Genomic DNA, 104,453 nt, shown 5'->3' with positions numbered 1-104,453 from the left:
TTTTTTGTAATCAATTGTCTTAGGAATGCGACCAATACAAACAAATATTATTGAACTCAAGTCTCCATGGCATGAATAATTAATAGAAAAAAAGTCATTTTGGGGGTGAACTAATCCTTTAACTGTGATTTTCAAATGAGTAATGTGGAAGTCATATAATTCTATTTGTGGGAAAGGGAAAGCGCAGGTGGAAAATTACTATTTAAAGCATCAACTCATCATGCGCATCGGGCCGGCGTTGGTTCTGTATGAGCAACTGGGGAGGTGGGGTTCCTTTTTTAGAGCAGAATGTGGACCAAACTATTTTATACACATTATAAAACCGTCCATGACTCCACGGTGAAAGAGAAAAGAATATGTAAACATGTAATTATTATAATTAACATTAATGATGAAAGTAAACCAACTGACCATGGTAAAAGAGAAACAAAATGAGAAATACCTGTAAAATGAACCTTTTGGACTTTATATTAATATATATAATATATATATAAAAAAAACATTTAGTCACACATTCTGAAAAATGCAGCTTGGTGTCCCTAGCCCAGCACCTGACACCAAACTCAGATTTCTGCTCTTATTAGAGGCCAAAACAGTGAACATATTATAGCTCTCCTGTCCTCATACACATATTAAATTAATGGGAAGAAAAGAAAAAAAAATATATATATATATAACTTTCTAAGTTTGAAAACAGGTGGCACTCCCAGAGATATTTTCCTCTGAAAAACAAGACCAGAAATCCAATCAAAGAGCAGCGCTCAGCCAATCACAGCGTAGTGTCTGTGGCAACAGCGGCGTCAGCCCGACCTGCCATTGGCCAGGTGCTCTGATACAGGAAAGGCTGTAATTGGCTGCTTGTGAGCCGAGGCTTCATTGCCTCCATGGCAACATTGCTTCCTTATTGCTTAGGGAGGTGGAAGGAGGCAGAAAGGGGAGGAGACTCACTCAGACGCCATCTCTGCATAATTCATCCTTTGTCCTCGAGCGCTGCTAGAATGTGAGTGTGTAGACATATTGAGTGGTGTGTATGTGCATGTGCCCCTCTTGTGTGTGTGTGTCTTGTCTTGGTTTAGGCGAGTGGTAATGAAGGGTTGACGAGGGAGGAGTGAATGGGGTGAAACCGGGTGCAATAATTGCACTTAGGAGTGCAACGCATCCAGCAACACTGTCTATATATATATAAGTTGTATAAGACCAACCATGAATGGGTTCAGACTTATGGTCAGTCAATGCTGACTTCGCATTAGGGACAGAGCTCATACCATTCAAGCCTTCATGATTTAACTGGACAGGCAAATAAACAGGGACATTATTTCTCCCTGAACGAGTCCGATAGAGGAGCAATAACAATAAACATCTGGCCAGCCTTCAAACCAGCCAGCCATGTAGCCAGCCAGCCGGTTTCTGCCATCCTCTCATCCTCTACGGGAGCACAAGGAAGGGGACCGCGAGATCTGCTTACCCCACCACAACCACCAGAACAACAACAACATACAACAAAAACCATGTGTTGTACATGTTTCTCTTTCTCCCTGCACTTGAGGGATGAGATAATGAGATGCAGAGAGGGAGGGAGGTACAGACAGAACCTGGATAGAAACACACACACACACACACACACACACACACACACACACACACACACACACACACACACACACACACACACACACACACACACACACACACACACACACACACACACACACACACACACACACACACACACACACACACACAGATTAGGGGATCACACTGAAAAGAGAGGTGTAGGGAGGGAAGGAAACAAGGAGGAGTGCAAGCGGGTGGGAGGGGGGATAACACATGTTGACAGGCGTGCTGGGCTGGCTAGCGAGCCGGCTGGCTGATTCCTTCAGCGGAGAACGGGATGACGAAATGGCAACAGGCGCTCGGCGGCACACGCTCTCAGTTGCCATCGCAACCTGCCCTTGGATACAGCGTGCTGGTTGGCCGTTTCCAACTGTTGTTGTTATGGAGAAGCTGATGAAACCTCGTGGGTTGTGGGAGGGCAACAGAATTTTTCTATTTCTCCTTTTTTTCGTCCCCGCCCTGGGTGGAAAGTGTTGGTGTCCACATCGGAGGTTAAGTTGGTAAACAAACGCCCCGGCTACAGCACCTCGATGACCCCTCATGACCCTAAGTCCTAAACATATTAATATTGTAAAATAAATAAATACAAATCGATGAGCTACTTTTAATGAGAGAAAATACACATGGCTGAGCTTTTGAACCAGAGCCATTTTATTTTGTTTATCAGAGCACATGCTTTGTTCATAAGGTTAAGAAATCAGTGAAATACAAAAAAAAAATATATATATATATGCCAATTATAAAGAACAGTTTTTTATTAAGAATATTAACGATAAAAACACAGGGCGGATCTAAACAAAGGATTCCTACAACCAAACAACAAACATTCCTGAAAGGCTGGTTGGTCAAGGGAACGAACAAAGAGGGAGGAGGAGAAAGACCAACCACTGACCGAGGGGCTCAGATCAATACATCATTGTGCTGAGTGTGCAGACAGATTCAATCCAATACAACATCGCGCACATAGCTGACACCGCGCACACCATGCCCACACACATTCACTAAATTGTTGTGAACCACTGGAGCCGAGGTGACAAGTTTGATTGATTACAGGAGACCTCGGTCTTTGTTTTAGCTGCATCTGATCGTAACAAAGGAATTGAAGCTCTGTGGACGCGGGTTGCGCGCGCACGCTCTTGTGTAAGGTACGGGTACAAACTGTTACTCGAACACCAAGATAGTAACTAACATGTCCACCGTTGTCGTGGGCTCATATCACACGCTCACTACTTCAGGTTGCTCTCGATCTTGATCAGCCTGTGCGCCATGTTCACCATCAGACTTTTCATCTGTGGGGGAGAGAGAGAGAGAGAGAGAGAGAGAGAGAGAGAGAGAGAGAGAGATTAGAAACAGGTTTAAATGAGTAGAGGAGAGAATGAATCGGGGAGACATGGGAAAGGAAGGGATGAGGAGGAAGGTCGTATAATGAGGTAGAGAGAGAGAGGGAGAGAGGGAGAGAGAGAGAGAGAGAGAGAGAGAGAGAGAGAGAGAGAGAGATGGGATGGGTACAAAAGCAGAGGCTGTGGAATCAGAGGGGAGCAGTGAAGGAAGTGAAAAATGAGGGTGTCTACAAGGATCCGAACAGGGAAGGGCGGAGGGAGAGTAATACATTTAAAGAAAAACCAGACAGGTGGGAGAAATGAGGTGGGCAGAGAGGAAGAGGGGGAAAATAGTGAAGAAAGGGAGGAAAATTGCAAAATTAGGATGAGGAGAGGAGGAGGGCGTGGCGAAAGTCTAATGAAATACAGAGGGGTGGCGGCCGGGCCGCCATGGCCGGGGACAGAGGGACCAACATGAGGGACGAACATGGGTGTGGGTGGGGGACGATAGAAGAGACAGGTCATTATGTGTACAAGGTGGAAATCCCCAAAACAAGTGTCTGCCAGAGCAGACAGAATACATTAAATGAAGGGCTCCGTCTCCTGGACGTAGCGGTGACCAGACAAAGACTGTCGTTACTCCTCAAGGAGACACTCCTGGGAGGCTGGGACGTCTTTGTATGTAATGTCATGGTAATGTTGTGCAAGATAAGAATCTGCCTCACTGGAGAGGATTCTTTTGGCTTTTGAGGGCTGGTAAAAGGGCCAAGCATTAAAGCGTGTATTATTTTCTCTTACAGCCAGCTTCCACAACTGACCACTAATATTGACGTCTGAGCTATATACAATGAAATACATAGAGGGCTCTATTGTCGTCCATGCCTTACCCATTATCCCTAAACTCTTTTGCCATCTTTTACTATTTTGAAAAACTATTTTTTAAATATTTCAAATAGCTCATCTACAAGCTCACAACGTAGTGATGTAGATCGGCTATTTGAAGTATTTTAAATGGACGAAAATATAGCTCACAGTACAATCAGGGTTCCCACACATTTTTACCAATTAATTTCCAAAACGTTTCCAGAATATTTAACCCGATTTCCAGGACTATATCTATACTATAATTTTGCGAATGTCTGTCTGTCTGAATGAGTGAGTGTCTGTCTGTCTGTCTGTCTGTCTGTCACAGCGTTTCTCCTCAGTGGCTGGAGCAATTGATCTGAAATCGCATCACCATTAGCATATGAACACACCTGACATAACTGTGAAGCCTGTTTGTCACTTTCACAAATCATATGCTGTATATTAGCATTTTTATGGTGTATCTACTATCTATTCTGCATCTAGCATGAGGCAACATCGCTCTGTGTGTGTGTGTATATGTGTGTGTGTGTGTGTGTGTGTGTGTGTGTGTGTGTGTGTGTGTGTGGGGGGGGGGGGGGGGGGGGTGTTGGCTGGCCCTGTTACAGATGTTGTCATGTAGATCGGTACACAGTATCTCTGTAGCCTTTAAACGAAACGGGTATTTCTTACATTGATGCTCCTACATATTATCATGCAAGCACCAGAAAGTTACTTTCCATCCCTCATATACTGTGTGCACAGTGCACACCCCATAACCCACACACTGCACATCATTTCGGAGCTCATATCTTTGAACGGGTAAGGACTAGTAACAATAATTCAGCTCAATAACGAGTCGCTTACTCCTAAGTGCAATGCCCAAAGACAGTGGTTCTCAATCTACATGCTCACAACGCCTCGCATTGCAAGGCGTTGTGAGCATGTAGATCTGCTATTTTCACAATATCTGCCTCTAATATTTGGCCAATGTTTCATTTGTCATTTCAGAGGTATTAACCAAAACCAGTAAGACTCCCTAATCGGGAGATAAGCGACCGTAGGTGGCTTATCTCCACAAATAGGGCAAAAATTTGTTTTTCCAAAATCTTCCTGATCCATGTTGATGACATGAGTGTAGACATGCTGTGTAGTGATATTCGTGATTTTAGGGCAAAAACTGTAGGAGCAGTGTCCAAAAATGTGTTTTAAAAATCGGCCTGAAGGTGGCGCTAGAATAGGGCCATGTGAGAAATGAGGGGTGGGGTCTCCGCGTTGCCTTGGCGGTAACCAAAGACAATGCACAGCTAATTTTTCCAGGACCTTCCAGGACCCTTGATCAATTCCAAAACTTTTCCAGTACTGGAAAAATATTTTTCTAATTTCAAGGAATTTCCAGGAATGTCATGACCGTGGGAACCCTGTACAATACATATGTGCACTATGTGGACCACATACGTATCTCTGCCAGCGGCTGAGTAAGTTGTGAGGTACAGCAGCCATCAGAACCTCAGAAAGCTGCGGAGGGAAATAGCTTTTCTATGACATATGGCTCAAGTTTTCACATCAGTGGCGCCCCTGCTGAAGTGAAATTGCTTTTGGCTCTGCGTTGTGCAGTGATCCTGGAATGCGTGATTCAAATTTGGGGTTAATTGGAGATAATTTGTGGAATTGTATGTAAAACACCTTCCCGTCCACAAACTTCGGAAGCCAATAATTATAGGCAATTGGTATGGAATATCAAAACTCAGTATGATGCTTATCACATGACGCCAGAGATGAAGTGTAGCACTGTGCTTGAGTTTTGAGCAAATTATATAGGAGCAGCAGCAAGTGTTTTGAAGAAACGCCAAACTGGAGGAAAATATAGTTGGACAAAAATGGGCAAGGCTTACATAGAGAGTGGTGTCATGATGCACGGAATGATTCTGATGTTATATTATGCCCAAAGACAGGCAGTGTAGCAAGAACAACACATTGAATATAGAATGGTGTACCACAGGGGTCTTCAACGTTTTCAGGCCAAGGACCCCTTAGTTGAGAGAGATGAAGCAGGGTTCCCCACAACCTTATCATAGATTCCATATAGTTTCATTGTTTGACAGCACAATCATCAGTGTATTTTGGATTCATGTCAATTTGTGTTTTCAGATATTTAACCACTTGAACCATAATAAACTTGAACTTTCACTCTGTACTTAGTTGGCTCTTTTTCTTCTCTACACCAAACCTCTTTGCCGGAAATAGCCGATCTACAATTCCACAACGCCTCGCAGTGCGAGGCGTTGTGAGCTTGTAGATCGGCTATTTTTGGCTAAAGTTCTCAGAATATGGACACTATGGTTCAAGTGGTTTATATAAAAAAGGAGATTATTTTCTTCTTCTATCACACAAAGATTTGGAGGACCCCCTGTAGTATCTCTGAGGACCCCCTAGGGGTCCCGGACCCCCTGTTGAAGACCCTTGGTGTACCAGAAGAAAGGGGGCATAAACTACTGTAGGTGCATCTGGGCATCCAATCCACAGGAGCAGGACAGTGGTCAACAGAGGTAAGAACGAGGCTCATTTTCATCAGGACCTGACGAAGATGTAATTCACATCTGTTAAATACATCCGAGTTGCTCCAGTGCCTCCTTCTTAACTCTATAGAATGGTATACATTTGTGTCACTTTTGCTAAACCACCTATCCTAGGGCAGTCAAATAGGGTACACCGAGATACTAGAGGGGGTACCTAAGATAAAGTGGAAAATGGAAAAAAGGTTAAAAGTAAATGTGCTGCAGTATGCTCTAACCTCAAGTCTTTCACTCCTTTTCATATTTGTAATGTTATATTTGTCAATATATTCTTCAAAAGGTGGATTATTGTTCCTTCATTATATCGGGTAGGTATAGATAGATGTCCAAAACAGCTACTTTTCAGGATTCAAATTCAAAAGTAGCAAAGATTGCAGATATACAAGATCTGCTATTTTAGCTTTTTGCATTACACTGTAGTACCGTATGTTAAACTATGGTATTCATTTACCCAACAAAAAAGTTAAAATATGGAGCTATGACTACGTTTTCTGCGCGACAGGAACAATATGCTAGATATAGTTTTCTGGCACACTAGAGCAGAGGTTTTCAACGGCTTAAATAATGACTGTTAAGGGCTTGACTTAATTCGATGTGCTATACTATGCGCAACAAATTAAATGGATTTTTACTTGACGCCAACAATGTAAACAGACATTCACTCGTTGACGTTCACTCTCGCACGGAACCGGTACTGACTCAAATAGTTTCAGTAATTTCCTGAACGATTTGAGGTGGTTTCGGTTTGTAGGGTACTATTCCTGATTCAGTGAGAGGGAATGAACGGTAAGATCAGTGAGTGACAACATAATGCAGGAAATACAACTGGACAAACTACTGAATGAGAATGAAAAGAATGATAATTCCCATCACTATTTGTTGTCTCCACAGCCTTCGGACTGATGGGGGGGAAAAAGTAATCAAATAACCGTGTTCCCCAAAATAAAAATAAATAAGTATAATAAAATAATTTGAATATTAATACCAAACAAACAGCTGATCTACAAGCTCACAACACGTCGCTTCGTGCCACATTGTAAGCTTGTGGATCGGTTCTTTCACTACTTCTTAGACATTTGTTTTCTAATTTAAGGAATGTCTCTGATTTTTCTTTTATTTATTAATAAAATGACTTAGAAAAATCATTGAATTTTTGTTATTATTCAAGAAAATAACTTTTTTGGGAATGTTTTTTGAAAATGTTTTGAAATAATAATAATTAAAAAAAGAAATCTAGGAAACAAAAATTAAGGGACCCATAAAAATGTGTCCGGGACCCACAAATGGGTGATGTAAACAGTCCAATTGCTCCCTCAGCGGGTTTCGTGATGTTATATATTGGCAGAATTAGCTTTGTTTGTGTTCGTTTATGCACTTTGAGACATTGAGTGACATTGAGAGCGGTTTCATCATGCTGCGTAAGTCAATGAGGAGACTATTTTTGAGCACTAGAGCAAGATATCTTGCCAATTGGTCTAGTTACATCATGACAAGAAAACGACACAATCCAAAATCCTCTTAAATGTCATTTTTCTTTAACAGTTCAAGGTCTATTAAGTTAAAGCTCTATAGTTATAGATTTAAAGCTTCTGATAGTAATCATCATTCATTGCTATAATGTTTGTTCAGTAACCATTGATCATTCATTTTTATTGTGTTCCAGTTCCAATTTCGTATGCTCTCCCCCCCCACCCCCCTTCTTTATACTGTATGAGTTTGCTCTTCTGATTGGATGAAATTGTTATCCCTGACCTGAAAATGTATTTTCTGTTTAGTAAAGAGCTGGAGAGATGGGGTGTCCCCCGTTGGTACTGAAGAAACACCTTCACTAATCAAGATTATCCTTGTAGCTGTAGTCATGCTGCCCTAATTAACAAACACCCTGGGGCAATGCTCAAATAATGCTGACATTACAGGCCGTCAGTGAACTGGCCTGACTAGGGCTGTCACTATATGACATTTTTGCAATTTGCGATTAACGATTAAGTTGTGTTTTTGTCGTTGACAATTACATTTCTATTTGGCTTGTAGGCTTTTAAGTTGCACATAGCAGATATGACAGATAAACTAAATATACAAAGAAATGACAGGCATATTTGACAACTTTATACTTAAAAAAGAACATCGATAGTGGAAATACAAGCTCGCGACGCGTTGTGAGCTTGTAGATCTGCTATTTCCACTGTTTTTGACAGCACTAGGCCTGACCAAGTCAAAGGCCTTCACAATCTCACTAGGTTGTGCCAGAGGCCTCTGAAAAACAAGGTGTCATATAATCAACCTGTGATTGATTAATACAATCAGTGTGTGATCTTAGGTGAGATTAACCTAAAGCCTGCAGCAGGGACAGTCACTAAACAAGGTTGATGATGAGGTGCATTTAGTTAACATATAGCCTGTACACTAATGAAACGGAATATGGGCTAAGCACATTCATTCAACCATGCAGTTATTTAATATCCCTTTGTTTAGATGCACACAGCTTGGCTATGGTAATTTGTGACATAGGGTGTATTAAAGCCAGCAAATGTTTTGTGAATAACATTTTATTTTGTCCAATCTGTATGGTAGAGCATGTTACAATTGGGGAGGTTGTAGGCTATTTGAGCAGAGTGTAGATTGTTGAGTTTAGAACCCAGAGCCCGATAGGACAAACGCACAATGTGTGAAGGTTGGACACATTGAGCTGGAACACTCTGCTGCGTTAACCCTACCATGACTGCCTCCATCACTGTGATTGAAGAGATACACCCAGTCCATTTCACTAGGAGGAAATACATCACGATGTGGTAGCAAAAAGCCACTTCATGGCCTGGACTTTAGGGGATAATAACAGGTTCTATGATGATCAGACAGATGCTTGTAGTGAAGAATGTGCTTATGGCACTGGTTTGGGGTGTGAATTGTCAATGTCAGATGTTTAAAGAAATAGCATGCAGAATATATTCAGAATAATGATAGGATAAGATTACGTGAATAATAATAGTAGGAAGTTCACCTCTAGCCAGGTAGATATGATTGACTGTACTAAGATGCAGTATCCCTCTGTGATAAAGGAGGATGATCTTATCTATGTTTTGCGAATCTATTGCATTCATTCTAATAGCTAAGTATTTTCCAATACTTTTACTCCACTACATCTCATATCCAAATATTGTATATACTTTTATTTGAAAACTTTAGTTACTTTGCAGATATATAATTTATAACATAATAAAACATACATTAACATCTTCAGCCCTATTTTATACCAAGGCTATTTGAAAATAGCCGATCTACAAGCTCACAACACATGTTGTGAGCTTGTAGATCTGCTATTTTCAAACATTTTGTACTTGAACTTTTTGTAATGTATGTACATGCACTTTCACACTTTTGCTCAACATTTTGAATTCCGGACTTTTACTTGTAAGAGAGTATTTCTATAATGGTACGGTCACACCAAAGTTGTTGAAAAAAAAAAAAGCCAAAGCTGCTGGTTGCCAGCAGATAAGCGAATTCTGCCAATGCAATTAAATGGGAATGGAGGGGATTCTTTGAGAAATATGCCATTTGCGGATTTCTCCAAAATCTGCTCCATTCCCATTGAAATGCACTGGCAGAATCCGCTTATAAGCTGGTGTGACCGTACCCTAAAATGCAATATTGATAGTTTTACTTTAGTAGTAGAGTACTTTTTCCACCACTGTACGTTTTGCATGCCGGTTCAGAATGAATTTAAATAAAGATGTGACCTCATGCAGTGACGTCATGCTGGCGTTGTGCCGGATGAGGTGGTGATCTCATGCCAGATGTCATATCCTTTGAAACAATGCTCCTCCATTTATGGCCACATGTGTCACAGTGTGCCCTTGCCACCTAGTTTGTCAGCAATGCTGTCACCTCCTACTGTTCAATTTAAGAAAAACATTTTCTGGAGTTGTTTCAACAGATTAATTAAGTGTAAGTGATGGTTTTGTTAAAAAAGGTTAAAGCTCTATGTTTTGATAGTAATCATTACTGATCGAGTGGTCTTTGTTGTTTTTTCTTTTTTTCATGTGGGTCACCAATTTCATCAGAGAACCCATTCATCAGCTTCAATTTCATTTTCTTATCCTGTACGACTTCTCTGTCCTGTTTGGATGAAATTGGTACCCAACCTTAAAATGTATAGTATTTACTGTAGAGAATGGGAGACCCTTTTAACATGTATTCAACAACAAATATCACTTACAGCACCATAATAACCTTGTATGGTGATGTTTGGAAAAACTGTAATTGATTTATCGCCAAATTTGCGGGGACTGCCCATAATTCCGAAGGTTCATTAGTCCGAATTTAGTTAGGGTTACTGAGGTTAAGGTTAGGGTTAGAGTTAGGCATAGTATTCTTAAAAAATTCGGAGTAATGAACCTTCGGAACAATGCCATGGCACCCAAATTTGCACCAGGTCCATGTATTGTATATGTTTGGAACTGGTGGAAGCCCGATTGGGTGATTTCAAAATAATTTATTTTTGTAATGATGCCAAGTTGTTTGTTGCTGCATTTATATAATCACACATTCTTACAGTTTCAGAGATATCCTGTATTTTTCTGGATTGGCCCTAATGGTTGTTGCCTTTGATCTATTTATGTTTTGAGTCACACCCTTTTGAAGTTCCTTGGTCAATATCTTCAAAAACAGGTACAATTTCAATAAGCTTCGTTCATTAATAACCAACATAACATTTGATAGCAATATTGGACCTAAGACTTAGGAAGAGATGTCGAAAACGTTTTTTTTTTTTTACCAAAGTATGTGAACTCGCGGAAAACCTAGTCAGATCAACATTATAGTTCTTGAGAGAAATTTGCAGAGTGGGGATAGCTTCTCTCTGTAATGCTTTAGTAATTCCGACTCACAGTGTAGGAGATATGACTTTTCAAATTTCATATTGGCTAATTTGGGTCTGTTGCGCAAATATTGCACATAACTTTCAGTCATTGGTGAGAATTGCATTGCATTTACGATCTCAAAGGAATTAGCAAAAATACAGCAGAAGAAGAAAAGTAAATACAAAAACAATAGGGTCTAAGCCTTCAGGCTCAACCCCATAAACAGTCAAGAAAATCGAAAATGAATCCGACCCAATAAAAAAGACTGTTTACACAGACTTTCAGGCGTTAAAAGATAGATATTACAACATATCACCCATTAACTAAATTATGGAAAGACTGAAAGAGATTAATTGTAATGTTGTTTTGTTTTTTTCTTCTTTCTCTTAGTCACAGAACCTGATAAAATCTCTGAAATTGGTAGTTCATGTGTCATTTCATAAGGTACAGTCAACATCTTCATGTCTTGAGCTGGTCGAATCAGTGACTTTGTCTAAGTAGGTCAGACAAACACTGGCACATTTACGGCTGAAATCATAATCCAACAGACCTCATGATCAAAACATGTTTTTCCCCTTCTAACAAAGATTCCTTAACATGCCTCCTATCAGAGCTATTGTTCCTGTTGCTCAAGTATGGAGGGGGTTGCCTAGCATCACCACCTACTGGCCAATTAAGGGTATTACAGGTATTTTTTTCCTCACATTGATAAACAAAGAACTCATGTTGGAATAACTTGAGGAAGAATCACTGCGCTATTTCAAGTGGAACTTACCCTTTGTATTCTAATGACACAAAAGACAAAACATGCAGTTTTAACCCCATCCCCATTATAATAATAATAACAATAATAGTCTAAAAACATTAATTCATTAGTTCAAATTCATTTTAAGCATGTAAAGAGAATGTAAAGATGTATTTCTAATACACCTAGGTATCTAATATAATAATGCAGCATATAAGAAATAATAGGAAATAAACTAGACATGAGATCATTCTAAGCCATTGTCTCATCTAGAGATTGTGTCACTGCTCTGGGGCGTCCCACAAAGCAGGTGATGTCATCAGAAAGCCTTGAACAGCCAGCATATTGATTGCCAATGGGGAGCGTGTATTGGAGGAATGACACAGTGGAAAATAATGGAGTCCAACTTCTCTGGTCAGATACAGTATAGATCGAGTCAACTGCACTGAAGGATTTATACCAATATGATACAGTACAAAGACATTAGAGATGATGATCTGATTTAGAGATTATGGCTAAAAGAAAACATCTACGGTAGAAATGACAAATACAACTTAATCACATCACCAACAGTTTGTCGTTGTCGGGCGGAAACCTCATATCTCCAAGTTTTTTTTCGTAAAGTAAAGCCCTGCTTCATCGTACAAGACTGTAGCACAAAACTAGTGAAAATAGCTGATCTACAAGCACACAAAGCCTCACGATGCGAGGCGTTGTGTGCTTGTAGATCAGCTATTTTCACTATTTAAAATCATTTTTTTTAATGGTGAATACAAAACAAACGGTTTTGGACATACAAAGTTTCCAACCAACAACAATGAGAATGAGATTATTTTAGATACCTCTGTCAGCTGCTGTTCTACAGTGTTTTTGTCCTCCACAGTGACCAGCTTCTCTGTGTTCTCTGCTGACACCTGCTGGTTGGCAGAGCCCAGAACATAGCTGAAAGAGCCAAGGACAACAATGGCTGTTTATTAGGAAATATTAAGTAAATTATACAATGTAGTTCTGTTCTCAAAATACTGCAAAATCAAAAAGCAAATAATGTACATTTACTGTCAGTAAGGCTTATATATATATATATATATATATATATAAAAGCATATATATATATATATATATATATATATATACACTAGGGCTGTCAAAATTTGCCAAAAATGGCATTCGAATATTCCCTTCAAAATCCACCGTTGATTCGAATAAATTAGAATATTCGAAAATATCGAATAATTCGAAGCATTCGCACTTCGAAGCTGTTTATTCTAGACAGTCGCTTCTATCGTTTTTTTTTTTTTACTGTGTGCAGGTCCGCGTTGGTCAGGGACGTGCAAAGAATGTTAAGAGAGGCAGGGGCTGACATTTCTAAAAGGGCCTTTTGGTGGACAATTCTCTGTTAAAAGGGCAGGGGCTCAAGCCCCGTTTGATGTATGTGTGCACGTGCCTGCGTTGGTAAAAGCAAGAGCAGAATCGGATCGTCGTTGCAAAGCGTCACAGCAGCTGTGATTGAGTTGAGTTGGAACAGCCACGACATGAAATGAGCAATTATAATCACACCAATGGATTATGTTTTGGTTTGAACCAAATTAGGTAGTCTACAAGAGCAGTGTGAGTGACAGAGGGAGTTTTACCGTTACCGTGGCTGCGTGCGGGGAGATTGACTCGGTGAGAGAAGAAATCCATGGTTTTTTATATTGTGTTTTCGGTGGAGAAGTCTCGTTGTTGTATGCCTTCCCGTCACTACCAAATGAGTCGCCCGTTTCAGCTTGACTCGTTAATCATTCTGAATCAACGTGAGCCAGTTTAAAAGCACTGTGTGTGCACTGTGCACTGCGAGGCGGACGAGTGCATCTCTCCACCGTCTCCGACATGTGACGGCCAGTGACAGTGTGAAGGGAAAGTCAAGCAGCTGGAGGTTTATTCTTCGCTGTATGACGGTGTCGCTAAATAGGCACCCTTAATGTACAAGCCCACAACGTATTGGATCAGCGACGTATTGTGGACTTGTAGATCAGCCCACTTTTGCAGCAGCGAATGGAGACTTCTGCCTTGCGAGACCAGCCACCTTTTAACGTTCCATGCGCCCAGAATCTCGCGAGAAGTGCGGTAGATTTGTTTTAATTAAATATAAATTAATTCGAAGCTCAATTTTTTACTTTCGAATATTCTTTTATTGTTAACATTCGAACGAATATTCGAATATCGAATATTCTTTCACACCCCTAATATACATACACACACACACACACACATTACACACACACATATATATGCACGCACGCACGCACGCACGCACACACACACACACACACACACACACACACACACACACACACACACACACACACACACACACACACACACACACACACACACACACACACACACACACACACACACACACACACACACACACACACACACACACACACACACACACAGCCATTGATCTGAGTGAGGGTCAAGTTACCATGGTACAACAATTGTGTTCAAGGCCCAAATTTACCTGTCAAGGTCTGCAGCATTTAGAAAGAACTTGGATCTCTTATGGTCCATGCCTCTAGGTGTAGTTAGGTAAATCTGTCCAAGCAAGGAGTGACAGCCTCGACAGGAAAGGTGAGCAATCTTACTGCAAGAGTAAACATGTACAGACAAGATTTAAACCAAAAGTTTGATGAGGAGCGCTGACAATTATATTTTGTAAGCAAACAAACTTGTTCTCACTCTGAGTCTCCCCTCTTATACATCAGGCAATACGTACTGTACTTACCAGCGAGACTGTTTGCTTGGTTCGTGCAGGCGACTTTCCTTTTCAATCAAAACATTGTCAGTGACACCTAAATAATAATAGAAAATAAATTAAAAAAATGTGTTAGACTAAACAAAGTAACTAACTAGGTGGGTTACTTTACTTACTAGTAAAACAGGAAAACAATAGAGGTAATGCAGGTAATTATTTGACTCCTAATCTAGTCCAGAGCGAAGTACACACATCCAAAGATAAATGTGTACATGTGCTACTGCTAGTCAGCTGGTCTTGTAAGCCTACATCAACTTCAAGGCGATACAATTTCTCGACAACAATTCGATGTCATAAGAGACATGATGAAGACCTGTGAGAGGAGAGGACGAAACGTTGTCTGTACACCCAGCCAGTAGTTTTCGTCATATCTTGTTTGGGACCAAAGAGTTGGACTTTCATGGCAATCCACCCCTTTTAGGTGCACGGCTCAAAGAAGCATAATGAGAAAGAAGTAATCGCCAGCACTCAAGGAATATCCTTTTTACATGATTTTATTTACCTCAATGGACAGTGTACGGACGCCCTTCGGCCTTCCGAAGGGCCGAAACGCGTCCGTACACTGTCCATTGAGGTAAATAAAATCATGTAAAAAGGATATTCCTTGAGTGCTGGCGACTACTTCTTTCTAATTTTACACATACTCTGTACTATTGTATTGGCATATACCTGTGACTGTGATATTAAAGACATTTCATGTATACATGTATGTGATGTACCCGTATTTTCCGGTCTATAAGGCACACCGGATAAGGCGCACCTTCAATGAATGGTCTATTTTCGAACTGTTTTCATATTATAAGGCGCACCGGACTATAAGGCGCACATAATAGACGCTACTGTTGAGTTATGCATCCAACAGATGGAGCTGTGCTAAAGGGAATGTCAATGTCAATGAATGATCCATATATAAGGCGCACTGGACTATAAGGCGCACTGTAGTTTTTTGAGAAAATTAAAGGTTTTTAAGTGCGCCTTATAGTCCGGAAAATACGGTATGTATGTATGTATGTATGCAGTGATGTTACTAGGTTTTCAATGTAATGGGTCCCGGGACCCACAGGTGGTCATTCAAATGGGTCCCAGAAAAGTTTTATGAGTCCTCAATATAAAGTTTAAGGCGTCGGACGGGTAAAGTGGGATGCTTTCACCCATGAACAATGGTGGTGTCAGTGGAATTTCTTTTTGTTTTTCTTTTACCGAGACGCGGTAAATTATTTTAACGTGGACTCCAATGGAGGCGCATCCCCAGGACCCCAGGAACATGACATGAATGAGTCCCTGGGTGACTTAAAATGAGTTTTTGATGCGGGATGCACACGTAATGACATCACATGTATACATGAAATGCAATATCAGCCATTCTAGGGCTAGTATTGGCAGTGATATTGTTTGTATCTCTGAGAATCTACAAATGTAACCAAACTGACTATGGACCAGCAAAAGATATTGACCTGTAGAGTCCACTTGGATATATTTGTATACTGTAACTCTCAAGCAGTGGTGTAAAGTAACTAAGTACTGTACAATTTTGAAAATAGCATTGTGAGCTTTTAAATCTGCTATTTTCAAACATTGTTGTACTTTTACTTTTGGTACTTTAAGTACATTTTGATGCAAATACTTTCCTACTTTTACTACATTTTGAGTTCCAGACTGTTACTTGTATGGCTGAAGCCACACCAATGAGGGTGGATTACCCATTTCTACATTGCAGTTGTCGATACTTTACGTAAAACATGTGAGTACCTTTTCCACCACTCCTCTCAAGACTTATGAACAGAACAGACTCACGGTTCAAAACGATCTGACTCAGGTCGTACTCTGCTCCAGCCCAGGACAGAGAGTCACCAACGGGCAACTTGCACTTCTCACAGAAGAACACGACGGGCTCGTTGTCCTTGTCATCCAATGCAAGCTTAGACACAGACAAGTCTAGTTCTCCTTTGGTCAGTTTAGAAAACTCTTCGGCGACAGTAAACGTCTTGTAAGGAGTGGGACCCTCGCAATCTGAATCTGATTCACTGGTTAGGAAAGAAGCCATGTCTGCAACGAACGCATACAGTCTGGTTTGTTGTTTTGAAGTTAGGCGGGTGGCCGTGCAGTGTAGAACAGGAAGAGGCGGGGAATGGGAGGAATAACACATACATGTTACACCGAAACTAGTGACCTAACAAATAACATGACCAGTGTTGGGAAAAGTACTCACATTAATATATATATATATATATATATATATATATATATATATATATATATATATATATATATATATATATATATATATATATATATATATATATATATATTATTTTGTAAAACTATCAATGCTGGCATCTGCAATGTAGATTAGAAATACTCAGTTAAAAGTAGTAAATGTCCAGAATTAAAAATGTAGGCCTACTTGGGTAAAAGTACAAAAGTATTGGTATGAAAATGTACTTAATTAAAGTAGGCCTACCAAAAGTAAAAGGTACTCCCATTGATGCGATGCTAAAGGAGCGTGTAGACTAGAGACCGAAATGATGTATTTTTATACATCATTTCGGCTGAAGTGATATAGTAACTAAAGTTTCCAAATAATTGTAGTGGAGTAAGATAACAATATTTGCCTCTGAGATGTAGAGTAGAAGTAAAAGAATACTCAATTGAAGTAAAGTTTAAGTAATAAATACCCCAAAGTAAGTAAATGTACACCACTGTAATAGAAAGACATACGATACGATAGCTACGGGCGCAGGGTTCGCTATGTGTCCAATTTTGTTGTAACGCCGATAGAACGTTTCCGGATGTGACGTTTGACATTAGCTGTTGCATTGTGGGACGCGAGCATGGCTGCATAAATAAGGGCGCCAGGAAACTGAAAACAAAACAAGCATTAGTTTATTATCTAAGTAGTAGACGATTTTAGGTTGTCTGTCTTTCTCGTTGCCATGTGTGAAAAGTTGAACAAGGTAATGGAATTTACATTTTGTTTTCTTTATCGGATTATTTGTGGTCGGCGAAGACTGTAGTCGTGTATCTCGCTTTTCATATTCAGTATTTGATTGATTGAATACTTTATGAAAAGTTTGCTTTAGGAAAAGGTACAGTTTCATGACAGTGCAGTTCACTGGTACAAGGTCAACTAAAAGGATACATAAAAAAAGCTTTAATGTGGGCTTTGTTTCAATTGGGGTCCTTTATTAACTCATAACATAGAATGACAAATCTATACAAATCTTTTGAAAATAGCAGATCTATACAAGCTGAAGTAGAAGGCTATTTTAATCAAAATCTACAAAGAAACTAGTAACTGAAGTTTTCAAATAATTGTAGTGGAGTAAATGTACAATATTTTCCTCTGATATGTAGTGGAGTAGAAGTAAATTAACTGAAAATACTCCAATAAAGTAAAATTACCTAAAAATTGTAGTACTTTGTTACTTTACACCAGGGGTCTTCAACGTTTTCAGGCCAGGGACCCCTTAGCTGAGAGAGAGATGAAGCAGGGACCCCCACCCCACTACATGCAGATTAAAACTGTTCATAGATTTCTTAGACAGCTTAGACTTGTTTAACAGCACTGTCATCCTGTTGGAGTAATGTGTATTTTCAGACATTTAACCACTTGAACCGTCAACATTTTTGAGCGGTGGTCACAACGCTCCTATACGTGGCCGTGTGTGTGGGTCTGTCTGTCTGTCTGTCTGTATGCGTGTCTGTATGTAGCCTACAGTACCTTTTGTGACCACACATGTTAAGGGAGGGGCGCTGTTGTCCAGGCCACACACACACACACTCACTCACTCACTCACTCACACTCACACACACACACAATATATATATATATTTGTTTTGCTGTTGCGCAGCCTCCACGACCACCGCTCAGTTCACACGGGTGTGATTTTTATTTTAATCTGCTCTTCTTTTTCCCACTACAAACCTTTTGGCCAAAAATAGCAGATCTACAAGCTTACAACGCCTCGCAGCGTCCTACTCAGAAAAGGGATGCTAGAGTTTAAGTGGTTAATGTAAAAAACATGATCCTATCACACAAAGATTTGGCGGCCCCCCTGTAGTAATTCTGAGGACCCCCTAGGGGTCCCAGACCCCCTGTTGAAGATCCCTGCTTTACACCACTGTCAGTAAAATCCCCAATGTTGTTAATTTATGAATTTGTAGCGAACATGCACCAATACAGCCATTATTATGTATGCCCAACTAAGATAGCAAATAGCCAAACTTATAATAGATACAACACAACTCTGGTACAAATGAAGCATGCAAGAGGAGTGGGCAAACTGTAGCCACAAGCAACTCTAAATTCTATTTTTAAGACATCTAGGCAGACTGGGTACCTCAATGTAAAAAATGCTATTTTGTAAATAAATATTGAATTTAATTTTGTGTGTATCTCAGGTGAACCAGTGGCTCAGCTCAGTGTTTGGAGAGCAGTCGGTACCTCCGTTTGAGGTCAATACACGGACAGTGGACATACTGTACCAGCTCTCAGAGGTCAGCAAAGCACGATGCAGTGCCACCACTCATCTTATTAATGACCTCAACCACAAAGCATCAGAGTACCAGGCTGATGGTAAGTAACTCCACATTTGTTGTTATTCTCTTGTAAACTCTGCTCCTGGAGACCCAGAAATGTAACGGTTATGTTACTATTCTACCAGTAGTCTTGGTCTAAACCAAGTTACAACTGTTAAGACATTGGAATGAAAACCAGTAGCACTCTGGCCGAGAAGAACCCTTGGTCTAGTTAGTAGACTGGAAGAAGAGCACAACATGATAATATCATTGTAAAAGAGGAATACGTTTGAAGAACTTAAATTGCCTATGCTACAAGACGCACTCAATGTGGTATTTAGAGGCGTGTTATTTAGAAGTAATAGGCTATTTAAGCTTTGGACGTCTATGGCAGATGACAACTGTAACCAGAAATAATCAGCGCTCGATAGATAAACCTGCCGCCGCAGTCGTCTCTACGACGCCAGAAGCTCCCTTTCCACGTTACGTCTACAATGTCTGTTACATAGACGCGTCGCCATGGGAACCAAAGAGTTCAGTAAAAGGGGTGGGACCCGTCGCCGACAGCCGTTTCCTCGTTTTCTTAACGATTTTGACCTACGGCGATTACGTCATAGCAGCCGTAGTCCCGCCTCGTGTTGCGGTTGTAGAAACGGGACGCTTAAATTGCCCATTGTCATCATAGCTAAGGCTACACCTTAACACTGAATATTACCCTAATATATTTGCCTGCCTATGCCTAAATCTAACTGCTTTGCTTATTTTTCTTAGCTGCTCATCTGGAGGATGTTCTTCTACAGGGGGTGGGGCTGTCTAGTGCAAGTTTGTCAAAGTCTGCTGCCGACTATGTGTCTGCTTTAGTGGACAGTGCAATGGTACTTGGAATTGAAGACACATCACTGAGCAGGTAGGCTGTCATTGCTCTGTTTCAGCCAGTAGACTAATCCAGAGAGCAACTCTGTTTGTTTTCTTCTGACACACATTTGTAAGTGCAAAAAACCTGTTGCACAATGACTGGTATTCCAGCCAACAGGCCTTCTTCACAATCAACAAATGGCAGTACACAGCCACTGCTGTCTTATATAGGCCACATTAGAAACACAGCTGATGGTTATCAGTCATGCTTGTTAGATTATAATCAGGGTGAGAAGAATAATCGGATAATGGTGTCAGTGACTACAGCAAATTAGATCACTAGTCAGATGACACACACATGGTATATGCAGCCAACCTAGTATATATGTTACAGTACGATCGTAGTTACGCCAGTCACATTGCTGCTGAGGTGAGATTTGTTTTTACATGATGCACAAATCCATGCCACTTCTCACAGCCAGGCTGTGTCTCCTGCAGTTTTATTCCAGCAATAAATCACCAAACCAATGAGCTTCTGGAAGCAGAGAAGGACGACAGGAGATTGAACCGGGAGCTCAAGAGCCTCAAAAAGAGACTGGGTGCCACTGTGGTTCTGCGAAAGAACTTGGAGGAGTAAGAAAACTAAGGTCTCCTAAGGCACTGGTTCTCAACCTTTTCAGGCTGCGACCCCCAAAATCATTTTAACTGGGGACTCATCTTGACTTAAAATTCTATCACTCAGAAATGTGCGCCACCAGTGTCTTGTTTTTTATGCTTTTCATTTCAAACCCAGTAAACTTTTTTTTGTTTTTCATCCATGAGTTAGATTTTGCTTTCATAAGTTTTGAAAAACTAATGTATCTATGGCCACAAATTGTGATTCATATTGTGATCACTTTTTACCCACTGTATGGTACAGTCATAATTCAGACCATTCATTAAAGAAGATCACTCATTACGATGTATTTGACATGAAACTAATGGGTCCGAATCTGTTACCAAATGACAGGGACATTGGTAAAGCAACCGCAGCGCAGCAGGTGGCGAGTGCCGAAGCAGAGTCCAGAGTGCTCCAGATGGATTTTGTTAAGAAAAAGTCTCAAGAGCTGAAGTACAGGAGAAGGAGGGCTGGGGTACATATATTTTGTCTGTCTGCAAGATAACTTTGAAATCATAATGACCCCATGATTGTTCAGATTCTGAAGTTGCTATAAAGGCTGGACAACTTGAGCATGTTTTGGTCATCAATATTTCCCACTTGCTCTGGTATTTATTGCATACTGACTTATGCACCAGATACATATAATTGTATTACAGTAGAAACAAATTTGATAAGTGATTACATTCTGTATCTCACTTTGTTTTATGCAATCCTGCCTGAGATTTTGACCTTTTCTGTTCCAATCAATGGTTTTACAGTACTTGAAAGATTTTCCTCACCTGATTGAGGGTTTAAGGACAAGATGTGTCATTTGTTTCCTAAACGGTCTATCTATACAAATAAATGTGACTTGACTGATATTTTCAATTCAAGAAATAATGAACCTTAACCAGTAGTTTGTTTGCTTTCAACGATGCAGGATCTGCTGTCATCCAGGAACATGGAGGAGACACTTAAGCATGAGGCCATCACAGAGCTCTCTGAGGTAACCAATGGGAGGGGTGGAAGGTTGAAATCAAAACGTATTTTACATGATAACCTGCAACAAAAAGTTCGGAAAATCTAACTTTGGTCGATTATATCTCCCCTTTTAATAAACCCAAATGGTATTGTGTTTTATATCATGTTTATCGTTGATTTGTCACCTTTACAACGAGGTACAGCTTGTAAGCATCGGGCATTCGAGGCATGAGCTACACAGCCAAACGTGTGGGTAGCGCCGACCCAAAATCTGCCAACATTCGGTCCATTATATCCCCCCTTTAATTGTGCCAAATGGTATTGTGTTTGATATCATTGTTATTGTTGATTTGTCACCTTTACAATGAGGTACAGCCTGTAAGGATCTGGCATTCGTGTAATGAGCAACACAGCCAAACGTGTGGGTGGGTAGTGCCCTCCAAAAATGGTCAAAATGGCCTGGCAGGCCTGCAATACTGTTCTTTTGGTGTTCACCTTTGTTACTTGGGGCATTGAATGATTGCACTCTCTCAAAGTAATAAGGAAAAGAAAAAACAACACATATTGGCAATTTTTACACTTTGTTAATGTTAAGCTCAGTGTTGGGGAAGCCCAAAACGAGAGTAAATGCCAGCAGAACAGTATATTGCAAGCCATTTTGGCAAACTTCTGGTCGCTACCCACACGTTTGGCTGTGTAGCTCATGCCTCGAATGCCCGATGCTTACAATCTGTACTTCGTTGTAAAGGTGACAAATCAACGATAAAAATGATAAAAATACAATACAATACCATTTGGGTTCATTAAAGGGGAGATATAATCAACCAAAGTTAGATTTCCGAACTTTTTGTGGCAAGTTTAGTTTGGCCATCTGAAATATTTGTTAATAGTTTTTAAAAACAAGGCATGTATCTCTTTTGAAGTCCTACAATAGTGCCATATGCACACAAATAGCACCTATAATAACTTCTCTTTCTCTACTCTGCAGGAGGTCATGAACTTAAAAAAAGAAATTGATCCCTTGAAGAAGAAATTGGAACCATATATTGATTTGAGTCCAGTAAGTTGTTCAACTATCTTGATTCCAGTGTGCTTCCTTATGATTTGTGTTGTATACAACAGTGCTGAAAGTGTTTCCATCTCCGACAGAATCCATCTCTTGCTCAAGTGAAAGTAGAAGAGGCAAAAAGAGAACTGGTGAGTATATCCCAATCTATTGCCTATTTTCAGTGAAGAGCTTTTGTTTAGAGTTAAAGACCCTGCCTGGGGAGTCGGGACTCCAGTCAACTAAGTATAGGGTTTAAGTGGTTAAACATAAAGGGGCAGAATTGTGGGGGCAATGTGGGTGGCCACTGGCCAGGCTGAAGCTGCAGGGAAAGGTGCATATTTTCCCCTCGGGATTCATGGTTAGAGTAAGTTGTAAATGGTACTCCTCTTATCAAAACCCCTGTTTAAGAAAATGTTAATAATATAGCCTGTTTCGCTATTTTATTTTGCCTAATATTATAGTAGCCTGTATGCATGCACACACACGTTTGTTCAGTGTGCAGACTGTGCACATGCATGTTTGTTTTGTGAGTGTCTGTTTTTAGATCAGTGAGTTAGGAGGTGGTGTCACCAGACATGGCCATGTATTTTTGTGGGGGTCGCAAGCCAAAATGGTTGAGAACCACTGTCCTAAACCACGGGTAGGCCAAATGGCCACTTATTTCATTTTCACTATTAATGGCGTTAAAACAATGAATTATGATCAACGTTATGTGCATTAATGCGTTATTAAAGAGTTCACTTTGACAGCCCTATTGATAAATGGATGGATGGATGGATAGACGGATAGATAGCAATAGCATAATATACAATTACTTCAAGCCTATACATTGAATATACATCTTTCCAGCATTTTTGAATGTCCACAAACAAGTGAATAAGAGCATGCCCGTTAAATTGCTCTTATTTTGCTTCCTATTACAGGCTGCTCTTGATGCTCAGATTGAGAGGAACGTGGAACATTTGTACAAGTAGACATTCTCTTTAAGAATTTTGTGTTATTAATAAAATGGTTTAATTTAGAAATGTCCATGTATTGTTAATGAGTAATAAAGTTATTTCTAATAGAATTATGGATGACGTTGATCTTTCTTCAGCACTTAATTATACTTTTGGTTATTTACTATGTTTATTATGCATATACAGTATAGGGCCTATTTCATTTTGACAGAATTATGCATCATAGTGAAACTTGTGTTCTGATGTATGATTAATGCATCAGATAAGTATTAATGCAATGCATTGCTAAATGCCTATCTTAACCTCGTCCTGTTATCATTCATTAGATGTTCAAAACAGGGCGTTTGTTTACAATGGTTGATGGTGCTCTCCTCTACTTCCTGTTTATAAAAAGCATATTACAATTTAATCAGATGCTATGTCTTTCTGTTCTTGAAATGGTTACAAACAGGGTGTATCTATACCATCTTGATTCACATGATGTTTTATCATGCTTTTTTGCACATATTTGCTTTCTGTGTTTGCCGCAATTATCTGCCTATCCCAAAATGTTTCCGTAAGTCCTGCACAAGAACGGATGCTATAAACCAGTGACTCCCATACCTTTCAGGTCGAGACTCAGTGATTAGACGTTTTCCCGGGACCCAAACTAGTGAAAATAGCAGATCTACAAGCACACGTGTTGCAAGTCGTGACCCATAACGATTGGTCTGTGACCCACAAATGGGTCCCGACCCACTGATTGGGAAACGGTGCCATAGACAGCCTAGTTCAGAAAAAAACCCAAGTAGCTACATATTTAAACTGGTGGATTCGGGGATGGGCTTTGGGCAAGAATACATAGACATTTTTGTGTGATGTAAAATATTCCAAATGTGTGTTTGTGGTTGCATTTTATTAATGGTGTAGCTCCAAGCCTTAGCTTTCAACCCCTAGTCACATTGTGATACCTAACCATTGCCAGCACAATGTTATGGAAACAATTGAACTGATAAGATTTTCATTCTGAAAATAACTAGCCTAGATAGCATAGTGTGGTACATTCAAAAGCTTCTACTTGGATGGGAGTAGTTCATAGTATTGTCTGGTGTTCTCTTGGCTCGCTTTGATTTTGTTTTTAAATGAAGATTGATTCACCTTCAAATAATAATTTTATCCTGCACCTGGATCAGCTTGGGTTGGACTACAAAACAAACCAGTGATCATTTCTCTTAGCTTTTAATCATAAATATATAATTTATTTTTGAATCATTCAGGTGGATTTATGAATGTAATATTTCAGTGAAAAGTGGTCAAAACACACATGCAGCGTGCCTAAAAGATATTGGTCTGTACTGGGGTTTCCCAGCAAGATTCCACTGGCTTTAGAAGGATAACGGCACATGAAAGGAGTTTTTCAGAACCACTCCCTTGGTGCCTGAAGCTAGTATAGAGAATGAAACCTTCCAGGGGCCCTGTGCTGCAGTTTGTATGCAGAATATCGCCCCTCCGTTCCTTTCCCATTGCGAGTCTCCCTTTAGACAGTGGATCAGTACTGGGAGATTGACCTCGCTGTCAGTTGACTGTTGTACCCCTTTCTGTGGAGTTTGACATGTAGATTGACTGGTTAGTGGTTACCATGGTGTGGGCCCTTGGTGCAAGCATGACGGTACCATGGCAGGATGTTTACCAGAAAGGCCCCTGGTCTCCATTGAACGAGTACTATATTACATGTTCTTGGATACAGACCGTTGATAAGATCACTAAACCAAATGACTAAGAAAGTGCACATTAGCTTCTTTTTGGTAATATTTATATTTTTAGTCAATTGTTGGCTAAAGAGGGGGGAACGTAAGATTTTCCTGACAGTAAGGAAGAGATGGAACTTGAATAAAGGCATATTGTTTTAACATTGAGAACCATTATGCTTATTGTAATTAAAGCAAAATTGAGGTCCCAGACCCAGTGTGAAACCAGTTCAGAATCACGTTTAGGCACATTTTATATTATGGGTTTCATAAGGCGTCCAAAGTACCTATTCAAACTAGTCTTTTCTTTGGGAAGAATAATCACTGGGACATTATTATCGCCAGAAGGAGGAAGAAGGGAAGGGAGGGGAATATTCTACAAAAAAGTAAAAGGAAAGTGAAAGAATGGAGGGGGGAATAAGTAATAGGCCTACTTGGGAATAATCCAAAAGGTAAACATGTGTTCCGTGGGAAAAAAGTTGGCCTTTGGCATTGCCTCAAACGAATCAGAGCCGAGCAAAAAGATCTAGATCAGTGGTTCCCAAACCTTTTGGGTGCATAACGTTCCGAGCTTGTAGATTGGCTATTTTCACTACTTCTTGATATTTGTTTCTAATTTATGGAATTTCCATTTTTTTTTTTTTTTAATCCTTGCATTCATTTATTTATGTCATGAAAATGTAAATATCCTAATGATAATTCAAAAACGTAGGAAACGAATTAAGGGACCCATAAAAAATGTGTCCGTGGCCCACAAATGGGTCCCGACCCAGTATTTGGGAACCACTGATGTAGGATATCTATGTGCCACGCCCACATGATAATTCCCACTCAGCTGTTAGTTACTTTAACTCGCTTCCACATTCATTCCACTCGTATCCATTCACAAATCCGTGATTGAAACAATTCGAGCGAGGAGGATTAGGAGTTATCTATCTACACGTGTCGGATTCTAGCGTATCGCCTGTCTGTTTGGAACAACAACATGTTGCGCAGCTTCTATTTCTAGGCTCCTCTGTTGTCGCCTACCAAAAAGTGCGCACCGGGGATTCCTACTGTAGGGACCATGAGAGACTATTTTATTTGACAGGGAAATGGGTGCTTTATTGCTGTGTCTCACATTGGATGATCAGAGAGGCAGATAAGTAAAACTGTTATAGTTTGACAGGCTTTTTAGGGGGGAAGATGCGCCTGATATTCAAAACTATGTATCTGGATTCTTGTTGTGGCGTTGTCTTATTTTGGCACCAAAGTCCAAGTTGTATGAAGCTCCTGTAGCCACTCGTGATTGTGAAGTGTGTGTGTGGTGTGTGCCCCCCTAACATGATCTCACAGCGAGGGAATGCGAACTATGGACTGGAGTGCTGTCGCTCTGTCATTTGCCTCCTGTACCTCATACCGCTGCTGTGGGTCAGACGCCTCAATGGACTGGCAGACTTCTCAAGTAAGACGACGAAGACAATTATTGATGTTGATAAAGGTATTAAGCCCGTGTTAGTTGATGTTTTTATGATGATGATGGAAATCCTGTATGATGGGGATTGGGGAATACAATACAAGTCAGGGCAGGGGCATTATATGGACTTCTGGGTACCATATTTGTTGGACGAGTGGGCACCAAAACCATCTGGGCACTAGGGACATATGTGGGCACCTGGACGAGTGGGCACTAGGTACATATAGACAACTGTGCACTAGCGACAACTGGGCACAAGAGACATGTGGGCACGACTTTAACAGCATGCTGCTTTGTTGCTGCTTAAAGTGACATGTAACCCACTGTTCTTTAAACCTCCAAACACGACTATTTTGGCAAATAGCCTGCACTCTTACATGTTATATTGTACTTTGAAACTCTGCTATAATGTACTAAACTCTTGACTTATATTGTACTTTTATCGTTTTGACCTAGTTGTTGTGCCTGTTTCGGGATTTAAAGAACAGTGGGTTGAATGTCACTTGACAACAATAAAGCTGCATGCTATGTTAAAGTCGTGCCCATATGTCTCTAGTGCCCAGTTGTCCAGGTGCCCATATGTCTCCAGTGCCCAGTTGTCCAGGTGCCCAAATGTCTCTAGTACCTGACCTGTTACCAGGGTTTCTAAATAATATAGCCTTGATGATGATTGATGACGACGGTGATTGTGGAGATTATTTATGATGTAATAAGGTTATACCTAGTTCACTGGTTCTCAAAGTGGAGTCTGGGGACTCCCTGGAGTGCTTGAAGGGGTTCCAGCATGATCCCCATCATAATGAGTTGACTAGGCTACCAAAGCACCACACTCAATTTAACCACTTTAACCTTATGTTTTGGCTATTCCAAAAACCTGTGAAAAAATATGGAACAATTTGGAAGCATTTTTACAACACTAATATTTTATGGGGGTCCCTAGCACAAAATATTTTATGATGGGGGCCAAAAAGTCCTACATGTTCATTTGGGGGGGCCCTTGACATGAAATAGTTTGATAACCAGTGGCTTAGTTGATGTTGTTTATGATGATGGAAATTATGTATGATGATGATGATGATGACTACAGCAAGGAATGTCATGTTAACTGGAGTAGATGATCATTATTATGTCAACGGAACAGACTACCTGTCCAGGATCATCTCCGGCCATTCGGCGCTTGCGTGCGACGGACAGCCGCTGCGTCTTCACTGTCCGCGTCACTCCACCATCTCCATCCAGTCTGCCTTCTACGGCAGTGGCGGCACTCTGCTGTGCGGCGCGACACACCCTGGTGACACACCTGTCAGGCCGAAGAACCACAGCTGCTCAGCTTTCACTGCCCTGCAGGTGCGTATTTATGAGCCTGTGATTCAGCACTTTCACTCGCACTAGTTCAGTGATTTCCAACCAAACCTTTAATTTCAAGGACTCCCATAACTGTGGGAGTGTACAAAATGTGTACACTATCTTGAGCTATGAAAAGGGTACATTTGCAACCCCCTCAAGGAGGGTTGTGTACTCCACTTCTCACCTAGTTTACCAGGATGTTCATTGAATTCAGTCTTATTTGTTTAATCATGCTCTTTCTTTGTATTTTTTTTTGTGCTTTTAGAGATGCACCGATTGCGATTTTTGGGGCCGATACCGATATTCCCTATCACATTGTCAAATCCATAAATTCTTCTATTTATTGTGTTACTGTTGCAGCATTTATATATTTAATAAATCTTTTTACAAAACATTTACATTGTATAATAATTATGTCAATGTTAATATACAATGTGTTAAGTATAAACATTAGGATATTGCAGGCTGAGGTCCTTTAGTATCCAATTCAACTTGTAGGAGTTGAAGCTGAGGTTACATTCAGTCCCACAGATAAATATTGTGAAAATAGCTGATCTAGCTTGTAGATCGGCAAAGCCGATACCAATCAAAGCCGAGCGCATTATCGGCCGATCGCGATCACTCACCGATCAATCGGCACATCTCTACTTTTAGCACTTTGAGATATAGGCTACATCTGGATTGTTGCAAAGTAAAATCCTGAATGTTGACTGTCATCTTCACACTCTGAGACAAATTCACACTCAAGATGCTACTGTGTGCTCTGATCGTAATACCCAGAGGAAGCAATGACAGTTGTAGATTTGATAGGGCTTTCACTGTTGATTTGTAAAGCCTTATGTACTGACTAACTGTTCTTGTTCCTGGCTGGTCAGAAGCTGCTGTCTGAATGCCAGAGCCACAGAGACTGTCAGCTGCATGTCAATCACCTAGTGTTTGGGAAGGACCCCTGCCCTGGGACCACCAAGTACCTCCATGTGGACTATAAGTGTAAACCCAGTGAGTTCTGCACAGACTAACCCCACCTGTCCCTGACTTTGACTTTCAACAATAGCTCACTGATGAGCATGGAATGTGTGTGTGTGTGTGTGTGTGTGTGTGTGTGTGTGTGTGTGTGTGTGTGTGTGTGTGTGTGTGTGTGTGTGTGTGTGTGTGTGTGTGTGTGTGTGTGTGCACTGTGTGGTTTCTCAACCTTATTATTAGCTGTAGCACAGTCAGTAGGGGATTAAGAGGGGAGGTCTTCCGCTCCAGGGCCCACCAAAGTTACGGGGGTACTAGGAGGACCACCTACTTGCTGTAGTCTTGATATTTGCTTATATTTATGATAAAATAGTCACTATACTGTAGCAACGCATGACAAAATGTAACAATACCTACAGTATATGCCATGTTATATATAATGTTACTTGCATCATGCCTTTTATGCATAGAACATAATGATACTGAAATAGCTTAACATTGGTTGGGGGGCATGAATAGCCACAGTAAGAGAGAAAAGAGGCCTGCAGACAACTATACTGTATCTCAGAAAAAAGGTTTTTCGTACAATAATCAGGTACACGTTTCGGCCATACAACCTTGCCTTTATCAGGTTCTGACTAACACTGAGGATTTTACTGTGGACAGTATCGTGTTGTTTATGACAGCCTTGAGTGCTCACTTAAAAGTCTGCCTCATCACTGTGCCTTCTGTCCTCATTGTCCTCTGCCCTGACTCAGCGGAGCACAGAAAACATGTGGTGTGTGATGGAGAGAGCCTGGCCCTGCGCTGCAAGCCCCACAAGGTGCTGAACATCTACGCAGCTGTCTATGGCAGGGGTCCAGACCAGACCCACACTTGCCCCTCCTCACAACAGACAGAGCAACCCCCATTTGGTGAGCAGAGATTGCCCGAATGTAGCCAAGCATGCATGTGACTTGCTCGCACGCACGCGCGCGCGCGCGCACGCACGCACGCACGCACGCACGCACACACACACACACACACACACACACACACACACACACACACACACACACACACACACACACACACACACACATACACCTAAATCTCTATCAACATTTCTAAGTCACAATCCTTAATCCCGACAAGGTGATTCACATGGTCTCTCCTCTCCCCAAAGCTCACACAATTTTCTAAATGCTTATAAACATGCGCACACTCTTATTTATATTTATATATTTATATTTCTACTGTCTACTGTACCATGGTTTCTAATGTTCTGCTTTCCCTCTGTTCATCTCTTTTGTGGTCCATCCAGAGTGTTTTAACCATGAGGCAGTACACACTGTCTCACAGTCATGCTACGGCAAACAGAGGTGTCTCATCGCTGTCGGCAACCACACGTTCAAGGACCCCTGCTTCCCAGGAACCAGGAAGTACCTCACTGTGCTCTATGCCTGTGGTAGGTGACATGTTATAGAATGATATAATAAAATAAAATAAAATCTTGATTGACTGGAAATAAGATATAAGATATGACAGGCTGGGGATTCTAGACCCACTTTTATGCTAGAGGACTAGAGGGCTATAGGTTTTGGTTAGCAACATGATATTTTTTGGTTAGCACTGTAGGTGAATCTTGCTGCTAATCGTTGGCAACCATGTTATCCACCTTCTGGCTCCTTTTCATGTGAGCGGCTCTACTCCGAATCTCTCCTGGGTGACTGAACCTCTTATCCAATCCCTAAGGGAGATGCCAGCCAACCGCCTGAGAAAACAACTCATGTACTGTAACATTTTCGGTCCTAACCGGCAACCATGTTATAAAAGCAAGAATACACTTTAAGTTGTGATATATCACATTATAGCATAGCTACAAACCTTTAAGGCACTCTACTTCACGTTGTGATTACCACGCCCATATCCCTGATATATAGTCAGGATATACTGTACCACAGCCTCTGAGCCTATTGCATTCAGTACTTAATTGTGTTAGTGTTCTATTCTGGCTCCCTATCAAGTGATCTCGGTACATCAGTAGCTCACATCACATCACACCCAGCAACACAAAGAGAAAACAGCACGAGGGGAGAAAAATAAACTGTGATCTCAGCTTGGAGAGTCAGGCAGAACTTCCTGCCAAACATCCTGCAATTGGCCCAAATGCCAACGAGGCCATCGTGCGAAAATGTTAGACAATCATATTTTATTTCAGATTTGCCTTCAGTCCGGTGGTGAAAGAATTCTTCTGACGCATAAAGTTGACTATATATCATGCACACAGAACGGAACAGAACAGAACAATGTTGGTTAGCCTTGTAGACCCAGACAGAAGACATGCTTGTTTAGAGTGTGTAACTGTGCTGTGATCTTTGAGAATGGAGAGCCTTGCAGGTTAGGTGTGGTTACCATGATGGAATGTCATTAGTGGACTCTCTCTCCCTACCTACTAGTACCACAGACCCTGCTCAAAGAGGTAGATCCGGCCCTTCTTGTGTCCCCCTCACCTCCCACGCTGGACATAGAAGAAGGTAATATCATCACGTCTTTCACTGCAGCCACAGTTAAAAGAGGTTCATTCCAAAACCAGATGTTCACTATTTGAATATGACTGCATCTACCAGCATAGAATCATTGCTGGCAGCTGACTTAATATTGAACATTATTAGTTTATTTTAAGACCTTTTCCCACAAAGTAGGTATGTTTTTTAAGTACTGACAGATGATAAAATGCCTCCCTTCAACCCACATAATTATCTCCTTCCTGTCAGTCCCTCCAACAGATTTGGAGGGGCCTTTTCCCAAAGGCTCCCGCCGGCCAGACAACTCGGGAGCAATGATGAGCAACTCTCTCATTACCTATGCTTATATCAAAGGTAGACAATATGACATGCACAAGTACAACATTCATGTATAAGCTAGTGAATTACATTATATTAGACGTTTTCTTGCAATAACCAAGGCCCGTTTTCGATGAATTGGGTACAAAGGACCCCAATGGAAACAAGCCATAGGCTTTCTTGGTTTTAAAATCTTTTTTGCAAACTGCTAATGACGTACTGAATCAATCAATCAATCAGTCAATGAAAATGCTTTGCAGAAGAGTTCGGCTACATACTGTACTTGCTCATATATATACGCTTACACAAATATCACACATTAGTGCAAAGTCAGCAGAATGTGTAAACTGTAGTGTGCATTGGCTTTGTACACCAGGGGGTCCCAAACCTTTCCATGTCAATGGTCCCCAAATAGTCATAGCCCATTGCTGCATTTTTACTTTGGAAAACCTGTGTTATTCAGTAACTTGTCCTCTCTGCTCCGCAGAGCATCCAGAGACGGCTGCACTCTTGTTCACCTCTAGCGTGTGTGTCGGCCTACTGCTTACCCTGCTGGCTGTATCCGTCAGAGTGACCTGCAGGAGGCGCCAACTCAGAGACAGCACGACCACAGCAAAGCCCCCCCACCACCCCAGCCAGGATGAGGAAGAGGAGGAGGATGATGATGATGAAGACGATGAAGAAGAGGGAACAGGCAGCTCTTTGATCTCGGCGGCAGACAGGAAGTCGGGGTATGACTGGGAGGAAGCGACGTACGAGACTGAGGCCGCGGAACGTGCAGAAAGGATTGAACGTAGGGAAATGGTAATACAGGAGATCTGGATGAATGCCTACTACTTGAACGGCACGTCCTGTGGACTACACTGATCTGTGACCTGCTGACGTCAGCCAGTGCCTTGAATGATGTTACGGAGACGATAGTCACCAAAGAAACATGGATTAAGAAGAAGGTGCAGCAATTTTATGCAGTTTTGATAAAAAGAAATGATTGATGAAAACAAGTTCAACAGTGCGATGATGATTTGCTTGTTTACATAATTATCTTAAAAGTTGCTTGGATGAATGGGATTTTATGCTGTAAAAGCATAGATATTTGTCAAATGAACATCCTTTTGACCATGACTTTAAAAAGCTACTGATTTCCCCCCTTCCCAATCTGTTATGCAGATACAGAAGTGTAAATTCCTGGAGGGACTGGTAGTAATATGACTATAGGGACAATAGTGGTTTCTAAAATGTGCAGATGTTTATGATTAATAATTTCACTTGAATTTCACTTTCTACCAAAACATCTTTCAGAAATAAAATAAAATAAAACAAGTTCACAACATTGTTAGATCAGCTATATTCATTAAGTATATCATCACTATCGGGTAGAAACCTTGTATCTCCAAGTTTCAAAAATAGTATGTTCTTTCTAAATTAAAGCCCTACTCTATCATACAAGAGTGTAGTACAAAAGTAGGGAAAATAGCCGATCTACAAGCACACAACGCCTCGCGTGAGGCCTTGTGTGCTTGTAGATCGGCTATTTTCACTAGTTCAAATCATTTGTAAAATCATAATGATAAATACAAAACGAACAGTTTTGGACATACAAGGTTTCCACCCGACAGCGACGATATATTATATTTATAATATTAATATTATAAATTAATAATGAGGATTTTAAAGTGTCAATAAGCCCACTATATATCACTTAGAAATTGTGATTCTCCACATGCTATGCAAAATGTTTATCTCTTGCGGTGGGTTGAACCCAGCAACAACAGTTCCTGACTGGAACACACACAGGAACAAGTCTTCCCTGCTGAGGAAAAAGCACCGTCATGTGTTCCTCCAACAACATGCTGGAGAACATTTCACACTGTGAACTCTAGAACGTTCCCCCAGAGGGGGGTGAGGGTTCCGCTATGTGGCAACATCCTGCCTGAGAGCAAGGTAGGGTTTCATTGGTGCTGCTGCCAAGGATGGAGGCGAGGGAGGGGCACAAAGAAAGAAAGGAAAGGTGTTGCATCCCGATTCCTCAGCTAACTACCCACGTTACCATCACCAAATGGACCCTCCCAGGCCCACTTGGTTACATTTGTTGAACCACACTTGATTCCAAGCCACGGCATCCACAAGACACGTAGATACACGTTAGTTTTTAAGCACATCATTATTTTTAATAACCAAAGTATGCCTTCACTGACATTCTCACAAAATGTGATCTTTCATTTTTTACTTCTCCTTTGCACAGCTTAAATAAAAACATGTTTACACTGTGAATGTTTGTAAACTGCTTAACAAGGGACCAAATGTTGTTTAAACTAAGGGTTTATAATGAAATCTGTTTTACTGGACAGTGTCCAAACATCTTTGACAATAATGTAGTTGTTCTCAAAGTGGGGTTCCCCACAAAATGAGTTAACAGCATCAAAATTGGTTTAGATATTTGAAACAAAATACCTGGTCTACAAGCTCTCAACGTGTTGCGATGGGACACGTGAGCTTGTAGATCTGATATTTTCTAAAAATCTTGAAAGAGTGGACATTTTTTAGACATTTTCACTTCACTTTCATCTTGTATGAAAGTGGCACAAAATATTTTCAAATGGGGTTCCATGGCCATTTATACATTTGGGGGTCCTTGACAGTTCAGAAACAGGCTGGTCACTGGTCAGACAACTCTGCGTGTCTGCATGTTCAGATTCATGTGCAGACAGTGGGTGTACTGTTTATGTACAGATTATGTTCAGTCTGACTATAATTGAACACACACAGTGAAAGGTTATTGAGGGGAATCTGCCAAACACTTAAATAGGCAAGAGACAACAATAACCCACTAGATGTCGCACTTGGTTAGCCAATTCCTCTGCAGTCTCTATACTCAAGCAATGTAACAAACCACTCAATGTACTGTAATAAACTTTAGGGGGAAAATACATTAGCCAGAGCAATAGAAGCACACGTCATCATCTTACAAAGCTAAAATAATTCTGTACCTGACAGAATTATACAAAAATATGATTTCTATTGTATCTTTTCTTTCTTTGGGGGGAAAAAGCTCTGTGGATATAATATTTTCAGTTTATCCTTTGTATACACACAATTGTCGTCAATATGACCTGTATGTCAAATAGCAGCACATTGTTTTGAGGCAGGGTGGTCTGTCACATCAGACACTAAACCAGATGATCTCACAAATTATTTCTTTCTCTGGTTAATCAATCAAACCAGGTGTTTTTAGTGCTTGGTTAAATAACGACACACTGCATACTCTTGGCTCTCTGTGGCATGTGATCTGACATCACTGTGTTAAGGCATGGAGAGCTGCAGACAGAGATGTGGTCGAGAGGATCCAGTGGTGGGCCAGGCCAGAGCAGTGGCTCCTGGGGTCTCAGCGTGCACACAAGCGTCCCATCCGCTATCTAGGCCCCCATTTGATGTTAGTGAGACCCTGGAACTGTCTTTTCAGAGCCTGTCTGTCTGACCACTCAGAATCCAGATGGCTGTCATCGTCAGCATCCTCCAGTTTCTGGAACATAAGTGTCACAACTTTCAGAACCACATTTGCCCTAACCAGGAGTATGGATTTGCAAAAGCCTATACCGGTTGATTGCAATGTTTCAGTGAACATGTTGCCTGGTCTGTTACCTTCAGCTCCTCCTGTCTCCTGTATTGGTGCATCATCATTTGTTTCTGCTGCTCTTCTGTGATCAGGGGCTCTCTCGCTGGTGCCCCCTGGCCACTCTGAAAGGAACAGCAGCATATACATGTAAATATACAGTACATGTCACACATGACCTCAACAGACAAATGAACTGTATCATAACAAAAGGGGGGTTAAAATCTCACTTGTTGTAAGAGGCCTCACCTTTTGGATTTTGACAACAATCTTTGTCTTCTCATTTTTGCCAATGTAGTCCTGTAGCTTTTTCCCCCTCTGCATCTCCTTGGTAGCCCACCATAGCTGATACTCATCCTCTGTGATCACCTGGAGAGAAGCCTGGAGAAGGAGACAATAATGGAAGGAGTAGATATTGATGGATTGAGAGAGAATGAAAGACAGATGGAACGCTAAATAAAGCAGATAAAATGGAGATCGGATCAGACCACAATACCTTGAGTAAAGCTTAGTTTTGTTGAACAAATGTGTCTCTTAATGAAAAATTACTTCCAACGTTAATAAATAATTAGACCTATTTGTACCCATGAGGGAATTCAGTTTTCAGCTTCACCCAGCTGATAGCTGCGCAGGTGGTCACTTGAGCGCAGGGCACAAACTAGCCCCCATTTTGTTTTCGCACACCATTCGCCCCCAGCGGTTCTTGTATGTGTTTTACTGGGGTAAGGTAAGGAATAAGGTTAGGGTTAAGCATATTTTTACTGAGGTTGAGATTATAAATAAGGTTAGGTGTAGGCATAGTTTTACAGAGTTTACGTTTAGGAATAACATTAGGTTTTGGCATAGTTTTACTGAGGTTACGTTAAGGAATAACATTAGGTTTTGGCATAGTTTTACCGAGGTTACGTTTAGGAATACCTGGTGGCGAATGCTCTGAGGTCGCAGGATTTGACCCCGGGCATGAGCGCAATAGATAGGAGGGGACGGGGGGGATTAACACCTCCACTTTTTTTGGGTGGAGGGGATATCCCCCCCAGTCAAAAAGTCTGGATTAAAACTCTTTTTCCCCCAATAATAATAATAATTATTATTATGTTTATTGTGTCTAAAAACTTAAAATTACTGCTGGAATAAAACCAATGAGCGATACAATTTAAATAATTGAGGGTTCCTATATTATATACTCACCCCTTATAAAGCTAAAATGGTTTCTCCTGCTTTCACGTTGTTTTGAGACCTATAGTAGCTTTGCGGTTTGTGTGTCCGCTTGCATCATGTTATGGTTGTGAAACTTAGGTGTGCTATAAAGGATAATTATGATCATCTGAAGTAAATGGAAAAGTCTTTTCATTGGTCCTGCAAACATAATATCAACTCTCAGGTTCTGTTCGCCCCACCCTCCCCCGGTCCTGACTGTAAAGCAGCTTCTTCAGCACACAACAGCATGCATTGAACAGAGCCAGGGAAAAAAAAAAAAAAAAAAGACTGCAAACCATAAGATCAACTTTCAGGTTCTGTTCGCTCCACCCTCCCCCGGCTTCTTCCACACACAACACGCATTGAACAGAGACAGGGAGAGAGAGAAAAAAAGACGTAATGTAACATAGAGCAGCATGTTTCATTACTGTAAACTGAGAGGAGAGCTTGACTGTTTACATTCAAGGAAGCAGCTGATGTCTGTGGGTAAGCATGCAACAGAAAATCTTCTCCCCTCTTCCTTCTTCCTTCTTTATCCAACACCATTAAGCAATAAGCATGGATAACGTAAACGCAAGTGTTTCGAACGAAACACCTGTTTGCTAAGTTCTGGAAGGAAGCACTCCCAAACTAGTGACATGATCAGTTGATCACAATCACATCACGTTATGAATGTATGTAGGTTCCCAAATTGTGAAAAGTGAAAAATGGTTTGGTTTGTTGCAACAATGACTAGTTATCTAAAGTATGGTAATAGTGTCAAGTAGTGTGAGGATGTGTTTGAGCGCCTCAGTTTGGCCGCTGCAGAGTTCATGTGCAACCTCTTCCAGAGAGATAGATGGAGATACTAGAAACTAAACTGCTGGATGTCCCTAGTAATAACAATAATTGTATAATATCCATCATCATCTATCTAGTAGTCATATGATTATGTCATACAATATTAACAATCTAGGCATCACAATATTTTTGTTTCAGTCAGTCACAGTATTATTGTTTTGTGAACTCCCAAAATGTTCACAGGATATTGCTGTAGATTAAACGCACTGACTGACTTTGCTGTTAAAACAATGTGCATACACACAGTACACACAAGAATGTCATGTTATGCCATTCTCATATAGCCTTATATGATCTAGCCTGTTATACAGTAGATGTATTCTCAGATCATTATAGCCAACCCTTGTTTTCCATAGCTTAGCTAACTAGCCAAAGTTCTGATTGCATGCAGACTCATTTTTGCATGTAGGCTAATCATTTTCATACTTCACCCAATCTGAATAGTCCTATACTGCTTATTTTTCCTCCTATTCTATTTCCTATGTATAGCCTATATGCTTCACTCCTCATGTGCATTTGCTTGAGCACTGCTGCTATTGATTAGTGATTGTATATTCTGCACAACACCTGCACATATTTAAGCTGCTACTAAAAATACAATGTAGTGTTTTATTGTTATACTGTTTTATATTGGCTTGCATGGGAGGCTGGGCTCAAGTCAGAGCTCTGGTGTCTCATTCACTTGCTGGTGATGATGGTGGTCTGCACTTTCTATTTCATGGGTGGATTATACTGCATTAATAATACAGTAGCTGTATCTGAGTGTGCATGTAATGGATGATTATGTGTAGTGATCATGGTTAGATCAAGCTAGAATTCCTGGACTTTGTTTCAAGAGCTAGCATTGTCAAATTGTTACACCAGGTACCACATGTTTGTTTATAGCCTGCTTAGGCTACAATAGTAAAACTAAAAGAGTGAGAAAACATGGTAAATGGTGTTACAATTTGACAAATAAGGTGAACATGATTGCTGAGGCGATCACGGCTACCGTATCATTGTGAGACATGTCATTCAAACAGTAACAAAGTGTTCCCGGTTGGCCGGTTCTCCGCTTGCATGGGGGGGCCCATACAGATTTCTGGCCTAGAGGCCCAGAATTGCTAGTGACGCCCCAGCCCCCAGTGTTCAGGTCCAAGAAAAAGCCGCAAATATGATCGATTATACTGTACACACTGAGTAGTTCTCATTTCAAGGCGTATTACTGCCCTCTAGAGGCACAGTCCCACCAGTGCAGTGCAGTCGGCAGCTCAGCTCAGCTGTTCTGAATGAGTTTAATTAATGCTACGCGATAGTGACAAGCAGGCAGGCAGTGGCCTGCCTGCCTTGAAATCTGCGTAAAACAACGGTGTAATTCAGCTCAAGTGGAGGGGATATGTCCCCCCCTCCTCGGGGCAAAAGTGGGGGGGATATCACCAAAAGTGGGGGGGATACCCCAAAAATTTTCGCGCGCGCTATGCGCGCGCACATACCTCACAGATATGTCCCCTTCACTTTTAAAATGCCTCTTGCGCCCCTGACCCCGGGCGAGTGTGTTTTAGTTGGAGTGTTCTTGTATTTGGGCACTCTACCCGTTGCATACATGTATAAATTAACCTTAAGATCGATTCTATACTAAATATATGGAAATAAAATCTAGACAGCCATTCCAGTGAAACAGGGTTGAGTCATTTACCTGAGTCCCTGAAAGGTCTTCCTGGTTCTCAAACTCCATCCTGATTGGGTCGTGGGGAGGCAGACCCATGGGGTAAACAATCATGACTGCACCTCTCAGCTGGTCCAAGGCTTCCTTCACCACCTCCATGGTGACACACACATTGGCCTGTACTTGTTTCTAAAGAACAAAGGGCACGCAGCATGAAGGTTGGAGGCGTTGGTCTGTGTGTGTGTGTGTTTTATGTTATAAAACACTGAATAGGCCTATATGACTAGAAGCAACTTCTACTTCCATAATTAATGCAAAACCTACTTTAGAGATCAGTGCCTTTGCCTCTTCCATTGTCTTCAGCAGCACCTCTTTCATCTTCTCGTTTGGAGCTGGCAGAAAGTAGCCAGAGATGTTTTATTTAGTGATTGTGAGATGATGGATATCATGTATGACATGAATCACAATCCTTTTTTAAATAAACAAATATGCAACATGATACTGTATGTATAACACAATTTCAGAATAATCATCCTGCTAATTCTTTTTTACATTGCTTTGTTTTAAAGCTGTGACCCCCCCAAAATAATCATATTTGAACCATCGTCCCCTGCAATGCTGTGGCCCTCGGCTTGGTACCCTAGACATGATTCGGCCCTTGGGGAAACTAATTGGGGAACCCTGCTTTAAAATGTCTGTGTGCCTTACCATGTCCATTCCTCCTCCCTATCTCATCCTTCCTGAACACTGGGCCTCCACTGGGGACACACTTGTCTTCCCACTCGTCCCTCAGTTTCAGATCCACAATCTGGTCATCGGTCAAGCCCTGCATGTTGGGAGGGAGCGTGATGCCATGGTCCGCCAGCTCTGGAATCTCTGAGGGTTTCAATGAAATGACACCAAAAGGTTGATGATTGCTATGAGATTCTGGCTGATGTAAAGGATGTAACTTAGTTGAGACCCCCACAATAGATCCTTATAGATCTTTAACTCTTGAGAGTGTAAAATGAAACCAAATTTGGTTTTGTTAAACATCTACATTACTTAATTTAAAAGAAGTCTACACAATTACAGAATGTAGAAGAATTGTTATTTTGATCGTTTGTCTGTAGTGTTATCTCTCCTATGGTACCACATCAATACAGCATGGAAATGTGGACAAATCTTATCCGACGACAAAAAAATATTCAAAGTCTTGTGGGTCTGAGAGGTTACAGTAACCAAACGGTGGTCCACGGCTAAAAAGCAGAATAAATAATGGACCTTGGTATGAAAATGTTTGAAAACCACTGGTCTACAACCTTTTCTGGATCAGGGCCCACTTGTGGTCTTTATCCCTTTAGTTCACCTTGTATCAGTGAACTGTAGGCTACTGTCCTGTACATTTTCCTATGCAAACTTCTAATAAAGTATTCAATCAATCAATCAATCAATGCGCTTATCTGTTTTCACCTGAACATATCCTGTCCACTTTGAGTCTCCCGTTGTAAATGGCAGAGATCTGCTGGATGAGGGTGTCCAACGGGACTTCCACCGTGGTGTTGAACAGAAACTGACTCTCATCCCCTCGCTTCAGATGCAACTGCACCATTTTGGAGTCGACAGAAGGAATCCTGTGTTTACTCCCTGGAAGATGATGAGATTAATAGAGAGGTGAAACATAGAGAGATCTGTTTGTAATAAACCCCTTAACTACGCTAACAACTAAGGCGGTGTTTGTTTTGTTTTAAGAGTAAAGCTTCTCCTCGGTGGTTTCCATAGCAACATCAAACACTGCGTGGACGCTTCCAGAAACGGCTCACTTTGATAGGTGTTATCGAAACTAGTACTAATACTGTGACTGTAACAATAACAACAATAAAGTCAATAATAATAGTAAAATTACACAAATCATTCTCACAGACCAGCAAGTCACATTATGTGATAGGTTACCAATTTCGGTATAATAACACCAAACCAAGCAATAACTGGTAGCCCATGTTGGCTATCGTTTCTACATTCTTCCCACCTGTTCCGTCTCTAAAACACTAGCTATTAATTACTTGAAATAGTAACATACCTGCCACGTGAAACAACTGCAATTACAGTAGACTGGGTCTGGGTCCACTTCAGTGATCGATATGCAGAGCCTAACTAAACATGTTATAGTAACAAGAAGACAGACCAAGAGACAGACAGACACTTCTGGTTCCAGCACATAGACCCGCTCAGAGAGTGGACGAGTATAATCGTCTGTAAAATGTTTTACTGCCGCCTAGTGTTAGAGAGGGTTTCAAAAAAGATTTGAGAACCACAAAAAAGGTATTTACTATTTATTAAATATAAATTATAATATAATTAAATATTAAATATTCAACCAGATCCATGGCTTGGTTCCAGATTCAGGCAAATAAAAATTTGATTGATATAAATTATTTCTTCCTGCTATTTGCGGAATCTCTCTTGATACAAGTCAACGTCAAAGATTACATTTCTTGGAATTACGTTTTTTGAATCCATCGGTGTGTGGCAGTCTATTTGTTTTTTCTTAGTTTCTATTGTTGAGTTATTTTAAATCTACACTAGGAATCAAACTGTATGGGATAAAGTGAATAGTGGGATATTTTACTATGTATGGTTTAAAATGTATATCTGATCAATAGAATAGCTACAGTATAATCAACCTCTCATGTGCAGCATAAATGATACAAGACAAGCAGGTGACATCTAGGTCAACTGACATTTATTATTGCATACATACAACACAAATTGCTTCGTACATGAATGTGCAGTCAGCTGTCTGCGCACTTACAATATGGAGCCTCGGTTATTACATAGTAGTACATGAATTGCAGCTTTACACTTTTCTCTTCAATACATACAGAATATGGTCATACGACAAGATAATTTGTATTTACTATGGATTATAATCATAAAAAGGGGACACCAACCTGACAAAAAAGGACTCGTAGAGTAAATTTTCCTATAAAACCTCATCTTGAACATGACATGACACATAAGCGCTGGCTAGTCACCTATTGAGAAATGCTTAAGCTACAGCATCTACTGCACACATCTGAACAACATAAATGCATTTTTCTTTTATAAGATTACACATCGACTTCCAGCACAGGGCAGTAAGCAGCTGGCGGCTGGTTGGATCACTTGATTACGATGTCACCGCATTCGGTATAGTGACAGTGACACCTGAATCCGTGCAGTGCTAAGATGGTTATTTTTCTATATGTGTTTGAATGGGAGCACAGTATATGAGAGAAGCTTTAGTTAGCTGGTACTTTCTTACAGACCCTGATCGCCCCCCCTCCACCAACACCCTCCTAATACCTACAGTTAGTTACTGTATGCTTTCTAAATACTCGACTTTTACTTGACTGTATGTGTGTGTGTGTGTGGGGTGGGGTGGGGTGGTCGGGGGTTCAATTATATTACAATGTTTTTATCAGGGGTGGGGTGTGTGGGTGAGGGATTCTACTCTCAGGGAGCTTTGTGTTTTCAGTTTGCATGTATCACCACCAGCAATGTGCCAGTGTCATCGACAGCAGGTACCAGGGAAAATTAGGCCAAAGTGGGTAAGATGTGTGAAAGGACTTCAATACTTTTACATCACACCTGACATCACCACAAACGCACCCCCATCAATGGATTGAGAACACCACGTGTCCTTGTTACAATTACTTAATTTGAGGGAATAGTGTAGCGACAATGGATCTCCAAGTGCCACTGAAGACACACTCTGACACCGATTCTCAGATCCACAATCCTAAAACGAAACCCGGCGGCGTCTTGAGCATGCAACACACACCACTGTGCCTAGGAAGGCAGCATGATATAATGTAGCACTTTGGGATGTGATTTTCTGGTGACTTTACATATGAGGCATCATCAGCCTAATCGGTTGAATCCATTTTTTCAATCATGGCGGTGGTGGTTAAATATTTCACTGGAGCATATATGTTCCCAGCATGAATGTGGCCTTTATTTTATGGAACTGCAATGCCGTCCCATTCCCAACAGACTTTAGTAGGCCATGCCACAGAAGTTACAGTTCGACTGAACTCAGTGATACACTGGTCATATTCATAAGATACGAGTACCCTGCCCTACCAAGGGAATAAGTTAGGTTCCACAGGCTGCGGTCTCCACTGCCAAGCACTGTACAGACACTATCACACACAATAGACGTCACACACCTCAAACACAGCACATCACAACAGTACCAGGAATATATCAAGAGAACTTTTCTCACAACTGAAACTAACGTTTTAGTTTCTCTAATTGAGAAAAGAAATAAAACCAAGTACATCCCCTCTCGCCATGTCCTGTACTCTATGTGCATCTGCCACTGTGTTACCGTCTGATATATCCAGCGCTGACAAATCAGCCAATTCCCATATAGAGATGCTTGTCAAGAAATTAGAATGACAAAAAGAATCCCATGTGAAGGGATGACATCAACTCATAATATGCACAGATGCTTTTTTTACTGATTTTAATGGTGTAAAATGGTACTCTGAGTGTATGTCCGTTTGGGTACTGCAATAGTTCATTAAAGTTAATAGTTAATAGTTCTTTATTCTTTGGAGTTGTTGTCAATCCCTTTTTACAACTCAACTAAATACTTGCCGTAAATGAGGCACACACACGTGTACACACATACTGCACACACACACGTACAGTACACCCAAATACCACATTCTTTAAAAATGTACAGCAGTATTGGTTGAAGCTTTGGATCAAATCATGAGTCAAAGCCCTCAACAGAGGCAAAACTTCAAGCAAGGTAAAATAAAAAGCCCTCTTTGCAATGTTACAGCCTACAGGTGCTCTGTAACTTTGTCATACGAGTCTCTGGCTCAACGCAAAGACAGTAGGTAACAGCATATCAGTGCATATTGGTTACACTGTGCATACCACAGAAAGTCAGCACTAACATGTAGCAGGGTAGCGTCCGCCTTGGAGAATGTACATAATCACTATGTATAGGATTTTTAAATAGAGATTTAAAAAATGGAGTCAGATAAGCAAAACTGCCCCTGCACATGAAAAAGTCACAGAATAAAGTGGGAACAGAAACATGGCTTGATTCGACACTTGACCGCCGAGACGATATCACAGAGCATTTGTTTCTGTGGCAGTGAACGGTTTCACGGTTTAACGCTTCAGGGTTGGCGACGTCGATAAAAAGCATAGCAAGATATGAGAGTTAACTCACGCCAAGCAGTTAAGAACGCACAAAACTGTAAACAGACGGTACAATTCTTTGCAACTCAAAGTAATTGATAAAGACAACAAAGACATTTTATGGTGACCACATACCTGTGATGCATAGCCAACGATGTCATAATTATGCAGAACGGGCGAGGGGAAAAATACACAGTGCGTGCGGACGTATGATATCACAATGGTCACCCGTGGCGACCCCGCAAATGACTGCACGTTTGATATTGCACAGGACGCTTTACACACACATTACTGTGCATGTAGAAGATATACTTTATATAACTATATAGACACAGGCACACGTTTCCTGCCATAAATAAAAAATAAACATTATAACCATCCATTAAAACAACAGTTGTTAATATATCCCATACCAAGGGATGCCAGTCATGAGGATAGTACACGCAACAACTTAGGCCTACACGTTCCCCGTGTTGTTTAAATGCCCCCGGATGCGATGTATATCCTTTCATCTAATTCAGAGGGGGGTGAGTGGTCAATACTTAAATACTGTCTCTTTTGTACATACCATACACGCACATATACACATTACATGTATATGATATATATTTTCTTTATATCATAGATCTATACATATCTGGATATGCCCTGTAACAGCTGAGTCGACGTGTCCTCGTCCTATCTCTCGGTGAACTCCTTAGGGAAGGTGAAGCCATCGCTGGCTCTGTCTGGGATCTTACTGGATTTACTGGGGGCAGTCCTGGAGGGGACGGGAGGAGGGAGAGAAGGGAATGCTGAGGAGGAGGACGACGACGACGTGGTGCCCGGCAACGCCCAGTTCGGGTCCGAGTCAAAGCCGGACGAGGGCGGGAGCAGCTTCTGAGGATGCAGTGACAGAGAGCCGCCGGGTAAGACGGAGGAGGGCGCAGACGGTAGCGACATGGATGGGGCGGCGAAACGGTCCTCGTCAAAAGTGACCCACTGCTGGGCGTGGTTCCGGGGGGCAGTGACTGTTGCGGGCAGGGAGGAGGGCAGCGCCATGGGAAGGGCCGGGGCTGGCGTTGGGACAAGTGGGAGCAGAGGAGCAGGAAGGGAGGAGAAAGCGGACGGCGCTCCGTGCAGTGACATGTTCCTGTTGAGCTGGGAGGTGGGCGCCAGGGCTGCTGCTGGGATTGGGTTCAGTGCTGGAGACGGGGTGGGGATGAGGGTCTGACCGAGGGCAGATGCGGTCCTCCGGAGGTCTGGCTTGAAAGCCTGGTGCTGAGCGCTAAATTCCGGGGTGACAGAGCGGGGCGGCTGCTGCTGCTGTTGGGCAAACGGGGCCGTGAAGGGGTTGGTGCTGTTGGGCCGGGGAGGAACTGGGTCAGATAGGAAGGGGTTGGGAGAGGAACGCAAGATCTCCTGGGAGTGGCTGCGAGAGGACGGCACTGGAGGAGGAGGCGGGAGCAAGACTGAGGCTAGGGGGGAGGGAGTGGAGAGAGAGGACGAGGAAGAGGAGTCAAAACCCTGCAGGGCAGACCGTGCGGAGGAGGTGAGGGATGAAGGAAGCGTGTTGGAGGAGAAAACCCCGGTGGGAACGGAGGGAGGCGCGCGCAGGGACGAGCCTCTGTTCAGGGACTGGGTGTTGTGCCAGGATGTTGAAGAAGAGGAGGAGAGGAGGTCAGATGTGAGCGTGTCGAAGGGGTTAGGCTTCCATTGTGCTTCTCTCTGGATTCCATTCATTCCATTGGTCTGAGGAGGAAAGACAATAAAGAATTGACTAATCAGAGGTAGTGACACCAATCCAGTCTAGATTACTACTGAACAAATAGTTTAACTGGAACTGTGAAAAATCTGCCTTGCATTTCAAAAGCATTTTTATTACTAATGCAACAAATAACCCACATAAAGCCACCGATTAAATCTAAAACATTGAACTAGCACATATTGACACAGAATGCAGAGGTCTTGTGAAGTAAAATCATGAAGGGCTGGATTCAGAGCTCAGATAAACACGCACATGGACGGCAGTGAATACCGATTTTGCATGTACAGTAAGTGCAGTTCTCTGCAATTCAGACTTTGGTTAATATCTTCACCTCCCAGGGATATACAAATGCAGGGTGGGGTTTGCTAAAAGTAACGTGGGTTTTGTATGCTGTTAGTTAGTTAGTTCCCAGTTAGGTGGGGTTGTTTTTAAGGACGGGATAGTCCTCTGACTTTGCCTGGGTGTGTGTTCCCCTTTAGTGTGGTTGCTGTCCCGGGTCCTGGGTTGTGTTCAGCCGGCACAGGTTTGAAGGTCAGGCAAAGTCCATGGTGACATGGAGATCGGTGCTAATCTTTTTTGCTAATACATTTGGATCTCCATACATGGAGATCTGTGCAAAAGAAAAGTTGGCCAATACACTTGGACCTCTCCTTGTATGGGCCGTTCTTTCTGTGACGTCAGGTACTTTGTGTGTACGAGTACAGATCTCCATACATGCCTCCATACTCATTTTTACGCTAACACAAAGTGAAACGTAGGAGTGCTTTGCACCGCTCAAAAATTGGCAGTAAAATGGCAGTAGTTGCTCAATTGCATTATAATAATAGAACCTAGCAATCCAAAAAGACCTTGTAATTGGAAATATGTCTCCTTCCTGAGCGAAAATTAAGCATCTGCACATCCCTGGTTGGACTAATACGAATAGGATCCTTTCCCCAAAATATATTTTGCAGTGCATCAGTGAAAGAACTCTGAATTCAGGCCTAGGTCGTTGCATATGTGCTCGCTGATCTCGCAGATATGGAAGGACCGCAGATAATAACCATAGGAATGACCAACAACTAACATCACATTACTATTGTCATGTTATATGAACATGTGGTTTGGTATGCTGACCAACAAATAGAATGAAGAACTAACAAAATGAATAATACACCATTTCATGAGCCTAGCACAAAACAACACACCATTAACAGGCGTGCAATGGACTAATGACATCCAAGTAGAGAGGAACAGAGACAAGTAGAAAGGAGGATAAATCAACTGTAAACATGGGAAAGCAGGAGTGGGCAGAGGTTAATGGGAGTCATGTATGAATGAGAGTGGGTCATACATCGGTGCTATGGAGAGGGAGAGAAAGATAACTGTTTTTTTTGGTAAATAAATAAAATACCTGTCACCCTGAGGGCTTCTCCGGCTTGTGAGGGAGAGACAAATGCATCAGAGACACAGAAGCAGCAGAAAGAATAACACAGATAGCTATAGACTGGTCTGATGCCAGATAAAGGGGTAGAAGATGAGAGAGAGAGAGACATGCTTCCTATCAGACCGTCTCTCTACCTCCTAATACTTTACATATGATACACCCCATTACATTTCATGGTTAATTGATTGTCTTAAAAACAAAGAGGAAAAACTATGTGAGTATGAATAATTAGAGTACGACTTGGCAAGAACCAAAGTTAAGTGTGTTCTGAATCTACATGGATCTGTATTCTAAGGCCTGATTCATAGTTAGTTATGCACCAGTATTGCACATCGCAGATCTACCAGCTCACAATGCGGCATGCAATCTGCCATCTTTGATGCACGGCATGACGCACAACCAATATAAATCAGGCATAACATTCACTATCGCTGTAGGCTTCAACAGCTGGAGACAGAACGTGAGCGGTGGCACCAACCTCTGCGACTGGTGCCGTCTCGGATTTGGCAGCGTCGGGGGGAAGGGCATGGGAGGAACGGGAGCGGGGGGGAGGTTTAGGGGAGGCCAGGCCCTGTGGGGGCACAGAAGTAGCAGCAGGCGCGGAGGGAGTTGGGGCAGCGGCGGCGGCCGGCTGTGGTTGGAGGGGGGTGGCAAAGTTGGGCAGCATGGGCGGTGGCAGCTGGGACTGGACGGAGGGGGTGGGCTGGGGCTGCATGGGAGCCTGCTGCGGCTGCATGGGGGCCTGCTGGGGCTGCATGGGGGCCTGCTGGGGCTGCATGGGGGCCTGCATGGGTGACGGGACCTGGGGTCTGACAGACGCTTGGCCCATGGGAGTTGGAGGTCCAGATCCTGGAGGAGGTGCAGAGGGAGGGGGGCCAGACGGTGGAGGACCTGTACAGAGAACACAACAACACAACACAGGTACTGGGTTGTTTATCCTGACATTTGTGGAATCATTCTTATGGTACCTTTAAAGTGGACATTTTTACAAATATATTATACAGTATTGCTAAGGTTGATACAGTGTGTTATTAAACAATTATCTCTATTATATATACAGGTATATATATATATATATATATATATATATATATATATATTTTTTTTTTTTTTTTTTTTTTTTTTTTTTTGATAAATAACTTGTTCTGGTGGCTGGGCTCCTTTTTCAATTTTTTTGATGGAACTTTTTTTTGGGGGGGATTTCCCACTGCAGGAAGAGCTCCAGACGTCCGCCTGCGGATTTGCTGCAATCCTTCTTAGTTTCATCATTAAACATAGACAAACTGCTAACAATAAAGCCTTTCTACAAGCTGGCTCAGTATGACTATTAGCTACTATACCAGTCTGTGGTGTGTGTGTGTGTGTGTGTGTGTGTGTGTGTGTGTGTGTGTGTGTGTGTGTGTGTGTGTGTGTGGTGTGTGTGTGTGTGTGCGTGTGTGCACAGTATGTGCACAGTATGTGTGTATGTGCTCACCCAGAGGCAGGTCAGGGGGTTTGCCCACAGCTGGTCGTGGAGCTCCAGGGTGGGTGTCAGGAACGGGTCGCGGGGCCCCGGGATGCACCTCTGGAGCTGGCCGCGGGGCCCCGGGATGGGAGGCCCCGGGATGGGAGGGCCCGGGGAGCGGTGGGCGAGACTGGGGGGGCATACTGATCACCCCGGCTCGAGGAGGGATATTCTGTAAGACAAAGATAAGACATTAATATAGACTTCCACTTTCGGTGAGGTACATGCTGTTTGTCATTGTGGTTAGTATGTATTTTTTAAGTTATTTTGTTTGTTCTTTTCTTTTTTAAGCCTTTCAGAAATAATTACACATGACCATAATTTCACTTTGGATACAGGAATATGTTGGACCTGCCTGGCTTCTGATCTCCTATCAGAATAGCAAATCAATCAATCAATAGCAAACTGTACGTAAGTTAAGGGCGATGACTAATAGGAACTCGGAGTAGAGATTGTACTTTCTCTGAGACATGAGACTAACTTCTACATAGATCAACCATGGAAATTAACTCATCAGGACAGTTGAGAAAACAACACAATCCAGGGAGTAGTGTTTGCTGTATGACAAGAAAAAAACGTTGAATCTACTAAGACGAGAAACAGGGAAAACGTATGCGTCTCAAATTTAGACATGAACGGTAATAAAACAATGTAAGCTCACCGGTCTGGGAACGGCCCCGGGTCCAGCACCTGCAGCTGATTGGCCGCGACCTGCAACAAAGATTCATGAAAGACATCAGCCCAATTAATCACGCTCATAAAATAAGAAGTCCCCACATTTCGATACATACGAGACCATTCTCGTGTTTCTCACAGAAACACAACCTAGTGTGTCTTGTTGTTTTATTGGATAGTAGAGTGTAGAGGTGAGGGAGAAGAGTCAGATTCCAACTGGGGTCATAATGACTCATAGGTGCATCTGGTCCGTGCACTGGCTGAGCCCCCAGGCAGCCCAGCTGGCTGCATTATTAACAATGACTCATCCATTCCTGGACCGAAGGAGAGCTCTAGAAAATAAGCAGAACTTGTTCTTCAAGACCCCCCCCACACACACACACACACACACACACACACACACACACACACACACACACACACACACACACACACACACACACACACACACACACACACACACACACACACACACACACACACACACACACACACACACACACACACACAATGCATGCATGCATTGCACAATTATGTAACACACACACACAAAACATATACCGATCCTACCTACTGTACCTACCTATCTATATACTGTATATATTTTTACATGCCTAAAATAGGGATGGCAGATTTGCTGCGAAGGCTTCAGGTTTCAGTCACATTTGGTCTGTACACTGACTGCCGTACAGTTCAGTTTACAGTACTGACAAATGAGGCTGGTGCTACTGGTACTCACCTGCACTGTCTGCTCGGGAGAGGGCGGGGCTTTTTGGTCCTTCGCAGCACAAAATAAACCACATTCTATTTGAATAATTTGCTGTAAGACCAAAGTGACAGCACGGCAGCTACGATGCTATGGTAATGGGACAGCAAAGCATTCATGAACTACTTTATGATAGATACACTGATATTATGTTTGTGGGCATTTCTGGCGGGACCCATTTGTGGGTCCCGCCATTTTATGGGTCCCTTTGTTTGTTTTTTCCCAACATTTAAAATATACATTTTATTATTTTAAAATATTTTCAACAAACATTCCCAAAAGAGCTATTCTTTCCCATTCATGAATTAAAAACAAAATTATATGATTTCTTTCAGTAATTTCATGAAAAAAATCAAACAAAAATCAATGAAATTCCATAAATTAAGAAAACAAATGTTAAAAAAGTAGTGAAAATAGCTGATCTACAAGCTCACACGTGAAGCGACACGTTGCAAGCTTGTAGATCTGCTATTTTCACTAGTTTGGGTCCCGGTCAAACGTCTACTTTCTCTTTTGGGTCTTGAGCTAAAAGGTTGGGGAATCACTGATGAAGAGACAGGAGAGCGAGGGAGTGGGGCAGGAGTTGACATAGTGTCGAACACTGATCACCAACCTGGATTTGACTACTATACGGTCGGAGCTGAACCATTAAGCCCGATTTATACTTTGTACAAATTACTGGTACACGGTCAACTAAAAGGAGATCCGGCTTGTCCTTCATTTTGAGACAAGAGGCATACTTGGATTCGTAGAACGTAAAGATGATGTCACGCACTTGTGGCTCTAACTCTAGAAATAACTTAAAGGTGCTGCTCAGCTGGAAATTACATTTCATTGGAGCTCATGCCTGTCAAATGTTGCCAGTGCACAGAAATCAGTAGATTTTAGAATGAGAAATAGCAACTTTTTTATTGAGCTTCAGTCATGGTTTTTATGTGACCTAAAAGCAAAAAGCAAAACCCATTAGCCAGCCGGACTTGGGTTTGCTGTTTACAGCCATATAGAGCAGTGAAGTCATGACGTGACTCGCTCATCCCCCGGTTCACGGAAGTAATTTCTCTATGGAGAATAACATTGGGTCATCTTAGAATCGTGCATTGTGGTCCAAAAATAAACAAACGGTCTGCGCGATATTGTCGGGGAGGTGGGGTGGCTCTGTATGGTTTATGATAGTCATTCACTCATATTTGATGAAGCCTTTTTCTAGCGAAAATGTAACATTAGCATTTTCTCACCATCAGTTGATCAGAGATCATTTGTTTGCGTTTGAAACACAGTTCTTATATGACGCGATATGAAAAAGCTCTATGGGAATTCAGAATGGGGGGGGGGGGGGAAACGTGAACCAGGTAGGATGGGTAAATGACATCAAACTTCACTGCTCTATAGCATTCCTTTCAAATAAATATTTCTGTGGGAAATAGCATCTCCTACTGGCACATGCTACAGTTACATGTGTAAGCAAACCATACATCAGCCAAGTGCACACACATGCATAATGTTGACAACGATCACATTACCTCCCGTGTCCTTTCTACCTGTTAGAGGACTCCCCCCTCCTTCAGGTAGAGTATGATGGGATGGAGTGACATTAAGGTACCAATGTTAAGTCTGTCTACAAGTGCATGGCTTTATCTCAGTTAAGAATATCAGCTTCAATGTATATTTATCACCTGTCGAATCGATAAGCGCAATAATAGCAATCTTATAGAGTGCATATAGCTAAACTTTTCAGCACCAGCCGAGTGATTTCGGCAGAGTAGGACACATTTAGAAAAGGGAGACACTGGCGATGTGTTCAGAGGGGAGAGGGTGATCGCCTGCCATACCTGAAGGAGGCGGGGGGCGCTGGGGGGGTGCAGGTCTGGCTGGTGGGGCGCCGGGGCGTGGGGGAGGCGGGCGTTTGGGCTCCATGCCCGCTACCGGTGGTGCACCGGGCTGGAAGTCAATAGGAGGTCCTATGAGGGAAGGGAGCATGTAGCAGATTAGTTAAACAAGTACTGTTTTAGATTCTGAAACCGAGTAAAATCATACATTGGTGTGCCTGTCTGTCCACACCAATGAAGGATTGTCAAGGTCATACACAGAGAGAATGTTTGCAAATTCACCCCATGTAGGATTGTTATTTTCCACTCTGACTGATAATTATTGTAGTCTACAGAGTCGTCAAGATTTATGATGCGAGCCATAATGCCAGAGACATTTTCACTTTCAACTGTCTATTTCAGGCATTCTCTGTGTCCTACAACTCCCATGATCCATTTTGCAGGTAAGCACTGGCTTGGCATGCCCATATGAGCGTGACCGGCATTACATAACTTGATTCATATTATCTATTATGATTTACGAGCTCACAACGTGTTGTAGATGTTTGCCTCTTGTGACATGCCCAGAATAAGTTAGTTTAAAAGCTGACACAACATTGAGACAAATATTTTGAGAGCAGTTTGCTTTCTTTAGTCTCTCAACATTCGTCTTAATGCTGCTGTGTCAGCATCAGTGCCTCCCTGGTACTTTGGCAGTTCTGTACATAATGAATAAATGTTTCAACACCACACACCATTAAAAAACACTACAACAGCTAACTACAGCTACAAATCACTAATGTCAAGTAGTATATAGAGCAAACCACCACACCCACACGTTACCTGCATCATCACCTGCTTTTCTAATTGGTGATGGGCTTAAACCTCCTGCCATGCATTATGATGAAGAAAGCAAAATTAGAGTTTAGATTCCCCAAAAGGAGGTGTAGTGGGAGAAATATGTAACAAAAATAGGCTAATGTGTTCACTTCCGGCAGAAAGCGTGAAAATTTGCACCTAGGGGTATTTTTGTGCGCTGAATTCAAAAATTGACGGTCCCAAGCACTTTTCCCATGGGATCTGGTGGCTCTCATTCACTTACCATACTATGGAAAAAAGACCCCCCAAAGAATCTTCTTCAAGTAGCATGTGAGGGGTCAAACTAGGTGTTTTTCGGGATTCTGAATCCATTGCAAGCATTTGTTTTGCACGAAAAACATTCCTTTCCGAGAAATGGACACAACAAAACTTTGAAAAGTGATGACTCATCACTAAACCATAGTTTGTGGGGTCCATTTCTTCCCCAAGGAATGTTTTTTGTGCAAAACAAATGCTTGGAATGGATTCAGAATCATGAAAACCCCCTAGATAGACCCCTCACATGCTACTTAAAGAAGATTTTTGGGGGGTCTTTTTTTCCTAACCCTAACCCTATGGTAAGTGAATGAGAGAAAAGTGAATTTGAGAAAAGTGCTTGGGACCGTCAATTTTTGAATTCAGCGCACAAAAATACCCCTAGGTGCAAATTTTCACGCTTTCTGCCGGAAGTGAACACCTTTTTCACATATTTCTCCCACTAGTGTGGGAGACTCGTTTGAGAGGATTACAGTACTGTGCTTTGAGAAAATTAGGACATCAAATGTTCAATTATGTTTGTGTGTGTAATAAAGCATGATGCTACCTTGTGGTCGGGAGGGTTGCGGTCCCCGGCTGGGTCTGTTGAGGGCTGAGGGTTCTCCATGTGTAGGGGAGGGGCAAGGGCTGGTCCCCGGAGAGGGGAGGGGGGAGGATCCAAGATCAGAGCCGGCTCCAGGCATCAGGTGTTGGGGCAGAATCTCCTCCACCTCCTCATCCACATCACCTGGTGCAGGAGATGTGTGGAGAACGTGTATGTGTACGACAGACGCATGAGATGATAAAGATGGATATTAAAATGGAGTTGAAATAGTGGAATCCTTGAGCCATTTTTGGCCAGTGGACAGAAGAAAAGGCTGTTTCCTGACCTGAATTAGACCAATAATACAAGACATTCTAAATATCTCTGCCGTCAGGTAGAAACCAGACTATGTCACTTCACCTTCCATATCGTAGTCGTCATCACCCATGTCTGTGTCCTCGGCAAGCAGGGTGGAGCTGACTGAGGTGGGGATGCTGCCACAGATCCTCTCCCTGCTCATTTCTTCCTCCAGGCTCTTTGCCCACCCAGGACTCTTCAGACGGACATCTATCACCTTACCAAGGACCTACAGTACAAAACCAGAGAGCGAGAGAGATTAAAGACAAAGACATATGTAGAGAGAGAGAGAGAGAGAGAGAGAGAGAGAGAGAGAGAGAGAGAGAGAGAGAGAAAGAGAGAGAGGTTGTGGGGTGGAGGGGCAGAAAGAATAAGAACCACTATGTTTACTCGAAAAGGCTGCCACTTCAAAGTTTGAAGCCTTATCCATTATACATTCACTACCTTGATATGCACTTTCAAAAGAGGGTATGCGTAAGTGAGGGGCAAAGTGAGTTTAACGTTGTTTAATGCAATCAGATAGGACTTTTCTGTTTGGATGTATGGGCTGTCAACATAGACCTATAAAGGTAGACGCCTCCTCCGGCTCTGGACGTTGGTAAAAGAGGACTGGCAAGCTGGAACTGTGGAAGGCACTCTGCCCCCTGCAGTATATTTGACACCGGAGGAGGCGTCTACCTCTATATGTCTATGGCTGTCAAGGCCAGAAAGTAGTTTTTTCCACTCAGTAGGCGTTCCCGCATAACTTCCGGGTATGATGATTGATGATGTCATGCACATACTATCTATTCTAAAGATGAATGGCAAACACATGATACTGTAAATGTGCAGGTGGTTCAACCAGTGGCTGTTGATCTAAGGTCATGTTTACAAGGCCACGATCAGAATAGAAAATTACAAAGTATTGTCTGTGACTCACGGTGGAGGCGCTGAGGGTGAGAGCTGCCAGGGCAGAGTAGCCCTCCAGGAATGTCACCCACATCTTCTCCTCAACAAACCTGAAAAGACAAGAGTCAATGAGCGAGGTTTCGAATGGTGTTGGGCATGGGCAATATGACATCATGATACAGTTTGATGAACATTACACCTCACTTCATGGGTGCCAATACGATAGCAGCAATCCACACACATCCCCCTATTTTGAGTTCTTATCATAATACTCTAGGACCGGCCATGCTATACCATGAGATAAATCACTTGTATGCTGATCTTCTGTGTCATGCCTATAACTGTAGAAAACCAGTATCATTATCTCCTGATATAGAACTCTCGTTATGGCTTAAAGAGCACTCACTCAAATAACACAAACAAAAGAATGTAACATTTCCACTGTTTTGAAAGTTATTCCAATGACCGTCTGTGACAGACTCCTTGCTTGTGTTGTTTACATGCAACTCGCCATCAAACTATTTCCCCTTTGCTGCCAAGACGTCACTGTCACCATCTTTTAAAACAAAACCATTCAGCTTTTCTTTTCTGTATCGTTTCTTTTCACAATGTTTATTTATTATTTTGCATATTCTTTGGCCATGACAGAATTATCTGATTGGCACTTACACTGTATTCCAGCACTTGGACCACAGAGTAAAAGTTTCAAAGCATTTTCTGCATACAGTACTGTATGTCCAGGTTATTGTTATGGTAGCGACACAGTAGAAATGTCATCTAGTCCAGGGGTCTTCAACAGTTGGTCCGGTACCCCTAGGAGGTCCTCAGAGTTACTACAGGGGGTCCTGCAAATCTTTCAGTGGTAGAAACTTTTTTTCTCCTTTTTTATATTAACCACTTGAACCCTAGTGTCCATATTCTGAGAACATTAGCCAAAAATAGCAGATCTACAAGCTCACAACGCCTCGCGTTGTGAGCTTGTAGATTGGCCATTTTCGGCAAAGAGCTTTGGTGTAGAGGGGAAAAAGAGCAGACTATGTACAGAGTGAAAGGTCAAGTTTATTAAGTATTGTTCAAGTGGTTAAATATCTGAAAACACAAATTGACATGAATCCAAAATACACTGATGATTGTGCTGTCAAACGATTAAACTATATGGAATCTATGAAAAGGTTGTGGGGGTCCCTGCTTCATCTCTCTCTCAACTAAGGGGTCCTTGGCCTGAAAACGTTGAAGACCCCTGATCTAGTCGCTTTTAGATTTAAATAACATTTTATTTTTCATAATGCTCAAAGATGACGCTCACCTGATGAGAATGACCTCTCCGAATTCTGTGAACTTGTCTAGCAGCTCGTCGATGAGCGCGTCATCAAAGAAGTCATCAGGCCCGGAGGAACAGAGGGACACCAGGATGGTTCCGTCTGGAGGCCCCTGGTGGGCGATGACGTCCTTATACACCTGGTGCCTGGCCTCGGGGTCAACCTCCAGGATGTCCACGTCTAGGATGGCCACCACAGGCCTGGGGACAGCAACGGAGACAATGGTGCAACATTAGTCTGGTGGTCCTGTCTATACTGTAAACATATATTTAAAATGTTTCAACTACCGGTATATAAAAAAACACATAATTTTCGGACCTTGGATATACGTTCTCAATGTGCACCACTATATTGTGGTCCCCTAAAATATGTTTTCTTACACACATGCAGTAGAAATAATGAAAATATATATTTAAGTGAAATATACAGTATTTGTTGTTGCTGTATGTGAACAGATAATGGGACTACTTAGCCAGGTCTAACTGGCTTGTATTCTGTCCGGTGTTCTGTAACTTTGGGGTCAGCTTCAATCCAGTTTACTGTACTGTACCTATGATCTGAAGTCTTGAGTTCGGCTCTGCCGTAGTACTTCAGGGTGCCAGGGGTCCAGGGCCATTCATCTTGGTCCTCGCTCTCAGGAGCGACCCCAACTACATTCATCTCCATCTCCTCAGCTGTCAAATGCACAGATATATGCAGACGAGATAAGACAGGTTAAGGTGAGGCCATGTACGCTCAGGCAACTTTTTCTTCATCCTGAGTGGAAAAGTGGTTTAAGTGCATATAATGTGTACGTGCCCACTAACATTAATGTTTTGCATCCTATGCTTTATTTCAAACAGATACAATGAGGGACAGACATGTGCATCAGGTCAGATTCAATCAACTATGATGAGGACAACAGCCTTATTTATAAGTTATGTGATCTTACTCGGTTGGCAAAGTGAGGGTGTTAAGAGGGACACGCAGCACAGATATGAAGATGGGAATTTAATTCATGATGTTTAACGGTTACGTGATCAACAGATGAATTGCAGCCTCACCGGTCTTGTCAAAGTTCCACTTCCTCCTCTTCCAGAGCACGCGGTCCGTCCAGGCCGGGGTCCGACACTTCTCACTGGTGTCATAGTCCTCTGAGAACAAGTCGTACTTATAGGTGGGGGCAAAGTCCAGCTTCCCTTCAATGTACCCTTTGAAGACCTGGGGAGACAAAACGGGAGGCAGGCAATATTAAAATCAGCTCAAATCTTGACCAAAAATGTAGGATGGACCCTGATGGACTAAGTTGCCACATCCTAGTGGTACAGTATGTTCACATACAGTAGTATGTCCTGTTACACAACAATATGGGAGGCCTGTACTGTTTAGTTCACTGTTGTTGGTAGTCAAGTGAAGGTGGTGTTACTACAAAACACATCGGACTCTGTGTGCGTGTGCATGTGCGTGTGTGCGTGTGTGTGTGTGTGTGTGTGCGTGCATGCGTGCATGCGTGCGTGCGTGCGTGTGTTTCTGTGTGTCTCAGACATACCAGTCCAGCATTCTTCTGTTCCACTAACTGGTCTCCCTGGGTCAGGGCATCCCAGTCCTGTTGTTTGATGAGCTCTTTCACCTCTTCGTTGGGTTGGCTGATGCGATAGTTGAAGTCTCCACACCAGAACACGTAATCATGAGAGTCCAGCAGACGACCCTGTGAGCAGACAGAAGACAACATTGAGCCAGTGTCCACTGGTGCTGCTTGATAAATCGCCAATAAAAATACATGGAATAAAGCTAAATAAAATCTCATCTCATGACTGAAAATGTTATGATGTTTAAGGGTGTTATCATGCTAGATCTAAGGGTATTATCATGCTAAATCTATTTTGTTGTTGGTCTATATACTGTTTTATTAACCTTTATTATTATGGAAGATGCTTCTAAACATGTATTCTATTGCTAGTTTGACCACTTCAAATACTCTTTAATCTTAAAATAACTAATAGCCGAAAATAGCCGAAAAATACTTTTTTTATGTTTTCAAAGATGACACGCTGGCTTGTATGGAATCAAAATTACTTTAACCCATGAATATATTACAATTGAAATAATCCTGATCAACATTACAACAATCAGCTTCTTTTTTTTATAGTATAAAATGTTTCAGAAAGATTTATAAAACATGGTCGCATGCAGATTTTCAGTTTTCAGTTATTCAAAAAAGACCCACACAACTATGAACAAACCATATCAGTGTTTTGCTCTCGTTGCCTGGTTCATCATTTTACGATGGGTGAATACTGAAGAGCACTTCTTAAAAGTATGTGTTAAAATCTTTCATTAATTCCTGTCAGTTCTGCTTACCATGGGGAAGGTGAGTCTGCGGGTGATCTCATTGTAGTCGTCATTCCTCTCCTTGACTTGAGATTGTCCGGCAGCGAAGTGAGAGCAGAGGAAACAAATGCTGGTGGTATGGAACAACAGTCGAATGGCCACGCCTCCTTTGTTGCCTGTAGCCCCGCCCATTCCAGTTTTTACCACATCCACAGCAACATCCCTGCCACACACACACACACACACATACACAGAGATATAGTGCAGTTTTGTACATTTGCAGTATATTGCTGACTTTTATCTGTACCTTCTACAACCCTCAAGAGGCATTTGGAAAATACTTTTCAACATAAAAGGGAGAGTGACAGGCAGGCCTGGAATCTCGTCATTTTAGGGGCAAGGCCACTTGGCTTTGGTGTTTATTTTTGGAGCTGTGTGAAGCACAGGCTCCCTATACGTGGCCGTGTGGGTCTGTCTGTGTGTGTGTCTGTATGTAGCCTGAACTTCCTAAACTTCGGCACGCTACTAGTCCCACAGTTTTGCCACCACACACTCGCGCCATATGTCAAATCGACCGGCTTACTCGGGAATCGTGGGCTAGTAACTTGCTAAGAGAAAGGTTCAATAGTTTAATTGATATTAATTTATTAGTGAATTAATTTTCCCCATTGACTTATAATGGGAATCGCAAAAACTCACATTCAATTATTTGTCTCTCGCAAACCATAGGGGCTAGAGTTTCAAGACTTGGAGAGGAGGTTCATAATGATTTCAAGGATTAAATAAAAAATAATTGTGTCATTTGGCCGCATGGTGGCGCCATAACACCCCACTTTACGTTTTGGCCTGTAACTCTTGAACCGTAGGTCGGAAAATTAAAAATATTTTTTCCCTGGATTCCTTGGGTCATGACGCATCTCCCCATATAGGCCACGCCCATTTGCGCCATGATAGATTTTCCGCCATCTTGAATTTTCTCCAAAACACACTTTTTGCTCCTTTTCCTACATATTTTCTTCAAATGTCACAAAAATCGGTACACATGATCCACACACACACACACACACACACACACACACACACACACACACACACACACACACACACACACACACACACACACACACACACACACACACACACACACACACAGCTCCACTTCACACGGGTGTGATTTTTAGGGCACAAAAGCCTAATGCCAGGGCAGGAAGGCCATAAAAAAACACGTTTTAGTCAATTGAATACATTGTTGATTTAAGGGTTAGGGATGATAACCTAATCTGCAGTGAAATAGATAAATGATGGTATTAACAATCTGTTCCATGCTCAGAATTGCACCAATCAACTCACTGGATTGGTTTAAAGATGGGGACTCGGGTGGGTTAAGAATTCAGAATCTCAACAAAAGACACTGGTGTCTACATGACAAGAGACACTGGTGTCTACTGTCTACATATAGACCAGAGAGAGACAAAGGAGAAAGTGGTACAGTCAGCTGGGGCATTAAGGCCACTGTGGCCTCAGATCATGCCATTGGTTTGAGGGGCACATGGCCAAACTGAGGGGCAACCGTGGCCATGGCCTTCATGGCCTCCATGAAATTCCTGCCCTGCTGACAGGACAATTATTTGTATTCATGGTGAATTAATAGTCCTTGTTCCGAATACACTTTGCATAACTTCATTACCGCATAATATAGGCGTTCTGTGTGGATGCGCTTGTACTCATAACACACACAATTGTCTGAAAAAATATATATATTTTCTTTGGGCTGATCTCACGCCATGACTGAAAAGCAGGTACCATTACAACCCACAGGGTTACAATTTAATAAGGTACACCTGCTGTACCCAACAATACCAATGTCTGGAGATCAACCTGAATCTAAGATGTGTGTATTGTCGGGAGGAAACCCCAGGGTCACAGTATACAAATAAAACATCGTTATTTTTAGTACCTGATGTAGGGGGCGTGCTGTGGGCGGATGAATACAAACAGACACACTCCCACCAGCTGCTCCGAGGCCAGCAGCACATACTTATGGTCCCGAGAAATATTCTTCTGTAGCTCAGCAGCCCACAGCTTTTGGTTGGTGGTACTGAGAGAGACACAGACAGAGAGAGTATTAGAATGGCAACATGATATCATATATTGACATGTTGACTGACTGATGTTGACTGATAGTGCCTGACTGAGGAAAGGCGATGCGTCATCTTTTAATTTGTCAAAACAACTTACAACATGAAAAGAGACATGGAGGAGACAGGCTATTTCCTGGTTCCTGCACACGTTTAAGGCAAAATATCTTTTGTAATTGAGTTATACGAGTCTCTGGATGCTCAAGTCAGCTTCAATTAGCTTCCACGTTGAAGACTTGTGACACATACCTGGCATTGACAATGTTCCCTGCATTCAGCTCCACCATCTCCTCAAAGCCGATGGCAAAGATATCTATGGGATTGGCTTTGCTGTCTGTGAGGGGATACAAAGAGAACAAGAGTGAAACAAATATATAAGGTTTGAATCAGACATATTTATGAGTGGCAAGACGCTTTAGGTGATATTTTTCAAATCCAAGCTGCACACAGGAAAACATTTTCACAGTGACTTACCCTGGAACTCAACGTATCCTGCCTTCTTTGGAGCATCTAGCAGCCAGTCGTTGAGCGTCTGGTTGCGGAAGGCGATGCTGCGGAACTGTTTTCCACCGTTGACGTTCCAGGTGCCAACAGCCACCCTGATCTGTTTGGGCCGGGTGTACCTACGATGACTCTGACACATTCCTAGCAACACTCTGGGAGAGGCTGCAGGATAAGGGGATAGGAGGAGGGTGAGTGCATGGAACTAGAGATAGAATCCATCTTGTGTGTGTGTGTGCGTGCAACATTTTACTTGACGATTCAATGACACACAAATAATTGTGATTAACAATTAAATTGTGTTTTTGGCATTGAACATTGGAACATAATGTATATTCATTCTATATGCTAGGCTTTACAAGATCACAATGTGTTGAATCGCGGCTAGTGGTGAGCTTTGCTATTTTTGGAAAATGTTTGAAAATGAGAGAACATTTTCCAACATGGAAACGATTATAACAATTATGCAAAAATAATTTTGATTATCTCAAATAATAGCGATTAGGTGATTATGTGATCATTTTGACAGGCCTAGAGAGGAGAGTAAAACGCACAATGAAACCAATGGGAGCACATCCAAATACAACAAAAGGGTCAAATGTGAAATGTTTGTGTGCATGTAACACACAGAATGAAACCAATGGGAAAGCATTCACATAACGGTGGGTGTTGGGTGTCAAATGTCCAAAAAGAAAACATCAATAACAAAAAAATGAAAGCAATGGTAATGGTTTAACTTGTGAATTAAAGCCATGATATAGTTATGACTACACTGCAAGTAGTGCAGTAAACGTCAGAACACACTTGCATTACCCCAAGTGTTAGACAATAAAATATTAAACCATTACCAAAACCAAGTAAAAATATAATGAACTAATGTGTGGAAAGGGGGACAGCACATAACCAGGGAAACACTATCAAAAAGGATGAACAGGAAGAGAATGACAACTTCAATATCTGACTGAAAAAACATCCATGAAAAGGGAACACAGTTTGGTATGGGGGGGAACTTTTAGGCAAATGTATGCTTCGTCACCTCTCGACAAAAAATTAATTTATTTTTTGTGAGTAAAGAAGCATAAATTAGCCTTAAGTCATTGGATGAAAACACTACAGCCATCTGTCAGTTGGGACCGTTTACTATACCTGATTGCAAGACAGGCTCAGTGACTAAGATTGTGAACGACAGCAAAAGGAAGAAGGAAGAGAAGGGCGTGTTAAACAGATGATGCCTGCAGAGGTGAGTCAGCATTTATCTATCCAGGACAGAGTGCTGACTCATAAGAGATTACAACTCTCGCTTCAAACAGGAGTGGGAGCCCTTCTATCCCACAGTGTAAATTAACTATAATACAAATAATACTTGTACTATACTATATTAGCTCAAAGTGCTATAATATTGTGAATATACAATGGGAGGCGGTCAACATGCACTATACAAATTGTATTATGTGCAATTTTAAAACTCCACTCATACAGTGAATTACCATAAAGATTGTAGGTGATGAGCATTTAATAATATTTATTCATATATAACACATGCTATTAAAAAGTTGTGTGGGAATTGTGTGGGAATTACCATCAAGTCTGTAAGTAATCAGCATTCCCTATAATATAAATTCTGGCTACACTATGCTATTTAAAAGAAAGGGATGAGCATTCTCTATATTACTTCTAACAATACTATGCTACTTTAACCACTTAAACCCTATATATCGTCGTTGTCGGGTGGAAACCATGTATGTCCAAAACCGTTCCTTTTTTATTATTATAAAAAAGTGTAAATAGATGATCTACAAGCAATCTTGTAGATCTGCTATTTTCACTACTTTTGTGCAACACTTGTATGATGAAGTAGGGCTTTAATAAACACACACACACACACACACACACACACACACACACACACACACACACACACACACACACACACACACACACACACACACACACACACACACACACACACACACACACACACACACACACACACACACACACACGAAACTTGGAGACAATGACTTCCGGACAATATTTCGGACTTAACTGATCTAAAAACTCATAACAATGCACGTGTTGTAATGCGCTGTGGGTTTGTAGATCTGCACCCATGCTGCGTGGGATTTACCGTAAAGACTAGAGGTGGTGAGCAGAGCCCTGGCTTTGTCTGCCAGGTCACTGTTGAGCGTAGAACCCAGCCTTAGTATGTCTATGGCCTCTTGCTTGGAGCTGTCAAAGAAGTTATTCTGGATTGTTCTGGTCACTGAGCGAGCGCCGTCTTTTAGCTTCCCCGCCTAAGAGAAGAGAACAAAAGTGAGTTGTACTGGAGGAACAAAAAGTCTCCAAAAAGAGGAGGAACAATAAGTATCCAAAAGGTGGAGGAACAAAAAGTCCATCTTTCCCACAAAATGAGCACAAAGGAACTGGAAGGCTCGCCCCAAAACACACTCGCCCCCATTTCTTTCACGTACCGCTCACCCCCAGCGGTTCTTGTATTCTTGTAATCGTTTTACTGAGGTTAAGGTTAGGAATACATTTAGGATTAGCCGTAGTTTTACTGAGGTTATGATTAGGAATAAGGCTAGGCTTAGGCATAGTTTTACTGAGGTTATGTTTAGGAATATGGTTAGATTTAGACATGGTTTTACTGAGGTTACGTTTAGGAATACTATTATCCGGTGGCGACCTTTCCAAGATCGCCGGATTAAACCCGGGGCGAGTGTGTTTTGGGGCAAGTGTTCTTGTGTTCGCGCAAAGGAGTTGAAAAAGAAGTAAAAGTTGACAGTTTTTGGCCCATTTCAATCATGAGATCTGATGAATACAGTACACAATATGTGATAGACTAGTGACTTGACTCTGGTGCATTGAGTTGTTTGTTTGATTCATCACTCTATCAAAGTTCCATCATTGATATGGTGTAGTAGGAAATTGGCAGAATACTGAAATAATTTGGCTTGCTTAACACTGTCAATGATGTACACGTTAATCACATTATGGCTAATAATGATTTGCTTTTGTTTTTAAGGGAACTGATTATGACTTAGTGACCTTGTATAAACGTGTACTTCACAGAGAGTGTTTTGACATGCCCATTTGCTTTGACAAGAGTTTTTTCTTTTTTGCATTAAAGTATTTCAGAAGAGAGACCTTCCATTTTCTCCCAGGGCTGTCCCTCATTAGGAGAACCCAAATCAGCAGCAACAGATTGTACCAATGTGTGTGCGAGCGCGCACGCACCCACACAGAAAACACGCGCGTGTGCGCAGTCTGCGCACACACAGACACACACACAAACAATACCCTCAACCACAGGGGATCAACACAGCAGCAGAAGCGTATGCGCGGCACAAGTACGGCATGTACTATTTCGTTGACTTACCACACAGGAAGAGAGAAGTCCAGAGGACAGCAGAGAGGAAACAGCACACAGTGACAGTTTAGAAACAGAGATACACACTTCTACACGCCAAGTCAGTGGTTCTCAAACCTTTTCATGTCAAGGACCCCCAAATTGACACTTATTAATGCCGGGAGACCTCCCGTTTTAAATTAAGATACACCAGGGACCCCAATAAGAGATTTCTTTTTACAGCTCTAGCAGTGATTCTTTAACACCAAGGACCCCCCAGTTTGAAATGCATTATAGGCTACAGACCCCATTTAATGGCATTTCTATCTCTGGAACCCCAATTTCTATTGTAAAATCAATGTTAATTTAACTCTGAGAGTGTACAAATGGACACATTTGGTTCCATTTGTCCTCTCTCTAAGTTACAGACCCATAATAGAGAGTGTACAAATAAGGATCCATTTGGTTCCTAACCATTATTTAGCTGGGGACCCCTGGAACTCCCTCAAGGACCCCTGGGGGTCCCCGAACCCCACTTTGAGAACCAATGTGCAAAGTACTCATGCACAACTGTTAATATAATATTTAACTAGGGTTAAGTGTGAATGTGAAAAGGCTTTTAGGTCCCTGGGTGTTTGCTTGTGGATGCATTAATAGGACAGTTTTGTGCGTGCGTGCATGTGTGTGTGTGTGTGTGTGTGTGTGTGTGTGTGTGTGTGTGTGTGTGTGTGTGTGTGTGTGTGTGTGTGTGTGTGTTATCATGTCGTGATTTAAGCATCAGTGATAATCAAATATCCAGGGGACAACATGACTAGGAGGTGTCATAATACAGTAAATATATACTATGCACAAGACTAGAGTAAATACGGTAATCTGGGTTGCAGAAGGGATAGCATGTGTTTTGTTTTGAGATGGAGGTGGACCTGTGACTTGCAGGGACACAGGGAGATTTAATTGAGAGTTTAATACAAGACTAGACTATAATTTGAGTTAATAAGACTCCGTTGTCTTTTACAGTGGGAGTTGCGTCACAGCACTGAGCTCAGAGAAATTAATGCCCTCATGGACGATCTTTAAATATCAAAGGAAAATAAAACCAATAATTTGAGAGTGTTATGGGTTTTACCGAGATGCCAAAGGTGAAAGATTAAAAACCATCGATTTAACAACAATGTCTCCTCTATTCAGACTCCCATTTTAAAAGGCTGTCTGTGCTTAGTGCTTATCACAGGAACGTGTTCCATTTAATATTATCTTTAACATCACAATAGATAGATCTGTATCGTGAGATTGCAGACAATACCCAGCCCTGGAAAGGAGACTAGATGGCAAGGTTTGTAGCGTATTAATCCCCACTAGGCATGCAGAGATTTTGAATTCTCACTTGCTTCTCTGCTTATTAACAGGACTCTCTGACATATCAGTCCCACAGAAGCAAATCTAAAAGCATAGTAGGGTACATATTCAATATACTGTATTTGTACGACATAGTACATGGTTACTAATCAGTAATCACCAATCAGAACAAAACTAGTATGTGTATATGTACACGAGTGTGTGTAGGATTCCCTCCAGATATCTATCGCAGAAGCAGGCTGGCCCCGCTGAATTGCAGACCCCTTCGACTGGCATCCAAAGCAATTAACACACTTTCATTAAATAAAACCTCAGGGAGTAAAAAAAGACAGAGGAGCAATTTCACACAGCAAAGGCCATGCATTTAATGTGCAAGGTTATTGTTCAGAACTTGTAAAACTGGTCAGGATCTGTCAGACGCAGATCCTGAGTCACGCAGAGACATAAAGGTCTCAGACAGTGCAAGGTATTTAGCCCGTTGTTCAGTGTGTACCTTGGCCTTGCCATCCAGAGCCCCAGTGCCAGCGTAGATCTTGCTGACAGAGTCTCCGTTGCAGGTCCACATGGTCCTGAACACTTCCTGGAACCTGGCCACCAGCTGGGGCTTCTCGGTCAGACCCATCTCTTCCAACTGCTTTGGCAACATCTAAAAAGAAGGGGAGAGATAGGAGATAATGATGAATTACGGAAGCTATGAATAATACAGTACAGCCGTTAATGGTTGCACCATGTGCATAAAGACAACAGGCTTGTTGCAGGTGTAACAAACAGAGAATAACCAGTAAGACGCCTAAGCGCGACAAGCGACCCGTCACGCCATGTCTTGGCCATCTGGCCAGTGATGTATATCGGACCAGTTACCCGTATATGGAGACCCCTGGTACCCATATTTGGAGATCCATGTACTGTACCCAAACATGCTTACTCAGTTATTCATTATGTGACGTCATTCCCGTATGAAGTCCTGTTAGATATGGGCTTAATATTGTTCCCTTGACATCACAGTGATGTCAGAGCGTGACGTCAGAGCGACAAACCCATAGACTGTAAAAAAGCGCACACTGTCGGACGGTGACACGATGTGCCGTTTCTCATACTAAACTGCGACCTTCGGCCACAATCAATAATCATGTTTATACAAGACAGAGAAAAAGATACAGCCATTACAGCACCAAGGACAGAGACACAGAGGGCCCGGCTGGACTTATTGCTTGACAGTAGGTTTAGGTTATTAAATAGATGCATTGTGAACATACGTTTTGAAATTACGTTTCCATCTGCATTTAGCCATAAGATAAATGTTAATTTATCTTATGTTAATTTTTTTTTACCACCCATTGCTGCCTGCGATTATTTAACTAGACCAGGTCAACCTGGTTGTGCCAGACCCCCTGTCTGTCATCATCATTTATGACATCATGCCTTTTGTAGGTATGTCATCATCATGTCATCATCATATATACCCTTTATATAGAAAACCCGGACAGACATTTGCTTATGTAGGCCTACCCATTTCATGGGTCTGGCAAAAAGCAACTGCCCATAGCAAGATTTGTTTGTTGACTGAATCTTGCGCTCCGTCATCACACTCTGACATCACTGTGATGTAATGGGAACCAAATCCCTTTTATTGCCATATATGGACATCCCTGTGATGCCAGGGGAACCAAATCCCTTTTATGCCCATATATGGAAATATGGAGATCCCCGTGTTGCCAGGGGAACCAAATCCCTTTGGCCAGAAGGCCAAGACATGGCGCGACCTCGCCCTTTATGGTGCTTAACTCATACCCTGCCAAAAAATATGTTTCTATGATAAAAACGTCTTTAAAACGTCTTTTTCACTATGGACCTCCCTGCCAGACGTCTTCTGAACGTCTTTTTTTTTTTTTATAATAAAAAAAAAAAATCTTTTTTTTTTGAAAAAAAATTTTGGACCTCCAACAGTGTACTAGGCATGATCGCGATCGCGAAATTGCATGTTTAACCCCCATACCAACCCCATCTTTCAAACATGGCAGCCATGTTTGTTTACATTTGAAGAAAACATAAGGGCTCCTTTCTCCTGAATGCCTGAACGGATTTCCAAGCGGATTTTTTTGTTTGAAAGCTGTGAAAAGCATGCACATGCATAGTGCATGATCTGTGCACGAATGTGTGCACCAGCGTGCACACTATTTTTTTAACCCTTTGTTGGCGAACCGGCAATATAAGAGGTCATCCCACTTTAAATATGGCACCGACTGAGTTAACATTGTTTTTTCTGGAGTGAAAAGGAAATAGTTTCTTTTAACAAATGTGTCCATGTTATTTTAAAACCCCAATCATACCGTGTCAATTAGCAACGACTACTATGGCTACTATGTGATTCTAAAAGAGTGTATTTAAAGCTGCAATCCTAAAGATTTATGCCTTATCCGGGATGTGAACCCAGGTCTCCAGATCGATCTGCAAAATGTCTACTGCTGAGCTAAGACGGAAAGCCTGTTTGGGCAGATAAATCAAAACCTTAACACTCCTTGTAAACCAGTAGAGTGCCACAGAATCTAATCCACTGCTTTATTAGCTATATTGTTATTAACATACAAAATGTAAATAATGCTTTACGTGGCGATTACAGCTTTAACTACAATACGCCATTATAGGCCTGCACAATTGTATTTTGTCTACAGCATAACTATAATAAAACATTATACACAATTGTGTTTTTGTCCAAGTGTATTTAAGTATAATATACCAATACACAATTTTATTTTGTCTACAGTGTTTATAACTACATTATTATACCATCATATATTAAAAACATGACAGCTGGGGTTACCTCCAAGGCAAAGAAGGACTGGACACTGTTGGTTCGATCTAGACAGTCCAGACAGTTGGTTCTGAGGGTTCCACTCTGAGTCCTGAAAACACAAACCAGAGGACGAGAGGGTGAGTTTGATGTGTTCTGTGATCCTAAGTGTTCTGAGAGTATACAAATGCAACCTTAGTAATGTTATCTGTTATTAGTGTATGTGAATTGAGTATGCGCATGCAGGCCGGCACCAAAAGAACCCAACCCCTCATAAGATGCAATGGAAAAGTGGCCACTGCACTCACACGTAAAAATGCATCCCATCAAACTGTCAGTTGCTGTTTTTATCCCAGTATGGAGGAAGAATGTTTAGGATTTTTACTGTGATCTCTTGCTCTTGAAAAGTATAATCCATGGTTTCTGTTGTGTGTAAACAATATTAGCATGGTTTCTGTTGTGTGTAAACAATAATAGCATGGTTTCTGTTGTGTGTAAACAATAATAGCAATTCAAAAAGCTCCAAACCGGCAGCCCATCAAGCCTAATTTATAAATGAATAGCAGAGCTCCAAGCTCACAACGGTCACATCTGCGACGCAGTTGTGAGCATGTATGTCAGATATTCTGGCCGTGCAACACCGTGCAATTACGTGATGAAGTATATATGCCCCCAAAACAACGGGTTTGTGGATCTGTTGGGAATTGATTGCATGAAACAGCCACCTGTGCATGCAGTCTCAATGTTTGTAACCAAATACTTAATCTATTGTATAGTACAGTAAGTCAGGGTACAACTAAATTCTGCTTCTTCTTGATCATACTTGATACCTGGAGTATATTCAGGGTGTAATAGATTCTGTATACAGTAATAGTGTAATACAATCTATATCTATATTGTATTACACTCCTATATGGAGTATGGAGTCACAGAGGAAACGGAACAGAATATAGATTATGTTACACCTTGCATACAGAAAAAAATCTACCTGTATATGAAGTTTGGGAGGACAAGAAACAATATCCAGTCTGGACCTTTATCCCAAAACAGAAATTTATCCCAAAACTACAGGGTTTTGTAGTGTGTGTGGAAGCGATCACCTGGTGATGGTTCATCGTAATATAGTAAATCCAGGGTTCCCAACAAACAGACAGACTTGAGCGAAGGTGTCACGTGACAAAAAGAATAGATCTACACGCTAATAACGTATCACAGTGTAACATGTTGTTAGCTTGTAGATCCAACATGTACTGTATACATAAGGCCACCCCTCTCAAGCAGCTTGTGCAGCGCAGCACTAAATTCTACCATGTGTTACATATTTCATGTAATGTTAGACAAAAACAATGTACTGTATATCCAAATATTTTCCAAAACATTTGATTAGTTCCAAACCTTTTCCAGGTTTTGAAATTATATTTTTTTTAATGAGGAATGTCATGACCGTGGGAAACCTGTAAATCAACTGGTCCATTGTGTGGGTTCAATGGGTTTTGGCGGTGTGTGGACTGGAGGTGATCACCTGGCGATACCGGTCTCTGCTGAGTAGTAGAAGAAGCCACAGTCGTCTAGGAACTTGGTGACCTGGGGCTTCAGGACGCTGTGGAGCTTGTCAGCTTTGCCTCCCCTCACCATTTGATGGTAGTCAAAGTTAATCATCTTCACAGCATTGGCGTGCTCCGATGCCTTCAGGTGACTCTGAGGAGGGATGGTGAGAGGGAACACAGTGAGCGGCTTTTGTGCAGTATATGATTTTTTTTATTGATTTTACAAGACATACTGTAACTTGTTTGTTGCAATGATACAAACTCATTAAGCCATCTAGTGAAACAAGGAACAATGGAAGTCTTCCATTCAAAATTATTATCTTTGCTTCAATTGTACCAAGAATAAGAGTTACCCAGGGGGCAAACCAGCCTTTTTTTAGGAAACCTGCATTTGCCCCGACATAAAAGGTTGTCCACCAGAAATATTATCTATGACCCAGTAGGATCACAACCTATATGGACAACCCGGTCAATTTGTACGGAAAAGTTCCAATATGGCCGCCTCAATATTAGCCCCTATTAGTTTTAATGGGGGGTGAATAGGGAAAAATTTAAACTGAGGGATATTTCCACGAAACTTCACAGGTTGATCAATGGTATACATATGAACATTTTTTGTATTGCAAGTTCCCATGAAATCCAATATGGCCGCCATAACATGGCCTCCATAATATAAGCGCCCAGAAAATAGGTTTGGCTCTAACTTCTGAACCAGATGAGCTAGAAACGCAAACTTGGTGTCTATTTCATGGTGTCTGACCATGGGAGACTCAATGGAATAGCTAATTTTATTATTGGGTGTGTCTGGACCTTTATTGTGCATTTTCTCCCAAAATAGAGCTTTAACATAATTTCTACCATGATTGTTGACTGCTTTTGCAAATACAACCAATATGAATCCATTTGCTAAGATTTATGGCACAGAAGGGACTTACACCTGTATTATTCTTGAGTTTGCATGTTGTCAAAATGGCTGTAAACGAGATATTATATTTCCTGTCCGATTCTACTGTATGTAGTTGTAGCAATGACTTCAGATAAAATCAGAGACCAAAACAATGTATCTTAGGAAAAAAAAATTATTTAAAAAAAAAAAAAAGAAAAAAAGAGAGAGATTATCTCAATGAAATGAATGCAACTGCCTTTTTGGGTCTTTCACACATACATGAAGTTCAATCACCCGAGAGAGACTTGGAGTAGAACCGCTGCTCCTTCACTTGGAAAGGAGTCAGCTTAGGTGGTTCGGGCATCTAGTACGGATGCCCCCCGAGCGCCTTCCTAGGAAGGTCCTCGATGCACGTCCCACTGGGAGGAGACCCCGTGGCAGACCTAAGACCAGATGGAAGGATTATATCTCCAGACTGGCCTGGGAACGCCTCGGTATACTCCCAGAGGGAGTGGAGGAAGTTACGCAGGATAAGGAAATCTGGAAGTCTCAGTTGGAACTGTTACCCCCGCGACCGGATTCCGGATAAGCGGTTGAAGATGGATGGATGGATGGATGGCACATGAACAGTTTTTCTGGCAGCCTTTGATACAGCTACATGATATTGCCTTGTCCATTGATATAGGCCAGGCTGGCTCTGTAGATGTACAGGGGACTGCCTTCCCATCACTGAGAGACCATCCATATTCAGTGAAGCAAGGGATGTCTGGCTTCGCGATGTGTGCAGTTTTATCTATTATGGCTGCAAGAGCGGCTCTTTTCAGGTGCAGGCCAAAGGCATTTTCTGTGCTTCAACAGGGTTGATCGGTTATTTAGGAACTTGTACACTCTCAGCTTTGCCAGGTCAAAGTCCTCCGAATGGTCAGCTTTTGATGCATATACAGCTATTGTGAGGTCTCTAGCCTGATTCTTGACATCCTCTGAGAGGGAATAAGAGGAATTTTCACCAAACTCCTGAAGTGCAGGGAGATCTAGACCCATGCTGGTCTTGAACCATGCCTTCTTTCCAGTGAAAAAGGGATAGCTGGTGGTATCTCTGCCACTCAGGCTGTGAATAAAGGGCAGGGCACGACACTGTGCGAGTCCAAGGGCTGAGACCATGTGATGGATTGGAAGATATGCATCCTGCTCTGTTCTCACCCACAGCTCTGGAAGGTCTAGGAGGTGGGTGGCAGCATGATATAGATGCCTATATCATGCTGCCGCCATGGGAAGGCAGTCCCCTGTCCATCTACAGAGCCAGCCTGGCCTATATCAATGGACAAGGCAATATCATGTAGCTGTATCAAAGGCTGCCAGAAAAACTGTTCATGTGCGAAGAAGGGAATTGCATGCTACTTGGGGTGTCGTTGCCAAGGACTGGAGACAAGATGCAGCAGGATAGGTACACATGACAGTGATAGTGACTGTTGAGATAATCTCTCTCTTTTTTTCTTTTTTTTTAAATTAAAAAATTATTTCTAAGATACATTGTTTTGGTCTCTGATTTTATCTGAAGTCATTGCTACAACTACATACAGTAGAATCGGACAGGAAATATAATATCACGTTTACAGCCATTTTGACAACATGCAAACTCAAGAATAATACAGGTATAAGTCCCTTCTGTGCCATAAATCTTAGCAAATGGATTCATATTGCTTGTATTTGCAAAAGCAGTCAACAATCATGGTAGAAATTATGTTAAAGCTCTATTTTGGGAGTCCACCATCTTGCAAATATGCACAATAAAGGTCCAGACACACCCAATAATAAAATTAGCTATTCCATTTTGTCTCCCATGGTCAGACACCATGAAATAGACACCAAGTTTGCGTTTCTAGCTCATCTGGTTCAGAAGTTAGAGGCAAAACCTATTTTCTGGGTCCTTACATTATGGCGGCCATATTGTGGCGGCCATATTGGATTTAATGGAAACTTGCAATACAAAAAATGTTCATATGTATACCATTGATCAACCTGTGAAGTTTCGTGGAAATATCCCTCAGTTTAAAATTTTTCCCTATTCACCCCCCATTAAAACTAATAGGGGCTAACATTGAGGCGGCCATATTGGAACTTTTCCGTACAAATTGACCGGGTTGTCCATATAGGTTGTGATCCTACTGGGTCATAGATAATATTTCTGGTGGACAACCTTTTATGTCGGGGCAAATGCAGCACACCTTCCTTTGCCCCCTGGGTAAGTCGGTTGAACAGACTACGGCAGAGGGAGAGACGTTTCGGAGCAAACAAACAAGGCAGTTAGTATATCAGGTTCGATCTGAAAACGGTACAATCTGTTATACCAAGCCGGTGAGCTGCTTTTGATGTGTGGCTTAATACTTTAGATACCTTAGGAAATACTTCTATTCATTTACAGGACTGCAACAGGATTGGGTAACTGTGATAGACAACAAAAATATGTTAAATATTATTATTGGGCTTAACCATACAGGTAAATGTCCTTAACACATTTTTAATTAGCCAAAGCCTGAGAGAACTGTCAAGTCCATTATCAACAAGATATTAATGATGTTGCTTTGCTTGGGTGAATCGTCTGTGAATGAATAAAAGTGTCTTAACTCATACAGTGCCAGGCGACTTTTAGAGCAACTTTCTCACTATGGGCTTCCCTGCCAAGCGACTTTGGGCGACTTTTACTTAGAATTTTTTTTTTTTTTTTTTTTTTTTTTTGGACCCCATCAAATCTAGTGAACATGATTTCAATCGCGATTTTGCATGTTCCACCCCCATACAACCCCATCTAACATACAGGGCAGCCATTTTTGTTTACATAACATGTAAAACATAATGGCTATTATCTCAAGAATGCCTGAACGGATTTCCAATCTTTTTTTTTTGTTTGAAAGCTGTGAACAGCCTGCACAAACATGGTGCATGATCTGTGCATGGGTGTGCATGATCTGTGCACTACAAATTACATGGAAGTCTATGGAGAGGGCTGGCACTAATGCCACTCGAGGGCATTTTTAATTGGCAGTAAGTGAGTTAATGGGATTCAGGACATCACAAAGATATATTGCATTACACTGATAGCAGTGTGATAGCAATTGCATTAAAACTCTCTTTATCAACAATAGTCAAGTAGTGTGTCTTTCACGAGGTGGAAAGCAGCCAACTGTCTACTGTAATTTCTTTATGGTGTTTGGAGCCTCATGTGCTCAGTCTGCTCACCAATGAACGCATCTGAAACAGACTTTTGTTTTGTTGGAATGCACTTGCCTTCCAACAAAACTAAAGTGTTCCAAAATGGATGAAAGGCTAACAACTTCTGACGGTCATGGTGTTTAAAAAAATTAAATGTAATCATACATTTGGAACATTGCATTCTTAAATTGCGATGTGACTATGGCACATGCACACATTTTATTCTTTGTGTTGTGACTATGGCACATGCACACATTTTATTCTTTGTGATGTGACTATAACACATGCGCACATTGCAATGTGGTAGCTTAAACAATAGAGGGTATGCGCATGCATAAAGTGAATGGCAAATCGAGAGGCACATCAAGTGGCAAAGTGAGTTTAGCGTCGTTTAACGTTGTTTAATGCAATCAGATAGGACTTTTCTGTTTGGATGTATGGGCTGTCAGTCCAGAAAGTCGTTTTTTTGCCACTCAGTAGGCATTCCCGCATAACTTCCTGGTATGATGATGATGTCACGCGCATACCCTCGAACGATATGTATCGTTCAGCCCTACCCTATCAGCCCTGTCCTGTCAAAGCCAGACAGTAACATCACATGTTTAACATACTGTACATCCAAAATGTCTCCTCTCACCTGGAATGCTTTACTGAGCATGTTCTCTCCCTCTTTGCTCCCCAACAGGTTGAGGATCACCTGTTTACCGTACAGCTGCCGCAGAGCTATGAAGTGCCTGGAAAACACCAACACACACACCACACAGGTGTAAAGTAAAGCAATGTCACAGCATAGTGTTATAGGGCTGTTTTCGCCATATGTTATTTTTGCTATTTGACGTGCAACAAATTATATAGGGTTTAAGTGGTTACTTTATTCAGAGGTTCAAAAAATTACATAATCGAGTGTCACAACAACAACCTCACAACACAAAAATGGGTTCTCTCCAACTCAGAAAAAGGCTCATCATGTCTCAACAAGCCATAGTGCTTTCTTGGGTTTAAATCCTATTAGTAGACCTTGTATCTGAACTGTACGGTCTTGTGCTATTCCTATGCAAACTGCTAATTAAGTATTCTATCAGTCAATCAAAACAATGCATCTTTGTGATGTGTCCTGTACGATAGAGCGCTCTAGGTCAGGTTTCTTATTTCTGCCAACTAACTAGTTTGAACAATGCACTGTAGGCCAGCACTGCAGAGGCACACAGAACAAGCAGACAGCAAGCATGGAATGTTGCAGACATGACTGGGCATCTCATTAACTGCCGCTTGTGTCATAAATCAACCTGGTAGAATGTGATGGAAGCTCCACTGCCAGCCTCTGTGCTGCACTGCTATGAGAATGACTCTTCACCTTTCCCTCTCAAACAGCAGCCTACCGCTGTCTGCTTCCACGTCCCGTTCTCTGCTGTCAATAAAAGCTTTTCCGTGTCAAAAAATGCTAGCAGTCTCGCACTGTCTTGCTTTTTAAATGCACGTATCATGTGATGGAAGCTCACAGGCGACATTTTTCAACTGCTATTTCATCTGTTTGTGAGAGTTTTGACATGGATGTGTTTTAGTGCGCCTCAACATGCTGATAAATGAGGACCTAGACTAAGCCAATTTGGAGCTGCTATTTTTGCATAATAGTCAGATTTCTGATTATATTTTACAGTGAAGCACATTGACTTTCCGCTCCAGTGCCGTTTGACACCCTGGCCAACACTCCATGCGTCTTAGACTCTTCTCCCTTCTGGCTCGCAAACGGTGGAATGACCCTTTGTCCCTGACCAGTCAAAATTGCAGACTCACTCCCCAATTTCCGCCGCAGTCTGAAGACTCAACTCTTCAGACTACCTCACCCCTAGCACATTCCTTGTTGCCCATTTCTGATAGTAATTATACTATACAGATACAGTATTATGTTGGTTACATGTTCACATAATATTATGCATGTTATTTAGACATATACTGTTTACTTGCCTACAACTGGTAGAATATTATTTAGCTATTCAGATAGATGCTAGGTTTGATGTTTCTATCCTAGTTACTTTATCGCACTTTCGCACAATTATTTATCTTTGCAAAATATTTAACCCATTTAGTCCGATTTGAAAAAGCCTTAAAGACTGATTTGAAAATTACCCAGTTTTTCTGGAAAACGTATTACTCAGCCTCTGTAGCAGCTAGAAACCAAATTTCAAAACTATTTGATAGCTTACACATTTGGCTTTCATAGAAAACTTTTTTATTACTGTACTATAGGGGTGTAACGATATAGTAACTGTATCGAAATATTGTTTTTAACTTAAAAAATCGAAGTAGATCGAAATGAAAACAGCTAAAATCGAATCGTATCGTTTTATTTTGTATCGTATCGAATCGGCAGTGCAAAGAATCGATTGTATCGATACTACCAACTTGTGCATTGTATTTAGCTTTTTTAAGAAGAAAAAAATAAAAGAGGGGTTTAATTACTTTTCCTTTCCATATAGCTACACTGGTCTATGGATAAATGGGTAGCACTTTACAATAATGACCTGTTATAAAGCATTTATAAACATTTATAACACATTAATAAGCAACTTGTAGATGAGTAATAATGAATGAACAAGCGGTTAATACATGTTTATTTAAACATTTATAACTATATTTAATAATCATTTATAAATTGTTAGTAACTAGTGAACTATTCATGAATAAGCCATTTATAAACAATTATAAATATATTTTAAATCATTTGTAACCAAAGTTATTTAGTATTTATAAGCTATTTAGAGATAAATAACTAATCATTTACAAGCTATTCATATACATTGGTAAATGTTTAGTAAAACATTTATAACCCTTTTTATGCCTTTGTAAATGATTATTAAAACATTAATAACACAGTTATAAGTTATTTGTAGATAAGGAACTAATCATAGACAAGCTATTTATATACTAATTCATTATTTACAACTGTCTATTTATGTGGCCTCCATTTTTGTTCATGTTTAACAAATGCTTTGTAAAGCATTCCTAAATTATCTATAAATCATTGCTAGATGTTATCAAGAGCCCTAATGTAAAGTGAAGACACTTCATAATCTACAACTGTCTGTTAACGTGGTCTTCACTTTACACTACCAATGATTTATAGATATTTTAGGAATGTTTTACAAAGCATTTGTTAAACATGAACTGTCTGTTAACGTGGTCTTCACTTTACACTACCAATGATTTATAGATATTTTAGGAATGTTTTACAAAGCATTTGTTAAACATGAACAAAAATGGAGGCCACATTATTAACAGACAGTTGTAGATTATGAAGTGTCTTCACTTTACATTAGGGCTCTTGATAACATCTAGCAATGATTTATAGATAATTTAGGAATGCTTTACAAAGCATTTGTTAAACATGAACAAAAATGGAGGCCACATAAATAGACAGTTGTAAATAATGAATTAGTATATAAATAGCTTGTCTATGATTAGTTTCTTATCTACAAATAACTTATAACTGTGTTATTAATGTTTTAATAATCATTTACAAAGGCATAAAAAGGGTTATAAATGTTTTACTAAACATTTACCAATGTATATGAATAGCTTGTAAATGATTAGTTATTTATCTCTAAATAGCTTATAAATACTAAATAACTTTGGTTACAAATGATTTAAAATATATTTATAATTGTTTATAAATGGCTTATTCATGAATAGTTCACTAGTTACTAACAATTTATAAATGATTATTAAATATAGTTATAAATGTTTAAATAAACATGTATTAACCGCTTGTTCATTCATTATTACTCATCTACAAGTTGCTTATTAATGTGTTATAAATGTTTATAAATGCTTTATAACAGGTCATTATTGTAAAGTGCTACCGATAAATGTGTGTAATCTCTGTGTTCATGTCAAGGTGCAGGTTTGTCAATATACAATGTCCATGTATTTGGCAGATAATCACTGTGTTTACTTATTTATATCCATAATAATACATGTTTCCCTTAATAACCTGCACTATCCACACCTTTCACACAGATTTAATGTATTTGCTAAATAGTTACTATATCGATTTTAAATCATTGAATCGAATCGTATCGTATCGCCATGAATTAACCAATATCGTCCAAGTATCGTATCGTCAACCATGTATCGTGATATGTATCGAATCGCTATTAAAATGTATCGTTACACCCCTACTGTACTACATACATGTACTGTAAGACTTGCGTTCATTCCATTTACTCTGATCTTGCTTTCTGACTGTTCTCGACCATTAACCGCCTCAATCCAACCAATTCAATCCAAAGTAATTGAAAATCATGGCTTCATGAAATTGTGAACATTGGCAGTAATTATGTGGTCAGTTGTTGCATGCACCTCTCAGTCCTCACCATTACACAAGCATAGATAACCAGAACATTGTACAACTCATCTCTCCAACCACCACCAGGCTCACAGACACAATAACCTCACAGTATAAAGAAGCACAATGAGTGTGATTATTGTGAAATTGTAGCCATAATCATAGACACGCTAATTAGAATCTCCAGAAAAACGCTTACTAAAATCATTGATTATGCGGGCAAAGATCCTTGATTTTGCAATGAAATATACAGGATTTTGTGATCTTATGCGGTGAAATTGCAGAAAGTTGCGGAATATGCAAAAAGTTGCGAAATATGTTACATGCAAAATATGCCGAAAAGTATATATGAAAAGTTGTGAATTACGCTAAATTTGCTTAAAGATGTGAAATATGTGGGGTTTATGTGATTTTAGGCAGTGAAATATGTGGGTAGTTCCGAAATATGCGGGCGCAAATATTTGAAAATATGTGACCCCCGCATAATCTGCAACATTTGGCTGATTATGCGGGAAATTATGTGATCGCATAATTGCATTTTTCTGGAGGGTCTAACTAATGGGATTCTCTCTCTTTTAAAAAAAAATATTTGTTTTGGGGCTTTTATGCCTTTATTGATAGGACAGTAGACTGACAGGAAATGGGGGGAGAGATGGGGAGCGACATGCGGCAAAGGTTGTACGGATCGGGAATCGAACCGGCGACGCCGCCAGGCATCCATGCCTAAGTGGTATGCGCCTGGACCAGAAGGCCAGCAGGCGCCCCTATGGGATTCTCTCTCAATCACAGTTTGGGTCACAGTCTATCATCTATTCTACAATGTATTCTTCTCACTCACTCTCTCACGCCCTCTCACACACACGCACACGCACACACACCACTGCCGTTTAGATTAAGAGGTAGCTGGCAGAACAGCCCCACTGTGCTGCACTCACTGTTGAACACTCTGATTTATACTGCCTTTTCTCCCAGTCAAGAAGTGCAAAACAGACAAATACATTTGTAATTACCTTTCAAACGCTGGTGCGTTCGCCTCAAAGCCACGGGACAGCTTGACACGATGAGAGCCAACCTGCAGCAGGAACATGACAAGGACAGAGACAAGAGAGAAGTCACAAAGTTGTTATTCACGATTGTCTTTCTCTCTTTAACGCACACTCACGCACACACATGTACGCATTCACACAGTCATCGGCGCAGGACAAAGAATCTGGTGACCCAAAGAAAATTAAGGATTGATTTAGGACGGATTTTGGACAGGATTTGCATGTCGGAGGAACACAGACCTTCATAACAACGGAAGTCGTTTCATGTGACCAAAAGCAACAAACAGGGGTAGCAAGGGGACATCTAACCACACAGAGACAAAGACAGTAGGGAGACAGAGATGTCTTATTGTCCTATCTGACACCTGTTTCTTTCTAGGTAGCTGATCTGGGGAACTCTGCGATAGTTAAACCAACAGGCCCTGGGGTAGGGCTGTCTCACTGCCTATTTCCCAGAACAAAGGACAGGTCTCTACTTGAGTCTGTCCTTCCTCTGTTCCCCTCGCGCACACATCCCCTTCTTCCCTTCATCCTCTAACAGTGACGTGGTGTTTTTCTGCTGAATGTCATACAGTACATCTGATTAACTGTCTGCATCCCTCCTGTCCCTCTCGGTCGCTCGGGTTAGATGGGCCATAAACAACAAGCATCCATTTTGGTTTTCCAACCAGTCATGCATCAATCATCATCATCACTACGGTTCCTCTGGGGACATGTCTGCCATCTTCTGTGGTTCTATATCAGGGTTCCCCAATAGGCGGCCCGCGGGCCATTTGCGGCCCGCGGGGGGCTACTGTCTGGCCCCCACCAACCCCAGTAATAATGGTGGTATAAGAGCAGCAACAACACTAGTATATCGTCATTGTCGGGTTGAAAACCCGTATCTCAAAATGTGTACGTTCTTTCGCAAAGTAAAGCTCTGCTTCATCAAACAAGGCCGTCGCACAAAAGTAGTGAAAACAGCAGATCTACAAGCACGAGGCGTTGTGTGCTTGTAGATCGGCTGTTTTCACTAGTTTAAATCATTTTTAAAATGATAAATGCAAAACGAACGGTTTTGGACATACAAGATTTTCACCCGACAACGACGATATCTGAACTGTCACTGGAGTAGTGGGAACGCCACCGTCACCCCCTGCAATGTTGTGGCCCTCGGCTTGGTACCCTAGACATGATTTGGCCCTTGGGGAAAACTAATTGGGGAACCCTGTTCTATATGATAAGTCACCCACTCTCTTAACTGTATGCCTCTCTCTGCATCTCACCCCTCACACATGTCTCTCCCTCTCTCTCTCACTGAACATCTATCTCTCTCTGCAGCGACCGCGGTTTTCCCAGGGACCCTGAGCGCAACAGTGGGGGCCGATGGGCAGGGAGGGTCGCGAATAACTTTTACGAAATCGGCAAGAGTGCCTCTCAACATTTTTGCGAAATGGAAAGCCGAGTAGCATACAACGCTATTCCTAAAATACATGATATACGTTTACTTTTACAAATATATGCTTCCTAACGTGTATATATTACACTATTAATTAAGTGAATCAATATTAGTTTACTGTCATGAAACTGTACCTTTTCCTATGGAATACTTCTAATAAATACATCAATCAAAAATCAACCCTGGGAAAAATATAACCTTGCAAGTAAAGTGTTATTTAATTAAAATGCAGAGTCATTGTGCAAGTGGATGACAATAACAATTCAATTTAAATGAGCTTTATTGGAATATAAAGTCACCTTTGGGACAATTAGCAGCATTATTTAGCAGTCACTTTTGGGACAATAGCAGCATTATTCCGTCTTGTAACTCTTGTTGTTCTCCGTCGTGCCTCTATCATGTTTGACAGTCCCCACACTCCCGCGCCCCCACCGTTGCGCTCAGGGTCCTGGGGAAAACAGCGGTCGCCTCTCTGCATCTCACCCCCTCACCCTGTGTGTGTCTCTCTCTCTTTCTCACTGTACATCTATCTCTCTTTGCATCTCACCCTCTCACTGTAGGTATGTCTCTCTCTCTCTCTCTCTGTCTCTCTTTCTCTTCGTCTACTGTATCTCTCTCTGCATCTCACCCCCTCACTGTATGTATGTCTCTCTCTCTCTCTGTGTACATCTACTGTATCTCTCTCTGCATCTCACCCCTCACACTGTATGTCTCTCTCACTGTACAATTATCCTTCTCTGTCTGCATCTCACCATATCATCCGTATGTCTTTCTTTCTCAGCCCGATTTGTATTCATATACAGAATATAAGCTCCTACAGTAGCCAGACCTGTTCCTTAAAAGGCCAGACATTGCTTCATGCTGCTGCCATTTTGTCATACCCCCCCGCCCCCCCCCCCCCCCCCAGGTCTGTGCCATGCATATTTAATAACTTCCCAGGATGACTTCTGATCATGTTACAGCCAAACTCTGCCCAGCCATTCTTCATGAGGTGCTGAGCTAGCTAGTGATGCTATAGATCAGGTTTCTGACAATGGAGAGGCTAACACTTAGTTAGGGCTTGGCAATATGGACAGAATCTAATGATATTTTTGACCAAATACCTCGATATCGATATTGTGACAATATATATTCTTTTTTTCAAGCACATTCCCACACAAACAGTCGATCTTCAAGTTCAGAATATGTTGCATTGTGAGCTTGTAGATCAGGTATGTTTGCCATAAAAAAGCAGAATTGTGCTTACAGTATGTGTTAAAACCAGGAAAAGATAACACTTATGCAATATCACAATATTGCTATATCCAAACTCCCAGATGATCTCATATCACAATATATCGATGTAATGTCAATATTAGCCAACCCTAAACCTACTGTTGACTGACAGAATGACCCATTCTACACCTGCCAATGCAACTTATCTTTTCAAGGATTCACAGGATTTAATGGCTGCATTGTTAGTTCTTTTCAGCCATGAGTTTCAGTTGTGTCAAATAATTCTATGCAACTTTGCCAGCTAGACTAATGAGGCTTAATTTGTAAATCCATTCCCATCAGGTACAGGCTGTTCTGTTGAGCACAGAAAACTAACAGGCTGAGGGCTCCACAACCTACTGAACCATGAAATGGACTGACGGAGGGGGAGAAAAATAATCCTACCATACGGATCGACTACTGGTGAAGGTTTTTAGGGACTAGAACACTACTGCAAAAGCAGAAGAGCAGTGATTCCCTCTGAAAACATCCCACAAGTCCACTGTTGTGTGCTTAGACCTAACCCAAAAGGCCTGAAGGACAGACCAGGCTATATAATCCTTCCACCTGGCCTTGAAACACACCTTCGGCCAAGCCGCAAATTGCAACACTAGATTCCCATAGCCAGCCAATGCATCAAAACAGTTTTTTGCTATCTGATTGTATTAAACGACGTCAAACTCACAAATATTGCGGCTCTATGGAAAGCTTAAAGTATCCATTTTCTATCTGCAAAGTGTTTTGTTTCATAAAAATCCACCATAGACATGTTAGGGGCTACTTTCTATATATTCAGGTGTTTATTTTTTCTAAGTGCTGGACTTTGGAAGCGCTCGTGGAAAATCGCTCAGCGGTCCTGTGACCACCTGGTTCTAAATGTCACATAATGCAAGAGGCAGTGGGAAGACGAGCGCTTCCAAAGTTCAACACTTACACTTTGCAGATAGAAAGAGGATACTTCAAGTTTCCATAGAGGCGCAATATTTGTGATGCAATATTGTTGACGTTGTTTAATACAATCAAAAAACTGTTTTGATGCATTGGCTGGCTATGGGAGGTATTGCAACCCTAGATTCAACCAATTTAAAAAAAATCTAGTGTTGCAATTTGCGGCTACCTTTGGCCAGTGGTTCTAAACTCCAACACTACTTCTACTATTCTTTTCTACTAATTAGTTAATTGCATTCACCTCATACAACCTCATTACTTACAATACTGCCAATTATCTAGACAGCTAGAATAGAAACCAGCAGGTAATGGATGTGAAAACCACAAGTCCACACTTAACTAATAAGGTGTTTTGTTAGGGGGATGCTTTCAGACCTACCGGTAACTAAAACTAAACTACACTAATACTAGGTGTGGAAGGAATTACTACATGACTGTGAGCCAATAGCTTTCACAATTAAATGTGTTGTTTGTATTGTAATAACTATTCAGAATTTCTTACATTTTGCCCCTGACAAATATTATAATAATTAATACAAAATAAAAATAAATAAACTGAAATGAGCAAGCCTCTAAACTAAAATATGTCTGACTCTCACCTGACCCAAGATGTCTGGGAGCTGAGGAAAACAGAGAAAAGGCCCTTTACCAGATGCTACGTCTAGTGTCACCCTCTCCCATTATCAGGTGTGTTCCCACCAGTCTGTGCCATGCCAGGACAAAGTGGGGCCGAAAAACAGGACGTTAGGAGTGAGTGATCCATTCCACACGCACACCACCACCGGAATTGTTGTTTAATGTGGTTGAGCAAATTGGAGGAGGGAGGTACAGTCGGTATTGTGAAAGTGAAAAGTCATTTGGGAATTAGGTGACAAGAGAGCTTTTTGACCTTGACCCCCATTGACCTTTGGCAAAGCACAGAGGGGATCCGTTTCTGGCAGTATGAGAAGCCATCACCAGCAGAGTTGCAGAGCAAAAACAAAAGAATGGGATTTGTTATACCAGGTGAGGGTTCTCATCCGTTCCTTTAGGGTGTCGGTTCTCATTCAGGTGCAACAAAACACCCTTAATGGACTTTTTCTAAACACACAGCATGAACAAACAAGGTTGTTAAAACGAAAACTAGGTCTAAGGGTTTGGAACTACTACTTCTAACGTAGACACAGTGGTGGTGGTGGTGGTGGTGGTAGCCACTAGCCCATTTCCTGCATGTTTCCTGCACCTACCCTGCCCCAAGCAATGCAGACTATTGTTTACACTGTCTAAACAGGCACACATGCCAAACATTTTTTAGATAACATTCAGCTCTCCTTTTAGAAACGTTTTGAAATAGCTGATGAATATTCTGTATGATCCAGTTATGCATTTGTGCATCTGTATACACATGTCATACCTGTTAATCACTTAGGTCCTAGAATGTACAGTATACAAGCTCATATCATGTCCCAATGGAACGCATTGTGAGCTTCTAGATTGGTTATTTTCAATATTTTTTTACAATTCTCACCTATGACGACATGGCCAAAATAGGGACGCTAGGGTTAGTTAATGAACAACCCTCTTCTGCAACATATTTTATTGTTGATGTTAGAAAAACAATCAGGGCAGTTAACGTGATTTCCATATAATAAGTACTAATCTATTCCCCAGTGTCACTCTGTACATTTTTTTTTTTCTTCCACTTTCCATTCATTTTACTGTTTATGTTACATGTGCCCTTATGAGTAAACTTCCTTGTATGAGAAAATCTATTTAATCATTTAAGTGATTACCTGGATTCCAGGCTGTTCCCAGAACAAAGGAATGGATCCACGGATCTGGATGAATGACGAGACTTTATCATCCAGGAAAATCACCTGTTGGAAGCAAACAGACGGCAATGCTTATCTGGTGCCGATTTTAATTGATCTATGGCTGCATAATGCACCCTCCAACTGATACATTTATTTCATTTTGAGTACATCTTACACATTTCCAAAAACATTCACATGTATAAATCACAGTTCACAGTTTATAAAATAAAAACGGAAGACAGAACAGTGCTACATGAAACAGGATCCGTGCGTAGAGGTCTGACCCACCTGTTCCGTCTCTACAAAGTTGGCCACCTGTCCATCGTCGTTGGTTCCCCGTACATTGAACCTGGTGCCGGCCCTCTCTGAGCTGAGGCGGGCGATGATGCAGGCCTTGGCCTGCTTGTGTCCTGCGTAGATGGTCCTGATCTCCACCCCTCCACACATCAGCCTCAGTAGCCAGTCATCACAGTTCACCCCATAATGCTTCAGGTGCAGGTGAAGAGACTGGTTCCTGTTCAGTCAACGGTGGCCGGCAGGATGATTTGAAAATCAAGAAAGACGGGCCAAACAATGACAATAAACAAAACCACAGAACTCCCCACACACACAGACACCGACAGATACACGTACCAACAAGCTTAACTAGGCTCTATGAATCTAGATCTATGAAACTAAACCAGATTGCCATTTTTCAACCGGGTTCACGATTAAAATGTGACACATGAAATCCACTTTTTTATTTTTTACTTCTGACCAAAACAAACTGCATACCACATAAGTACAAATCAAACATTCCAGTTTTGATGGTGTCATTCTGTCCCTCCAATTTATCCTTCTTGTCTCCAACTGACAGCGTAAAAAAATACCTTTCTAAAACATACTAAAAACTCACGACAGAACCTAAAATGAAAGGCCACGGTGCTTCCTACCAAAAGAAGCGGTTGTCTGTCGTGTCCTCTAGGATTCTGCGGTGAGCGTTGAGGCTCAGGTCCATGCTGACCCCGGTTGAAGACCAGGCGAAGTAGAAGTGTCCAGAGTTCAGCACCTTCCGCACCTCAGCGATGCGGTCCTCATCTCCCGGGTCGTTCTTCAGGGACACAAAATCCGTCTGTGTGACCCGGAACACCTCAGAGTCCTGGACCTTCCCCACTGAGCTGCACCCTGTCACCACCACCAGACTGTGAAGCATGGAGTCTCCTGCAGAGAGAAACACAGCGGTGCCCAAGTCCATATGACTGAACTGCATGATACCAACAATAGTGTCCCAGCTTTTCTAAGATGTGTCTCAGGCTTTACCAGAATGAAGGCATTCCCACATACAAACCTAACTTGCAACTGCCATCAAATAATATTTTTTCAGATATAGTGCATAATGTCTAATTTCATCTTTCAAGCGGCAATGTGTAATTGCTACCGTTCTATGGTTTAAAGTGTCCTAAAGTTTCCTTCATTTCATGGTATGGGAACACCACACATTAAGACAACACTGGATATATATATTGTGTTGTGAAGACAGCAAACTAAATTATTGGTTTAGAACTCCCTTCTATTGACTCTGTCAATAGAGAATCTGTGAGAGAATCTTCAGGCAAGCTGATAGGATTATCCAGACAATGAGTTTATTACTGCTTTACCCAGAGCCAGGTTTCAGCACTGAATGCCAATCACTGTGCTAGTTTAGCTTTTTTTTTAGTTCTTAACTACATGCCTGTATGTACAAATGATAACGCAAACTTTTTATTTTCCCTGCCTGAATATTGTGATTGTGATAAGAATGCTAACATGGCTTTTTTTCAACACAGATTATTTGTGTGGAAAATTGCCAAACAGAAGGGGGGAAAAGGACTGTAATGAATGCTATGGTTTAGTGAATGCTATAGCTTGAATTAACTCAAAATGTACTGCTGTAGCCAGAGAATGTGTTGTTTAGGAAACCATCTCAAACACTGTCAAATGTCCTACCTATTGCAATTTGGTAATTATGTTGGCAAAATCAATGCAATGTTAGTCTAACCCCTTACAGCATTTAATTATGCTGCTCTAAAACAGACAGAATGTGGAGGGGAAAATAAGGGGACAGGTTGATGCAAGGACACAGGAAAGAAAAAGGTACCAAAGAAAGTGCAATGGATAAGTTAAGGGATATCAAGGTTTGGTGAGAATGAATGTAAAAGAAAGAGGAGCAGTGTGCATTGTCGATGAAGCAACAGGTAGAAAATCGAATAAATAAATAAAAGGCTTCGCTGTTTTTCCTTTATTTGGCAAACACAGGCCAGACAGATCTCAGTGATCTAAGAGAGAGCGAGCGAGCTGTAATCTTTTGCGCGGCGTTCTCCCTGTTGTGATAACGGAGTCTTCAAGGTCACATGGAGGGCAAGAGAAAGCAGCTTACTGGTAAGCAGTCAAAGGGGCCTACGTGGAACACGGTGGTCATAGCCTATAGGCTCTTCTTGTGGGGTCTGTAGAGTATCTCCCCCTCATCGCAGTGTACTGCAGTAGAGAGGTTTAAGTGACTTACCCAAGTTAAGACGAAGGACCCCCAGAATCCCATAGGCATCGACCATCTTGGTGTATGTGTTTTTAATTGCTTCTTTCTCTGCTGCCGCTATGAGTCAGAAAGGGGGAAAAAAGAATAATAAATCAAATCATTGCTTTGGATGCTTGTTCATCACTGTTGAAGATATGCACTACTCCAAATTAGTTTATCAGTAGCAACTCACAATAATCAAGTAAGTTAACAGTTCAGTGCCTTGCTAAGTACCCTATGGCAGAACAGACCACGTGTGATTGGCTGTAGTTGGGACTGAACGCTTGTACAGTACACTAGGACAGTAACCACTAACCACGGCACTCTTCCACATTCCACCTAGGGCTGCAAACTCCTTGCAGAAGCAGCAGCAGGGGGTTAGAGTTCACTATACGGCACTATTCTATTTTATGTATCTAAAGCCAGTGTTCTCAAACCTTTTCGGGTTAAGGAACATCCGTATTATATGTATTATTCATTGTATTATATTGCTGCCTTTTTTAGATTTTGTATGTTATAATTGTGAAATTATACCTTGGTATGCCCAAAACTCCAATAAAAAAAGAGTATATATCCACAAGTTTCCGCGGGAGTTTACTGGAGACTATCAGGACCAAACTTCCGGGTTTAACAGCAGACATACAAGCTCACGTCGCGTCGCAGATGCAACCCGTTGTGAGCTTGTAAATCGGCGGCGGAAGATCGATGCAGACGTTTGCGCAATGCACTATGGGGCGTAGGAAACTCGTGGATATATAATATATATATATATATATATATATATATACACAGTATATATAATATATATATATATATATAAAAGGAACATCCAGATACATACGGTACACATTAGGATGCAGAACTGCATTTAGTAGAACACAATTCATTCATACCAGTCTATTTTATATGTGGAAAGTGATTGCTCTGATCAGAATAGAAATAAGCATATTTTCCTGTTGTGTTTGTGTAGGACTATGTGAAATGGAACAATTTCTCATTCTACCAGGACACCCCTCAAATCTCATCAAGGAAGCAAATGTGGTCCACAGACACAACTGCTGAATTAGAGCAACTATTCTACTGCCAAAAACGTGCCATAAGCGCCTTTTACGTATTTTTATTAGTGTGGTTATAAAACAATTCAATAAACTTGCATGCTTTTTTTTTTTTTTTTTTGAACGTGGAACGGCGTGCACACACGTCGTGCAAGATCCGTGCACGGATCACACGCACGCGCCCACGTTGAAAGGTAAGGAAACTGTTGGGGGGGGTGTGAGAGGCATTTGTGTGTCGTTACACACACATACACACCAGCCTCTGGTGGTCTAACGATCATGCAGCTATTTTATTCTCTGCTTTGAAATATAAAAATGCATTATACTGTATGTATAAATGCAAGCTTTGGCCTTGCTCTATTCAAGCTGATAACTAAAGAAAGGAACATGCCAGGAACTAACTTACTTTTTTTGTTGGAAAGAAGAGGAGTAGATCTTTATTTTGAACTATATATGTATATATGTAGGTGAAGTACAACATATTATTTGGGTCTTGAAAATGGCAATCAAAATCTGGCATGGCAGTCCAGCCAATCAATGTTACTTACACAGAACGGCAACGGCTCCTGATTCAAACATGAGACATTCATCTCTGTTCCTGGTTTCCACTATGACACTGTAGGGGGGAGGGTCCAACTTGTGGTAAATTCGATATCCCTTGCTGAAGGCCATTGTTGATCCCGGGTGAAATAACCAATGACACACCTGAAAACAAATTAGCAGACCATGGTCATGATTAGAGTAAAACACATACAGTAATCTCTCAAGACAGACTCTGATAGCATCAAATGAAAAGGAACAAAACAGAGAGGGCATTCCCTTTTATTTTGACGATAGTTAGCCAGATTGCACATACAGTAGCTCTATGAAGCAATACATTTCTGTAGTTTCAGTTTGAGATTTTTTACTATGGAGCAATGTCATTGTTGGTATTGTATTACACAATACCAAAATACAGGCTACTAGTCATGGTTCAAAATGTATGCCTTTTCCACAGTGTTATCAGTTAAGTTATTCCGCATCAACTACTGATGTTATACAAAATAATAAAATACATTTTTATTTTTAAGGGATTAGGGTGCATGTATATTGCTGATAGATGCAAGTTATATTCTAATCTATGCAGATCTAGTTGGTTACTTGTTCACACACGTTTGGTCATTTAGATTAGAAATGCTAAGAATGTTAAAGCCATGTTGTTTTGACAGAAGCTAGGGTTTTACCTGGTTTCCTACTAGTCCGGGAAAAATGGGGGTGAACGTGGATTCGCCTGTAAAAGTTTTTTTCTCAACTGATTCTTGTAGCTTGGGGTCACCTCTTAAGGATTCAAGAGGATGACCAGTGATATCCATTGAGCATTTCTTATTATTAACCCCTTAATGCCTGAAACATGGGCTCCCATTGACTTTCTATACAGGAGGAAAATACCCAGAAAAAGATTATTTTTCGGGGTATTTAAGGAGGATCTGAGGGGTCTAACTAGGGGTTTGTCATGATGCTGAATCCATTGCAGGCATTTGTTTTGCACAAAAAACATTCCGTGGGCTAGAAATAGCCTCAGAAAACAATACACGTATGGGTGAGTATTCATGTTAGTCGGAGGCCTTAGGGTTTTTTTTCTCGTGCTAATCAGTCTAAAAGTGCAAAATTTTGCACAGATGTAGCTCAGGGCTTGCTCTAATGATTTAGCTAGGGCGCCCGAGTCTGCAACATTCGGGGTCGCCACAGCGGCCAAATCAAGTTGGGCTCCCATCGACTTTAGTGATGAGTCATCACTTTTCAGAGTTTTGTGGGTGTTGTGGTGACCCCGAAGGTCGCCGACCTAGCTAAATCATTAGAGCATGCCCTGAGCTACATCTGTGCAAAATGTTGCACTTTTAGACTGATTAGCACGAGAAAAAAAACCCTAAGGCCTCCGACTAACATGAATACTCACCCATACGTGTATTGTTTTCTGAGGCTATTTCTAGCCCACGGAATGTTTTTTGTGCAAAATAAATGCCTGCAATGGATTCAGCATCATGACAAACCCCTAGTTAGACCCCTCAGATCCTCCTTAAATACCCCGAAAAATAATCTTTTTCTGGGTATTTTCCTCCTGTATAGAAAGTCAATGGGAGCCCATGTTTCAGGCATTAAGGGGTTAATAATAAAAAAATGCTCAATGGATATCACTGGTCATCCTCTTGAATCCTTAAGAGGTGACCCCAAGCTACAAGAATCAGTTGAGAAAAAAACTTTTACAGGCGAATCCACGTTCAGCCAAAAATCACCCTTTTTTTCCCGGACTATACTTCCTAGTTTCTTTGAAGCACTAAATTGTTTTCTTTGCACTCATTTTATGGGACTAGTGACGTTTGTTGACTAAGGTTAGTGCCAATTACTCTGATTTCACATTTGAAATGTGTAAGTTGCTCTGTCTGGATAAGACAGTGTTTGCTGCTAAATGCCTAAATTGAAAAGTATGGATGATTCCATCATTCATTTCCTGATAAAGAATATCAACAATTCTGCCTGGAGGAGTTGATAGGAGAAAAACATGTCTGTACTGTAATAATACTGCCATGAGTAATTACATTAGTGTATTGGTGATGCCGTTATGGTATTACTGTATGACATAATGTCTCTGATCTCTACTATGCAATACATTTGTCATTATGCTGTAACTATCACAGGCCCAACGTCGATGTTGCGTGCTCAGATCAACTGTATTGAAGACCAGTTCTGCAGGTGGAGATTAATGGTTAGGCCAGAGGAATGGATCCATCGCATACAGTACCTGACACTGGTAGTCACGACTTTACACAGCGACAGAATAAAGAATAGCTAAACGCGAACCAAACCGCTTTTAAGTGGCAATATGTGGGTTTATTATGGACAGTTGAACAACAATCTACAGGCTACCAATCTGAACATAGGCTGCTGTCTAATGACATCTATCAATGTTCACCAGCCAGCCAGCTCAACAGGAACATAGCTGAGCTAGCATTCGCTAGCTTCCTTTCCTAGCATTATTATGATGCTGCTGTTGCTGTGTGTTAGCCAGTCTTAAAGGTTAGCGTATCATTCTGGATTGTAGTGAAAGCCGTACACTAGTAACGTTACATAAAGGGGAGCAGTATACTCTACGGTTCAAACCAGCATTTTCAACGTGTTACTAAAATTAAAGCTCTCGTTGCCTAAAGAAACACTGAGGAAGGGCAACGATGCTTCGCCTTACCGTCTCCCCCGCCGCCGCCGCCGGGTTCTTTTTCACAGGTTGCTGTGGTGGGCTGTCCTGTCACAACAAAACCCCTCTACGTCTCTTCGCCAATGGTACGTTCCATGAGGCCAACCATAGTCCAACGCAAAACACGCCCTCTGGACATGATCCCATGGCCCGGAAGGTCGGCCACGCTGTGATTGGCTACTGCGGAAAGCCTGGCCCTGTAAAAAAGAATCCCACGACCATAATAGACAGCGAACCTCTTCAATTATTTTTAAGCATCCTGCGCGATAGAATCACATTTACACTGCATCTAAAGACTCCACCTTTTGCACAAAAATCGTGCATTTTTACCCCAATGTTCCTAGCAGCTTCTCCTGAAGCTATTGTATTTGCACGATGTACACTTTGTAGAAAAGTAATGTGTGGGTTTAGTATGCAAATCTTTCCCCAGAGGTACTGCCACGCAATTTTCGTCATGAAAGTATCAGGTTACAGTTTGCTTGCAGGGGGAGGAGGGGGAGCTATGGGGAGCAGCTAACAGCGTGCAGCTACGAGAGAGAGAGAGAGAGAGAGAGAGAGAGAGAGAGAGAGAAGCAGCTAACAGCGTGCCGCAACGCGACCCAAGAGAGAGAGAGAGAGAGAGAGAGAGAGAGAGAGAGAGAAGCAGCTAACAGCGTGCCGCAACGTGACCCAGACAGAGAGAGAGAGAGATGAGGGGAGGGGAGGAAGCAGCTAACAGCCTTAACACAGCGAGCAGCCCCGCAACAATATCTTCATTGTTGGTGTCAAAACATGAGGAATACATGCATGCGGTCAGGTACGTCCCTTATAAACGTCCCCGAACACAGACCAACAAAAGTAACAAGTAAAAGTACTCCAGCCTTCTTCACAATGATCAAAGAAAAAGTCGCCAATTCAACAAGTAAAAGTACTCCAGCCTTCTTCACAATGATCAATGGACAATGATCGCCAGCAATTCGAGCCTCATCATTATGATTTAATTCATTGTTGGTGTCAAAACATGAGGAATACATGCGGTCAGGTCCCTTATAAACGTCCCCGAACACAGACCAACAAAAGTAACAAGTAAAAGTACTCCAGCCTTCTTCACAATGATCAAAGAAAAAGTCGCCAATTCAACAAGTAAAAGTACTCCAGCCTTCTTCACAATGATCAATGGACAATGATCGCCAGCAATTCGAGCCGCATCATTATGATTTAACCATGAAAGAAATAATGACAATAGATCAGGGTCGTTGTGCCGACACTGACAGACACACAGGCAGAAAGTACTCAAATGTTTTACTTAAGTAAAAGTATCATTACGGCAATGTAGAAATACTGTTACAAGTAAAATTACGTAATTCAAAGTAAAAGTCCGCAATTTACTTGAGTAAAAGTACAAAAGTATTGGTATTGGTATCAAAATGTATTGGTATAAAAGCAGGGCTGCCAACTTTTAGGAAAAGTACTCACGCAATGAGCACAAATGACCCTCTTCACACGCTCTCACGCCACACATCGTATTTCTCACGCCGTCACAAAGTGGAAAACTGTGCCAACTCAAGAGTCACTGAGACATCCACTTCGGCCGCGATTTGAGCAACAAAGGGCTTACAATATTGTATCTGAATGATTAGATTTAGATGCGTGTGTGCGTGAGCGTCTGGTGTGAGGAACGCTGCGTGCACTTTCCCTTGCACATCATTCTCTACATTAAGATCGACAGGCAGGGCCGCCGATAGGGGGGGGGGCAAAGGGTACTGTTGTCCCCCCTCCCGAAAAGGGTGAGGTGGCAAAAAATTACAAAAAAAAATAAGTTTGTGTAGGAAAGATTTGACTGTGAAAGAACTTTCTCCCAATGTAAGATTAAGACATCATACTTTATATAAACCCTATTATATTAAGCCTAAACAGTTCTGCAGCTGTGTAGAACTGTTTTTAACAGTTTTTTTTTACTTTAAAAGTAGGACCCCCAAATGTAGTTGAGTAGCCATACTTTGGTGTGACCATTCCCTTACAAGTAGCGAAAAGTCCGGAATTCAAAATTGAATGAAAGTACACAAGTATTCAATTGGTATTAATATGTACTTAAGTACCAAAAGTAAAAGTAGGCCTACTCATTAAGCAGAATGTCCCTTTTCAAATATTAAAATAGCAGATCTACAAACTCACAACTGCAATGTAGAAATAGGCCAATGATCAATGGAGTGATCATTGCCAGCGCTCCCCATTTAACTATGAAATAAATAATGCATAATGACAATGGCCAACAAATGATCGTCTGGTCGTTGCAGTCACTGTAGAGACACAATACATATACAGTTTGGGGGAGACCCTGCCATATAGACTATACAAATGCTGAATGTAGTGCCCCCTGAAAACACTGAAAAAATACAGATGTATTTAGATGTATTTCCTTTTGATTTTACATCACATTTCATTTGTACATTTCCTTCATAAATACAGGGAAATACATATACTTTTCACCCCTTTAAAACAGTTTTTCAGTTTCTTGATTCAGATTTAGATATTTGATATTAATTGTATTAGACACACCCCTTACAACCCATTGTTACTTCAAACCACTTCACACTTTGGAAACAAAGTGTGACTATTTAACATTGATGGCAACAACATTGGTTACCTGTCCACTGGACCTGTATTCGTCTGCATGGATTACATTGCATATATATATATATACAGTATATATATATATATATATATATATATATATATATATATATATATATATATATAATTTTTTTTAATCTCTGTGGCAAAAAATAGCGGTCGACATAGATCTCCATATATGGACAAATCAATTTGATTGCTGGTATACCGTGAGGGCCCCCAGAGGGGGCCCGAGCTCTAGATTTGAGGGCCCCCGAAGGGGGCCCGAAATTCTAGTTATAATAAGAAGAAGAAAATAACTAGAAAAGGGTGCTCCTTGGAGCACAGGTCTCCGCCAGGTCAGATAGGTTATTGTGGGCCAGCAATGGTTGGCGCTATAAAAGGCAGAATAGCAGATGTGAAAATTTAAGGGCAATGTTTTTTTTTTTTGTCTTGGCCTCAAGGGAGCGTGCATGCAAAGTTTCATGCAGATCTGTCCAGTAAGAGCACAAATTGGCCTGTTATAGCAACACCTTGAGGCTGATTTGAAGAATTAAGGTCTTTGCACACTGCTGCGTTTTTCGGGCCAAATATCGGAGTGAATTTCGGAGCGCGTAAATACAAAAATCAACCTCACGTTATGTCAATCACGTTTGCACACTTCCTCCTGTTTCGTATTTATTTTCGGACCAGGGTTGATTTTTTCTGTTTTTTTCCCTTGCTCTCTCTCTCTTTTGATTGATTGATTGAAGACTTTATTAGAAGTTTGCATAGGAAAAGGTACAGTTTCATGACGGTACAGTTCACTGGTACAAGGTCTACTAAAAGGAGATCCATGAAAAGACTAAGCTTATTTCCACAGGAAACCATTTAAGTATCTCATATAACATCCCTGGCCTACGGCTTTCGGATTTCCAAAACGCAACGAAAACACGCAGTGCAGTGTGCAACCAGCTTTAGAGGTGGTATTTCTTCCTCGGCCTAGTGGGAATGTGCATGCAAGATTTCAGGCATTTTGTTCAAAAACAGAGAACTTCTGCAAACTTTGGAAGTCAATCTTAGCCAATCAGGATGGAATCTGAAAAATCTGAAAGACATTTAGTTTAATATCTAGAGAGATACTGTGTACCGATTTGCGTGATATTTGGACAAAAATCTGTAGAAGTAACCTATGTGTCTAGGCTGCTCAACAGCGCCACTTGGTCACCCAGCGGTATTGCAGCTGTTTGTGCGGCATATAGGGATAGACAGACTGACATGGGATACACTAAGGGTGCGTTCGGAAACCCGCACCGGGTGTGTGCTCAGTGTAGTGAGTGCAGTGGGCGTGACCAAAGAAGGTCTCAGCAAGAACAGTCACCAACGTCATTTTATGCTCCATGGCCATCCGCCATGACACTTTGGGTGGCGGAAGTGCCACCCAAAATAACATTAGCGTCTATGAGCACTTCGTCACTTCCGCCACCCAAAAGTGTCATGGCGGCGTCCCATGGTGTGCCAACTTCCGGGTGTTTTCTGTTCCTGCCTAACCTTCCTTGGGCGTGACGTTGTAAAGTGCGTTCAGTGTGGCTTGTTTACGAACGACCAGTTAAGAGAGGCAGCTGTGTGCTTTTTAACTCTGAACTCTGAAGGTAAACTTTCTGAAAAGCAGCATTTGCTAACGTAACGTTGATATTGAAAGGAGATGTAATTCATAACATTGGTAAACCTGCTGTTAGTTTAGACGTTGATGCGTGTGAAACTACCAAGCCCAAACGACCAATTAAGCTGCAAATGCTGCATTTTGCGGTCATTTCCTCCATTGTTCACAGCTGAGAAGCGCTCGAGACACGGCCATGAAAAACCAACCAATCAAAACACCGCACTGACGCACCACACCGTCAAACCCCATCTTCCGAGTAGGGTTGTTCAGTGCGTGCACTCAGCACACTGGTGCGCCGCGCACTGGATTTCCGAACGACAACGTACCAAGTGCACCGAATAAACGAACAACAATATGGCACACCAGTGTGTTGAGTGCGCATTTCCGAACGCACCCTAAGTCAAAAGTAGGAAGCGGCTATCACCGCTCCAAAAATCATCCCATTAGTAGATGTTCTGCTCTGACATCCAGGGTGTAGCCTGGGATCAGTCATATTTTCGGGTTTCTGATCCGGTCGGGAGCAGAAACAACCTACGTCATGTTGTAGTCATGAGACGGACTACACTTTGTAGAATGGCGCTGAGTAGGGTCAAGCGATCTTCAAAACGTTCGGCACAGCAACTCGTTCGCTTTACTCGCTTGGTGGTGACTCTCGCGGCTCAAGGTCGCTTGAGACGGCACGCCTCTGTCGTAGCCATTAATTGGCTATACTTTATTGGCCAAAACGGTGAGAGATGCACTTCCGCGTTGGGCGTGGCCTCTGCTCAGATCCGGTAGGAAAAACATGCTAGCCCCCTAATCTAGACCAGACCACATGGGCCATATTTCTAACGAATACATTGGAAATACACAGTGGAAAGTCTGGTGACGCGAGGTTAGGAAGCTTGTGTGCACAGTTTTGCTGTGCTGCGAACGGCCTAACAGTGCCAGAGATTAGCTGTTCACAGACGGACACACACACACACACACACACACACACACACACACGGATGGACGGACAGACATACGGCCTTTTGGCCTGGCAGAGACAAAAAGAGAGACAGTTACTAGTCTGGGATCACTTCACTTTACGGGGTTTGATCCGGTCGGGAGCGGAAACCACTTTACGTCATGTTGTAGTCCTAGACGGACTACGCTTTGGCCGGAACTATCAACCGGATTCAGTTTTAACCCAAAATATTCCCCTGCACCCAAGGACATACTTTTAGGGCCGACCTAATAAACACCTTGATGAGGCGTAGTTTTGCTTTCGAAAAATTCGTTTGGTATGTGCATCTTTTAATCCAACTCGTAGCGACTGGCAAGACTACGTAGCATTTCCAGCATTTTAAAAGGGATTGGGGAAACAAACGGAGGGAACCAAATCAAAGCGACGCCGCTTCTAGTGGTTTCCGCGCTTTCGGCGGAAACCAAACGCTCTGTTGTGAACGAACACCAGGCTCTCTCTCGGGAGAAAGCCTGGTAGGCGAGGTTAGACAGTTACAGTATACACACACACACACACACACACACACACACACACACACACACACACACACACAGAGAGAGACCCGGGGGTCTGGGGGTCCTCCTCCTCTCGAAACCACTTAGTTTCAAGGACCCCCATATACAGTGCTTAATTTGTCAATGAAAAGGTGGGGGATCCTGGGTTTTGTGTGCACACGCGCACATGCACGCACATGCACGCGTGCACGGCACGCACACCTGCACGCACATGTATGCACACCCGGTGCACATTTTCCGAATACACTAAGTATTATTGCGGAATCAACAGTAATATCTATAATAGGCCTATATTAAGTTATATTACCTTTTTTTAACCCGTAAAAGAAAATAGATGTACGACATCTGTTTAGCCAGCTCCTTTTAAAACAGAATCCAATTTATTGGAAAAATACGTCTCCAATCTGTCATACAAACTTTATTTGACAGGCTGTGATCAGTGCATTTACCAGACATTTAAACTGTCAGTAATTTTACCCCATGCTCTGTATGGTCTGCTCTTTCCCCTACACCCTACCCCTCAGAATAAAGGGATAGGGGTTTAAGTCAGTAGTGAGGTTAATAAATCACACAAGGATAGACCCCTGTAGATAGACCCCCTGTAGTAACTCTGAGGACTCTGAGCAACCCCCTGTTGAAGACCCCTGCCTATATTATCCTGGCTTAAATAATAAATATTTTCTTTCTGGATTCTGGCTAAAAAGTGTATTTTAGACGTGAGGTGGGGGGCTCTAGCTGGGTGTTCCCACTAAGGGTCTTTCAGCTCCCTAAACCAGTCTGTTTCGGTGAGTACACGTCAAAGTGTAGTTTTATTTATTAACAGGGGAGAGGCTGAGCAGTGAGCACTGAGCACATAACGTTAACGACCAGAGCTCGTCCAGTTTGTTTGGCTAACGTGAAGGCTAGGCTACGCTAACTGGCTAACAGCAACAGTCAGTGCTTGAGAATTGAATGTGCTGCGGGTGATATGCTTTATCATAACGTGCACAAAACCGTGCTTTAAATGTAAACGTCGCATGATCCACACATGTACACGTGCCGGGCTGCGGGGCTGGTTACAGGTCTGTCCCGGCTCCCGGCCGTTTGACAGCATTCAGCACAGCGCAGCGCAGCTGAATCTGATCCAGTCAACGGCCGCGTCATAACTGTGCGCAAGTTGCTGCGCTGACAGACCTACAAGCCATATTGCATCTCTGGTTGATATGGGTGGATAGCTTGTAGATCTGTTCTTTTTGTGCAGGGAAGGTCCCGGATCCTTGATTCCAAATCGAATAGGTGGCGGATCCAATCAAATAGGTCCCGGTCCGTAAAAGCGAGGTAGCGGAACAAGATCCGGCTTGTTCCGGCACAAATTAAGCACTGCCCATATATCATTTCCTGTGTTCTGGTGAATTTGGGGTTTGATTGGGAGTTTGATCAAATCAAGGCGAAATGACAATCAAGGAGTCTTGGAGAGTTGGCCTGCCCCTGATTATTATATATTTATATTTCAGTGTAGGTTACTCTTTTAAATCACTTAAAGACTTTTAAAGGCTTTTACTACCTGATTACAGTAGTCCTTGTTTTTCTCTTATCTTTTTATGATCTTTTATGCTTGCCATTGTTTTTATAGTTGATGCTGTGAGAAACGTTATAAGCGTATAACTCTAAAGTTTATGATTATTTATTATTGTCATCTGAACAAACATTAGTTCATGTCCACACAAGTAGATTACACATTTATTGTGGACAATAATTACGGCACCACAGTGGTTGGCTGCTTTCCAGAGGCACGCGGTTGCCAGACAACCAATGACTGACTGTCCCTTCGGGCTATGTGATCTTGACAAGACCTTACTTACCGACAAAATCCGTAAAAATAAAATGTTCTTTTTATGTCAAGTCATTGATTAACACTGCACAAACAATGTGTCGCTTTGTTCTTGTTCGTGGTCACATTTCATGAGAATAATGCATTTGTGTAGTCTTGTGTAGGTGTAGCCTGTCGCAGGAAGTCACAAAATGTTCTCAGTTCTCATGATTGACTGTCCCTGTATAAAGGAGTTCTCCTTAACGCTATGTCACCGATGATTCTTTGCGCCCGCAGCAAAGTCTGTGCACACTCTCGTCTGTAGTAAAAATTTAAAAAAATCGCTACTCACCAAAACAAAGATGGCTTTATGGGGTTGAAAGCCTACTTTCCTTAATGGGAACACTCTGAGCCCCCCACCTCACGTCTAAAATACACTTTTTAGACAGAAAAGAAAATATTTCACCGGAAGGCAAAATCTGGTCAATGGAATCTTCTAATGGCAATATCTGTAGAGGGCGGTGTGGAGTAGCTAAAACCTCCGGTAAAATATATTCTTTTCTGACCAAAAAGTGTATTTTAGACGTGAGGTGGGGGGCTCCGAGTGTTCCCACTAAGGAGAGTAGGCTTTCACCATTTTAGAACCGTCTTTGTTTTGGTGAGTAGCGAAAGTGTATTTTTTATTTTGACTACAGACGAGAGGCTGAGCAGCCTGGGCTACCGCGGCTGTGGGCGCAAGGGCTCATCAGTTGACATAGCGTTAAGGAGAACTGCTTCAGAGCTATGTCACTGCACATCATCACGATTGGAAGACCACTGTCCTATCGGAGAACAGGGGGTGGGACTCCGGCAAGGCATAATTTCATAAGACACAGTTAACAGATCAAAACATATTCATCCTCATTTTAACGACAGATAAACATGTATTTGTTGTTGACCGACACCGCGCGTCAGTGAGGGCAAAACACAATGAGGCAGACTGCAATTTAAAAGGTAAAGTATTCGAGGGAGTGCATTTTTTTCTGTCAAGTTGGACGATCAAAGGCAACCTTTCATGCTGCCTTGTTTACGGATCGTCACTGTCATTGACTGGACTGAACGACCTGTGTCTGTTTAGTTTGATCACAAGGTCGCTTGCAAGGAAAAAAGTTTCGTTTGGAGACTAGGCTATAAATTAATAACAAACAGAATGTATTTGATGGGTCGTTTCGTGTAACAGGCTATTTTTCCAGGTTGTTATACTGCAGTGTAGGCTATCCTTTAACTGTCATTTCTCGGTCAGTTGTTCATGTTAATTTTAATCCACTGTCTGAATCCTATGCTGTCTGGCAGAATAATTACATTTGGGTGGACTCAGGCATGTGCGGATGATCAACTTTATGACTTCATCCGATTATCACCTGACAACAATTACCTGGTTCACCTCTGAACATGTTTTTTTTTCTTTCCTTGTTATTTTAGGGACTTTTTCCTCTGCACAGCCATCAACATGAAGCGCCTTTTCCTTATAGAGCCTGTAATTGGCATCTATGCTTTTGCCAGTTTTTTGGTGTATCCTTTGGTCCAGCAGTATGTGTACAGGAGACTTTGGAAGGATATCACCAACACCACCTATCCTATCTCTGACAACTCCTCCAGATGTGTGTTAACAAACATCACCAGCAACCATACGAACCAGAATGAGGTGAGTTACAAATGAGAGCTGTCTGTGGTGGAAGAAGTAGGCTACTCAGATATATATACAATAAGTAAAAGTAGCAATACCTTTTACAGTTACAAGTAAAAGGCCAATATTTAAAATATAATTGAGTAAAAGTACAAAAGTATTGCCATAAAAATATACTTGAAATATTTGAAAATAGCAGATCTACAAGCTCACCATACATCGTGATGCTACACGTTTCACGATGTATTGTAGATGTATTGAGCTTGTAGATCGGCTATTTTCAAGTAGCCGACATGTTATATGTATGTTATAATATAATAATGTAGAACTGCAAAGTAACTAGTAACTAGTTTTCAAATAATTGTAGTAGAGTAAAAGTACAATATTTGCCTTTGAGAGGAAGTGGATTAGAAGTATTGAAAATTGGAAATACTCGAGTCTCCAGAAAAGTACAAAATACCTCAACATTTTACAGTACTTGAGTAAATCTACTTTACACCATCGCATATGAGGAACTCAATAAACACAAATGATTTGCATTTGGCATTTGTGTTAAATTGAGCTATTTATGTGCCCTTTTGCGATGTTATATACATGTTATTATAGACTTAATAATATTATAGACTCTATAATATAGAGTATAAAGAGTACGAATGGGAGTTTTTTGGTCCATGGTCATATTTTCAAACTCACTTTGGGTGTATGTATGTACCGGTAAGCTGTGGGAATTATGTGTCTCTGATGTCTTGGTGGGCAGGTGGTGAGAAAGTGTAGCTCTGTGTCCACCAGATTTGTAATACTCAGAACACAGAACAGAACAAATGCATACTTATTTTAGACAAGCACGTGGCGTTGCTGCCAGCCACTATCTTTGGTTAATTGATTGACCTGGTTACACAAACATACAAGCAAGAAAAAAGCAGGGTAAACGTAATTTGGTTTAGATCACACTGCGATTTTCAACACACAAGTAGAATATGTAAAGAAAGCCATGCTTAAGTCACTGATAGTCATTAGTTATGGAGGAACTCCTGTTGAATTTCTATACAGTTAACACATTAAGTGTTTAGTTATTTATACACAGTTATTGTCTGTTTTGACAGATTTGTTTTGACTGAGAAATTTCACAAAACATTTTCATTATCTTGAAAATCTAATCTTATCTTATCTAATGCCTTCATTATAGAATACACCTTTATTTTTAGCATGTAAAAGTCTGTTTCTCTTTGTGTGGGGGAAACAAATCATATATAGTCACTATGTTGGGAACGGACAGCCCCCCCAATCTTGTTACACATGGGTTAGGGTTAGGTTAGGCATATAACCTGGGCAAAACATGCACCTGGGGAGTCCCCAGTCCCCACTCCCTCTTTCCCAGGTGCATGTTTCCCAGGTGCATGTTTTGCCCAGGTTATATGCCTAACCCTAACCTCAGTAAAACTTGTCACTCATGTAACATTGAAACATGACCCTGAGTAATTACCTGTCACAATATCTGTCACAGATTTTCTGTTTGATCATTCATCAAAAAGTGTTGACTCCGCAACTGAAAATCAAGTAGGACCGACAGAAGTATCTTACAGTACATGTGCAGTTACAATTTTGCCATAATGTAGAGCACCTACCTATTTTCACTCTTCCACAACTTTCCTTGTTAGCAATAAACTGCTAATGAACTGTAGTGAACTCATTGTCATGGTTTGCTCTTATGCAACACAACACAGGTATAACCAGTAAGACTCCCTAATCGGGAGATAAGCGACCATAGGTCGCTTATCTCCACAATTACACCAAAAATGTGTTTTTCCAAAATAGTCCTGATGGTGGCGCTAGATGGGACAGATGCGTTTTGATTACATGACTGTAGAGATACTGTGCGATTTGCGTGATTTTAGGGCAAAATCTGTAGGTGTCCAAAAATGTGTTTTAAAAAATCGGCCTGAAGGTGGCGCTAAATGGGACAGGTCCATGTTGATGAGACGAGTGTAGACATACTGTGTACCGATTTGTGTGATTTTAGGGCAAAATCTGTAGAAGCAGTGTCCAAAAATGTGTTTGAAAAAATCGGCCTGATGGTGGCGCTATATGGGACAGGTCCATGTTGATGACATGAGTGTAGACATACTGTGTACCGATTTGTGTGATTTTAGGGCAAAATCTGTAGGAGCAGTGTCGAAAAATGTGTTTTAAAAAATCAGCCTGAAGGTGGCGCTAAATGGGACAGATCCATGTTGATTAGATGAGTGTAGACATACTGTGTAGTGATTTGCGTGATTTTAGGGCAAAGATTGTAGGAGCAGTGTCCAAAATGGTGTTTTAAAAAATCGGCCTGAAGGTGGCGCTATATGGGACAGATCCAAGTTGATGACATGAGTGTAGACATACTGTGTACCGATTTGCATGATTTTAGGGCAAAAATTGTAGGAGCAGTGTCCAAAAATGTGTTTTGCAAGAATCGGCCTTATGGTGGCGCTAGAAGAGGGCCATGTGAGAAATGAGGGGTGGGGTCTCCGCGCCGCCGAGGCGGCCGAATAGGTACCGGCCCCGGCTCTCCCGGTCGCTCCTAGCCCAAGTTAAGGCATTTTATGTGAGCTGCAGTGGAGGGGGTCCTCCACTGGGGGCGCCACCACTTTTGCATCCGTTCTGGAGCACCAGGAGTCGGTGGTCCCCGGGAATTCCCCATGAGCAGCCCCGTTGGGGTGGTCATTTGGTCATTTTTGCACATTTGGTCATTTTTTACATCTGGGGGTCGCCCAGGGACTTGGGGGTCCCTGAAGCTCCGGGGGTCCTTGGAGGTTGTAGTTTGGCAGGCAAGGAGTGTGTGTGCAAAATCTGGCATGGATCGGGGC

General features: G+C 41.6%; 5 protein-coding genes across 11 annotated transcripts in view; 3 read left to right on the top strand and 2 right to left on the bottom strand.

Annotated features, from left to right (window-relative positions):
- The first annotated feature begins 17,637 nt into the window (after positions 1–17,637).
- On the top strand, positions 17,638–23,828 carry haus1 (HAUS augmin-like complex, subunit 1). The gene is made up of 9 exons (XM_080749127.1): positions 17,638–17,707; positions 19,155–19,329; positions 20,043–20,178; positions 20,625–20,759; positions 21,136–21,259; positions 21,707–21,772; positions 22,736–22,807; positions 22,897–22,944; positions 23,719–23,828. The coding sequence occupies exons 1-9, from the start codon at positions 17,687–17,689 to the stop codon at positions 23,767–23,769; spliced, it is 828 nt and encodes a 275-aa protein (XP_080605253.1). The 5' UTR covers positions 17,638–17,686; the 3' UTR covers positions 23,770–23,828.
- A 2,506-nt stretch (positions 23,829–26,334) lies between these two features.
- On the top strand, positions 26,335–33,520 carry eva1c (eva-1 homolog C (C. elegans)). 5 transcript variants are annotated; one of them, XM_080748943.1, is made up of 8 exons: positions 26,335–26,925; positions 28,079–28,284; positions 29,160–29,283; positions 30,003–30,158; positions 30,548–30,691; positions 31,683–31,760; positions 32,001–32,105; positions 32,557–33,520. In XM_080748943.1, the coding sequence occupies exons 1-8, from the start codon at positions 26,805–26,807 to the stop codon at positions 32,934–32,936; spliced, it is 1,314 nt and encodes a 437-aa protein (XP_080605069.1). In that variant the 5' UTR covers positions 26,335–26,804; the 3' UTR covers positions 32,937–33,520. The 5 variants fall into 5 exon arrangements, with proteins under 5 accessions (XP_080605069.1, XP_080605068.1, XP_080605067.1 ...); XM_080748942.1 differs by having other exon boundaries at positions 28,052–28,284; XM_080748941.1 differs by having other exon boundaries at positions 26,335–26,961; positions 29,163–29,283.
- Positions 33,521–35,164: 1,644 nt separating this feature from the next.
- cfap298 (cilia and flagella associated protein 298) lies at positions 35,165–41,536 on the bottom strand. The gene is made up of 8 exons (XM_080748851.1): positions 41,421–41,536; positions 40,814–40,987; positions 40,070–40,237; positions 39,686–39,753; positions 39,392–39,550; positions 35,929–36,060; positions 35,709–35,804; positions 35,165–35,589 (listed from the first exon to the last, which is right to left on the bottom strand). The coding sequence occupies exons 2-8, from the start codon at positions 40,950–40,952 to the stop codon at positions 35,479–35,481; spliced, it is 873 nt and encodes a 290-aa protein (XP_080604977.1). The 5' UTR covers positions 40,953–40,987; positions 41,421–41,536; the 3' UTR covers positions 35,165–35,478.
- A 525-nt stretch (positions 41,537–42,061) lies between these two features.
- synj1 (synaptojanin 1) lies at positions 42,062–92,475 on the bottom strand. Of its 2 annotated transcripts, none has more exons than XM_080748496.1 (28): positions 92,404–92,475; positions 89,732–89,888; positions 88,120–88,206; positions 86,531–86,798; positions 85,887–86,112; positions 85,578–85,661; positions 80,130–80,191; positions 75,412–75,508; positions 70,654–70,829; positions 69,162–69,243; positions 66,834–66,986; positions 63,764–63,929; positions 61,609–61,800; positions 61,384–61,468; positions 60,954–61,094; positions 59,027–59,219; positions 58,215–58,373; positions 57,730–57,886; positions 57,237–57,360; positions 56,674–56,886; positions 55,399–55,477; positions 54,543–54,708; positions 54,147–54,326; positions 52,490–52,618; positions 49,881–49,930; positions 49,190–49,391; positions 48,194–48,606; positions 42,062–46,273 (listed from the first exon to the last, which is right to left on the bottom strand). In XM_080748496.1, exons 2-28 carry the CDS (start codon positions 89,853–89,855, stop codon positions 45,221–45,223), a joined length of 5,061 nt encoding a protein of 1,686 aa, XP_080604622.1. In that variant the 5' UTR covers positions 89,856–89,888; positions 92,404–92,475; the 3' UTR covers positions 42,062–45,220. The 2 variants fall into 2 exon arrangements, with proteins under 2 accessions (XP_080604622.1, XP_080604623.1); XM_080748497.1 differs by having other exon boundaries at positions 63,764–63,920.
- An 8,319-nt stretch (positions 92,476–100,794) lies between these two features.
- Positions 100,795–104,453, top strand: part of LOC308304253 (lysosomal proton-coupled steroid conjugate and bile acid symporter SLC46A3) — a 52,899-nt gene continuing 49,240 nt past the window's right edge. For both annotated transcript variants that reach the window (XR_013963049.1, XM_080748819.1), the window contains exons 1-2: positions 100,795–100,931; positions 101,400–101,622. Coding sequence is in view for 1 of the 2 variants with exons in the window: in XM_080748819.1 (XP_080604945.1) it covers positions 101,428–101,622 (195 nt within the window). In the remaining variant the exon portion in view is untranslated. The remainder of the gene's footprint in view (positions 100,932–101,399; positions 101,623–104,453) is intronic.

Source organism: Nannobrachium achirus, assembly GCF_963921795.1.
Source record: "Nannobrachium achirus genome assembly, chromosome: 19".
Lineage (NCBI taxonomy): Eukaryota > Metazoa > Chordata > Actinopteri > Myctophiformes > Myctophidae > Nannobrachium > Nannobrachium achirus.
This window is presented reverse-complemented; position numbering and strand designations above follow the sequence as displayed.

What these genes read in the sequence shown, in the direction of transcription:
- haus1 (XM_080749127.1), top strand. Translation starts at nt 17,687, where the DNA reads ATGTGTGAAAAGTTGAACAAG. An exon ending in GAAGACACATCACTGAGCAG is followed by an intron (nt 20,179 to 20,624) that starts GTAGGCTGTCAT and finishes TGTCTCCTGCAG; the next exon opens with TTTTATTCCAGCAATAAATC. An exon ending in AAGAGGCAAAAAGAGAACTG is followed by an intron (nt 22,945 to 23,718) that starts GTGAGTATATCC and finishes TTCCTATTACAG; the next exon opens with GCTGCTCTTGATGCTCAGAT.
- cfap298 (XM_080748851.1), bottom strand. Translation starts at nt 40,952, where the DNA reads ATGGTGCAGTTGCATCTGAAGCGAGGGGATGAGAGTCAGTTTCTGTTC. An exon ending in CAAAGGCACTGATCTCTAAA is followed by an intron (nt 39,551 to 39,685) that starts GTAGGTTTTGCA and finishes TTTGTTCTTTAG; the next exon opens with AAACAAGTACAGGCCAATGT. An exon ending in TTGTTGTCAAAATCCAAAAG is followed by an intron (nt 35,805 to 35,928) that starts GTGAGGCCTCTT and finishes TGTTCCTTTCAG; the next exon opens with AGTGGCCAGGGGGCACCAGC.
- eva1c (XM_080748939.1), top strand. Translation starts at nt 26,805, where the DNA reads ATGATCTCACAGCGAGGGAATGCGAACTATGGACTGGAGTGCTGTCGC. An exon ending in CAGCTTTCACTGCCCTGCAG is followed by an intron (nt 28,285 to 29,159) that starts GTGCGTATTTAT and finishes CTGGCTGGTCAG; the next exon opens with AAGCTGCTGTCTGAATGCCA. An exon ending in GGACTATAAGTGTAAACCCA is followed by an intron (nt 29,284 to 30,002) that starts GTGAGTTCTGCA and finishes GCCCTGACTCAG; the next exon opens with CGGAGCACAGAAAACATGTG.
- synj1 (XM_080748496.1), bottom strand. Translation starts at nt 89,855, where the DNA reads ATGGCCTTCAGCAAGGGATATCGAATTTACCACAAGTTGGACCCTCCC. An exon ending in TGCTCAGTAAAGCATTCCAG is followed by an intron (nt 70,830 to 75,411) that starts GTGAGAGGAGAC and finishes ATCCCTCCTCAG; the next exon opens with AGTCACCTGAAGGCATCGGA. An exon ending in CAGCACGCCCCCTACATCAG is followed by an intron (nt 59,220 to 60,953) that starts GTACTAAAAATA and finishes TGTGTGTGGCAG; the next exon opens with GGATGTTGCTGTGGATGTGG.